We start from the raw sequence: 144,179 nt of genomic DNA, 5'->3' as shown, positions 1-144,179 counted from the left end.
AAACCTACAGGTCCAAAATAAGCCTATAGGGGGAAATCTGCAATACCCCAGATCTGCACTGCTAGAGGGGAAGATATATGAACAACATGAAAAAACAAGGGAAGAAAATGATCCAAACAAATCTAGAATCTATAGTAATAGAATCCAATAACTGTATGTTAGAAGAAATGTCACAAAATGACTTCAGATTATGCATGATTAAGATGATTCGTGAAGCAAAGGATGATATAATAGAGCAAATGCAGACAATGAATGATAATAGCAATAAGCTGAAAGAGCACCTGAAGGAAGAAAAAGATCATTTCAACAAAGAGATAGAGATTCTCAAAAAAAAAAAAAAACAAAAACGGAAATCCTTGAAATGAAGGAGACAATAAACCAAATAAAAAACTCAATGGAAAGCATCACCAACAGACTAGACCACTTGGAAGACAGAACCTCAGAAAATGAAGACAAAATATTTAATCTTGAAAATAAAGTCACCCAAAAGGAGAAGATGGTAAGAAATCATGAACAGAATCTCCAAGAACAATGGAAATCATGAAAAGACCAAATTTAAGAATTATTGGGATTGAGGAAGGCACAGAGATACAAACCAAAGGAATGAACAACCTATTCAATGAAATAAAATCAGAAAATTTCCCAAACCTGAAGAATGAAATGGAAAATCAAATACAAGAGGCTTACAGAACACCAAATGCACAGAATCACAACATATCCACACCAAGGCACATTACAATGAAAATGCCTAACATTCAAAATAAAGGTAGGATTTTGAAGGTCGCGAGAGAAAAGCATCAGATTACATATAGGGGGAGACCAATACGGATAGCAGCAGACTTCTGAACCCTGACTCTAAAAGCTAGAAGAGCCTGGACCAACATATTTCCAGCTCTGAAAGAACATGGTTGCCAACCAAGAACCTACACCCAGCAAAACTAACCTTCAGATTTGAAGATGAAATGAAATCCTTCCATGATAAACAAAAGTTAAAAGAATTTACAAATAGAAAGCCTGCACTACAGAATGGTATCAACAAAATATTCCATGAGGAGGAAATGAAAAACAACAATGGAGGTCAGCAAAGGGAGGAACTACCTTAGAGAAAAAGCACTCAAAGGAGAAACCAAGTCAAATTAAAAACCAAAAATAAGCCAAATGACTGAGAATACAAATCATTTCTCAATAATATCCCTGAACGTTAATGGCCTAAACTCATCAATCAAAAGATATAGACTGGCAGAATGTATTAAAAAGAAAGACCCAACAATATGCTGCCTGCAAGATAATCATCTCATAAAAAAAAACATCCACAGACTAAAGGTGAAAGGATGGGAAAAAACCTACCACGCACATGGACTTAGTAAAAAAGTGGGGGTTTCCATCCTTATATCAGATAAAGTGGACTTCAAGCCAAGTTAGTCAGAAAGATAAAGAAGGACATTTCATACTACTTAAGGGAACCATAAATCAGGAATATATAACAATCATAAATATTTACACCCCAAACAGCTGTGCATCCATGTACATCAAACAAATCCTTCTCAATTTCAAGAATCACATAGACCACAACACAATAAATCTGGGTGACTTTAACGCACTGCTGTCACCACTAGATAGATCTTCCAAATAAAATGCAACGAAAGAAACCATAGAACTTAATAACACAATCAATAACCTTGACTTAATAGACATATATAGAATGTTCCATCCATCAATGAGTGGATACACTTTCCTCTCAGCAGCACATGTAACTTTCTCGAAAATAGACCATATGTTATACCACAAAGCAGCCCTTAGGAAATGCAAAAAAATAGAGATACTGCCTTGTGTTCTATCAGATCATAATGAACTGAGAGTAGAATTCAATGTCAAAGTAAAACAAGGAATTTACTCCAACACTTGGAGACTAAATAATATGCTATTGAATGAAACATGGATAACAAAAAACATCAGGGAGGAGATTAAAAAATTCTTAGAAGTCAATGAGAATGATGATACAACATATTAAAATCTCTGGGGCAGTATGAAAGCGGTACTAAGAGGAAAATTCATTGCATGGAGCACATTCCAGAAAAGAATGAAAAGTCAACAATTAAATGACCTAACATTACAGCTCAAAGCCCTAGAAAAAGAAGAACAGAATAACAGCAAAAGTAGTAGAATACAGGAAATAATTAAAATCAGAGCTGAAATCAATGAATTTGAAATGAAAGAAACTATTCAAAAAATTGACATAACAAAAAGTTGGTTCTTTGAGAAAGTAAACAATATAGATTAACCCTTAGCCACACTAACAAAGAGAAGGAGAGAGAAGACTCAAATTACTAAAATACATGATGCAACAGGAAATATCACAACAGACACCACTGAGATACAGAACATAGTGAGAAGCTACTTTGAAAATCTGTATTCCAACAAAATAGAAAGTACTGAAGACATTGACAAATTTCTAGAGGCATATGCTCCTCCTAAACTGAACCAGGCGGACATACATGATTTAAACAGATCAATATCAAGCAATGAAATAGAAGAAGCCATTAAAAATCTACCATCCAAGAAATGCCCAGGACAAGATGGATTCTCAGCCGAGTTCTACAAGACCTTTAAAGAAGAACTCATTCCAATACTTCTCAAAGTATTCCAGGAAATAGAAAAGGAGGGCACCCTACCAAACTCATTCTATGAAGCTAATATCACCCTCATACCCAAACCAGGAAAAGACATATCAAGGAAAGAAAATTTTAGACCAATATCCTTGATCAATACAGATGCAAAGATCCTTAACAAAATATTGGCAAAACATATCCAAATAAATATTAAGAAAGTTGTGCACCATGATCAAGTGGGGTTCATTCCTGGAATGCAAGGATGGTTCAACATTCATAATCAATAAATGTAATCAATCATATCAATAGACTTAAAGATAAGAATCATATGGTTATTTCAATTGATGCAGAAAAAGTATTTGACAATATACAACACCCCTTCATGCTGAAAACACTAGAAAAAATAGGGACAGTAGGAACATGCCTGAATATTGTAAAGGCTACTTATGCTAAGCCCATGGCCAACATCATTCATAATGGAGAAAAACTGAAACCATTCCCTTTCAAAATGGGAACAAGACAGGGATGTCCTCTTTCATCACTTCTATTCAACACTGTCCTCGAAACTCTAGCCAGAGCAATTAGGCAGACTAAAGAACTTAAAGGGATAAGAATAGGAAAAGAGGAACTTAAACTGACACTATTTGTGGATGACATGATTCTATATTTAGAGGATCGAAAAACCTCCTCCAGAAAACTTCTAGACCTCATCAATAAATTCAGCAAAATAGCAGGCTATAAAATCAACATGCATGAATCTACAGCATATTTATACAGAAGCGATGAAACAGCTGAAAGGGAAATGAGGAAAACAACTCCATTTGCAATAGCCTCAAAAAAATAAAATACTTGGGTATCAATCTAACCAAAGAGGTAAAAGATATCTACAATGAAAACTACAATACACTGAAGAAAGAAATTAAAGAAGACCTAAGAAGATGGAAAGATCTCCCATGTTCTTGGATAGGCAGAATTAATATTGTCAAAATGGCCATACTACCAAAAGTGTTATACAGATTCAATGCAATTCCAATTAAAATCCCAATGATGTACCTCCCAGAAATAGAGCAAGCAATCATGAAATTAATCTGGAAGAATAAGAAATCCAGAATAGCTAAAGCAATCCTTAGCAGGAAGAATGAAACAGGGGGTATTGCAATACCAGAACTTCAACTTCAACTATACTACAAAGCAATAGTAACAAAAACAGCATGGTATTGGAACCAAAATAGGTTGATCAATGGTACAGAATAGAGGACACGAACACAAACCCAAATAAATACAATTTTCTAATACTAGACAACGGTGCCAAAATTACGCAATGGAGAAAAGATAGCCTCTTCAACAAATGGTGCTGGGAAAACTGGAAATCCATATGCAACAGAATGAAACTAAATCTCTATCTCTCACCCTGCACAAAAATCAACTCACAATGGATCAAGTACCTTGAAATCAGACCAGAGACCCTGCATCTTATAGAAGAAAAAGTAGGTCCAAATCTTCACCTTGTTGGCTTACAATCAGAATTCCTTAACAGGACTCCCATAGCACAAGAAATAAAAGCAAGAATCAATAACTGGGGTAGACTCAAACTAAATAGCTTTCTCTCATCAAAGGAAACTATCAGCAATGTGAAGAGAGAGCCTACAGAGTGAGAGAATATCTTTGCCTCTCATACTTCAGATAGAGCACTAATTTCCAGAATATATAAAGAACTCGAAAAACTCTACAACAAGAATACCAATAACCCAATCAACAAATGGGCTAAGGAAATGAACAAACACTTCACAGAAGATGTACAAGCAATCAACAGATATATGAAAAAATGTTCACCATCTTTAGTAATAAGAGAAATGCAAATCAAAACTAAACTAAGATTCCATCTCACCCCAATTAGAATGGTGATTATCAAGAATACAAGCAACTATAGGTGTTGGAGAGGATGTGGGGAAAAAGGTACACTCATACATTGCTGGTGGGACTGCTAATTAGTGCAGCCCCTCAGGAAAGCAGTGTGGAGATTTCTTAGAAACCTTGGAATGGACCTACCATTTGACCCAGCTATCCCACTCCTCAGCCTATACCCAAAGGAATTAAGATCAGCACACTACAGAGATACAGCCACATCAATGTTCATAGCTACTCAATTCACAATAGCCAGACTATGGAAACAACCTAGATGCCCTTCATTTGATGAATTGATAAAGAAACTGTGGTATATATATACAATAGACTATTACTCAGCTATAAAGAATAATAAAATTATGGCATTTGCAGGCAAATGGATGAAATTGGAGAATATCATGTTAAGTGAGATAAGCCAATCTCAAAAATCCAATAGAGGAATGATCTCACTGATAAGCGGATGATGACACTTAATGGGGGGTGGGAGGGGGACAAGAATGGAGGAAGGAGGGACTGTATAGAGGGAAAAGAGAGTTGGGAGGGGTTGGGGGAAGGAAAAAAATGATAGAATGAATCAAACATCATTACTCTATGTAAATATATTAATATGCAAATTGTGTGCTGTTACTCCATGTACAAACTGAAACAACACGTATCCCATTTGCTTACGATAAAAATAAATTAAAAAAAAGAAAAGAAAAACTGAATTGTCAGTCCTTCTCTCTGCTCCAGTAACCTTAGCTGTTGAATAAATATTGACTTCTGAGTTGGTTCTTTGTTCTTCTACTGGGCCTCCTTTCCAAATTTCAGTTAGAAGAATAGAAATAAACTGTCTTCAACAACACACACAAAAAGAAGTGACCTGCTGTGACTTTGAAAGAAGCAGTGCAGATGTTCCATAAAGAATTAGAGAATTCCACTCCCATGGTTATGACCCATGGTTATTGAACAAATTTTGGCAATTTCACACCATCATTTCTTCTTGATAAAAATTGCATTCATGAATTTTATAACCAAAATATTTTTATCTATGTGAGGCATTTAGAAATGGAAACAGAAATGCCAGTTCCTTGGTATTTGATGGGGTATGTGGAACTTTGCCTACTGTCACACAAGCTTTTCCAAAAGATTTCTGGAATTACCACTGCTATAGGATGATGGAGACAAAGAAATGAGACTTCTGATGACTACATCTTGGAAGTGAAATACCATGGCTCTTGATGATTTATTTTTTCTTTGAAACCAGATGCTGAGGTGTATTCACTTAGATGGCGAAGCTACAGGTTTTGGACAATAGAACTCTCTGGTGCCAGTGATCCCTTGTAGTGTACCCATATCATACAATGAGAAGAAATATTGAAACAATTCTAAATTTCACAAGAAGCATTGGAAAGTCTATGGCTCTCTATCTCTGAAAATCAGTCATGGCAAATTTCCAGTGGGGCAGAATGGAAAAAAGGACAAATTAGAAGTTGATTTCCCCTCTTTCACTGTTCAACTCACATTATGGTAGAGTTGTATGGAATCCCTTGTCCCTCTCCTTTCTGTGTTGTGTTTTCTGAATGTTGGTACATTACACACACATGACTCAAATATTAGGGTTCCCAAATAATATGTATATAAATGGCATTATACACCTGATGACAACTTCAAAACAATGTCCTAGAATAATACCGGAGAATAAATGGCAAAAGTGATCAGGCCTTGTAAGGTATGATGACTTCTTCAGAACTCCCACATGGCCAGAAGGAGGAAATGGGTCTGATTCAAACTGTCTCTCCAAACTAGGTGAGTTGGCCACACCTGGGAATGTCTGGGGACCAGATTCAGAGTGTGCTGGTGTAAAAAAGTCCCATGTCAAGGAAAGTTGGGAGAAACATGCATATCAGTGAGCTATTAGAACCATCTTATGTGAGAAAGGGCTATGAGTATGGAGACCCCAGGGAAGTGACCACACTTTCTTGGTAGCAGAACACACAGAACTTGGAACTCTAGTATCTAGGCACCCACATTCCAGATAAACTCCCATTCTGCTCGCTTGTGTTGAGACCAGCAAGCCCAGCGCCATGAGTTCTTGTTGTCTTCTCATCTTTGGATTCTTATTTCTCAGGAAAGTCCCTACTGGTGGCATTTCCCAAGATTGGAAGCACTGTATCAATGTTGGGACCAACAAATCTGGCAATTTATCTCAAGAAGACCAGAGGTGAAACAGGACAGGCCATTGGAAGTGAGTAGAGCCTAGCCCTCCACTCAGATTCCTATTTAGATAGCACCAGACTCTCAAAAGTTTTTGCCTGTGTGTGTTTATATTTGTGTCTCATATTTGTGATTCATTGAATTTGATGTTGATCAAGCTGTGATACTATCCTTTAAAAGAGCACCACCTTACATCATTCCCTCCACACCTCAGAGAGACATATCTACATGTTTGAGTGAGTACCAACTAGTACTTCACAAGCCCTAGTAACTGTACTTCTTAGCAAGTTTTCTCTAAACACATTAGGGAGCTTTTCTACTTACCTCAGAGAGCTGGCAATACATACCTCAGAGAAAACTTTTGTCTCACCACAGAGACCTTTCCTATACACTGCAAATAACCCTTTTATTCACTTAAGTGAACACTTACACTCTCATCAATAAGCCTTCCTAAAAACCTTATAAAGACATTCTACACCATTCAGAGGGCCCTCCCTACATGTAAGAGATCCCACCATACATAAAAATGAGAACCCACTCAACACCTAAGAGAATCTTTCCTTCACACCTCGAACTCACTTCTCTATATGTCTAAATAATGCCTCCCTACTAATACCAAGAGCTTTTTCTACACACGTCAAATTACCATTCATATACCCATTAGGGACATTGTCTCCACTCTTTATTGAGCAACACTTTCACAACTCAGAAAGCCTTTTCTATACACCCCAGAGAGTACTCCCTATAAATTCCAGTGAGATGTTAATTCAAACCTCAGAATTCCAATGCTACAAACAACAACACACCTTAATACACAACTTGGATACAACATACTACTCAACAAAATGCCCTCTCTACTCACCTCTAAGTGTTGCCCTGAAACCTCAGAGAAGACTCTGGATACATTGTTGAGTGGACTTCCTAAACAATATAGGAATTCCCCCTGTTGTACTCAAAGAATACTCCTATTACATCTCATTGTGTTCTACCTAGTCATATCAGATAGATTTCATTATTTATTTCTGAAGACCCTAACTACACAACAGAGAGCACTCCTATGAAGACAAAAGCCCTTCTACACCCCTCATAGATTCCTCTTGTACACTTAATAAAGGCCTCCATACACACCTCAAATCATCTGCACTAAAAATCTCAGAGAACCTTCCCTTCACACTTTGGTGAACACTTCCTGCACACATAGCAGTCACCTCTCCACACAGCTCAGAGAACTACCTACTCATATCAAGTGCCCATTCTACAGAATTCAGACGGTCTTCCATACACACCTTAGACACATTTCCTATAAATTTTATTTATCAATCACTATATCAATGTTGGGACTAGAGAACCATTGCTACACACCACATACCATGCCCCTACGCACCTCAGAATGCCATCATTTCACTATTCAGAGTGCCCAGTTACACACCTCAGAGAGCCCTCCTTTCAAACTTTAGTTAGTCTTCATTTATTTCAGAGATCTCTCCTTACTCACCATAGATGTCCACAAATACACACCTCAGGTAGCTATTAATTTTTACCCATGAACACCCACCTATACACCTCATTCAACAGTCCTCCCTAAAAATCTCAGAGAGGCTCCCATAAAAAGCTCAGAATGCTCTTTCAACAAACCTTTAAAACCAGCTATACATATCTTGTAGCAGCCAAAACTAACCAGAAAGCCCTCCATATGTACCTCCAAGGGGCAAAACTACAAACCTAAAAGAATCCCCAAGATACTCTTCTGAGTGACCTACCAAAAGACCTCAGAGATTCTCTCTTCTATCCTCAAATATTCCTCTCACCACACCTGAGTTTATTCTTGCTACTCATACCAGAGACCTCACTGCCGGGGTCCAGCCCTACCAGGAAGCCATGGGTTCCACACTGGTAAACAGGGTGCGGGGAGACAGCGTTGAAGATGGATGGAGAATGAAAGACACAGACTCTAGTTCTGGTGCAATCAATCACACTTTATTCTGGGGAAGGCTGGGTTTATATACACTTTTCTTCAGGCTATGATGACAGGCTTATGATTAATAAAACCAAAGGAGTTTCCAAAGCATAGGCAGAAATCGTTTTTACCAAAAGATTATGAGAAAACAGTAACTGTACAGATTACCATTATTTTAAGAATATTTAACTAATCAATGAGCTAATACAATGTTTATTTCCTTAATATCTAAACTCTATGTGACCTAAGACTATTCTTATTACTTTTTGCAGTAAAGCGATAGACAAATAATGTCATGTGACCATCTCTACTAGGTCCATCTGGTTAATATCTAAATTGCTGAATTAAGGGTTACAGGAGGGCAGCGGTTGCAGTGGTTTTCATGGCCAAGTTTTTTATACTGAATAAATTACCTTGTCTTATGTAGCTCCTCTTCCCAGAACAAGGCATTGTGTACCAATGTTTATTATAGGGGTGAACTATTCTTTGTAGGAAGGAAGGAATGTTGTGAAACCTTATTTTTTTTTTTTTTACCTTACCACCACACATAAACAAAACTATCATCTGGATTAAACCACCCTGTAGGAGCCGGGGGGAGATGTATATCTACCTTCTCTAAGGGATGCCTTTAGGGGGGTACCAGGGCTTGCCATTGATAAAATAAGCTAGTCCACATCTAGTACTACTACATAGCTACTACTACTACCTAGCTACAGTGGGAGGTGCTTTGTGCTTAGAACTTGGGGAAACATTGTTATATATAAATTTCTGTGCCCCAACAGGTTCTGGCTGTGCCAGTAAATGCAGTGTTTGATTTTTAACATAATAAAAACATTCTCCTGTAGTGAGGTTAAAACATCACAGGGTTTCAACATGTGTTTTTTCTCCGTGATGTTTTTCTGGAAATTTGTAGAATTATTCCCATCACCTCTAGCAAGATCCTCAGACTGAAGTGAGTAATATATTATTAGGAAAACTTCACAGAATTACATCCAAGCTAGGGAGGCATACATCTGGCATACAATCCTTTTAGGATGAGTCTCTGCAATCATCCTTCAGTGGAACTCGGTCAAGCACTGCAAGGAGAGCCAGGCACCCCTGCATCTCACTATTCACTGTAGAATTCTCTCCCTACATAACTGAGATAACATTCCTACTATGTGAAACAGGCCTCCTACACCCCTCATAGATTCCTCTCCCCACCTAATATAACCTCCCTACACACCTCTGAGAGCCCTCTAAACCCATCAGTGTGCTATCCCTCTGAATTTCAATTACCTCTCAGTACACTCCTCAGTGAACCTACACAGCAATGTTCAGAGTCCAGTCTATTCATCTCCATGATTCCTAACTTCAGACCATATAAATCTCCCTTCCACTCTTCAGGGGGCCCTCCCTTCTATATTAATTTGTCCTCCTAATTCATCTAACAGAGTTCTCACTACTCACATCAAAAAACCCTACTAACACAACTAACTGAGCTGTTTCTACTCATCTAAGTGCACCCTATCTTTACACCTGAATGAACCCTCCCAAATCAACTGAAAGGACCCTCACATACACTTCTTTTAGCTCTCTAACACACATCATAGAACCATCCTGCACACCTCATAAAGCCCACAAAACACAGCTCAGAGGCCTCATGCTACCAACTTCAGAGAGACTTCTCTACACACCTCAGTTTAACCTTCATACACAACAAAGTGTACCCTCCATACTAATATCTTGAGCAGTTCCTACACACATCAGAGAAGTCCCTAAATAACTCAGTGAGTAAAGCCTTACTTCTTTGCAAGAAGAAACAATGCTTCTTTGCAAGCCCTCTATAAACATCGCAAAGAGCCTATATACTCACCTCACTGAGGTCTCAACATACACACCTAAGAGAACACATTTTACTCTCCACTATGGCCTTCCCTATACACCATAAATACTGACTCTTACTCTGAACCTAAATCTAACACTAACCATAAACCTAAGTCCTCCCTACATGCCACAGAGTCCTCCCTGAACCTGAAACTGATGATGACTTGACCCTGACACTAAACCCAAATTCTAGGCCTAAACTAACCCTAACCTCATAGTGCTCTCCCATCTACACCAGATTTTTCTCACTACTCATCTCACCAAACACTTTCTATTCACCTCAAATGACCCTCCAATCACAGCTCACAGAGTTCTTTCTACAATTTCCAGTGCACATAAACTGTGCAACTCTGTGAGCCATCCCAGCTCACTTCAGGGTGCCCTCTCACACACAAAAAGGAGCCCTAGGACAAGCATCATAATACTGTCTTACAAAATTTATACTCACCTCCTTATACAGTTCAGCAACTACACACTACCAATATTAGAGACCCCTCTTTACACAAATCATAGTATGCTCCATAAACATCAATGCAAACCATTCTTATATCAAGAGTAGTACCTACTTGTGTAGACAACCTAAGGTAGACATCCATGTATACTGTACTGAGTACAAATTACATTTCTGTATGAGACCTTTGTACTAACTATACTTCTATGCAGTACTCTTTAAACACTTCATGGAGAATTTCTACTCATCTCAGAGAGCCTTCACTGCATATTTACAAGAGTTCTTTCCATTCACCTCAGAGGTCTTTCCTATACACTGCAAAAGTCCTACTTATTCATTTATGTGAGCCCTCCCTTTCATAACAAGAAGTTCACTGACAAACATTACAAATACTCCCTATACCTTTCAGAAGGCCCTCCCTGCATACATCAGAGAGACCTCCCTACACAAAGAGAACCTCTTTTAACTCCCCAGAGAACACTTCCTACACACCATAAACTCATTCCCCTACACAAATAAGTAATCCCATCCTACTCACACCAGAAGTCCTTCCTACACACCTCAAAGTGACATTCATAAACAGCTTAGGGATTCTTCCTCCACACTTTATTGAGCAACACCCAAACAACTCAGATATCCTTCCATATACATTCCAGCAAACACTCCCTGTAAATACCAGAGAGATGTTAACTCAAACCTCAGAATGCCCGTGCTACACACCTCAACCAGTGCTACATACACAACACAGATAGGTCTCACTTCTATCCAAAACTCTCCCTACTCATGTCTGCATGCTGCATATACACACCTAAAAGAGACCACATCATTCTCTATTGAAAGGGTCACAAACACTTCAGAAATTTCTTATACTATCCTCAAAAACCCCTCTCACCAAAATAGTGTGTTCTTCCAAAACATATCAGAGAGATTTCACTATTCCCCTCAGGGGGTCCTCCTTCAACAACTGTGTTAATATCTAGACTCAGTCATAAGGCCCATTTACACCCCCATAGATTCCTTGGCATATCTAATGGAAAACTCCCTACACACCTGTGAGAGCCCTCATACACCTATTAGAATGCCATTCTTATGCATTTAAACAAGCCCTCACTATACACCTCAGAGGACCTATACTACACAGTTCAGAGAGTCTTTCCTACACATTTCAGCAAGTCCAACCTACAGAAAACTTAGGCCTGCCTTCACAGTTCATAAAGTCCTCCCTTCTACATCAGTTTTTCCTCCCTACTTCTCTTACAGAGTTCTCACTATTCAGCTTAAGTGGCCTTCCAGAAACAACTCTGAGTTTTCTCTATTTATCTCAGTACACATTCTTTATACAACTGACTGACCCCTCCAAACTCATCTCAGAAGGACCATCCAAAAATATCATAGAGACCACTGACACACATCAAAGATCTCTTCTACGGACCTTATAGAAGTCCCTCTATAGAGATTAGAGAATGCAAGCTACAACTTCAGAGAGTCCTCTCTACACACCTCAAAGTAACCTTCATTCACATCAAAGAAAGCCCTTCCTACTTAACCTCAACAGCAGTCTCTACACACCTCAGAGAGACTTCCCTACACTCCTCAGCAAGTACAAATTGGATTCCTTTAAAAACCCTTTTTCCTAAGTACACTTCATTTCAAGTACTCTCTAAATTCTTCAGAAAGCCCATCTACTCACCTCAGAAAGCCCTCAATACATGCCTACGGGGTCCTTTCAATTCACAACAGAGGCCTTCCCTGTGCATTCAAAATAATGACCCCAACAGAGAACCCAACCCTAACTCTAACCCTAACACTAAGCCCACCATACAAACCACTGAAAGCCCTTGCTGACATTGACAGTAACCATGACCCTTACCTTGACACATTACTAATCCTAATGCTAACCTTAATTTTAACTTCATAAAATCTTCCATTCTACATCAGTTTTTTTCCCTACTCATGTCACAGAGCTCTCATGCGTTAACTTAAAAGGCCCACCAATCACTACTCATTAAGCCTTTTTTACAACTCACAGAACACCCTCCTATGTACCTCTGTGAGCCCTCCAAGCTCACCTAAGAAAACCCTCCCACACACCACTAGGAGATCTCAAACACATTTTGCAGAGCTTGCTTACACATGTCATAGTTCCCTCCCTCCACAGTCACATACTACCAACCTAAAGCACCTCCCAAATAATCTCAGAATACTCTCCTTAGACATCAAAGAAAGCTGGTTCTACTTACCTCAAATGCATTTCCTACACACTTCAGAGGGACATTCTTACATATCTCAGTTCGTACAAATTAGATTCATTTGCAAGCCATTTCTACTAATTAAACTTCTTTGTAAGTGCACTATAAACTCCTCAGAGAGTCTGTCTACTGATGACAGAAAGTCCTCAGTATACATCTCATTGAGCCCTTTTAACTCACCACAGAGGCCTTTCCTATAAATTGCAAATACTGAATCTGGTCCTGAACTTGACACTAACCCTAGTTTAAGCCTAAACTTCAGCCCTCCTTCCATACCAGGGAGTCCAGGGAGTCCTGACACTGACACTGACCATGAATCCGAACCTCACCTAAATCCTGACCCTAAGCCTAACATAATAGTGCCTTTCCTCATTCATCAGTTTGTTCTCCCTACTCCTCTAACATATCTCTGACTACTCACCTCAAATGGCCCTTGACACACAATTCAGTGAGCTCTTTCTACAATTTACAGAGAAACTCCCTGATTCACCTTTGTGAACCCTCTCAACTCATCACAGAGGGCACTTCCACATATGTAGAGGAGTCCTCTGACACGTATAATAGTACCTTGCCTATACAGCTGAGAGGCCACTCCCTACAAACCTCAGAGGGCCCTCTCTACACACATTTTAGTTTCCTGCTGACACATCAAAGAATATCCTCACTACCCTTCTGAAGAATAGTCCCTACACACCTCAGAAAGACATCCTTACAGACCTCAGTGAGTACTCACTATGGTTTTTTGGAAGTCTTTCCTAATCACCTCAGAGAGCCTCTGTACTCACCTCAGGGAACCCTCATAATACACCACAGAGAGCCATTACAACAATTCAGAGAGCCATTTCAACACACCACAGAGGCCTTCCCATTACAATCTAAATACTGAGTTGGATCCTAACACAAAAACTGAACTGAACCTTAACCCTCTAACTCTAACACTAACCCCCTAATTATAATACTAACTCTAAATATAACCTTAATTCAAGCCCTAACCTCAAAAACTAACCTTAAGCCTAACAGTAACCCTTCCTTCTCAGCTCAGAATCATCTCCATACAAAAATCACAGGAACCTCCCTACACATCTGAGTGCCCTCCTGACACACTGAAAAATGTCCTCACTATATGTCTCAAGAGAAGTCCCTACACACCTGAAATAGACATATCCCTATACAAATAATTGAGTACATACAATACTCCTTTTCAAGTCCTTCTAAACACTTGAGTGAACCTTTCTATTAATCCCTAAAACCCTCACTAAACTCCTCAGAAATCCCTTTTGACTGAACTTTCATATACACCAAAAATACCCTACTTCCTTAATTGAGCACTCACACTCATGTCAATTAGCCCTCCTATGAACCTCATAAAGCCCTCCTACACCCTTCAGAGACCCCCCTCCCACAATACTTCATACAGCCCTCCTTCCACAATGAAAAGAATCTACTTTCACACCTTGAAGAAATTTTCTATATGCCTCAAACATACATCTAAGGATTTCCTCCCTACCCACATTAAAAACACTTTCTACACAACTCTAAATGCATTCATACACACCTTAGGGACATGCCCTGCACACTTCATTGAGAAAACCCTAAAAAATTCAGAAAGCCCTCCTTATACACCCCAGAGAGTAACCCTTAAAAATGCCAGGGAAATATTAATTCAAAGCTCAGAATGCTCATGCTACATACCTCAGCAAACCCTACCCACACATTGCAGATAGACCTCAATATTCACCAAAAACTCTTCCTACTCACCTCAAGTGCCTTACCTACATGCCTGAGAGTTTCTGGGTACTATCCTAAAGAAAACCTTCCAACACAGGGTGTTCGCCTTGCTTATATCAGATGGATATCTGTATTTACTTCACAGGGCCCTCAATACACAACTGGGATAGCACTTCTGCATGGGCAAAAACCATTTTTTACACCTCATAGATAACTTCTGCACACCTAATGGAGACTTCTTTACACACCTCAGGAAGCCGACAAAAGAAATCTGAGAGCTCTACCCTTCCAACACACCTCACAGTCACGTTCCTATACATCTCAGAAAGCCCTCCACACTCATATCAAGCACCCTTGCTACACAACAGAGGGTCATCCATTCACACCATAGAAACCCATATTACACACATCATTTATCAATCCTTACAGAACTCGGAGAGTAGTTGCCAAATACTACACACTGCCTCTCTACACTACTTTTACAATTCAGAGGACAATGTTATACACTCATAGAGCCCTCCTTTCAAACCTCAGTTTGTCCTCTTTATTCACATCAGAATTCTCCCCTTACTCACCAAGAAATACATATCTCCACCCCTTAGAGAGTACATACCTCTCACCAAAGAGGACACTTCCTAAACACCCCATTCAGCTATCCTCTCTACAAATCTCAGAGGGGCTTCCATACAAACTTCAGAATGTCATTTCATCAAACTTCAAACCTCAAAAAACACTACCTGTGCATCATAGGTAGCCTGCACTATTCACCAAAAAGTCCTGTCTATTCACTGCCAAAGACCAAAACTACAAAACTCAGAGAGTCCTCTTTATACTCCATTAAGTGCCCTCCCAAAACACCTCAGAGATTCCCTATACTACCTTCAAAGGATCCTCCCATCAAACTTTAGTATGTTCTCCACACTCAAATCAAAGGTATCACACTATTCACTTCAGAGTACCTTCCCTACAAAACTGAGACAGCATTTCTCCTCAGATGTAAAATCCTCTTACAATGCTCATAGATTCTTCTGCACACCTAAAGGGACCACTCTACACACCTCTGAGAGACTTATCCTCACATATCAGTGTGCCATCCCTATGCATTTCAATGAGTCCTCACTATATACCTCAGGGAACCTACACACCAACGCTCAAAGAGCCCTCCCTATTCATCTCAGTGAATTCTACCTACACACCAAAGAGATACTCCATTCCACACCATTATAATGCCTCCCTTTCTATATGAATTTGTCCTCCATACTCATCTTATAGAGCTCTCTCTGCTCACCTCAAATAATTCTCTGAGCACAACTCACTAGTGTTATTTCTACTCATTTCAGTAAACACTCAGTATAGACCTGTGTGATCCCTCTCATCTTCACAGTTGGACCACCCACACATGTCTAATAGCCCTCTGATATGTCATAGAATTATCCTACACACCTCATAGAGTACTCTACAGAGCTCAAAGACCATGCACTACTAACCTCAGAGAGTCCTCCCTACACACCTTAGAGTATCCTCCATGCACATAAACAAAATCACTCTCTAATCACCTCAAAGCCATCTCTACACACCTTAGAGAGACATCTATGCATACCTCACTGAATACAAACTATACTTGTTTAAAAGCCCCTTCTGATAACTATATTTCTTTGCAAGTCCTCTCTAAATAATTCAAATAGACTATCTATGCACCTCAGAGCTTCTTCAATGCACACCTCAGAGAACTTTTGATTCACTACATAGGCCTTTAATGTACACCACAAATGCTGACCCTGATCTTGAACCTAACCTTAAACCTAACCCTAACTCTAATCCAAAGCCCTCTGTACATAAAATAGAGGTCCCTTCCTGACCATGATACTGACCATGATCATGACCTTGACCCTAAAACCCAAACCTAACCACAGCCTACACCCTAATCTCATAATTTTCTCCATTCTACATCAATTTGTCCTTCCTACTTATCTCTCAGAGATCTCATTTCTTCCCTCAAAAGGCCCTACAAACACAACTCACTGAACAATTCCTACACATCACAAAGCACCTTTCCTCTGCACTACTGTGTGACCTCCCAACTCATATCAGTGGTACATCCACACATGTTAAATTGTCCTATGACACACATCATGGAACCTTCCTACACACCTCATAGATCCCTCTTTACACAGCTAAGAGGCAACATGCTATCAACCTCAGAGGGCACTACCTACACACCTGCGTGTACCCTCATATGCATCAAAGGTAGCCCTCCCTACCCATCAAGAGCAGTCCCTAAACACCTCAGATAACTATCCCTATGCACCTCAGTGAGGCATGTCTAAATACCTCACTGGTTACAAAATATACTCCTTTCCAAGAACTCACTACTATTTTTCTTGGCAAGCCTTCTTTAAACACAACAGAGAGCCTGTCTACTCACCTTAGAAAGCTATTAATACACATCTCAAAGAGTCCTTTCAACTCATCACTGAGTCATTCTATATACACTAAAAATACTGACCAAGACCCTTAACATAACCCTAAGCCTAACCATAACCATAAACACAAGCCCTCCCTACATACCACAGAGGGCTGTCCCTGACTCTGACACTGAGCAAGATATGAATCCTGACCCAAAACTGTAAACCACACCCTAACTCTAACACAAAATTTATAGTTCTTTCCCTTTTATATCAGTTTGTCCTCCCTACTGATCTCACTGTGCTCTCAATAGTCACCTCAGAAGGCTGTCTGTAAACAACTTACTGAGGTTTTTCTACCCAGCAAAGAGCACTATCCCTATGAACATTTGTGAACCATTTCAGCACACTTCAGCGGCCCTCCCACACACATCAAGGGGCCCTCCTACAACCATCAATGGGCCCTCCTTACATACCTCAGAGAGACTCCTATGCAAAGAAAAGAACCAAGAGAACCTTTCCTCCACACCTAAAACACCTCCCTACACATCTAAGTAATCCTTCCCTATTTAAATCAAAAGCCCTTTATACTCATTTAAAAGTGTCATACATACACACCTTAGGGATGCTTCCTCAACACATTTATGAGCAAAACCTAAACAATAAAGAAAGCCCTCTTCATACATCCCAAAGAGTACTCCTTAGAGATAAAATTCAAACTTCAAAATGCCACTGCTAAACACCTTAGCAAACACTACCTACACATCTCAGATAGACCTCACTACGCACCAAATGTCCCCCCTAATTACTTCTGAGTGCTCTCCTGCACAGCTCAAAGACCACTTGTGATATCCTTGGATTGTCCTTCCTAAACAGCATTGATATACTCTCTAGTATCCTCAAAGAACACTCCTATCACACCTTCGTGTATTCTCCCTATTTATATCAAATGGATCTCACTATTAACTTCAAAGGGCCCTTGTCCACAATCCAGATAGCACTCCTACACAGACAAAAATCATTTACACCCACAGAGATTTATGCTGCACATCTGATACCTCTGAACACATGTTAAAGCACCTGAACTACAAACCTCAGGGGAACCTCTGTCCATACTTCTGAGTGCCCTACCTACACACATTACAGACATCTCCCTATACAACTGAGAAAGCCCTTCCTGCTCACAACAGGCGCCTTTACACCTCAAAGTGCCTTCCATACATATTTCAGAAATACTTCCCACACACCTCATTGAGCAATTTCTACACATCTTAGAGTAATGTCACTAAACACCACACACCACTTTTCTGCACACCTCACAATGCCCTACTTTCAAAATTCAGTGGGCCTGTAGCCCACTTCATAAAGCCCTCCTTTCAAACCTCAGTTAATCCACCCAATTAATTTCAGAGATCTATTCTTATTGACATTAGGGGGGACATTCCTACACAACTTAAAAGTTCACCTAAGAGCATCATCCCTATACACCCCAATCAAGAGTCCTCCCTACAAATCTCAGAGAGACTTCCATACAAACCATAGAATTCATTTTAAACAAATCTCAAAAATCTCTACCTATATATCTACTAGATAACTCTCACTACCCAACAAAATACCCTCACTATTTACCTCCAGACACCATAAGTACAAACCTCAGATATTCCTTTAAGTACCCTCCTAAAATGCTTCCAATTCCATCCACTATCTTCAGAAAACACACTCATCACACCTCAGTGTGTTCTCCTGACTCATATTAGATATATCTCACTGTTGCCTTGAGAGGACCCTCCCTACACAACTGAGATAACCTTTCTTATCAGTCATAAAGTCTTCCTACACCTCACATATATCCCTCTGCACACCCTAGTAGGGACCTATCTAGACACCTCTGAAAGCCCTCCCTACACATATCAGAGTTCTGTCCCTATGTGTTTCAATGACCCCTATTTTTACACCTGAAATAAACTACAATACAAATCTCACTGAGCCCTCCCTACTTATATCAGGGAGTCCTACATACACACCATATAGATCACCCAATCAACTCATAGGTCCCTCATTTCTATGTCATTTTTGTCCTCCATACTTATCTCACAGAGTTCTCACTACTCACTTTAATTATTTTGTTTTCATTTCTTTTATTACAATATTTTTAATTTTTACAGACACATTTTGATTCATTGTACGCAAATGGGGTACAACTTTTCATTTTTATGGTTGTACACATTGTATATTCATGCCATTCATGTAATCATACATATATAGGGTCATACTGTCTGTTTCATTCTGTTTTTCCATCCCCACTCCCTCCCACCCCTTTTTCCTCTACACCATCCAAAGTTCCTTCATTCTTCTTTTCCCCCTGCTACTGCTCATTATTATATATTGTCATGCACTTTTCAGAGAAAACATTTGGCCTTTGGTTTTTTTGGCTTGGCTTATTTTACTTAACATGGTATTTTCCCATTTCTTCCATTTACCAGCAAATGCCATAATTTTAATTCATTTTTATGGTTGAGTAATATCCATTGTGTATATATACCACACTTTCTTTAGCCATTCATCAATTGAAGGACATCCAGGTTGGTTCCACAATCTAACTATTGTGAATTGAGCTGTTATGAACATTAATGTAGCTGCATCACTGCAGTATGCTGACTTTAATCTTTGGGTATAAACAAAGGAGTGAGATAGCTGGTCAAATGGTGGGTCCATTCCAAGCTTTCTGAGGAATCTCCATACTGCTTTCCAGAGTGGCTATACCAATTTGGAACTCTACCAGCAATGTATGAGTGTGCATTTTTTCCCACATCCACGTCAACACTTATTATTGCTTGTGTTCTTGATAATAGCCATTCTAATTGGAGTTAGATGAAATCTTAAGTGGTTTAATTTTTATTTCTCTAATTACCAGGGATGCTGAGCACTTTTGCTGATCACCTGTATATCTTCTTCTGTGAAGTGTCTGCCCATTTTCTTAGCCCATGTATTGATTGGGTTCTTTGTATTTTGGGTGTAAAGTTGTATAAGTTCTTTATAAACTTTGGTTCTCTGTCTGAAGTGTGTGTGTGGAAAAGATTTTCTCCCACTCTGTAGGCTCTCTTTCCACATTGTTGATTGTTTCCTGTGCTGAGAAAAACCTTTTTAGTATCAAACTATCCCATTTTATTGATTCTTGCTTTTATTTCTTGTGCTATGGGGGTCTTGTTAAGGATGTCTGGTCCTAAGCCAACATGATAGAGATTCAGGTCTACGTTTTCTTCTGTTTGGCAAAGGGTCTCAGGTCTAATTCCTAGATCCTTTATCCATTTTTAGTTTAGTTTTGTACAGGGTGAGAGATAGAGGTTTATTTTCATTTTACTGTATATGAATTTCTAGTTTTCCCAGCACCATTTGTTGAAGAGGCTATCTTTTCTCCATTGTAAGTTTTTGGCACCCTTGACTAGTATGAGGATACTGTACATATGTGGGTATGTCTCCGTGTCTTCTATTCTACCATTGGTCTACCTATTTTGGTGCCAATACCATGCCATTTTTGATTCTATTGCGCTAGAGTAGAGTTTAAGATCTGGTAGAATGATACCTCCTGCATCACTCTTCCTGCCCAGGATTGCTTTGGCTATTCTGGGTCTGTTGTTCTTCCAGATGAATTTCATGATTGCTTTTTCTGTTTCTATGACAAATGTCATAGGGATTTTAATTGGAATTGCATTAAATCTGTATAGCATCTTTGGAAGTATGGCCATTTTGATAATATTAATTCTGCCTATCCAAGAACATGGGAGATATTTCCATCTTCTAAGGTTTTCCTTAATTTCTTTCTTCAATGTTTTGTAGTTTTCAATGTAGAGATCTTTTACCTCTTTGGCTAGATTGATTTCCAAGTCATTTTTTTTTTTCGGCTATTGAGAATGGAGTTGTTTTCCTTACTTCCCTTTCAGATGTTTCATCACTTACATATAAAAATGCTCAGATTTATGCGTGTTGACTTTATAACCTGCTACTTTGCTAAATTCATTGATGAGGTCTAGAAGTTTTCTGGAGGAGTTTTTTGGATCCTCTAAATGTAGAATCATGTTCTCAGAAAACAGTGACAGTTTAAGTTCCTCTTATCTTATTTGTATCCCTTTAATTTCTTTTATAAAATTTATTTTTATTGTAAACAAATTGCACACATGTTGTTTCTGTTTGTACCTGGAGTAATGGAATACCATTTGCATAATCATACATTTACATAGGGTAATGGTTTTTGATTCAGTCTATTATTTTTTTCCTTCAAACCCACTCCTCCCACCCCCCATTATGTGTCCTCATCTGCTTATCAGCGAGATCATTCATCCTTTGGTTTTCTGAGATTGACTTATCTCCCTTAGCATGGTATTCTCCAATTTTATCTATTTGCCTGCAAATGCCATAATATTCTTCTTTATGGCTGATTAATATTCCATTGTATATATATACCACAGTTTCTTTATCCATTCATCAATTGAAGGACATCTAGTTTGGTTCCACAATCTGGCTATTGTGAATTGAGCAGCTATGAACATTGATGTGGCTGTATCTCTGTAGTATGCTGATTTTGAGTCCTTTGGGTATAGGCTGAAAAGTGAGATAGCTGGTCAAATGGTGGGTTCATTCCAAGATTTCTAAGGAATCTCCACACTGCTTTCCAAATTGGCTGCACTAATTTGCAGCCCCACTAGCAATGTATGAGTGTACCTTTTTCCCCACATTCTATCCAACACCTATTGTTGCTTTGAATTCTTGATAATCGCCATTCTAATTGGGGTGAGATGGAATCTTAGGGTAGTTTTGATTTGCATTTCCCTTATTACTAGAGATGTTGAACACTTTTTAATATATCTGTGGATTGCTTATAGATATTCTTCTGTGAAATGTCTGTACATTTCCTTAGCCCATTTGTTGATTGGGTTATTCATATTCTTGGTGTAGAGTTTTGTGTGTTCTTTACATATTCCGGAAATTAGTGCTCTATCTGAATTATGAGTGGCAAATATTTTATCCCACTCTGTAGGTTGTCTTTTCACATTGCTAATAGGTTCCTTTGCTGAGAGAAAGCTTTTTAGTTTAAATCTATCCCAGTTATTGATTCTTGCTTTTATTTCTTGTGCTATGGGAATCCTGTTAAGGAAGCCTGATCCTAAACCAACATGTTGAAGATTTGGAACTACTTTTTCTTTTATAAGATGAAGGGTCTCTGGTCTCATTCCGAGGTCCATGGTCCATTTTGAGTTGAGTTTTGTGCAGGGTGGGAGATAGGGATTTAGTTTCATTCTGTTGCATATGGATTTCCAGTTTTCCCAGCACCATTTGTTGAAGAGGCTATCTTTTCTCCCCTGCATATTTTTGGCACCTTTGTCTAGTATGAGAAAATTGTATTTCTTTGGGTTTGTGTCCGAGTCCTCTATTCTGTACCATTGATCTTTCCATCTATTTTGGTACCAATACCATGCTGGTTTTTTTACCATGTCTTTGTAGTATAGTTGAAGTTCTGGTATTGTGATACCCCCTGTTTCACTCTTTCTGCTAAGGATTGCTTTAGCTATTCTGGGTTTCTTATTCTTCCAGATGAATTTCATGATTGCTTGCTCTTTTTCTGTAAGATACATCACTGAGATATTAATTGGAATAGCAGTGAATCTGTATAGCACTTTTGGTAGTATGGCCATTTTGACAATATTAGTTCTGGTTATCCAAGAACATGGGAGATCTTTCCATCTTCTAAGGTCTTCCTCAATTTCTTTCTTCAATGTTTTGTGGTTTTCATTGTAGAGATCTTTTACCTCTTTGGCTAGATTGATTCCCAAGTATTTTATATTTTTTGAGACTATTGCAAATGGAGTGGTTTTCCTCATTTCCCTTTCAGATGTTTTATCGCTTGCATATAAAAATGCTTTAGATTTATTGCATTTTGATTTTATAGCCTGCTATTTTGCTGAATTCATTGATGAAGTCTAGAAGTTTTCTGGAGGAGGTTTTTGGATCCTCTAAATATAGAATCATGCCATCCGCAAATATTGACAACTTAAGTTCCTTTTTCCTATTCATATCCCTTTAATTTCTTTAGTTTGTCTAATTGCTCTGGCTAGAGTTTCGAGGACGATATTGAATAGAAATGGTGAAAGATGACATCCCTGTCTTGTTCCCATTTTTAAAGGGAATGGTTTCAGTTTTTCTTCATTAAGAATGATGTTGGCTATGGGCTTAGCATAAATAGCCTTTACAATGTTCAGTTATGTTCCTACTATCCCTATTTTTTCTAATGTTTTGAGCTTGAAGCGGTGTTGTATTGTGTCGAATGCTTTTTCTGCATCAATTGAAATAACCATATGATTCTTATCCTTAAGTCTATTGACATGATGGATTACATTTATTGATTTATGAATGTTAAACCATCCTTGCATTCCAGGGATGAACCCCATTTGATCATGGTGCATGATTTTCTTAATATGTTTTTGGATACTGCTTGCCAGTATTTTGTTAAGAATCTTTTCTTCTATATTCATCAAATATATTGGTCTAACATTTTATTTCCTTGATGTGTCTTTTCCTGGTTTGGGTATGAGAGTGATATTAGCTTCATAGAGTGAGTTTGGTAGTGTACCCATCTTTTCTATTTCCTGGAACACTTTGAGATGTATTGGAATGAGTTCTTTGAAGGTCTTGCAGAACTCGGTTGAGAATCCACCTGGTCCTGGGCTGTTCTTGAATGGTAAGTTTTTAATGGCTTCTATTTCATTGCTTGATATTGATCTGTTTAAATCGTGTATGTCCTCCTGGTTCAGTTTGGGAGGTGCATATGTCTCTAGAAGTTTGTCAATGTCCTCAGTAATTTCTGTTTTGTTGGAATACAGATTTTTAAAGTAGTTTCTCATAATGTTATGTATCTCAGTGGTATCTTTCATGGTATTTCCTTTTTCATCACAAATTTTAGTAATTCAAGTTTTCTCTCTTCTTTTTTAGTGTGGCTAAGGGTTTGTCTATTTTGTTTACTTTTTCAAAGAGTCAACTTTTTGTTTTGTCAATTTTTAGAATTGTTTCTTTTATTTCAATTTCTTTGATTTCAACTCTGATTTTAATTATTTCCTGTTTTTACTACTTTTGCTGTTTTACTGTTCTTCTCTTTCTAGGGCTTTGAGCTGTAATGTAAGGTCATTTAATTGTTGACTTTTCATTCTCTTCTTGAATGTGCTCCATGCAATGAATTTTCCTCTTAGTACTGCTTTCATAGTGTCCCAGAGATTTTGATATGTTGTATCCTCATTCTCATTGACCTCTAAGATGTTTTTTTTATCTCCTCCCTCATGTTTTCTGTTATCCATATTTAATTCAATAGCATATTACTTAATCTCAGGTGATGGAGTAATTTCTGATTTTTATTTTGTCATTGATTTCTACTTTCATTCCATTATGATCTGATAGAACACAAGGCAGTGTCTATTTTTTTGCATTTCTAAGGGCTGCTTTGTAGCATAACATGTGATCTATTTTCGAGAAGGTTCCAAGTACTGCTGAGAAGAAAGTGAATTCACTTGTTGATGGATGGAATATTCTATATATATCTATTAAGTCTAGGTTATTGATTGTGTTATTGAGATCTATGGTTTGTTTGGTTGGTTTTTGTTTAGAAGATCTACTAGTGGTGACAGCTGTGCATTAAAGTCACCCAGAATTACTGTGTTGTGGTCTATTTGATTTCTGAAATTGAGAAGGATTTGTTTGATGTACATGGATGCACAGTTGTTTGGGGTGTAAATATTTATGATTGTTATATATTCCTGATTTATGGTTCCCTTAAGCAGTATGAAATGTCCTTCTTTATCCCTTCAGACTAACTTTGGCTTGAAGTCCACTTTATCTGAAATAAGGATGGAAACCCCTGCTTTTTTACTGAGTCCATGTGCCTAGTACATTTTTTCCCATCCTTTCAACTTTAGTCTGTGAATGTCTTTTTCTAAGAGATTAATCTCTTGAAGGCAGTATATTGTTGAGTGCTTCTTTTTAATCCATTCTGCCATTCTATGTCTTTTGATTGATGAGTAGGTCATTAATGTTCAGGGTTATTATTGAGATATGATTTGCATTCCCAGTCATTTGGGGTTATTTTTGTTTTTTAACTTGACTTGGTTTCTCCTTTGAATGGATTTTTCTTTAAGGTAAATCCTCTCTTTGCTCACCTACGTTGTTGTTTTTCAGTTACTCCTCAAGGAATATTTTGTTGAGAATATTCTGTAGCATAGGTTTTCTATTTGTAAATTCTTCTAACCCTTGTTTATCATAGAAATATTTTATTTCATCTTCAAATCTGATGGTTAGTTTTGCTGGGTATAGGATTCTTGGTTGAAAACCATGTTCTATCAGAGCTTGAAATATGTTGTTCAGGGCCCCTCTGGCTTTTAGAGTCTCGGCTGAGAAATCTGCTGATATCTGTATTGTTTTTCCCCTATATGTAATCTGATGCTTTTCTCTCACAGTCTTCAGAATTCTATCTTTATTTTGTATGCTAGGAATTTTCATTATAATATGCATTCATGTGGATCTGTTGTGATTTTGTGCATTTGGTGTTCTGTAAGCCTCTTGTAATTGATTTTCCATTTCATTCTTCAGGTTTGGGAAATTTTCTGATATTATTTCATTGAATAGGTTGTTCATTTTTATGGTTTGTATCTCTGTGCCTTCCTCAATCCCAATAATTCTTAAATTTGATCTTTTCATGATGTCCCATAGTTCTTGGAGATTTTGTTTATGATTTCTTACCATCTTCTTTGTTCGGGCAACTTTATTTTCAAGATTAAATATTTTGTCTTCATTTTCTGAGGTTCTGTCTTCCATGGGATCTCGTCTTTTGGTGATGCTTTTCATTGAACTTTTTACTTGGTTTATTGTTTCCTTCATTTCAAAGATTTCCTTTTTTTTAAGAATTTTTATCTTTTTGTTGAATTGTTCATTTGCTTCCTGCAGTTGCTCTTTCAACTGCTTATTGGTATTATCATTTACTGCCTGCATTTGCTCTCTTATCTCATCCTTTGCTTCATGAATCATCTTAATCATGTATAATCTGAAGTCCTTTTCTGACATTTCTTCTATCATACTCTCATTGGATTCTATTAATATAGAATCTAGATTTGTTTGAAATATTTCTTCCCTTGTTTTTTTCATATTGTTTATGTATCTTCCCCTCTAGCAGTGCAGATCTGGGGTATTGCTGTTCCCCCCTATGGACTTTTAGTGACTCTATGGGTTTCCAAAACCTTTTCTTTAAAGGGGAGATCAATATTAGCAATGGCCAGTTCAGACAGTAGGCAATCCTAGCCCAAATAGCCCCTATGAGGACATTAACAATATTGTCATAGTAAACAGTATGAGTTCATTTATTACCTTCAGTATAACAGATTTGCCATAAGATCTGCAATTTCTATTGGAGGAAAAACAGGATGTGAAGGAATGTAGGATGTAGCTGTTAATGGAATGAGAAAAGAATATATAGAAATTCTAGATAATATAAAGAGTGAGAATATAATCAAAAGAAGTTGGTTTTTAACATGCAAAAAGGGAGAAAGAGACTCTGAGAGAACAGGTAAACAAAATGAGAAGAGAGCAAGAATAGTAAAGAAATAAAAACAAAATTGTTCACTAAGGAGAAAAAAGAAAATGTACACTATAACAGTCATAGTATTCAAACCTCCCAGTCTTCAGTAGCCTGATGCATGAGAGGTACCTGACAACAAGCTTCAAGTCTCCAGCAGGCATCTTAGGATTGGATTTTCCCAATCTAAATATCATAGCTATGACTTCCAGGATTATCCAAGATGGGCACTCTGCTTACCAAATGTGTTGGCAACTGGGGAGCTACAGCTCAGAGTGTGGGCATAGTCAGCTAGAGGTCCTGGAGGTGGGGTGCTGTTGGTCAGGCAGGGTTCCTGGAGGTGGGGTGTGTTCAGTCTGTTTGCAGGATCCTGGAGGTAGGGTGCAATCAGTCAGTCTGGGGGTCCTGGTGATAGGGTGCATTCAGTTGGTGTGGGGTCCTGGTGGTGGGCACCAGTCAGTAGATATGAGGGCCCCAGAGGCAGGGAGTGATCAGTTGGCCTGAGGGATCCTGGAGATGGGGATCAGTCAGTCCGGCCAGGGATCCTACGGGGTCTGGCTGTTGTCTCAATATGGCGGCAGCCACGATTAACCAACCTGCATGTACTATATCAGTGAACTTCCAGGAAACAACAAGCAGCTGGCTGTCCACTGGCAGTGGGCTGTCAGTCTGCTGATTGCTCTCAGACAATCTGGAGGTGAACCTCGGGCAGTGGGTGATGGATAGGTGAAAGGCAGACAATTGACAGGCAAAAGGCTGGCAAATGGCAGATGATTAGCACCTGACAGTGCACTCAAAAAGGCATCAATATGCTGACTGACTGCAGGTGACCACAGTAGAGAAATGGGATAAACATCAGGGGATCGATAAGCTGCAAAAACTGCCTCACCAAGAAACAGATATCTTCTGCTTGAAACCTGAGTTATGAAGCAACAAGAAAAGCAGCCTCCCTCTAGTCTGCCATCTTGGATCCACCTGACTACTCACTTTAAATGGTCTTACAAACTCAATTGAGTCTTTCCCACTCATCTGAGTACGCATTCCCTATGCACCTGGGTGAACCATTAAAAGGCTTCTTAAAGGGCCCACCCACTCATATCTAAGAGACTTCTGACACACATAACAGAAAACTGCTACACTCCTTATAGAGCCATTCTTACTCATCTCACAAAATACAAGTATGAAAGTCATTCATACAGCAATTGGAGTACCCTCAGTACACATTAAAGAAAGTCTTCCCTACTTAACTCAAGAGCAGTCCCTACATGCCACACAATCATCCCTACATACCTCAAAGTGTACAAACTATTCTGCTTTAGAAGCCATCTCTCCTAACTAAGCACCAGAGGACCTATTTATGCACTTTTGAGAATCCTCAATACACACCATAGAGAAGCCTTTCAACTCACAACAAAGGCTTTTCCTATACACCACAAATGCTAACCCTGATCCTGAACCTAAAACTTACCCTAGGTCCAGCCATAACCTCAACTCATAGTGACCTCCCATTCACATCAGTTTGTCCTCTCCTCTCAATTCAATGAGCTTTCACTACTCACATCAAATAGCTCTCTGGAAACAACTCACTGATCTCTTTCTATTATTCACAGAGATCCATACCTATGTAACTCTGTAAGCCCTCCAAAATCACCTCTGTGGTCCTTCCCAGAAATGTAAAGGGAACTCAGACAAACATTGTGAAAACCTCTTAACTACCTAATCAAGTTCACACTACACAGACCAGAGTACACTCACTACAATATCAAAGAGCCCACCCTGTAAACATCAGAGTGCATTGTTGACACCAAAAAAAAGCCTTCACTACATATATTGCAATCTGTACCTACACATTTCAGAGAGAAAACCCTACAGAGCTAAGTGAGCACACAGCATACTCCTTTTCAAATCCTATGTACACACCTCAGCAAACCCTAACCAAATATATCAGATTGACCTCACTGTTCACCAAGGAGCTCTTCCTATTTACTTCCAAAGGCTGTGCCTAAACACCTGAGAGTTCTCATGATTCTTTTTTGACTGGCCTCCCTAAACACCACAGAGATTCCCTCTACTATCCTCAAAGAAAACTTCCATCCAACTCAGTTTTCTCCTTACTCATATCACAGGCAACTCAGCCTTTCCATCTAACAACAGTGGGCCCTCCCACATACATAAATGAGCCATTCCACACCATTCAGGACCTTCATACATGCCTTAGAGAGACCTCACAGCACAATGAAAAGAAACCACTTTTCCACCTCAGAGAACCTTTCCTACTCACCACAAAAACACTTCCCTACACATCTAAGTAATCCCTCCCTAATTAAATCTAGAGACCTTCTTACACACTTGAAAGTGCTTTGCTGTACATACTCACATTAGGGACACTTCTTCCACACTTCTGTGAGAAATAACCAAACAATTCAGAAAGTCCTCCTTATCCTCCAAGCCAATTGATGAATTAATCCCCTGATGGGATTAACTGAGTGGTTACTGAAGAGAAAAAGGGTTTCACTGGAGGAGTTGTTTCATTGGAGGCATGTGTTTGTGGTATACATTGTGTATCTGGTGAGTGAGTGTCTCTTTCTGCTTCATTCATATTAGCCACTTTCCTGCACCACACACTTCTGCCATGACATTTAACCTCATCTCAATGCCCAAAGAATGGGCCAGTTTTCCATGGACTGAGATCTCTGAAACTCTGAACTCTCAAATAAAAATTTCCTCCTTTATAATTGGTCTGGTCAAGCCTTTCAGTCACAACAGAGAAAAAACTGACATAAACACAGCCACAGCCCTTTTTATAGGACCGTTCACATAAAGTACAAACAAAATACACTGAAAGTACATTATATAAATGTTAGTATAAATGCTTCAAAGATAATGTTTGTGACTCTGTGTATATACCCTGAATCAGAATGTTTATGTCATTGACTAACCACAACATAGTGAATCCTCAGCCCTGACTACACAATAAAAGCAACACTTAGGGCATTCTCATAACATTTTTGCCAGTTTTGTAAGTAAGGGAGTCTTGGTAAAGCCATTTTGAGACTGCACCAACAGTGGGACAGAGTTTTAGTAGTAAAGTTTATAAATTCTTACAGTTGTGTTTGTCTAACTAAACTATCACTCTTCCTATCCAGATCTCTAAGGACAGACACATAATGATCCCTTTCTTTGGATCCTGTATTTCCCATATTTTATACCTGACTCTGACTCACTCCCCTGAGCTCCTTTCCTTTGAGGATGTTTTTGACTTATAAGGTGCACCACCAGAAGGGTTCCCTATTCTAATGGGTGGAGAAAGTTAGCCTGTGTCTGGACCTGTGTGGGTCACCAACTGTCTTAACCAGTGCAACCAAACTCCCAAGTCCAGCCAGGGTCAAAGGGGGATTGGAAAATAGTCACAGATGCAGACCTTGAAGATTACGCTGGTATCAGGTGGAGCTCTGCTATCTGATGGAGATGCAGATCTAAAGAGTTATGCCATCAATCTTTATTTATATATGTCTCATTATCATTTTAGAGACTATGTAACCATTATTCTTTGTATTCAAGAAAGTTACAGAAACTAGGACATCCTATGTTGCTTTTGTGTAGTTGCAAGACACAGTTAAAAAGTGCAATGTTAGGAGATTTGTGTAGCTCTAAAGAAAGTCCATTGTTAAAAATTACTCTAAGGTAGGCAGGAACTGGAGAAGTGGAGCTGGTGAAACATTTTCTAGCATAAGAATTCCTTCCTTCCCAGGAACTGTGTGTCTGAGATCTCTGTCAGAGTTGATAGGACTCTTGCAGAGAGCCTACTCATAAAGGGCATTGCCACAGCAGCTAAGCATCCTCTGCCCTTTCACAGAAACACTTCAAAGCACCAGGTATGACACAGCCAAAATGTCATCAGAGACCCTCAATCTCAATCACTGCTCTCCCATCTCTGTCACCACTCTCCATACTCTGGTTCACAGGAGACAGGGAATATCAGGAGAAACCTCTAGTCTTCCCTCTGCATCATAGATTGGACACAAGGTTACACTTCTCTGAAAACACCTCCCCAAACTTTAAGGAACAAATCCTAGTTATTTTCTGCACCAGAACCTGGCTCAATTACCAGCCAGGAAATGGAAAAAAATGGTCTCTGAAGAAAAATATAAATTATTACCCTAGTAACCTATTACCCTATTACACTAGTAAGCTCATAGGTAACTGAAATATAGGAAATGCCAGAGTCAAGTGATTTGGTATAAACATGTTTACCTTTCAGCATTTCATGGTTCAAAGATTTAGATGTTTGTTTCTGTTCCACTGAGCAGAGCAGACCTTTCATTTCATGTTTAAGCCCAAATGCTCTTGATAATTAATGAAACTACTGAGACTATATCTAGGAAAAAATAACATGTAAGTGGCCAGAATGGTTCAGTCTGAAATGCTGGCACCTTTGCTGTGGTTCTTACACAAAGAACTGTATTGACACTACAATTTACAGAGGGACACCTAGTCACCAGAGCTGCAAACCCACACTGGGCTGGGGAGTTTGCCTCTGCTGAGAATAAAAGTCCTGCAGATTTAACAGCCAGGAAAGCCTGTTTCTCATCTTCTTTCTGGCTTGTGGCCCAGGACTACTGCTGCCTGCATGAAAGCAAATGCCAGCATGGCCCACTCCTGAGAGACTCAGGAGGGTTGGCTCTACATCCAACCTGACAAGAATCACCACATATAGCTTTCACCATTGCCAGGGTGCTGAATCTCACCAATTCCACATCCAGAGTAAAATCTGAAAAACCAGTTCAGAGCTTTTTAAGAAGCTGTGACAGGGTATTTTAACAGCAGATTCTAAGAAATTACAGGGCTGGCCAATAATGGAAGGTGTGAAGAAATAATTTTAAAATGTGTATATGTGCCTTTTGTGCTTATAACCTAAGTAGAGTGTCCACTGCAGAAAAACAATTCCAAAAAGAATGAAAGAAAGCCTCTTCCTGGGATCCAATTTTGTCAGTACACTAAACTTTATTTAATTTAGAAGGGGGAGCAAGTTCAAGAGATCTTTTGGACAGAAGTTGCTACAAATGAGTTTTCTACTAGAATATCAATACATTTTTCTTTTATAAGTTGATAGGTATTAGCATTGAAGAGAATTAAGCTGTTTAAATTTTGCAGAAATAAATTGTGCAGGTTTTCTAAGATGGTGGAGTTTGCTTCTTGGTCCACAGGAGGGAACATAACAACTGTGCTGCTCTATTGATCACACTAGAGTCAGGTGAACCTCTATCAAGAACTATGGATGTCCTTTATTTACCAGACACCAAATGGATTTCTTCTGACCCCCTAGTCCACTGCTCTCCAGCTTACATTTTGGGAGCAGTCTTAGTCCTGTAGCTTCACTGAGTCCTGCATACTGAAAGGGCAAAATACTGTGTTCCAGGTGAGTGTTTGGAAATGAATTTGTAAACATAGAACTTCTAAGGGACACCCTTTCTCTCAATTCTGCAGAGACTTAAGATGGTGGTTTCTGCCTCATATTTGGTAAATATATGGAGTTTACAAAGGGTATTCATAGGGACAAGGCTGTACACCCTTTTACAGGAGATATTTTTTGAGGTAGAAATGGTGTACTTAAGTCAACTGTCCATAAGTGCAACAATTAATTCTAAAAGTATTTTGTATATTTTAATTGGACTATGAAAACCAAACAATTTTTAGGGAAGTATAAAACTTAAGAAAAAACATAATAATCAGGTTACTCAATGTACTGATTTACTTGAAATAAATTCAAAAATAAAAAGAGCAACAGATTTTCCCTACTGGGATACAAAAGTCACCTGAATAATTGTAAATTATTATAACCAAGTTCATCTTGTTCTGTGATTTAAAAAAAAAAAATAGCATCCAGGGCATTGGGTTAAAAAACAGTGAAGAATTAGTTGCTTTATCTTGCAGAACCCTCTGAATTAGGATAGCATTATTATTCACTTACATGCTAGAATGTTGCAGTAGTATCACTTTATATCATGTGGATATTGGTAAATTTTTTTCTTTCGTACCAAAGACTGTTCCTCACCGACCCATGTTGTTATTGTTTAGATATGTGATTTTAGGCAGGACAAATCCTAGGGACAGAAATGAAGCAGGGGTAGGCACAGTGCTAACTCCCCCTGCATGATTCCAGCCTTGTCCACCCTGCATCTCCTATCCCCAGTGTGGTTCATTTCAAGCTAGTTGCAGTTCTTTGGCTCCCATGCCATTTAGCACATAGCATTTTGCCTGTTAATCTGGCAAACTTTATTAGACTGTGGGCCCTCAAGACTGCAACTGCATCTTGTTCCCCATGGTGTCTCCCAGCATCTAGTTTGTTGGCTGGAGTACAAATGATAACAGCAATTATCAGTGACTTTCTAAATGATAAGATGCCAAATAATTCATAAAGAGATGTGATAAAAAGGTAAGTGTTAAAAAAAAGATCAAATATGTATACCTTTTGAGTTGGTCATTTTGCTTGCCAAAATTATATATGCCAAGTACCATCTCTGTGTCAGAGCCTGATGTACATGATGAGATTTAGGGTCTCATTGGAAGAATGGTAAGCTAAAGTGATTCTAATTGATAGCTTGCTTCTTTGGCTTACTACTGGAGTTAGGGTATCATGATGTGACTATATCCTGGGAGCAACTGGATTTCTTTCTTTCCCCTGGCTCTTATTCCTATCACATAAAATAAAGCTTTAGTCACTCACAGCAACACATTGATTTTTAAACATTTTAACTTAGGGAAGCAAAAACTAGTAATTGTAAGTAAAATTAGCAATGAGCAAATCTAGTACTTTAAAAAAACTTTAGGCTGGGCATCCTAATCTTTGGTGAGAATATAAAAGGCCTCATTGTCTGAAAGGCTTAATGTTTGAACAGCAGAACTCTGGGAATGAGTAGAGCAGAAAGGACTTATAAGACTACAGTGAGTTCCTGGGGGCAGGACTCAGAGATTGTGGGATTCAGCCAGTATTTGTAAACAATGAATGGCCTCTGTTTTTCCTCCTTATTGGAAATTCTGTCACATGATTGAAATATGTCTTGTTGACATCCTGGGAAAGCCTTGGAGAATGACTGGAACTATGCTAATTTTCTCATCTGGTATTAGCAACAATAAGTATTGTTCATATTTAATGTTGTTCTGTACATTATCTGGATTTCTGGGAGTAGAGATGTTTATACCCAGTAGTTCTGAAACTTAGCATCCAGTCACTTTGATGGTGTGTTAAAGATTTCTGAGTTCTTAGGTCTTAGATAGGGTCTGACATAAACATTTCATTCAAGTGCCTAATAATGCTCTTGGTCCAGGGGTGATATTTTGAGAATGACTGAAGGCCAGTGGTTCCTACTTTACATTTACAAATGTGAAGAATAAATTTCATTGTGTGTTGTGAAGGGAGGTGCTGGGGATTGCCCCAGAACAATCCACCACTGAGTTTCATCCTCAGCCCTTTATATTTTGAGACAAGTTCTTGTTAAGTTGCTGAGGTTGGTCTTGAACTTGTGATCCTCTTGTCCCAGTCCTGAGTTACTAGGACTTACAGGAGTACAGGCCAGTTCCATTTTACTTGGCTTTGTTACTGTATTTAAAAGCTACTTGTTGAGTGTTTTAATTTTAATTTCACCAAATAGTCTTGTTTTTTCTCTTGGTGCCATTCAAAAGGCAGGTATCTCCCCCAAAATAATACAACACAGTCTGGATGGCTGACTTGTTATATGGTCTTGGATCCTCTTTTTCTGATTGGATCATAAAACTAAGGGAAAACAATTATGCACCATTTAAAATATTATTAACCTTCCAATGAAAAGGGTAGTTGAAGATAGAAATTTTTAAAATGATAAACATGAAAACATGGTAAGAGGAAGATTTTTCTGAAACTAGACATTGCAATTGATAAATCTTCAGCATTCAGATTATGATTATGTCCCTTCCAAACTTATAAAAATTATCTATCAAAATAACAAGCCTCTTTCACATATGCTATTAATGTACTGTCAAAGAAAAAAAATGCAGGCTTGGCCTACAACAAACTTTAAATGATACTGGCAGGTTTCCTGTTGTGATATTTACAAAGGTAGACTGGAATCCTGAGGGTCACTGATAGGGCTGAGGAGATTCTGCACATGATAATTCACATACATTCATTGTTCATTCATATACAGTTATTAGAGCAGGCTATAGCATATATTAAAGAAATCCAAAGTAGGAGAAAAGGCACTAGCTGTTCTGGAAGAGCTTTCAAACTGAGATATATTTTAGTAAATAGATAGATGCCAGAAACACTGTGCTAAGTGTTCAATGTCAAGGGCCCAGAATTACAAATAAAGTGAAATGTCTTCCAATTAAATAATTTGGCTTTTTGAGCTTACATGTCTGTACCATTCCAACATTTTAAACAGATTTTTATCAAATTTGAAATGCAACCAGTAGGTACAGATGTATGTTGAAATCCAATGAAGCTAGTCAAATTTGCATTTGAGAATGTGTGCTAAAATTTTTAGTTTGACAAATCCAAGCCAGTAAATATTTGCAATGCTCTGCAGTAGGAACTGTAAGACATATATAACATGTGAATGACAGAAGAGTAAACAAAGTGAGCAGAAACTGAGGGATTGAGTGGTTCTTTGCATCCCGGGACTGGACAGATTCTGAGGAAGAAATGCCACCTGAGCTGAGATGGGAGAAGGGACAGGATTTTGATAGAGTCAAAGTATATTTTAGGACTTAATGGATCTGCCTGGTTAGAATAGAGAAATTATATTCAGGAAGAGACCTGGCAATAGACGAAGTCTGAAAAGGAGGCATGGGCCATGAGTAGTTCCACCTTAATCTGCTGTTATACCTTCAGACATGATATCCATGTGAAGAAAGAAATCAATAGAAAGTGGAAGGAACAGGAAGATAGGAGAAAATTATTGCACTACTTCAAATACTGATGGGGCAATGTACATACAAATCAATTTGGAAGACATTTCATAGGCAAGATTGAGAAGAACTTCAGTTTGGTTTGAGGAGTAAATAGGTAGTAAAAATGAGGAAGAAGCAAACTTACTAAGTGACTATGAGACTGGAAATGTTTTAGAAAAAATAGCTAATATGCATTCAGGTCTTCCTGTGTGCCAGACATCATGTCTTCTCATTAAATACTACCAGTATTTCTGTTATAAAGATGAAGAAACAAAGGTGCAGATATTGCCCAATTTACCCAAGATCACACACTATTAAGTGGCAGAACCAGATTCAAATTTAGTTTGTATTCTTAACCACTACTCTCACTGAATTATAACACCAGGAAGAGCAGCTTTCTTGGAAAAGAAGCATTGGCTGGGTATGACTAAATTGGAAATGGTTGTCAAGTCCAGGTATTCCTATGGAGAAATGTAGGCTGAGGACAGAAGTCTGGCCTATGCTACAATGTAAAAATTACTGTGGTCCCCCTCCCCTGTCTCCCATCCCCCACTCTCCCACACAACACAACACACAGGAACTGATGTGACTTTCTGTTAATCATATTTTCTTCTTGGTTTCTAAAAGCTGCCCCAGGTTATCTCAGATCAGTCATCCCAAACATCTTTTTGATTCTACAGGGTTGTCTGTCCATTCCTTCTCTGTAGATTAGATGCTGAAGGACAGAAAATGGAAGAAAATAAAAATCCATTGACAAATGGGGTCCAATCTGGAGCATTGGACTCCAGCTTTGCTTGCAGCTTCTACCAGAAATGTGTCCCCAACATTAACTACTTTCTGGACCACCTGTAGTATTTCTTATGTTCATTATAATTTGTGCTTTTATCCCTACCATTTCTATTAAATATTCATTCTCTGAAGGAAAAACTGGGGGCTGAAGTAAAGAACCAATAAAAAGGACTGAGAAACATGCCAACAAAAGCAGGCTAATCAAGAACTGTGATAATTAAGTGTACATAAATGAGTTAGAGGCAAATATCAGTGATGTCTTTTAAAACATCAGACAAGACTAATAAAACCAAAAGGGATTCTTTTGAAATTATCAACAAGATATACAATGACCCAAACAGGAAATTAAAAAAAAAAAAAACACTCACAATGAAAATTCAAGACCTGATCTCCTCCACTGTTCACTCCAAGTCAATGAGTATAGTGGTTAGAACCATAAATAAAAGAGTATAAAGTATATGTGAGGAATTTGAAGTCACAGTTGAAGTGGATAACATTTTAGAAAAAAAAATTAAAAATTTAAAGCACCAGGAAAGAAACAGAACCTTGAATACACCAATAACCAATGAGTACATTGAAAGAGTAATTAAGACATGCTTTAGCCCCTGCCAAAGTAAGAACTAGGGTAATTTAGTACAGATAAATTCCAATCAGAGCTTAAAATTAAGTGGTGTTGCTTATTAGCTGTGACCTTTATTTAGTAAGAACTTTAACTGTCTGTTCATTTGTAAAATGGAGATAATTAAACTTACTTTGTAGCCCCTAGATATCAAATGAAATGACAGCCCTTGATAAGCAGGAAAGCACAGAAGTAAATAAGTTAGTGAAATAGTTTGAAAAATGCAAAAATATATTTATTTGTTCTACAAATGTTTATTGTACTTCTAACAGGTGCCAGGCTCTACAGTTTGATATTTAGTGCTGAAGTTTAATATTTAAACTTTCTCTGTCCTAAATAGGAATTATGCTACAAGACAATTTAGAGAATCATTTTGACACATATCATCATAAGCAATAAAATATCTAGGTGGGTGAAGACTGTCAGGAATTAATAGAAGGCCTTTATTTTGGCTTGTTCAGTTGGGAGCACAAGTGATAGATTTGCTTCAGACCTGACACTTGTCACTAAAACATACACTTTTTATCCTGCTATTTATCATCTTAGTTGGTTGAAATATAGAAATTAACTTTACACTGTTTTTTTTTCTTATGAGTCATCTTTCTAATAAGCTTAATATTATTTATCAACAAAATATTTTTACAGAGGTTGGGGTTATAGCTCAGTTGTATAGGGCTTGTCTAGCATGTGAGGGCACTGAATTTGATTCTCAGCACAACATATGTACAAATAAAGGTCCATTAACAACTAAAACAAAAAATAAACTGTGCACAATGAATCTAAATGCATTCTGCTGTCATACATAACTAAACAGAACCAATAAAAATATTTAAAAATACATTTTTAACTCTAAAAGAGATACTTCTTCTAAATACTTCAAGATAAACAATCCTAATTTTTAGTTTACTGAGATAAATCTTTGTAATGCTCTGGAAAACTAATGACAAATTTTAAAATATAATATTATAAATTATGATTTATAAAGAGTCTGATTTAAAAATATTTTCCTCAATATTTGAAGCAGATCAGCATTCCTAGATAGCCTAGAACCTTTTAAAAATAGTATTTGAATATGCTTTAGTAACATCTAAATTATGTACTTTTTTTAATAACCTGTCATATAGAGCAATTAAGGACATTTTATGGACTTTATTCTTCTTTGCTCTAGGTAATCTTACAATTGTCATCTGCAAATTAATCTATAAAATGGATTGGCAAATGATCCATCACAGGGATGCCAATCCATTTTATAGAGAACCAAATTACTGTGGTCAGTTTGGGAATGGAAGGAAACCCATTTTTTCCCAGGGGATTTTTAAAAATTATTTTAGTTTGTTTGTCCCCTGCAGTTCTTCACATTGCTTAACTTCCACATGCCAGTGCCAATCACCAGTCTGAACAGAGCTGCTTCTCCAGTACTGCTTTCTTAGAGCTCTCAGAAATCCTACTGACATCTGACTGCAATTAAGTGCTCATTAACTGATCAAATTTGCCCCCCTGGGCTAGTTTCCTTGTGTCATGAGAAGAACATTGTGAAACTCTCTGTCCATTTGGTTTGCTCATTTCATAACATGGGTAGTCTACATTTATGTTAGCACTTTAAAAAGTGGTTTTTATATATTCAAGTATATTTGAAAATGCGTGTTGTATTAAGTGATTTTTAATGTTTTTGTTTTTACATGGTCTTAGCTCTTAAGTGCTGAACACTGTTGACAGTGAAGAAACTTTCTTCATATTTTTATTGTAACTAATAAGTATGTGAATATTTTTCTCTTTAATTTTGCATATGCTGAACTGTGCTTGTATACACACTATAACCAGCTGTGCCTTCCTTTGCCTTTAGTTTTATATAAATGATTTATATATTTGTATTATTAAGAGAAGGTTATTGAAAGACAAAAATTAGTATCAAAAAACTCTGTAGTAAATTTCATTATTTTTCACAAGTAGGAAAAATGTGAAAATATATTCATATCACTTTTTTCTTTTAGCTTTCAATTGTATGAGAATTGCCTTAGAATCTCTTGTCAATTGCTGTCAATTGAAATTAAGTAAATGTGATGTCCAAGTAACAACTTTATAAGAGTAAGCTAAGCCATACTTAGACAATAAACATTCATAAAAGAAAATATTTTAAAGAGCATTTTTTAAACTTTGAAACCACTTAGATGTTCATATCTTTTTTCCTCCCTAACAGAAATTGAAAATGGGAAGTCACCAGTCCATAGCATTCAGACTGCTATACTTTCTAGGTGAGCATATTGTTATTTCAAAAGATTAGCTCTGATTTTTCCTATAGAAAAATCACATCAACCTGATATATTTACTGTATCAATAGAAATTGTGTTTCTCTAAATACCTACAACCATAATTAACATTTAAAAATCTAATATTTTGAAAGCTCACTGGTGATGAGCTCAAAAAACAAAGAAACGATTTTATAGCACCTTTGTGAATATAGTCACAATTTTTGATGGATCAAAAAATGTACAGTAATACAAATATAGAAGGAGATAATGAAGGCATTACTTGTGGAAACTGAGACATAATAACTGCTGTATATTTTACTAAATTGAAGGTAATAATGGAAGAAAACCTGGCAAAAATTCTTCATGAATCACATCACTGTGGAACTATCTGCAGTTACAACAAAGAAATTAATAAAATACAGTTTAGAACAGTGATTATAAAAATTGTGTGTTCTGTAAAAAAAAAAAAAAAAACAGTAGGCTCCATTCCCATGGCACCAAACCTATACATGAAGGAGGAATTTTCCAAAGTAGATAAATAAACTAGAAAGTGCCCATTGAAGATTAGGTTAATGGTATTCCTTAACTACAAAGTAACAGAAACCAACTTGAAATGTAACTAAATACATGATCCAAATCAGGCATTAAATGGCAGGGATTATGAAAAGGCTAAAAAGTGAACTTTGGGAAACAATATTTCTTGAATTTTCAAATACTGATATTAGGCTCAGTTAGAAATTCAGATTTTCAGTTCGAATCAAGCTTCTCTCTGTTGTGTGGAGACACAGCCTTTTATGGAAAAAAAAATTCAACAACTCCAGTAAACTGTAACTGTAAAATAATGGGACTGGCTCCAAAGTCCACAAATAGATAGACATGACTAATACTCCATCATAGGTTAATTCTTTACTAAAATTAAAGAAGCTGATTCAGGGAACTGACAATTCCTGAAAGTCAAATGTGTGTGCTAGAAGAGCTGAAAGAGACCTTTAAGAAGAGACCAGTTTCTTGATCAGGAAATGTTTATAGAAGCTGAGAGTTGCCTGTGTCACTGAAATCATTGAAGGTAGAACAGTTATGGACATTCCAATTTCATTTCCCCAAGGCCTAGCTGTAATTAACTACTGGTTCAAAACTGTTAGTTAAAGTAACAACAATAAAAATTATAGGATAAGGGCTGGGTTATAGCTCATTTGTAGAGCACTTGCCTTGCATGTGTGAGGCACTGGGTTCAAATGTGGGCACCATATGTAAATATATAAAATAGAGGTCAATTGACAACTAATTATTTTAACTGTAGGATAAAAGAGCACATACAAAATGCAAGATTCTTATAGAGAAACTGAAATAAGTCAACAGCAAGAATTTCAACTAAAAGTTTTTTTAGATGTATAATTTTTAAAATTTTGATTCATTGTACACAAATGCAGTACAACTATCATTTCTCTAGTTGTACATGAAATGTGGTCATATCATTTGCATATTCATACATGTACATAGGGTAATGATATTTGTCTCATTCTACTATCTTTTCTTCCCCTGCTCCCTGCCCATCCCTCATTTCTGTCTAAAGAATTCATCCTTCTACCATTCTTCTCTTACCTCCCCATGCCCCCATAATATATCATCAACCACTTATCAGAGATATCATTTGTCCTTTGTCTTTTTGGAATTGGCTTATTTCAGTTAACATGATATTCTCCAACTCTACCAATTTACCTGCAAATGTCATAATTTGATTCTTCTTTATGGCTGAATAATATTCCATTTTGTATATGTACCACAGTTTGTTTATCCATTTATTTATAGAATGGCATTTAGGTTGGTTGCACAATCTAACTACTGTGAATTAAGCTGCTATAAACTTTGATGTGGGTGCCTCACTGTAGTATGCTAATTTTAAGTCCTATGGGTATAGGCCAAGGAGTGGGATTGCTGGGTCAAATGGTGGTTATGGTTTTCTAAGGAATCTCCATACTGATTTCCAGAGTGGCTGAACCAATTTGTAACCCCACCAGCAAAGTATGAGTGTACCTTTTCCCCCACATCCCTCCAACATCTGTTTTTGCTAGTATTCTTGTTAATTGCCATTCTAATTGAGGTGAGATGGAATCTTAGGGTAGTTTTGATTTCCATTTCTCTTATTATTAGAGTTGTTGAACAGTTTTTCATGTATCTGTTCATTACTTTTAGTTCCTCTTCTAAAATGCACTTCTGTGAAGTGTCTCTTTACTTCCTTAGCCCATTTATTGATTGTGTCATTTGTATTCCTGATGTAGTTTTTTCAGTTCTTTATAGATTCCAGAGATTAGTGCTCTATCAGAAGTGTGTGTGCAAATATTTTCTGTAGGTTCTCTCTTCACATTGTTGATTGTTTCTTTTCCTGAGAAAAAGCTTTTAGTTTGAATCTTTCCCAATTATTGATTCCTGCTTTTATTTCTTGTGCTTTGGGAGTCATATTAAGGAAGTTTGGCCCTAAGAGGATATGATGAAGATTTGGACCTACATTTTTTTCTATTAATTCAGGGTCTCTGGTCTAATTCCTAGGTCCTTGATTCATTTTGAATTGTGTTTTGTGCAGGGTGAGAGATAGGGGTTTAGTTACATTTTGCTGCATATGGATTTGCAGTTTTCCCAGCACCATTTGTTGAAGAAGCTATCTTTTCTACACTGTATGTTTTTGGCACCTTTGTCTAGTATGATATAACTTTGTATTTATGTGGGTTTATCTTTGTGTCCTCTATTCAGTACCATTGGTCTACCTGCCTATTTTGATGCCAATACCATGCCATTTTTGTTACTATTGCTCTGTAGTGTAGTTAAATGATCAGGTGATACTCTCTGCTTTGCTCTTTCTGCTAAGGATTGCTTTAGCTCTTCTGGGTATCTTATTCCTCCAAATAACTTTCATGATTCCTTTCTGTATTTGTATAAGGAATATCATTGGGATTTTAATTGGATTTGCATTGAATTTATATAGTACTTTTGGTAGTATGGCCATTTTGACAATATTAACTTTGCCTCTCCAAGAACATGGGAGATCTTTTAGTCTTCTAAGGTTTTCTTTAATTTCTTTCTTTAGTGTTTTGTAATTCTCATTGGAGAGGTCTTTCACATCTTTTGTTAGATTGATTCCCAAGTATTTTATTATATTTTTGGGGGGCTATTGTGAATAGGGTAGTTTTACTAATTTCTCTTTCAGAGGATTCATCACTTATGAACAAAATACATTAGATTTGTGAGAGTTGATATTATATCATGCTACATTATTAAATTCATTTATGATTTCTAAAGGTTTCTGGTGGAATTTTTCTACTTATCTAAATATACTCATGTCACCAAATAGTGATACTTTGAGTTCATCTTTTCCTATATATATCCCTCTAACTTCTTCTGTCTAATTGCTCTGGCTAGAGTTTCAAGGATGATGTTGAATAGAAGTGGTGAAAGAGGGCATCTCTGCCTTTTTCCAGTTTTTAGGGGGAATATTTTCACTTTTCCTCCATTTAGAATAATTTTGGTCATGGGCTTACCATACATATCCTTACAATGTTGAGGTATGTTACTACTTTTCCTATTTTTCTAGTGTTTGGAGCATGAATGGGTGGTATATTTTATCATGGCATTTCTGCATCTACTGAAATAATCTTGTGATTCTTAACTTAAGCCTGTTGATATGTTTAGTTACATTTGTAGATTTCTGGATGTGGAACCAACCTTGCATCCCTGAGATGAAACCTACTTGATCATGGTGCACTATCTTTTTAATATATTTTGTATGCAATTGCTAATATTTTGTTAAGAATTTTTGAATCTATGTTCATTAGAAATATTGGTCTGAAGTTTTCTTTCCTTGATGTGTCTTTGTCTGACTTTGGTTTTAAGGTGATATTAGCTTCAAAGAATGAGTTTGGAATGGTTTCCTCTTTTTTTTTTTCATAGAATACTTTGGGGAGTATTGGAATGGGTCCTTCTTTGAAGGTCTTGTAGAACTCAGTTGAGAATCTATTTGGTCATGAACAATTCTTTGTTGGTATGCTTTTGATGAATTCTTCTATTTCATTGCAGGAAATTGATCTATTTAAATTTTGTATGTCCTCCAGATTCAGTTTGGGTGGATCATATCTCTAGAAACCTGTAAATGTCTTTGAGATTTTCTGTTTTTTGGAGTATAGATTCTCAAAGTAGTTTCTATAATTATGTTTTGCATTTCAGTACTCTCTGTTGTGGTATTTCCTTTTTACATCATGAATTTCAGTAATTTGAGTTTTCTCTCCTCTCTGTAGTGTGACTAAGGGCTTATCAATTATATTTATTTTTCAAAGATCAATTTTTGTTTGGCGCAAATTTTTTAAATGTGTTGTTTTATTTTTTATTTTTTTTATTATTGTAAAACAAATGGGATACTTGTTGTTTTCTCTGTTTGGTAATTGGGTTAAAGGCATACCTTTTTATAATCATAAAGTTTATCATATGATAATGTTTGATTCATTCTATTAATTTTTGCAATTTTTGTATTGTTTCTTTTGTTACAAATGGCAGGGATTGTCAGCTCTGATTTAATTATTTACTGGCTTCTACTAACTTTTGGTGGGTGATCTGCTCTTTTTTTTAGGTCTTTGAGTTGTAATGTTAGATCATTTAATTGTTGACATTTTCTTCTTTTATTGAATGTGCACCATGCACTGAATTTTCCTAAGACTCTCTATTCATTGCCAAAGGCCAAAACTACAGAACTCAGAGAGTCCTCTTGATATTCCATTGAGTGTCCTCCAAAAACACCTCAGAGATTCCCTATACTATCTTCAAAGGGTCCTCCCATCAAACTTTTATATATTCTCCATACTCAAATAAAAGATATCACGCTGTTCACTTCAGGGGGCCTTCCCTACACAACTGAGACAGCATTTCTCCTCATATATAAAGCCCTCTTACACCCTTCATAGATTCTTATGCACATCTAATAGGGCCACCCTACACAAACGTGAGAGACTTCCATTCACATATCAGTGTGCCATCCCTATGCTTTTCAATGAGTCCTCACTAAACACCTCAGGGAACCTACACAACAAAGTTCAGAGAGTCCTCTGTATGTATCTCAGTGAATCCTACCTACACACCAAAGAGATACTCCATTCCACACCATTATAATGCCTCCCTTTCTATATGAATTTGTCCTCCATACTCATCTTATAGAGCTCTCTCTGCTCACCTCAAATAATTCTCTGAGCACAACTCACTAGTGTTATTTCTATTCATTTCAGTAAACACTCAGTATAGACCTGTGTGATCCCTCTCATCTTCACAGTTGGACCACCCACACATGTCTAATAGCCCTCTGATATGTCATAGAATTATCCTACACACCTCATAGAGTACTCTACAGAGCTCAAAGACCATGCACTACTAACCTCAGAGAGTCCTCCCTACACACATTAGAGTATCCTCCATGCACATAAACAAAATCACTCTCTAATCACCTCAAAGCCATCTCTACACACCTTAGAGAGACATCTATGCATACCTCACTGAATACAAACTATACTTGTTATAAAGCCCCTTCTGATAACTATATTTCTTTGCAAATCCTCTCTAAATAATTCAAATAGACTATCTATGCACCTCAGAGCTTCTTCAATGCACACCTCAGAGAACTTTTGATTCACTACATAGGCCTTTAATGTACACCACAAATGCTGACCCTGAAACTGAACCTAACCTTAAACCTAACCCTAACTCTAATCCAAAGCCCTCTGTACATAAAATAGAGGTCCCTTCCTGACCATGATATAGACCATGATCATGACCTTGACCCTAAAACCCAAACCTAACCACAGCCTACACCCTAATCTCATAATTTTCTCCATTCTACACCAATTTGTCCTTCCTACTTATCTCTCAGAGATCTCATTTCTTGCCTCAAAAGGCCCTACAAACACAACTCACTGACCCCTTCCTACACATCACAAAGCACCTTTCCTCTGCACTACTGTGTGACCTCCCAACTCATATCAGTGGTACATCCACACATGTTAAATTGTTCTATGACACACATCATGGAACCTTCCTACACACCTCATAGATCCCTCTTTACACAGATAAGAGGCAACATGCTATCAACCTCAGAGGGCACTACCTACACACCTGCGTGTACCCTCATATGCATCAAAGGTAGCCCTCCCTACCCATCAAGAGCAGTCCTTAAACACCTCAGATAACTATCCCTATGCACCTCAGTGAGGCATGTCTAAATACCTCACTGGTTACAAAATATACTCCTTTCCAAGAACTCACTACAATTTTTCTTGGCAAGCCTTCTTTAAACACAACAGAGAGCCTGTCTACTCACCTTAGAAAGCTATTAATACACATCTCAAAGAGTCCTTTCAACTCATCACTGAGTCATTCTATATACACTAAAAATACTGACCAAGACCCTTAACATAACCCTAAGCCTAACCATAACCATAAACACAAGCCCTCCCTACATACCACAGAGGGCTGTCCCTGACTCTGACACTGAGCAAGATATGAATCCTGACCCAAAACTGTAAACCACACCCTAATTCTACCACAAAATTTATAGTTCTTTCCCTTTTATATCAGTTTGTCCTCCCTACTGATCTCACTGTGCTCTCAATAGTCACCTCAGAAGGCTGTCTGTAAACAACTTACTGAGGTTTTTCTACCCAGCAAAGAGCACTATCCCTATGAACATTTGTGAACCATTTCAGCACACTTCAGCGGCCCTCCCACACACATCAAGGGGCCCTCCTACAACCATCAATGGGCCCTCCTTACATACCTCAGAGAGACTCCTATGCAAAGAAAAGAACCAAGAGAACCTTTCCTCCACACCTAAAACACCTCCCTACATATCTAAGTAATCCTTCCCTATTTAAATCGAAAGCTCTAAATACTCATTTAAAAGTGTCATACATACACACCTTAGGGATGCTTCCTCAACACATTTATGAGCAAAACCTAAACAATAAAGAAAGCCCTCTTCATACATCCCAAAGAGTACTCCTTAGAGATAAAATTCAAACTTCAAAATGCCACTGCTAAACACCTTAGCAAACACTACCTACACATCTCAGATAGACCTCACTACGCACCAAATGTCCCCCCTAATTACTTCTGAGTGCTCTCCTGCACAGCTCAAAGACCACTTGTGATATCCTTGGATTGTCCTTCCTAAAGAGCATTGATATACTCTCTAGTATCCTCAAAGAACACTCCTATCACACCTTCGTGTATTCTCCCTATTTATATCAAATGGATCTCACTATTAACTTCAAAGGGCCCTTGTCCACAATCCAGATAGCACTCCTACACAGACAAAAATCATTTACACCCACAGTGATTTATGCTGCACATCTGATACCTCTGAACACATAGCAAAGCACCTGAACTACAAACCTCAGGGGAACCTCTGTCCATACTTCTGAGTATGGACACACATTACAAACATCTCCCTATACAACTGAGAAAGCCCTTCCTGCTCACAACAGCTGTCTTTACACCTCAAAGTGCCTTCCATACATATTTCAGAAATACTTCCCACACACCTCATTGAGCAATTTCTACACATCTAAGAGTAATGTCACTAAACACCACACACCACTTTTCTGCACACCTCACAATGCCCTACTTTCAAAATTCAGTGGGCCTGTAGCCCACTTCATAAAGCTCTCCTTTCATACCTCAGTTAATCCACCCAATTAATTTCAGAGATCTATTTTTATTGACATTAGGGGGGACATTCCTACACAACTTAAAAGTTCACCTAAGAGCATCATCCCTATACACCCCAATCAAGAGTCCTCCCTACAAATCTCAGAGAGACTTCCATACAAACCATAGAATTCATTTTAAACAAATCTCAAAAATCTCTACCTATATATCTACTAGATAACTCTCACTACCCAACAAAATACCCTCACTATTTACCTCCAGACACCATAAGTACAAACCTCAGATATTCCTTTAAGTACCCTCCTAAAATGCTTCCAATTCCATCCACTATCTTCAGAAAACACACTCATCACACTTCAGTGTGTTCTCCTGACTCATATTAGATATATCTCACTGTTGCCTTGAGAGGACCCTCCCTACACAACTGAGATAACCTTTCTTATCAGTCATAAAGTCTTCCTACACCTCACATATATTCCTCTGCAAACCCTAGTAGGGACCTATCTAGACACCTCTGAAAGCCCTCCCTACACATATCAGAGTTCTGTCCCTATGTGTTTCAATGACCCCTATTTTTACACCTGAAATAAACTACAATACAAATCTCACTGAGCCCTCCCTACTTATATCAGGGAGTCCTCTATACACACCATATAGATCACCCAATCAACTCATAGGTCCCTCATTTCTATGTCATTTTTGTCCTCCATACTTATCTCACAGAGTTCTCACTACTCACTTTAATTATTTTGTTTTCATTTCTTTTATTACAATATTTTTAATTTTTACAGACACATTTTGATTCATTGTACGCAAATGGGGTACAACTTTTCATTTTTATGGTTGTACACATTGTATATTCATGCCATTCATGTAATCATACATATATAGGGTCATACTGTCTGTTTCATTCTGTTTTTCCATCCCCACTCCCTCCCACCCCTTTTTCCTCTACACCATCCAAAGTTCCTTCATTCTTCTTTTCCCCCTGCTACTGCTCATTATTATATATTGTCATGCACTTTTCAGAGAAAACATTTGGCTTTTGGTTTTTTTTGGCTTGGCTTATTTTACTTAACATGGTATTTTCCCATTTCTTCCATTTACCAGCAAATGCCATAATTTTAATTCATTTTTATGGTTGAGTAATATCCATTGTGTATATATACCACACTTTCTTTAGCCATTCATCAATTGAAGGACATCCAGGTTGGTTCCACAATCTAACTATTGTGAATTGAGCTGTTATGAACATTAATGTAGCTGCATCACTGCAGTATGCTGACTTTAATCTTTGGGTATAAACAAAGGAGTGAGATAGCTGGTCAAATGGTGGGTCCATTCCAAGCTTTCTGAGGAATCTCCATACTGCTTTCCAGAGTGGCTATACCAATTTGGAACTCTACCAGCAATGTATGAGTGTGCATGTTTTCCCACATCCACCTCAACACTTATTATTGCTTGTGTTCTTGATAATAGCCATTCTAATTGGAGTTTGATGAAATCTTAAGTGGTTTAATTTTTATTTCTCTAATTACCAGGGATGCTGAGCACTTTTGCTGATCACCTGTATATCTTCTTCTGTGAAGTGTCTGCCCATTTTCTTAGCCCATGTATTGATTGGGTTCTTTGTATTTTGGGTGTAAAGTTGTATAAGTTCTTTATAAACTTTGGTTCTCTGTCTGAAGTGTGTATGTGGAAAAGATTTTCTCCCACTCTGTATGCTCTCTTTCCACATTGTTGATTGTTTCCTGTGCTGAGAAAAACCTTTTTAGTATCAAACTATCCCATTTTATTGATTCTTGCTTTTATTTCTTGTGCTATGGGGGTCTTGTTAAGGATGTCTGGTCCTAAGCCAACATGATAGAGATTCAGGTCTACGTTTTCTTCTGTTTGGTGAAGGGTCTCAGGTCTAATTCCTAGATCCTTGATCCATTTTTAGTTTAGTTTTGTACAGGGTGAGAGATAGAGGTTTATTTTCATTTTACTGTATATGAATTTCGAGTTTTCCCAGCACCATTTGTTGAAGAGGCTATCTTTTCTCCATTGTAAGTTTTTGGCACCCTTGACTAGTATGAGGATACTGTACATATGTGGGTATGTCTCCGTGTCTTCTATTCTACCATTGGTCTACCTATTTTGGTGCCAATACCATGCCGTTTTTGTTACTATTGCCCTAGAGTAGAGTTTAAGATCTGGTATAGTGATACCTCTTGCATCACTCTTCCTGCCCAGGATTGCTTTGGCTATTCTGGGTCTGTTGTTCTTCCAGATGAATTTCATGATTGCTTTTTCTGTTTCTATGACAAATGTCATAGGGATTTTAATTGGAATTGCATTAAATCTGTATAGCATCTTTGGAAGTATGGCCATTTTGATAATATTAATTCTGCCTATCCAAGAACATGGGAGATATTTCCATCTTCTAAGGTTTTCCTTAATTTCTTTCTTCAATGTTTTGTAGTTTTCAATGTAGAGATCTTTTACCTTTTTGGCTAGATTGATTTCCAAGTCATTTTTTTTTTTCGGCTATTGAGAATGGAGTTGTTTTCCTTACTTCCCTGTCAGATGTTTCATCACTTATATATAAAAATGCTCAGATTTATGCGTGTTGACTTTATAACCTGCTACTTTGCTAAATTCATTGATGAGGTCTAGAAGTTTTCTGGAGGAGTTTTTTGGATCCTCTAAATGTAGAATCATGTTCTCAGAAAACAGTGACAGTTTAAGTTCCTCTTATCTTATTTGTATCCCTTTAATTTCTTTTATAAAATTTATTTTTATTGTAAACAAATTGCACATATGTTGTTTCTGTTTGTACCTGGAGTAATGGAATACCATTTGCATAATCATACATTTACATAGGGTAATGGTTTTTGATTCAGTATGTTATTTTTTCCTTCAAACCCACTCCTCCCACCCCCCATTATGTGCCCTCATCTGCTTATCAGCGAGATCATTCATCCTTTGGTTTTCTGAGATTGACTTATCTCCCTTAGCATGTTATTCTCCAATTTTATCTATTTGCCTGCAAATGCCATAATATTCTTCTTTATGGCTGATTAATATTCCATTGTATATATATACCACAGTTTCTTTATCCTTTCATCAATTGAAGGACATCTATTTTTTATTCCACAATCTGGCTATTGTGAATTGAGCAGCTATGAACATTGATGTGGCTGTATCTCTGTAGTATGCTGATTTTGAGTCCTTTGGGTATAGGCTGAAAAGTGAGATAGCTGGTCAAATGGTGGGTCCACTCCAAGATTTCTAAGGAATCTCCACACTGCTTTCCAAATTGGCTGCACTAATTTGCAGCCCCACTAGCAATGTATGAGTGTACCTTTTTCCCCACATTCTATCCAACACCTATTGTTGCTTTGAATTCTTGATAATCGCATTCTAATTGGGGTGAGATGGAATCTTAGGGTAGTTTTGATTTGCATTTCCCTTATTACTAGAGATGTTGAACACTTTTTAATATATCTGTGGATTGCTTATAGATATTCTTCTGTGAAATGTCTGTACATTTCCTTAGCCCATTTGTTGATTGGGTTATTCATATTCTTGGTGTAGAGTTTTGTGTGTTCTTTACATATTCCGGAAATTAGTGCTCTATCTGAATTATGAGTGGCAAATATTTTATCCCACTCTGTAGGTTGTCTTTTCACATTGCTAATAGGTTCCTTTGCTGAGAGAAAGCTTTTTAGTTTAAATCTATCCCAGTTATTGATTCTTGCTTTTATTTCTTGTCCTATGGGAATCCTGTTAAGGAAGTCTGATCCTAAACCAACATGTTGAAGATTTGGAACTACTTTTTTTTTTATAAGATTGAGGGTCTCTGGTCTCATTCCGAGGTCCGTGGTCCATTTTGAGTTGAGTTTTGTGCAGGGTGGGAGATGGGGATTTAGTTTCATTCTGTTGCATATGGATTTCCAGTTTTCCCAGCACCATTTGTTGAAGAGGCTATCTTTTCTCCCCTGCATATTTTTGGCACCTTTGTCTAGTATGAGAAAATTGTATTTTTTGGGGTTTGTGTCCGAGTCCTCTATTCTGTACCATTGATCTTTCCATCTATTTTGGTACCAATACCATGCCGGTTTTTTACTATGTCTTTGTAGGTATAGTTGAAGTTCTGGTATTGTGATACCCCCTGTTTCACTCTTTCTGCTAAGGATTGCTTTAGCTATTCTGGGTTTCTTATTCTTCCAGATGAATTTCATGACTGCTTGCTCTTTTTCTGTAAGATACATCACTGAGATATTAATTGGAATAGCAGTGAATCTGTATAGCACTTTTGGTAGTATGGCCATTTTGACAATATTAGTTCTGGTTATCCAAGAACATGGGAGATCTTTCCATCTTATAAGGTCTTCCTCAATTTCTTTCTTCAATGTTTTGTGGTTTTCATTGTAGAGCTATTTTACCTCTTTGGCTTGATTGATTCCCAAGTATTTTATATTTTTTGAGACTATTGCAAATGGAGTGGTTTTCCTCATTTCCCTTTCAGATGTTTTATCGCTTGCATATAAAAATGCTTTAGATTTATTGCATTTTGATTTTATAGCCTGCTATTTTGCTGAATTCATTGATGAAGTCTAGAAGTTTTCTGGAGGAGGTTTTTGGATCCTCTAAATATAGAATCATGTCTTCCGCAAATATTGACAACTTAAGTTCCTTTTTCCTATTCATATCCCTTTAATTTCTTTAGTTTGTCTAATTGCTCTGGCTAGAGTTTCGAGGACGATATTGAATAGAAATGGTGAAAGATGACATCCCTGTCTTGTTCCCATTTTTAAAGGAAATGGTTTCAGTTTTTCTTCATTAAGAATGATGTTGGCTATGGGCTTAGCATAAGTAGCCTTTACAATGTTCAGTTATGTTCCTACTATCCCTATTTTTTCTAATGTTTTGAGCTTGAAGTGGTGTTGTATTGTGTCGAATGCTTTTTCTGCATCAATTGAAATAACCATATGATTCTTATCCTTAAGTCTATTGACATGATGAATTACATTTATTGATTTATGAATGTTAAACCATCCTTGCATTCCAGGGATGAACCCCATTTGATCATGGTGCATGATTTTCTTAATATGTTTTTGGATACTGCTTGCCAGTATTTTGTTAAGAATCTTTTCTTCTATATTCATCAAATATATTGGTCTAACATTTTATTTCCTTGAAGAGTCTTTTCCTGGTTTGGGTATGAGAGTGATATTAGCTTCATAGAGTGAGTTTGGTAGTGTACCCATCTTTTCTATTTCCTGGAACACTTTGAGATGTATTGGAATGAGTTCTTTGAAGGTCTTGCAGAACTCGGTTGAGAATCCACCTGGTCCTGGGCTGTTCTTGAATGGTAAGTTTTTAATGGCTTCTATTTCATTGCTTGATATTGATCTGTTTAAATCGTGTATGTCCTCCTGGTTCAGTTTGGGAGGTGCATATGTTTCTAGAAGTTTGTCAACGTCCTCAGTAATTTCTGTTTTGTTGGAATACAGATTTTTAAAGTAGTTTCTCATAATGTTATGTATCTCAGTGGTATCTTTCATGGTATTTCCTTTTTCATCACAAATTTTAGTAATTCAAGTTTTCTCTCTTCTTTTTTAGTGTGGCTAAGGGTTTGTCTATTTTGTTTACTTTTTCAAAGAGTCAACATTTTGTTTTGTCAATTTTTAGAATTGTTTCTTTTATTTCAATTTCTTTGATTTCAACTCTGATTTTAATTATTTCCTGTTTTTACTACTTTTGCTGTTTTACTGTTGTTCTCTTTCTAGGGCTTTGAGCTGTAATGTAAGGTCATTTAATTGTTGACTTTTCATTCTCTTCTTGAATGTGCTCCATGCAATGAATTTTCCTCTTAGTACTGCTTTCATAATGTCCCAGAGATTTTGATGTGTTGTATCCTCATTTACATTGACCTCTAAGATTTTTTCTCTCCTCCCTCATGTTTTCTGTTATCCATATTTAATTCAATAGCATATTTTTTTTTTTATCTCAGGTGATGGAGTAATTTCTGATTTTTATTTTGTCATTGATTTCTACTTTCATTCCATTATGGTCTGATAGAACACAAGGCAGTGTCTATTTTTTGCATTTCTAAGGGCTGCTTTGTAGCATAACATGTGATCTATTTTCGAGAAGGTTCCAAGTACTGCTGAGAAGAAAGTGAATTCACTTGTTGATGGATGGAATATTCTATATATATCTATTAAGTCTAGGTTATTGATTGTGTTATTGAGATCTATGGTTTGGTTGGTTTTTGTTTAGAAGATCTACTAGTGGTGACAGCTGTGCATTAAAGTCACCCAGAATTACTGTGTTGTGGTCTATTTGATTCCTGAAATTGAGAAGGATTTGTTTGATGTACATGGATGCACAGTTGTTTGGGGTGTAAATATTTATGATTGTTATATATTCCTGATTTATGGTTCCCTTAAGCAGTATGAAATGTCCTTCTTTATCCCTTCAGACTAACTTTGGGTTGAAGTCCACTTTATCTGAAATAAGGATGGAAACCCCTTCTTTTTTACTGAGTCCATGTGCCTAGTACATTTTTTCCCATCCTTTCAACTTTAGTCTGTGAATGTCTTTTTCTAAGAGATTAATCTCTTGAAGGCAGTATATTGTTGATTGTTTCTTTTTAATCCATTCTGCCATTCTATGTCTTTTGATTGATGAGTAGGTCATTAATGTTCAGGGTTATTGAGATATGATTTGCATTCCCAGTCATTTGGGGTTATTTTTGTTTTATAATTTGACTTGGTTTCTCCTTTGAATGGATTTTTCTTTAAGGTAAATCCTCTCTTTGCTCACCTACGTTGTTGTTTTTCAGTTACTCCTCAAGGAATATTTTGTTGAGAATATTCTGCAGCATAGGTTTTCTATTTGTAAATTCTTCTAACCCTTGTTTATCATAGAAATATTTTATTTCATCTTCAAATCTGATGGTTAGTTTTGCTGGGTATAGGATTCTTGGTTGAAAACCATGTTCTATCAGAGCTTGAATTATGTTGTTCAGGGCCCCTCTGGCTTTTAGAGTCTCGACTGAGAAATCTGCTGATATCTGTATTGTTTTTCCCCTATATGTAATCTGATGCTTTTCTCTCACAGTCTTCAGAATTCTATCTTTATTTTGTATGATAGGAATTTTCATTATAATTTGCATTCATGTGGATCTGTCGTGATTTTGTGCATTTGGTGTTCTGTAAGCCTCTTGTAATTGATTTTCCATTTCATTCTTCAGGTTTGGGAAATTTTCTGATATTATTTCATTGAATAGGTTGTTCATTTTTATGGTTTGTTTCTCTGTGCCTTCCTCAATCCCAATAATTATTAAATTTGATCTTTTCATGATGTCCCATAGTTCTTGGAGATTTTGTTTATGATTTCTTACCATCTTCTTTTTCGGGCAACTTTATTTTCAAGATTAAATATTTTGTCTTCATTTTCTGAGGTTCTGTCTTCCATGGGATCTCGTCTTTTGGTGATGCTTTTCATTGAACTTTTTACTTGGTTTATTGTTTCCTTCATTTCAAAGATTTCCTTTTTTTAAGAATTTTTATCTTTTTGTTGAATTGTTCATTTGCTTCCTGCAGTTGCTCTTTCAACTGCTTATTGGTATTATCATTTACTGCCTGCATTTGCTCTCTTATCTCATCCTTTGCTTCATGAATCATCTTAATCATGTATAATCTGAAGTCCTTTTCTGACATTTCTTCTATCATACTCTCATTGGATTCTATTAATATAGAATCTAGATTTGTTTGAAATATTTCTTCCCTTGTTTTTTTTCATATTGTTTATGTATCTTCCCCTCTAGCAGTGCAGATCTGGGGTATTGCTGTTCCCCCCTATGGACTTTTAGTAACTCTATGGGTTTCCAAAACCTTTTCTTTAAAGGGGAGATCAATATTAGCAATGGCCAGTTCAGACAATAGGCAATCCCAGCCCAAATAGCCCCTATGAGGACATTAACAATATTGTCATAGTAAACAGTATGAGTTCATTTATTACCTTCAGTATAACAGATTTGCCATAAGATCTGCAATTTCTATTGGAGTAAAAACAGGATGTGAAGGAATGTAGGATGTAGCTGTTAATGGAATGTGAAAAGAATATATAGAAATTCTAGATAATATAAAGAGTGAGAATATAATCAAAAGAAGTTGGTTTTTAACATGCAAAAAGGGAGAAAGAGACTCTGAGAGAACAGGTAAACAAATTGAAAAGAGAGCAAGAATAGTAAAGAAATAAAAACAAAATTGTTCACTAAGGAGAAAAAAGAAAATGTACACTATAACACTCATAGTATTCAAACCTCCCAGTCTTCAGTAGCCTGATGCATGAGAGGTACCTGACAACAAGCTTCAAGTCTCCAGCAGGCATCTTAGGATTGGATTTTCCCAATCTAAATATCATAGCTATGACTTCCAGGATTATCCAAGATGGGCACTCTGCTTACCAAATGTGTTGGCAACTGGGGATCTACAGCTCAGAGTGTGGGCATAGTCAGCTAAAGGTCCTGGAGGTGGGGTGCTGTTGGTCAGGCCGGGTTCCTGGAGGTGGGGTGTGTTCAGTCTGTTTTCAGGATCCTGGAGGTAGGGTGCAATCAGTCAGTCTGGGTGTCCTGTTGATAGGGTGCATTCAGTTGGTGTGGGGTCCTGGTGGTGGGAACCAGTCAGTAGATATGAGGGCCCCAGAGACAGGGAATGATCAGTTGGCCTGAGGGATCCTGGAGATGGGGATCAGTCATTCCGGCCAGGGATCCTACGGGGTCTGGCTGTTGTCTCAATATGGCGGCAGCCACGATTAACCAACCTGCATGTACTATATTAGTGAACTTCCAGGAAACAACAAGCAGCTGGCTGTCCACTGGCAGTGGGCTGTCAGTCTGCTGATTGCTCTCAGACAATCTGGAGGTGAACCTCGGGCAGTGGGTGATGGATAGGTGAAAGGCAGACAATTGACAGGCAAAAGGCTGGCAAATGGCAGATGATTAGCACCTGACAGTGCACTCAAAAAGGCATCAATATGCTGACTGACTGCAGGTGACCACAGTAGAGAAATGGGATAAACATCAGGGGATCGATAAGCTGCAAAAAGTGCCTCACCAAGAAACAGATATCTTCTGCTTGAAACCTGAGTTATGAAGCTACAAGAAAAGCAGCCTCCCTCTAGTCTGCCATCTTGGATCCACCTGACTACTCACTTTAAATGGTCTTACAAACTCAATTGAGTCTTTCCCACTCATCTGAGTACACATTCCCTATGCACCTTGGTGAACCATTAAAAGGCTCCTTAAAGGGCCAACCCACTCATATCTAAGAGACTTCTGACACACATAACAGAAAACTGCTACACTCCTTATAGAGCCATTCTTACTCATCTCACAAAATACAAGTATGAAAGTCATTCATACAGCAATTGGAGTACCCTCAGTACACATTAAAGAAAGTCTTCCCTACTTAACTCAAGAGCAGTCCCTACATGCCACACAATCATCCCTACATACCTCAAAGTGTACAAACTATTCTGCTTTAGAAGCCATCTCTCCTAAATAAGCACCAGAGGACCTATTTATGCACTTTTGAGAATCCTCAATACACACCATAGAGAAGCCTTTCAACTCACAACAAAGGCTTTTCCTATACACCACAAATGCTAACCCTGATTCTGAACCTAAAACTTACCCTAGGTCCAGCCATAACCTCAACTCATAGTGACCTCCCATTCACATCAGTTTGTCCTCTCCTCTCAATTCAATGAGCTTTCACTACTCACATCAAATAACCCTCTGGAAACAACTCACTGATCTCTTTCTATTATTCACAGAGATTCATACCTATGTAACTCTGTAAGCCCTCCAAAATCACCTCTGTGGTCCTTCCCAGAAATGTAAAGGGAACTCAGACAAACATTGTGAAAACCTCTTAACTACCTAATCAAGTTCACACTACACAGACCAGAGTACACTCACTACAATATCAAAGAGCCCACCCTGTAAACATCAGAGTGCATTGTTGACACCAGAAAAAGCCTTCACTACATATATTGCAATCTGTACCTACACATTTCAGAGAGAAAACCCTACAGAGCTAAGTGAGCACACAGCATACTCCTTTTCAAATCCTATGTACACACCTCAGCAAACCCTAACCAAATATATCAGATTGACCTCACTGTTCACCAAGGAGCTGTTCCTATTTACTTCCAAAGGCTGTGCCTAAACACCTGAGAGTTCTCATGATTCTTTTTTGACTGGCCTCCCTAAACACCACAGAGATTCCCTCTACTATCCTCAAAGAAAACTTCCATCCAACTCAGTTTTCTCCTTACTCATATCACAGGCAACTCAGCCTTTCCATCTAACAACAGTGGGCCCTCCCACATACATAAATGAGCCATTCCACACCATTCAGGACCTTCATACATACCTTAGAGAGACCTCACAGCACAATGAAAAGAAACCACTTTTCCACCTCAGAGAACCTTTCCTACTCACCACAAAAACACTTCCCTACACATCTAAGTAATCCCTCCCTAATTAAATCTAGAGACCTTCTTACACACTTGAAAGTGCTTTGCTGTACATACTCACATTAGGGACACTTCTTCCACACTTCTGTGAGAAATAACCAAACAATTCAGAAAGTCCTCCTTATCCTCCAAGCCAATTGATGAATTAATCCCCTGATGGGATTAACTGAGTGGTTACTGAAGAGAAAAAGGGTTTCGCTGGAGGAGTTGTTTCATTGGAGGCAAGTGTTTGTGGTATACATTGTGTATCTGGTGAGTGAGTGTCTCTTTCTGCTTCATTCATATTAGCCACTTTCCTGCACCACACACTTCTGCCATGACATTTAACCTCATCTCAATGCCCAAAGAATGGGCCAGTTTTTCATGGACTGAAATCTCTGAAACTCTGAACTCTCAAATAAAAATTTCCTCTTTTATAATTGGTCTGGTCAAACCTTTCAGTCACAACAGAGAAAAAACTGACATAAACACAGCCACAGCCCTTTTTATAGGACCGTTCACATAAAGTACAAACAAAATACACTGAAAGTACATTATATAAATGTTAGTATAAATGCTTCAAAGATAATGTTTGTGACTCTGTGTATATAACCTGAATCAGAATGTTTATGTCATTGACTAACCACAGCATAGTGAATCCTCAGCCCTGACTACACAATAAAAGCAACACCTAGGGCATCCTCACAACATTTTTGCCAGTTTTGTAAGTAAGGGAGTCTTGGTAAAGCCATTTTGAGACTGCACCAACAGTGGGACAGAGTTTTAGTAGTAAAGTTTATAAATTCTTACAGTTGTGTTTGTCTAACTAAACTATCACTCTTCCTATCCAGATCTCTAAGGACAGACACATAATGATCCCTTTCTTTGGATCCTGTATTTCCCATATTTTATACCTGACTCTGACTCACTCCCCTGAGCTCCTTTCCTTTGAGGATGTTTTTGACTTATAAGGTGCACCACCAGAAGGGTTCCCTATTCTAATGGGTGCAGAAAGTTACCCTGTGCCTGGACCTGTGTGGGTCACCAACTGTCTTAACCAGTGCAACCCAACTCCCAAGTCCAGCCAGGGTCAAAGGGGGATTGGAAAATAGTCACAGATGCAGACCTTGAAGATTACGCTGGTATCAGGTGGAGCTCTGCTATCTGATGGAGATGAGGATCTAAAGAGTTATGCCATCAATCTTTATTTATATATGTCTCATTATCATTTTAGAGACTATGTAACCATTATTCTTTGTATTCAAGAAAGTTACAGAAACTAGGACATCCTATGTTGCTTTTGTGTAGTTGCAAGACACAGTTAAAAAGTGCAATGTTAGGAGATTTGGGTAGCTCTAAAGAAAGTCCATTGTTAAAAATTACTCTAAGGTAGGCAGGAACTGGAGAAGTGGAGCTGGTGAAACATTTTCTAGCATAAGAATTCCTTCCTTCCCAGGAACTGTGTGTCTGAGATCTCTGTCAGAGTTGATAGGACTCTTGCAGAGAGCCTACTCATAAAGGGCATTGCCACAGCAGCTAAGCATTCTCTGCCCTTTCACAGAAACACTTCAAAGCACCAGGTATGACACAGCCAAAATGTCATCAGAGACCCTCAATCTCAATCACTGTCTCCCATCTCTGTCACCACTCTCCATACTCTGGTTCAAAGGAGACAGGGAATATCAGGAGAAACCTCTTCCCTCTGCATCATAGATTGGACACAAGGTTACACTTCTCTGAAAACACCTTCCCAAACTTTAAGGAACAAATCCTAGTTATTTTCTGCACCAGAACCTGGCTCAATTACCAGCCAGGAAATGGAAAAAAATGGTCTCTGAAGAAAAATATAAATTATTACCCTAGTAACCTGTTACCCTATTTCACTAGTAAGCTCATAGTTAACTGAAATATAGGAAATGCCAGAGTCAAGTGATTTGGTATAAACATGTTTACCTTTCAGCATTTCATGGTTCAAAGATTTAGATGTTTGTTTCTGTTCCACTGAGCAGAGCAGACCTTTCATTTCATGTTTAAGCCCAAATGCTCTTGATAATTAATGAAACTACTGAGACTATATCTAGGAAAAAATAACATGTAAGTGGCCAGAATGTTCAGTCTGAAATGCTGGCACCTTTGCTGTGGTTCTTACACAAAGAACTGTATTGACACTACAATTTACAGAGGGACACCTAGTCACTAGAGCTGCGAACCCACACTGGGCTGGGAAGTTTGCCTCTGCTGAGAATAAAGTCCTGCAGATTTAACAGCCAGGAAAGCCTGTTTCTCATCTTCTTTCTGGCTTGTGGACCAGGACTACTGCTGCCTGCATGAAAGCAAATGCCAGCATGGCCCACTCCTGAGAGATTCAGGAGGGTTGGCTCTACATCCAACCTGACAAGAATCACCACATATAGCTTTTACCATTGCCAGGGTGCTGAATCTCACCAATTCCACATCCAGAGTAAAATCTGAAAAACCAGTTCAGAGCTTTTTAAGAAGCTGTGACAGGGTATTTTAACAGCAGATTCTAAGAAATTACAGGGCTGGCCAATAATGGAAGGTGTAAAGAAATAATTTTAAAATGTGTATATGTGCCTTTTGTGCTTATAACCTAAGTAGAGTGTCCACTGCAGAAAAACAATTCCAAAAAGAATGAAAGAAAGCCTCTTCCTGGGATCCAATTTTGTCAGTACACTAAACTTTATTTAATTTAGAAGGGGGAGCAAGTTCAAGAGATCTTTTGGACAGAAGTTACTACAAATGAGTTTTCTACTAGAATATCAATACATTTTTCTTTTATAAGTTGATAGGTATTAGCATTGAAGAGAATTAAGCTGTTTAAATTTTGCAGAAATAAATTGTGCAGGTTTTTTAAGATGGTGGAGTTTGCTTCTTGGTCCACAGGAGGGAACATAACAACTGTGCTGCTCTATTGATCACACTAGAGTCAGGTGAACCTCTATCAAGAACTATGGAAGTCCTTTATTTACCAGACACCAAATGGATTTCTTCTGACCCCCTAGTCCACTGCTCTCCAGCTTACATTTTGGGAGCAGTCTTAGTCCTGTAGCTTCACTGAGTCCTGCATACTGAAAGGGCAAAATACTGTGTTCCAGGTGAGTGTTTGGAAATGAATTTGTAAACATAGAACTTCTAAGGGACACCCTTTCTCTCAATTCTGCAGAGACTTAAGATGGTGGTTTCTGCCTCATATTTGGTAAATATATGGAGTTTACAATGGGTATTCATAGGGACAAGGCTGTACACCCTTTTACAGGAGATATTTTTTGAGGTAGAAATGGTGTACTTAAGTCAACTGTCCATAAGTGCAACAATTAATTCTAAAAGTATTTTGTATATTTTAATTGGACTATGAAAACCAAACAATTTTTAGGGAAGTATAAAACTTAAGAAAAAACATAATAATCAGGTTACTCAATGTACTGATTTACTTGAAATAAATTCAAAAATAAAAAGAGCAACAGATTTTCCCTACTGGGATACAAAAGTTACCTTAATAATTGTGAATTATTATAACCAAGTTCATCTTGTTCTGTGATTTAAAAAAAGAAATAGCATCCAGGGCATTGGGTTAAAAAACAGTGAAGAATTAGTTGCTTTATCTTGCAGAACCCTCTGAATTAGGATAGCATTATTATTCACTTACATGCTAGAATGTTGCAGTAGTATCACTTTATATCATGTGGATATTGGTAAATTTTTTCTTTCGTATCAAAGACTGTTCCTCACCGACCCATGTTGTTATTGTTTAGATATGTGATTTTAGGCAGGACAAATCCTAGGGACAGAAATGAAGCAGGGGTAGGCACAGTGCTAACTCCCCCTGCATGATTCCAGCCTTGTCCACCCTGCATCTCCTATCCCCAGTGTGGTTCATTTCAAGCTAGTTGCAGTTCTTTGGCTCCCATGCCATTTAGCACATAGCATTTTGCCTGTTAATCTGGCAAACTTTATTAGACTGTGGGCCCTCAAGACTGCAACTGCATCTTGATCCCCATGGTGTCTCCCAGCATCTAGTTTGTTGGCTGGAGTACAAATGATAACAGCAATTATCAGTGACTTTCTAAATTATAAGATGCCAAATAATTCATAAAGAGATGTGATAAAAAGGTAAGTGTTAAAAAAAAAAGATCAAATATGTATATCTTTTGAGTTGGTCATTTTGCTTGCCAAAATTATATATGCCAAGTACCATCTCTGTGTCAGAGCCTGATGTACATGATGAGATTTAGGGTCTCATTGGAAGAATGGTAAGCCAGAGTGATTCTAATTGATAGCTTGCTTCTTTGGCTTACTACTGGAGTTAGGGTATCATGATGTGACTATATCCTGGGAGCAACTGGATTTCTTTCTTTCCCCTGGCTCTTATTCCTATCACATAAAATAAAGCTTTAGTCCCTCACAGCAACACATTGATTTTTAAACATTTTAACTTAGGGAAGCAAAAACTAGTAATTGTAAGTAAAATTATCAATGAGCAAATCTAGTACTTTAAAAAAACTTTAGGCTGGGCATCCTAATCTTTGGTGAGAATATAAAAGGCCTCATTGTCTGAAAGGCTTATTTTTTGAACAGCAGAACTCTGGGAATGAGTAGAGCAGAACGGACTTATAAGACTACAGTGAGTTCCTGGGGGCAGGACTCAGAGATTGTGGGATTCAGCCAGTATTTGTAAACAATGAATGGCCTCTGTTTTTCCTCCTTATTGGAAATTCTGTCACTGAAATATGTCTTGTTGACATCCTGGGAAAGCCTTGGAGAATGACTGGAACTATGCTAATTTTCTCATCTGGTATTAGCAACAATAAGCATTGTTCATATTTAATGTTGTTCTGTACATTATCTGGATTTCTTGGAGTTGAGATGTTTATACCCAGTAGTTCTGAAACTTAGCATCCAGTCACTTTGATGGTGTGTTAAAGATTTCTGAGTTCTTAGGTCTTAGATAGGGTCTGACATAAACATTTCATTCAAATGCCTAATAATGCTCTTGGTCCAGGGGTGATATTTTGAGAATGACTGAAGGCCAGTGGTTCCTACTTTACATTTACAAATGTGAAGAATAAATTTCATTGTGTGTTGTGAAGGGAGGTGCTGGGGATTGCCCCAGAACAATCCACCACTGAGTTTCATCCTCAGCCCTTTATATTTTGAGACAAGTTCTTGTTAAGTTGCTGAGGTTGGTCTTGAACTTGTGATCCTCTTGTCCCAGTCCTGAGTTACTAGGACTTACTGGAGTACAGGCCAGTTCCATTTTACTTGGCTTTGTTACTGTATTTAAAAGCTACTTGTTGAGTGTTTTAATTTTAATTTCACCAAATAGTCTTGTTTTTTCTCTTGGTGCCATTCAAAAGGCAGGTATCTCCCTCAAAATAATACAACACAGTCTGGATGGCTGACTTGTTATATGGTCTTGGATCCTCTTTTTCTGATTGGATCATAAAACTAAGGGAAAACAATTATGCACCATTTAAAATATTATTAACCTTCCAATGAAAAGGGTAGTTGAAGATAGAAATTTTTAAAATGATAAACTTGAAAACATGGTAAGAGGAAGATTTTTCTGAAACTAGACATTGCAATTGATAAATCTTCAGCATTCAGATTATGATTATGTCCCTTCCAAACTTATAAAAATTATCTATCAAAATAACAAGTCTCTTTCACATATGCTATTAATGTACTGTCAAAGAAAAAAAATGCAGGCTTGGCCTACAACAAACTTTAAATGATACTGGCAGGTTTCCTGTTGTGATATTTACAAAGGTAGACTGGAATCCTGAGGGTCACTGATAGGGCTGAGGAGATTCTGCACATGATAATTCACATACATTCATTGTTCATTCATATACAGTTATTAGAGCAGGCTACAGCATATATTAAAGAAATCCAAAGTAGGAGAAAAGGCACTAGCTGTTCTGGAAGAGCTTTCAAACTGAGATATATTTTAGTAAATAGATAGATGTCAGAAACACTGTGCTAAGTGTTCAATGTCAAGGACCCAGAATTACAAATAAAGTGAAATGTCTTCCAATTAAATAATTTGGCTTTTTGAGCTTACATGTCTGTACCATTCCAACATTTTAAACAGATTTTTATCAAATTTGAAATGCAACCAGTAGGTACAGATGTATGTTGAAATCCAATGAAGCTAGTCAAATTTGCATTTGAGAATGTGTGCTAAAATTTTTAGTTTGACAAATCCAAGCCAGTAAATATTTGCAATGCTCTGCAGTAGGAACTGTAAGACATATATAACATGTGAATGACAGAAGAGTAAACAAAGTGAGCAGAAACTGAGGGATTGAGTGGTTCTTTGCATCCCGGGACTGGACAGATTCTGAGGAAGAAATGCCACCTGAGCTGAGATGGGAGAAGGGACAGGATTTTGATAGAGTCAAAGTATATTTTAGGACTTAATGGATCTGCCTGGTTAGAATAGAGAAATTATATTCAGGAAGAGACCTGGCAATAGACAAAGTCTGAAAAGGAGGCATGGGCCATGAGTAGTTCCACCTTAATCTGCTGTTATACCTTCAGACATGATATCCATGTGAAGAAAGAAATCAATAGAAAGTGGAAGAAATAGGAAGATAGGAGAAAATTATTGCACTACTTCAAATACTGATTGGACAATGTACATACAAATCAATTTGGAAGACATTTCATAGGCAAGATTGAGAAGAACTTCAGTTTGGTTTGAGGAGTAAATAGGTAGTAAAAATGAGGAAGAAGCAAACTTACTAAGTGACTATGAGACTGAAAATGTTTTAGAAAAAATAGCTAATATGCATTCAGGTCTTCCTGTGTGCCAGACATCATGTCTTCTCATTAAATACTACCAGTATTTCTGTTATAAAGATGAAGAAACAAAGGTGCAGATATTGTCCAATTTACCCAAGATCACACACTATTAAGTGGCAGAACCAGATTCAAATTTAGTTTGTATTCTTAACCACTACTCTCACTGAATTATAACACCAGGAAGAGCAGTTTTCTTGGAAAAGAAGCATTGGCTGGGTATGACTAAATTGGAAATGGTTGTCAAGTCCAGGTATTCCTATGGAGAAATATAGGCTGAGGACAGAAGTCTGGCCTGTGCTACAATGTAAAAATTACTGTGGTCTCCCTCCCCTGTCTCCCATCCCCCACTCTCCCACACAACACAACACACAGGAACTGATGTGACTTTCTGTTAATCATATTTTCTTCTTGGTTTCTAAAAGCTGCCCAGGTTATCTCAGATCAGTCATCCCAAACATCTTTTTGATTCTACAGGGTTGTCTGTCCATTCCTTCTCTGTAATTAGATGCTGAAGTACAGAAAATTGAAGAAAATAAAAGTCCATTGACAAATGGGGTCCAATCTGAAGCATTGGACTCCAGCTTTGCTTGCAGCTTCTACCAGAAATGTGTCCCCAACATTAACTACTTTCTGGACCACCTGAAGTATTTTTTATGTTCATTATAATTTGTGCTTTTATCCCTACCATTTCTATTAAATACTCATTCTCTGAAGGAAAAACTGGGGGCTGAAGTAAAGAACCAATAAAAAGGACTGATAAACATGCCAACAAAGGCAGGCTAATCAAGAACTGTGATAATTAAGTGTACATAAATGAGTTAGAGGCAAATATCAGTGATGTCTTTTAAAACATCAGACAAGACTAATAAAACCAAAAGGGATTCTTTTGAAATTATCAACAAGATATACAATGACCCAAACAGGAAATTAAAAAAAAAAAAAACACTCACAATGAAAATTCAAGACCTGATCTCCTCGACTGTTCACTCCAAGTCAATGAGTATAGTGGTTAGAACCATAAATAAAAGAGTATAAATATATGTGAGGAATTTGAAGTCACAGTTGAAGTGGATAACATTTTAGAAAAAAAAAATAAAAATTTAAGCACCAGGAAAGAAACAGAACCTTGAATACACCAATAACCAATGAGTACATTGAAAGAGTAATTAAGACATGCTTTAGCCCCTGCCAAAGTAAGAACTAGGGTAATTTAGTACAGATAAATTCCAATCAGAGCTTAAAATTAAGTGGTGTTGCTTATTAGCTGTGACCTTTATTTAGTAAGAACTTTAACTGTCTGTTCATTTGTAAAATGGAGATAATTAAACTTACTTTGTAGCCCCTAGATATCAAATGAAATGACAGCCCTTGATAAGCAGGAAAGCACAGAAGTAAATAAGTTAGTGAAATAGTTTGAAAAATGCAAAAATATATTTACTTCTTCTACAAATGTTTATTGTACTTCTTTTTTTTTTTTTTTTTTGTTTAACGAACAAACATTTATTTTCTCACAGTTCTGGAGGTAGAAGGCCATGAATAAGAAGCTGGTAAATGTGGTCTCAGGTTTGGTTCCCTTTGTGGCTTATACATAGCTGCCTTCTTGCTGTGTCGTCACAGGGCCTTTTCCTCAGTTGTCACAGAGTCAGAAAGTTTATTGTACTTCTAACAGGTGCCAGGCTCTGCAGTTTGATATTTAGTGCTGAAGTTTAATATTTAAACTTTCTCTGTCCTAAATAGGAATTATGCTACAAGACAATTTAGAGAATCATTTTGACACATATCATCATAAGCAATAAAATATCTAGGTGGGTGAAGACTGTCAGGAATTAATAGAAGGCCTTTATTTTGGCTTGTTCAGTTGGGAGCACAAGTGATAGTTTTGCTTCAGACCTGACACTTGTCACTAAAACATACACTTTTTATCCTGCTATTTATCATCTTAGTTGGTTGAAATATAGAAATTAACTTTACACTGTTTTTTTTCTTATGAGTCATCTTTCTAATAAGCTTAATATTATTTATCAACAAAATATTTTTACAGAGGTTGGGGTTATAGCTCAGTTGTATAGGGCTTGTCTAGCAAGTGAGGGCACTGAATTTGATTCTCAGCACAACATATGTACAAATAAAGGTCCATTAACAACTAAAACAAAAAAATAAACTGTGCACAATGAATCTAAATGCATTCTGCTGTCATACATAACTAAACAGAACCAATAAAAATATTTAAAATACATTTTTAACTCTAAAAGAGATACTTCTTCTAAATACTTCAAGATAAACAATCCTAATTTTTAGTTTACTGAGATAAATCTTTGTAATGCTCTGGAAAACTAATGACAAATTTTAAAATATAATATTATAAATTATGATTTATAAAGAGTCTGATTTAAAAATATTTTCCTCAATATTTGAAGCAGATCAGCATTCCTAGATAGCCTAGAACCTTTTAAAAATAGTATTTGAATATGATTTAGTAACATCTAAATTATGTACTTTTTTTAATAACCTGTCATATAGAGCAATTAAGGACATTTTATGGACTTTATTCTTCTTTGCTCTAGGTAATCTTACAATTGTAATCTGCAAATTAATCTATAAAATGGATTGGCAAATGATCCATCACAGGGATGCCAATCCATTTTATAGAGAACCAAATTACTGTGGTCAGTTTGGGAATGGAAGGAAACCCATTTTTTCCCAGGGGATTTTTAAAAATTATTTTAGTTTGTTTGTCCCCTGCAGTTCTTCACACTGCCTAACTTCCACATGCCAGTGCCAATCACCAGTCTGAACAGAACTGCTTCTCCAGTACTGCTTTCTTAGAGCTCTCAGAAATCTTAATGACATCTGACTGCAATTAAGTGCTCCTTAACTGATCAAATTTGCCCCCCGGGCTAGTTTCCTTGTGTCATGAGAAGAACATTGTGAAACTCTCTGTCTATTTGGTTTGCTCATTTCATAACCTGGGTAGTCTACATTTATGTTAGCACTTTAAAAAGTGGTTTTTATATATTCAAGTATATTTGAAAATGCGTGTTGTATTAAGTGATTTTTAATGTTTTTGTTTTTACATGGTCTTAGCTCTTAAGTGCTGAACACTGTTGACAGTGAAGAAACTTTCTTCATATTTTTATTGAAACTAATAAGTATGTGAATATTTTTCTCTTTAATTTTGCATATGCTGAACTGTATACACACTATAACAAGCTGTGCCTTCCTTTGCCTTTAGTTTTATATAAATGATTTATATATTTGTATTATTAAAAGAAGGTTATTGAAAGACAAAAATTAGTATCAAAAAACTCTAGTAAATTTCATTATTTTTCACAAGTAGGAAAAATGTGAAAATATATTCATATCACTTTTTTCTTTTAGCTTTCATTTGTATGAGAATTGCCTTAGAATCTCTTGTCAATTGCTGTCAATTGAAATTAAGTAAATGTGATGTCCAAGTAACAACTTTATAAGAGTAAGCTAAGCCATACTTAGACAATAAACATTCATAAAAGAAAATATTTTAAAGAGCATTTTTTAAACTTTGAAACCACTTAGATGTTCATATCTTTTTTCCTCCCTAACAGAAATTGAAAATGGGAAGTCACCAGTCCATAGCATTCAGACTGCTATACTTTCTAGGTGAGCATATTTTTATTTCAAAAGATTAGCTCTGATTTTTCCTATAGAAAAATCACATCAACCTGATATATTTACTGTATCAATAGAAATTGTGTTTCTCTAAATACCTACAACCATAATTAACATTTAAAAATCTAATATTTTGAAAGCTCACTGGTGATGAGCTCAAAAAACAAAGAAATGATTTTATAGCACCTTTGTGAATATAGTCACAATTTTTGATGGATCAAAAAATGTACAGTAATACAAATATAGAAGGAGATAATGAAGGCATTACTTGTGGAAACTGAGACATAATAAACTGTTGTATATTTTACTAAATTGAAGGTAATAATGGAAGAAAACCTGGCAAAAATTCTTCATGAATCACATCACTGTGGAACTATCTGCAGTTACAACAAAGAAATTAATAAAATACAGTTTAGAACAGTGATTATAAAAATTGTGTGTTCTGTAAAAAAAAAAAAAAAAGTAGGCTCCATTCCCATGGCACCAAACCTATACATGAAGGAGGAATTTTCCAAAGTAGATAAATAAACTAGAAAGTGCCCATTGAAGATTAGGTTAATGGTATTCCTTAACTACAAAGTAACAGAAACCAACTTGAAATGTAACTAAATACATGATCCAAATCAGGCATTAAATGGCAGGGATTATGAAAAGGCTAAAAAGTGAACTTTGGGAAACAATATTTCTTGAATTTTCAAATACTGATATTAGGCTCAGTTAGAAATTCAGATTTTCAGTTCGAATCAAGCTTCTCTCTGTTGTGTGGAGACACAGCCTTTTATGGAAAAAAAATTCAACAACTCCAGTAAACTGTAACTGTAAAATAATGGGACTGGCTCCAAAGTCCACAAATAGATAGACATGACTAATACTCCGTCATAGGTTAATTCTTTACTAAAATTAAAGAAGCTGATTCAGGGAACTGACAATTCCTGAAAGTCAAATGTGTGTGCTAGAAGAGCTGAAAGAGACCTTTAAGAAGAGACCAGTTTCTTGATCAGGAAATGTTTATAGAAGCTGAGAGTTGCCTGTGTCACTGAAATCATTGAAGGTAGAACAGTTATGGACATTCCAATTTCATTTCCCCAAGGTCTAGCTGTAATTAACTACTGGTTCAAAACTGTTAGTTAAAGTAACAACAATAAAAATTATAGGATAAGGGCTGGGTTATAGCTCATTTGTAGAGCACTTGCCTTGCATGTGTGAGGCACTGGGTTCAAATGTGGGCACCATATGTAAATATATAAAATAGAGGTCAATTGACAACTAATTATTTTAACTGTAGGATAAAAGAGCACATTCAAAATGCAAGATTCTTATAGAGAAACTGAAATAAGTCAACAGCAAGAATTTCAACTAAAAGTTATTTTAGATGTATAATTTTTAAAATTTTGATTCATTGTACACAAATGCAGTACAACTATCATTTCTCTAGTTGTACATGAAATGTGGTCATATCATTTGCATATTCATACATGTACATAGGGTAATGATATTTGTCTCATTCTACTATCTTTTCTTCCCCTGCTCCCTGCCCATCCCTCATTTCTGTCTAAAGAATTCATCCTTCTACCATTCTTCTCTTACCTCCCCATGCCCCAATAATGTATCATCAACCACTTATCAGACATATCATTTGTCCTTTGTCTTTTTGGAATTGGCTTATTTCACTTAACATGATATTCTCCAACTCTACCAATTTACCTGCAAATGTCATAATTTGATTCTTCTTTATGGCTGAATAATATTCCATTTTGTATATGTACCACAGATTTTTATCCATTTATTTATAGAATGGCATTTAGGTTGGTTGCACAATCTAACTACTGTGAATTAAGCTGCTATAAACTTTGATGTGGGTGCCTCACTGTAGTATGCTAATTTTAAGTCCTATGGGTATAGGCCAAGGAGTGGGATTGCTGGGTCAAATGGTGGTTATGGTTTTCTAAGGAATCTCCATACTGATTTCCAGAGTGGCTGAACCAATTTGTAACCCCACCAGCAAAGTATGAGTGTACCTTTTCCCCCACATCCCTCCAACATCTGTTTTTGCTAGTATTCTTGTTAATTGCCATTCTAATTGAGGTGAGATGGAATCTTAGGGTAGTTTTGATTTCCATTTCTCTTATTATTAGAGTTGTTGAACAGTTTTTCATGTATCTGTTCATTACTTTTAGTTCCTCTTCTAAAATGCACTTCTGTGAAGTGTCTCTTTACTTCCTTAGCCCATTTATTGATTGCGTCATTTGTATTCCTGATGTAGTTTTTTCAGTTCTTTATAGATTCCAGAGATTAGTGCTCTATCAGAAGTGTGTGTGCAAATATTTTCTGTAGGTTCTCTCTTCACATTGTTGATTGTTTCTTTTCCTGAGAAAAAGCTTTTAGTTTGAATCTTTCCCAATTATTGATTCCTGCTTTTATTTCTTGTGCTTTGGGAGTCATATTAAGGAAGTTTGGCCCTAAGAGGATATGATGAAGATTTGGACCTACATTTTTTCTATTAATTCAGGGTCCCTGGTCTAATTCCTAGGTCCTTGATTCATTTTGAATTGTGTTTTGTGCAGGGTGAGAGATAGGGGTTTAGTTACATTTTGCTGCATATGGATTTGCAGTTTTCCCAGCACCATTTGTTGAAGAAGCTATCTTTTCTACACTGTATGTTTTTGGCACCTTTGTCTAGTATGATATAACTTTGTATTTATGTGGGTTTATCTTTGTGTCCTCTATTCAGTACCATTGGTCTACCTGCCTATTTTGATGCCAATACCATGCCATTTTTGTTACTATTGCTCTGTAGTGTAGTTAAATGGTCAGGTGATACTCTCTGCTTTGCTCTTTCTGCTAAGGATTGCTTTAGCTCTTCTGGGTATCTTATTCCTCCAAATAACTTTCATGATTCCTTTTTGTATTTGTATAAGGAATATCATTGGGATTTTAATTGGATTTGCATTGAATTTATATAGTACTTTTGGTAGTATGGCCATTTTGACAATATTAACTTTGCCTCTCCAAGAACATGGGAGATCTTTTAGTCTTCTAAGGTTTTCTTTAATTTCTTTCTTTAGTGTTTTGTAATTCTCATTGGAGAGGTCTTTCACATCTTTTGTTAGATTGATTCCCAAGTATTTTATTATATTTTTGGGGGGCTATTGTGAATAGGGTAGTTTTACTAATTTCTCTTTCAGAGGATTCATCACTTATGAACAAAATACATTAGATTTGTGAGAGTTGATATTATATCATGCTACATTATTAAATTCATTTATGATTTCTAAAGGTTTCTGGTGGAATTTTTCTACTTATCTAAATATACTCATGTCACCAAATAGTGATACTTTGAGTTCATCTTTTCCTATATATATCCCTCTAACTTCTTCTGTCTAATTGCTCTGGCTAGAGTTTCAAGGATGATGTTGAATAGAAGTGGTGAAAGAGGGCATCTCTGCCTTTTTCCAGTTTTTAGGGGGAATATTTTCACTTTTCCTCCATTTAGAATAATTTTGGTCATGGGCTTACCATACATATCCTTTACAATGTTGAGGTATGTTACTACTTTCCTATTTTTCTAGTGTTTGGAGCATGAATGGGTGGTATATTTTATCATGGCATTTCTGCATCTACTGAAATAATCTTGTGATTCTTAACTTAAGCCTGTTGATATGGTTAGTTACATTTGTAGATTTCTGGATGTGGAACCAACCTTGCATCCCTGAGATGAAACCTACTTGATCATGGTGCACTATCTTTTTAATATATTTTGTATGCAATTGCTAATATTTTGTTAAGAATTTTTGAATCTATGTTCATTGGAAATATTGGTCTGAAGTTTTCTTTCCTTGATGTGTCTTTGTCTGACTTTGGTTTTAAGGTGATATTAGCTTCAAAGAATGAGTTTGGAATGGTTTCCTCTTTTTTTTTTTCATAGAATTCTTTGGGGAGTATTGGAATGGGTCCTTCTTTGAAGGTCTTGTAGAACTCAGTTGAGAATCTATTTGGTCATGAACAATTCTTTGTTGGTATGCTTTTGATGAATTCTTCTATTTCATTGCAGGAAATTGATCTATTTAAATTTTGTATGTCCTCCAGATTCAGTTTGGGTGGATCATATCTCTAGAAACCTGTAAATGTCTTTGAGATTTTCTGTTTTTTTGGAGTATAGATTCTCAAAGTAGTTTCTATAATTATGTTTTGCATTTCAGTACTCTCTGTTGTGGTATTTCCTTTTACATCATGAATTTCAGTAATTTGAGTTTTCTCTCCTCTCTGTAGTGTGACTAAGGGCTTATCAATTATATTTATTTTTTCAAAGAATCAATTTTTTGTTTGGCCAAATTTTTTTAAATTTTTTTTATTTTTTATTTTTTTTTATTTATTGTAAACAAATGGGATACTTGTTGTTTCTCTGTTTGTACTTGGGTTAAAGGCATACCATTTTTATAATCATAAATTTACATATGATAATGTTTGATTCATTCTATTAATTTTTGCCAATTTTTTGTATTGTTTCTTTTGTTACAATGTCATTGATTTCAGCTCTGATTTTAATTATTTACTGTCTTCTACTACTTTTGGTGTTGATCTGCTCTTTTTTTAGGTCTTTGAGTTGTAATGTTAGATCATTTAATTGTTGACATTTTCTTCTTTTATTGAATGTGCACCATGCACTGAATTTTCCTCTTAATACTGCTTTCATAGTGTCCCAGAGATTTTGAAATGTTGTAGCAATGCTCTCATTTACCTATAAGAATTTTTTAATCTCCACCAATACCTTCTGTTATCCATGCATCATACAATAGTGTATTGTTTAGTCTCCAGGTGTCGAAGTAGTTGCTGTTTTGTACTTAGTCACTGACTTTTAATTTCCATTATGATCTGATAGAGTTCAAGGTAGCATCTCTTTTTGTATTTGCTAAGAATATCTTTGTGGCATAACATGTGGTCTATTTTAGAGAAGGATCTATGTGCTGCTGAGAATAAAGTGTATTCAATAATTGATGGATGGAATATTATATATACATCTCTTAAGTCTAAATTATTGATTGTGTTATTGATTTCTATGGTTTCTTTGTTAATTTTTTGTTTGAAAGATCTGTTCAATGGTGACAGTGTTGTGTTAAAGTCAACTAGTATTGTTGTGTTTTGATCTGTTTGCTTCCTGAAATTGAGAAGGATTTGTTTAATGTACATGGATGCATATGTACATAAATATTTATGACTTTTTTGTCTTGCTAATTATGCTTTCCTCAAGCAGTATTAAATGTCCTCCTTTACCCCTTCTGATTAACTTTGGCTTGAAGTCTGCTTTATCTGATGTAAGGATGGAGACTCCTACCTTTTTACTGAGTTGATGTGCATTGTATGCTTTTCTCCATCCTTTCATTAATCTGTTGATATCTTTTTCTATGAGATGAATCTCTTGAAGAAAGCATATTGTTGGGTCTTTCTTTTTAATCCAATCTGCTAGTCTGTGTCTTTTGATTGATGAATTTATGTCATTAACATTCAGGGTTATTATTGAGATATGACTTGTATTTCTGGTCATTTTGACTTTTTTTTACTTATAATTTGACTTGTTTTCTCCTTAATTGGCTATTCCTTTAGGGTAGTTCCTATCTTTGCTGACTTTCATTGTTTTTTATTTCTTCCTCATGGAATATTTTGCTGAGAATGTACTGTAGCACAGGCTTTCTATTTGTAAATTCTTTTAGCTTTTTTAATCATAGGATTTTATTTCATCATCAAATCTGAATGTTAGTTTTGCTGGGTATAATATTCTTGGTTGGCATCCATTTTCTTTCAGAGCTTGAAATATGTCATTCCATGGTTTGTTGCTTTTAGGGTTGGGTTGAAAAATCTTCTGATATTCATATTGGTTTTCCCCTGCACGTAATCTTATACTTTTCTCTCACAGCCTTTAAAATTCTCTTTATTTTTGATGTTAGGTATTTTCATTATAATGCGCCTTGGTGTGGTTCTATTGTAATTTTGTATATTTGGTATCCTTTAAGCCTCTTATATTTGATTTTCCATTTCATTCATTAGATTTGAATATCTTTCTGCTATTATTTCATTGAATAGGTTATTCATTCCTTTGGTTTATGTATCTGTGCCTCCCTGTGTCCCAATAATTTTAAAATTAGGTCTTTTTATGATATTCCATAATTTTTTGTGATTCTATTCATGATTTCTTACTATCTTCTCTGTTTGAAAAGCTTCATTTCAGGATTAAATATTTTGTCTTCTTCATCTGAGGTTCTGTCTTCCAAGTGATCTTGCCTTTTGGTTATGTGTTCTATTGAGTATTGAATTTGGTTTATTGTTTCCTGCATTTCAAGGATTTCTGTTTGGTTTATTTTCAGAATCTTTTAATTGAAATGATATTTTGCTTCCTGCAATTGCTCTTTTAACTGTTTATTGCTGCAATCATTCTTTGCCTGCATTTGCTCTCTTATTGTTCAGTTCTAGGATCATTTTAATTATGTACATTCTAAACTCCCTTTCTGACATTTGTTCTTTCATGTTGTCCTTGGGTTCTATTGATATAGCATCTATGTTTGTTTGGGACACTTTCTTCCCTTTTTTTCTCATGTTGTTCATGTATCTTCCCCTCTAACAGTACAAATTTGTGGCATTTCAGTTTCCCCCTGTAGACTTATATTGCCCTTGCAGATTTAAAATACCTCACCTTGAAGTGAAAGAATAATATTAGCAGTGCACCAATCAAATTGCATCCTTTACCCAAATAGTCCCTATTAAAATATTAACCATGTTGTCTTAATAAACATAGATGATTAGTTCAAATTATTATCTATAGCAAAACCAATAGGTTTGCAATAAGGACCACAATTTCTAATGGTGGACAAAGGGGATGGGGCAGGGTATAGTATATAATGTTAATGAGATAAGAAGTGAGTCTATAGAGATACTGTGTTGTAGGAATATTGAAAGCAGAATTAAAAGAAATATTTTGTTAGCAGGAGCAAAGGAGAAAGATTCTCCAAGAAAACAGATACATAAGAGGAAAATAGAGTGGGATAAATAATAAAAGAAAAAAATAGGAATAATCCTAATAATACCACTAATTAAAAAATAATTCAACAATAAAATTATACTCTACTATTCAAACCTTCTATTCTTCAGTAGCCTGATGCTTGAGAGTAACTTGATAATTCAGTGTCACAAGAAGGGTGCTATCCCACTACCTCCAGGTCAGAAATAATCAATGCTTGTGGGAAAAGATGATCCTATTTTCATAGATGATTAGCCACAGTGGGAACACTGAGGATGGTGGGTCTGATGGCATAGACCTGGGCTTGGCACTGTAGATTTCTTTTTTTTTTTTGAAACTAATTTTCTATTTATTTGAAGCACAGTAAAAAAAAAAAATCAGTATACTTTGGAAATTTGGTGGCACAAGATATTTCTGAGGCCAAAAAAATTTAATATAGGGCTGGGGAGGTAGCTCAGTTGGTAGAGAGCTCATCTCACAAGCACAAGGACCTGAGTTTAATCCCCAGCACTACAAAAAAAATTAATACACTTTTAAAATTAAATGCTGATTGGAAATATTCAAGTGACCAGAAATCTGATTCTTGGTATTTTTCCTTCTCACAATACTTTAAATAAACTCTAGATCCACATAATAAAAATGGAAAGATCATTTTTTTTGATAGATCAAAATGTTCTATGCAGGGACCACAATAGAAATGGAAGAGCAACTCTCAAAGTACTGTCTCATGCTGTGTGTGCGTGTGTTTAAAATAAGTAGTTTATTTAGAAAATATGTTCCAAAGAACAGCAAACCCCCACCTTATTTTAATGTTACTTGACCAGTGTTAAAATGATATGGTTGAAATTTATTAGAACTATAGAATGTGAATGCCTTCCTCACTACAGAGGTCTCTTGGAGTTGCAGGATTTATAGTCACCCAGGCACCTCTCAGTATTCTGGGAAGTGTTGTGTGGTGTTCTTCCCATGCATCCCTCACCACAGAGACATGTGGCAGATGCAGGTCCCCAAAGACCATGAACATTCTAGCATAGTGCTATGTTGGTGTTGCCCACAAAATAGTGAGTCCTTGGAGCTCTGAGACTGCAGGAATTCTTAGTACTGTAGTTCACTCTATGGCACCACTGACATCAGTGGTCTTGAGAACAGCAGGCTATTGATTATTCACAATAGCAGAGTTGATCTTAAGTAGAAATCACCATCAAGACTCCCAGGATCTGAATACTGCAAGCCTGCCTCTATACCCCTTAGGAGACTGGATAGTGCAATGCAAAGCCTATACATGTAGCCCTCAATAGGAAGTTGTCTAGAAGCAACAGGCCCTGAGGTATTCTGGCCTTCTGCCTGCAGAGTTCTCACTGTGGAGACCTCTGTGAGTGGTAGGCCACACAGGCACCTGAGCCCCTCCAAGAATCTTTTGTAGTGTAATTTACTTCTCTACCCCGCAGTCCTCACCAGTGAGGATCCTGGGAGATTCTGGTCCCTTAGGATTCTGGGCAATGTAGTCCAGTGTTTTGCCTGTGTGCACCTGCTGGGAGAGCCATGAGAACAGCAGGCCACATGTTAGCCTTGGTAATCTGAGAATTCTAATGTTATGCAGTCTTGTACCAATGCAATCCCCACTGTGGAGGCCTTTGGAAACTCTAGGCTTCACATCTAGTTTAGTCTCAGGACTTGTTGGTAGTGTAGTTCGGCCTTAAGTACATCCAGGCCTCACTGTGGAGTCCTCTTGAAGTCGAGGGATGAAACTCACCTTAGCAACACACTCAAGGATTTTAGATAGTATAACCCTACAGTTCTCATGGCAAAGAAGCTTGGAGTTGAGGCACTATGTATTGTGTGTAATGTAGTCTCATATTTTGCCCATTCCACACAGAGAAAACTGGTATCTCAAGTTCTATTAGAATTTTGGGTAATGCAGTTCAGTGATTTGCTCACTAAACACAGAGGGTTCTGGCAATCCCACAGGACTATGGGAAATGAAGGAGTGTGTTCATGCTCAATTATTACAGATAAACTTGGCAGCTAGAGCACCTGAGGATTGTGTTTATACAAAGCTAATGGTTTATCTGATCACCACAGAGAATACTGGGAGTTGCAACTCCTGAGAGTTCTAGATAATTTAATCTAGTGTTTTATGTACAAAGACCTGCTTATAGAAGGGCCACAGTAACTTCAAACTCTGCTTTTCCTGGTACCCTGAAGATTGCAGGTAGTGTGCTCTAACATTGCAACCCTCATCACAGAAACCTCTAGAAGTTGCAGAGTATAGGCAACCCCAGGGAATTTCTGCACTAAAGTTTGGTATTCCATTCTTGCAGTTCTCACTCCAAAGGCTCCTGGGAACAGCAGACACCCAAGGGTAACATGCAGCACAGTTTGTCATTCTACCTGCCTATCCCTCACTGCAGAATTCTCTGTGAGCTGCAGGTCCCCAAGGGATATTTGTAGTAAACACTTTCATTTGGCCCATGCTACCCTCATTGCACTGGGCCCTGGAAACTGTAGACCCTGAAGGACACTGGGAAGTGCAGTCTATTGTGAATTTTGCAGCCCTGACCCAAGAGCATCCTGCAAGCTGCTTGCTACATTCCCAACCAGTCACCCCTGAAAACTCTGGGCAATGTGGTCCAGCATTCTGCTGCCCAGCAGTGACCAATATGGTCCCCAGAAGTTTTGGACCATGTGCTTGCCCTGGTATCCCAAGGGTTCTGAGTAGTATAACTCAGAATCCTGCCTTCCTAGCCCTCTCCATAGAGGACTGCAGGAGCTGTATCAGTATGTATGCCCAGGTACCCCCAGGGGTTCTGACCAGTGTAGTCTGGCATATATTGCCACAACTGTCACCACAGTGGCTTCTGGAAAATGTCAAATAGCCCACCCATCTGTGTGTAAACTCACTAAGAGCCCCAGCATCTTTTCTAAAAATCAAGAACACATAGTTAAAGAACTCCCCACAATGTTATTGCACTTATACATTAAATTTCATTGTTTCAGGTACTTTAACACTGAAAAAAGAGAGCCATATAAACAGAAATAAAATTAAGCAGTGAGGTGGCACTAGCCTTCTCTCAATTACCCATGAGGCTCCAGGGGACTCCTATGCCATTCTGGCAACATTCTGAGATTGTGTATTAGTGTTTCTCTTTTCAGTGTCCTGGAATTCCTCTCCAGATACACACCAAATTTATAAAAATATTGTGGTATGACACCATGTTTTGAGGTTGAGCAGAAAAAGCCTCAACAAAGGATGCTTTTGGAAAAGTAAGCCCAGTTAAAACATTACCTATGAAAGTAAAGAACATGGCAGATTTTCCTCCTCAGCACATAGAATAGTGGATGACAGGCTTACCCTCATTCTTCCTCACCTTTTTCTCAAATGCACTTTGGTTATCCAGAAGCCACAGTGACATCTCACATGTAGGTGCCAAGGAGACCTGGTCTCCAGGTGTTCCCAGTAGAAGCATATATCTCCCTGTATGGGTCTCAAGGAGAAGGAGGTTCTTGTCACCACAGTCATGGCCCCATGGAGTCCTCAGTCTTAGTTTCTTTCCCCTGTGGGCACAGGACACCCATCCCTAGCAGGCAGATAATTCAAGGGGATTAGGAAAAGTGGCCCTGAGAATGACCTGATGGTCACTGTGGGCAAAACAGGACACAATGCTCACTGTTAATCGGTGCCCCTGCACCCCCTTGTGGCAGTTCTGATAAAGCTCTGAAATTCATGGTTTTGATTTTTCTAGGCCATGATTTTGGTAACTTGGGGATAGGAAGGACAGTAGAGAAAAGCAGACTTTATTACCTATGTACATTTATGACTGCATGACCAATGTGATCCCACAATATGTACAATCAGAAAAATGAGAAATTATATTCCATTTATGTATGATTTATCAAAATGCATAAATGCATCCTAATGCCATGTGTAAATAATTATGACAATTTAAAAAATTTAAAGAAAACAGCAATAAAGCCCACCATCCCATGTTTGATGAGAAAGTATGGTGATAGCAAAAAGCAAAATAAATGGTAAACAGGCCAATATTCATTGATTTATTATATATCAGCAATAGTTTGTGGGAAAAATTGAAATTTGAAACTAGACTAAGAAATAATTATAAACAATAACAATTATAATAACACACCCAAAGTTGAAAATTTTAAAAAACTTAAAAATTGCAATTATACTTTCAGAAAACTAAGAAACACAAGTGAAAAAAAAAAAAAACAAAGCAAAATAAAGTAATTGCAGAGATATTCTTTGTTCAGGTCTCTATACATAGGATGATAATTACTCAAATTTGATTTATACATAGGTGCAATCACACTCCAATATCCAGTAATCTTTTTCTAAACTTAGAATAGATGGTACAGACTATAGATGGACCAAAAATGAACTTGCACACCTCAATTCCAATGCCTGTTAGAGAGCTGAAGCAGTGGCAATAATGTGATGTGCTGTGAGCATGACTGGTCTGGGTGGCACATGCCTGTAGTGCCAGTGGCTCAGTAAGTTGAGGTGTAAGGATCAAGAATTCAAAGCCAGCCTCAGCAAAAGTGAGGTTTTAAGCAACTCAGTAAGACTGTCTCTAAATAAAATACAAAATAAGGCTGGAGATGTGGCTCAGTGGTTGAATGACCCTGAATTTAATCCCTGGTATAAAAAAAAAAAAAAAAAAACAGGAAACAAAAACAAACAAACAAAAAATAAAATAACAACAACAAATACCCCACAGCTTGGAAACAATGTTGCTGAAAACACAACCGACATTGGGAAATAAAACACAGTCAGCTGTGTTCCAGGCTGACTGCAGGAAAGGGGCCAACCCTGAGAAACTGCCAAAGAACAGAATGCTCACATCTGCTCTGGTGCTTGGTACATTCTTTGCTTTGAGGGGAAAACTGCAGATTTTAGGCCTGGTATAATAGTGAACATGTATAATCCCAGCAACATGACAGGCTGAGGCAGGAGGATGGCAAGTTCAAGACCAGTCTCAGTGATCTTGTCTCAGAATAAAGACATACAGGTTTGGGCATATAGCTCAGTGGAAAATTGACCCTGGACAGATATGGGAACCCTAGTACCAAAGGAAAAAAAGAAAAGCAGTGTTGTTTTCAGAGATGCAGCCTGGAGGAAATATTACTGTTTTTAGAAATCCATAGGACAGACCTTGACTGGCAAAATCTGAGGTAGTGGGTCTGTGAACCAGGCACTGCCCTACCTCATGGCCTGCACACAGCAGCAGGCAATCCAAGTGGCTCTTGGGGTTTACCTCTTCAGGAGGAAAGGTTCAGGAGAATATGATAGGGGATATGCCACCAGGAAGCTGCCTACCTCTGCTGACAAAACACTTGAGCATGGACCCTCCTCCAGGTACAAATTCTGTGGACTGCTACTGGGGTGGGTAGGTAAATTCTGCAAGTAAAGAAAGTCCACAACCCACTGGTGGGAGCAGGAGTGTGGTCCATGTGTGGCACTACACAGCCTCAAGTGGGGAGGCAGACACAGCATTCAGCCCACTATCCTGGGCCCCTAGAGCCAGGTTCAGTATGCTTGGCCCCCACCTATGTCTCTGGAAGGATCTGTCCCAACATTGATACCAAAAGCTTTCTCAGGATTCCAGAGACAAAATTATCATTGGATCCACTGACATCAAACTGTGTTCTGACATCCCAGTCTCTCCACAAATTTCCACTGAGCCAAAATCTGCTGTGCACTCCCTTCCACCAGCATGAAGATGTGCAATACATTCTGCCATCCTCCTTTGGAAGGTGCACAGGAACTGGCCACCAGCCACTAAGGTTTCCATTTTCTTCACTCACACTTGGTCTCTCTGAGGTAAAAACTATCACTTCCTCACCATGCCTCACCCTGTCTTTCTCTCCCTGTAAGATGTGTCTGAGAATATCTCAGAATTTGCTTCACTCTTAAAGATGGGCTGTCATGACTTGGTCAGCTCTGAGTGTACATAGGTGTAAGGGGAAAGGGCTGGGCAAGGCAGGTTTCTCTCCTCCCTAAGCATATAAGGCAGGACAACCAGCTTTGATCTTGTGGCCTCAGATATAGAACCCAGGCCTTGGGTGGAGAGTGTGCTGGCCTCTCTCCTGCCACAAATGTGACAAGATTCCCTTGTGTCCAGCTGCCCAAGACCTGTATTATCACCTGGTATGTGGCTCCGCTCCTGCTTTTTCTGCCTGTTCTTTCATCAGAACTTGGAGAACACTCTGAGGGATAGAAGCAGAGGACATCCACAACCTGTATTCAGGAAGCAGGGGCAGGCCCACAGCCTTGGGGCAGCTGAATGGGAACAGTACAAGAAGACACCCAGGGAATAAAGGAGACTTAGTTTTAAGCTGAAAGGTGTAACAAGAAGACAATTCAAAAGTCAAATCCAGGACCACCAGTGTGAAGATTCAAAAGAGTAAGATGTGTAGGAACCTGAAAGCTCTGAGCAGGCAAAGGCAGATTGTCTGTCAAGAACTGAATACTTTGCTTAACAATACAATCTTCTTTAAAAAGGTGACTTTTTTCAGTTGATGAATGGATAAATAAACTGTGGCATATATATACAATGGAATATTACTCCACCATGAAGAATGATAAAATTATGGCATTTTCAGGCAAATGGATGAAACTGGAGGATATCATGCTGAGATAAGCCAATCTCAAAAAACTAAAAAACTAAATGATCTCACTGCTAAGCAGATGAGGACATATAAGGGGGGGTGGGAGGGGTTAGCATTAGGGTTAGGGTTAGGTTTAGGGTTAGGGATAAGGAGGGTGGTAAGAATGGAGGAAGGAAGGCCTGTATAGAGGGAAAAGAGGGGTGGGAGGGGTGGGGGGAAGGGAAAAAATAACAGAATGAATCAAACAACATTGCCCTATGTAAATTTATGTTTTTCAATTAAAATAAAAGGAAAAAAAAAGGTGACTTTTTTACATTTCTGAAGGGAAGTGTTTTCAACTCAGAATTCTGCCCCTGCCTGTTGGGACTAATGACATGTTAACTAACTCAGGCTGACTCCTTACTCCCTGGCGAGTGAGCAAGATCAAGGCCTCAAAGGCAGTTTCAATAGTTAATGACGATGAATCGAACCACTCTCAGGGATTGGTTAACAACAGTTCCGCGAATGTGATCAGCTCGTGCTTGCCATATAGTCCAATGGGACTCTCGCCTGTGTGAACACCCCTGCCTTGCTGACTTTTAAGCTGATTGGTTCCTGCCTAGCCCCCACCCTACATAAAAGCTGTGTGACTTCCTCAATAAATGAGTTCCTGCTGTGACAGGTCTCCCTGATGAATCTGATTGTTCTCCATCCAAAGGGCTGGGAGTGGGCAGTCAGTCGGCCCTACCTATCCCGGCCTGACCTTGTTGGGGAGTGTCCCCTTCCCTTGTCGCTGGTCGAGAAGAACAAGGGGGATTAAGACTCCGACACCTGCCAATTGGTTAGTCTAGTTGGAGGGTTAATTTCAGACATTTTTATGACATTCAACAATACAGAAAATTTATTTTCTTGGTGCTTTGTTATGAAAGCTAGTTGAGGATGTTCTCTAAGAAAACAAGGGAGTCAAGGAAGAAAGAACAAGGTTGCATTCAGCAAGCAGTGGAGCCACCCAGCAAAGCAGGGATGAAAACTCCAGCCATGGTGATACCACCACACTCAGCTCTGGATGCTAACCCTTGCAGTGGCAACAGGAAGAGGAGACCCCATGCAGTGAATTCTCAGATGGGGTTCTTGAAACCCTGGGAGAGTTTATGGGTGTGATAAAAGTAGATGTGCCAAAATAAAGAAAAAAGGCATATAGAAGGCAGGTGTGATTGTGTGCAACCATAATCCCAGTGTCTGGGAATGCAGATGCAGGAGAATCTTGAGTTCAAAGTCAGCCTCAACAATTTAGAAATATGTTAAGCAACTCAGCGAGACCCTGTCTCTATATAAAATATTAAAAGTGCTGGGGATGTGGCTCAGTGGTAAAAGGACTGCCTCTGGGTTCAATATCTGGTATCAAAAAGTAAAATAAAATAAAGAAAAGAATAAGTAAAAATGCATACAGAAACTTCATGAAAACAAAAAGGTAATGGGAAAATATTATACATAGAACATGAAGAAATGCAGTTGAATCAGTATTCCACAAGGGAGGTCACAGACTCTATTGGATTTAATAGACAAAATACACATGTAAATGATAACCATAAATAAAACTTGAAAAAAATTTCTGCCCTGGGTTGTGTGGGTAAGTGGAAGGAGTATGGAGTCCTCTGTGGCATGGTCCTGGCAGGTGAGGCAGATGACTGCAGTGAGGAGCACAGGAGGGACTGATAAGAAGACACTTTGCCCACACTCTACCCCTCAAAATAAACCCAAGGTGCTAAAGTTTCTTATGCAGAACATCAAGGTCTGTGCTAAGGGAACTTACATGCAGAGCCAGGATCACCAATGAAAGCAGTTGCCGTGGTGACTTCAGCAGAACTCATCACACAGTGCAGTACATGATGGTGAATGTGCTGCCTGTTGTAGAAGCAGACTTCTTCGGGGGATGCTAGTGGAAGGTTCAACAGCCACACCTTGAGGGCAGCGAGGGAGGGATATAGCCCATCACTGCTGGCAGCCAGAGGGCAGAGACCAGGACCAGAGCAGATGTGAACAAGGGTGGCAGGATAGTGGTCATTTTCTCCTGGTACATCTCACCACTCTCTAGTGGTCTGGAGGGCACAGCAGAGGCTGCCTTGGACTGCAGCAGCTTCCCAGGAGGAAACATCAGACAAGCTCAGTGTGTGTCCCAAAATGAGTGGCCCTAAAAGGCATGGCACCTAGCACCCACTTAACTGCCTGGACCCTCCCCTGTGGCTAAAAAGGCAAGGGTTGAGCTCCAGTGAGCCAGGCAACAAGAGTACTCAGAGGAGACCAATACTACATCCTAAAATACTTTAGAAGTTTATCTATAAACTGAAAACATTTAGCAAGAGTCGGAGAGCTGAGTAAATTAGGCAGAAGCTAGTCATAATGCAGTGAATTACACTGGTGACCACTCACCTCTCTGGTGCTGCTCCTGTGTTTCTAGTAAACAGCCATTTGACCTTCTTGTAGCAGCCAGAGCAGCAGGCCCTGTCATCATCCCCATGTCTTTGGTAGGAGGTCATGGGAACATACCTGAGACCACACACCTGGATGCAGCTGGGCCTGGATATAAGCTTGTCATGGCTGTAGTCATGGGAGATGCTAATGCTAACAGAAAAGGAGAGAAGTTTACACAATGCAGTGACCAAACAATGCAGTGCACCAGCCCCACACTGAATAGCCTGGGCTGCCCATGATAACCTTATCCTGGTTTTGGGATCATGCCTTAGGAGAGTTGAGCACGGAGGAAAGTGAGATGGCTCAACAATACTGGTGAGGAGTAGAACCTCTGACCACTGCTGACTTCATGAAATAAGAAACTGATCTCCAATGGGAAATGAGTCCCAGAGACAGCTGAATCTCTAGGTGGTAGGTATATATGCTTTTCTCTCCAAGACTATCACCCAGATCTCTGAAAGACACATGAAGCCAAGGATATAAGGTCAGCAGCAAGGAGCAAGCATGACAGCAGAGGAAGCTGCCACTTCCAGGTCCCTGATGTGGGTTCCTTGTTAGCAACATCCTCCCCACTGCCTGGGGTCTCACCTGTCTCTGACCGGGTAACAGGGTCAGCACCCAGAATACTCATATCCACTCAAAACCCTGGTCTACACCTAAGGAAGGAAGGGAACTGAATAGGGATGATGATCCTACAACCTGAGGAGATGACACTCCCTGGCAGCCAGTGGCCTTGGTTTGTGAGGGATCCAGGAATATCTTGGGCCAGGGCCAAAGGCCTCCATAATCCTGGGGTGGTCTCTGGGAACTGTGGAGATTCAGTTTCCTCATATACTGCTGAAAAGTGATGAGAGGAGGAAAGACTTAGTGGGTCTGCAAGTCAGCAGGTGAGAGCAACTGTATTGACAAACAGGAGTGTCCACTGGGCACCTGGACATCCTGCCTTTGTCCTTTCATCTGACTCTGAGCTGATCCCTTCCTGTAATTATGAGCCCAGCACCCCACAAACCTACAGCTTGGCTCAATTCTCAGATCTATTCACTGTCTCTTCCCTCTGGCACCACGATGCCCCTGACTCTAATCTGACTCCTAAACTCACAATCACAGTTCTACATGAGTCCTCTGAAGTCAGCCTGTCCCTGTAACAAATCAGGCCCAGGGTTGATGAGTAGAAACCCTTGGCTACTTGCCTGTCCACTGAGGTCTGTAAAGGCAGCCAGAGTTGTCAATGCAGCTGACTGAGTTCCACAGGGGCTCAGAACTCTCCTCAGCACTGGGAAGTTCTGTGAGTTCTGCTTGGTCTGCCAGCCTGACAGCACATGCTTGGAAAGTATATTTTGGTGCCATTGGTAATAGGCAAAACTGTTGTACACCTGCTCAGTGGTCAAGCTTTTCTCTGAAGGCAAATTCTCCTGCCCAACAATACTTCTAGCTCTGGGATACAGAGATGCACAGAGTTGACTGGGGCAACTCATGTCCACCATATAAGTGGTGTGAGCCCTGCTAAGCTTTCCAAGGACAGAAGAACAATAGGCCATGCAGTTTCTCACTGGAGAGAGGGTTGTGTGGTGAGTATGTACTGGGGAGGCAGAGCCGGTGCCTGTGGACAGGACAAATGGGCCCCACTTTCTGTGCTGACCCACTCTCAGTCAGATGAGGAACCTGCCTCCAAAGCTGACCCAAACCCCACACAGCTGAACTCCAGAGCACCCAAAGACCAGGTGTGGAATATTCTGCACCCCTGCATAGGCAGGGCCTGCAGATGCTCCAGGTCAGGGTCACTTCTTTGCCTGGAATTACCATAAACCTAGTTTTCTAAGGCTCATCTCAGTTCTTGGAACCCCTTCAGATTAGCCAGAGAAGTAGGCACAATCCATGTGAGAAAACAACCCTGGAGGGAAGAGTTCAAGGGGACATGGCACCAGGAGCAGGGGTACTTACCGTTTGAGGGAACTGGGGGCCCTGACACAGGACTGAAAATTGGTCAGGCCCAGAGACAGTCCCTGGGTGTCCTGCCAGATGTTTGCCTTCTCTTTGCAAATCCCTCTGTCTGCTGGGTGGCCTTAGTAAGGCCCTATGCAACTTAGTGAGTACCTGTCTCAAAATGAAAAATAAAAATAAATGAGTAAAAAGGTTTAGAAAGTGGCTCAGTGGTTGAGTGTCCCTGGGTTCAAACCCTGGTACCAAATATATCAACTTTGGTCAGACATATCACTATTTGGAACCTGCCCAGCATCACCCAGAAACACTTTAATCATATACACCACTGTTTAGAGAGGAGCATGAAGCACAATTCTCATAGTAGATAGGCAAATAAAGATTACAAGTGACTTTCTATCAATAAAGTCAGGTTGTGATGCCAAACATGCTGAGATCCAAGGTACCATCAGATGACTGGAGAGATGCTTCTGGTCTTCAGAGTGTGAGAAATAGAAGGTCTGGTAGGTCACTTTCAGAATCTAGTATTCAACCTTAATTGGATCCCTTTGTAACACTTCCCTTTTCCCTGCTCTAATTGTAAAACTATTCAACTGAGTAGACTGTAACCCCAAACTCCTCAAGTCAGAGTGAAAGGCAGCACTGCATTAGGTTAGAGATAAAAACAGGTGGACAGCCCACCCAGGCACTTGCTAGGCAGGTTCTGATAGCATAGCCTTCTACCAGAAGTAAAAGTTTACCTTGCCTACTCACTTCTGGGCATGATATCATTTTGTGTGGCATTTCCTTATTTTTAAAAAGACTTACCGCAGGTTGAGATCTTGGGTTTACAAGATAAGGACATAGCTCTCCAAAGGTGGACCATGTATTATCTATTGATTTTCTTTGTATTATTTAGCACAGTGCAGCACAGAATGACCACTTAACATGGACTTGATGATTAGAGAGTTTCCCTTCAGTTTCCCAGCCAGTTAAAGTTGATCCAGTGAGGGCAGGTTACACTGACTGAGTTCATGTCCTATTGGGTATAGTAGAATAAGCCTCCAACTCTCTCTGCACCCTGCCCCGACATGCAGGCTTACCTCTAGGAGCTAGAAGTCTTCCTGCAGTTTCTCCTAATGTTTGATGGTGCAAAGCACTGACCTGGGTGCTGTCTGTAAGTATCCACCTGGGGTCTGACCTTCTCCTCTGGCCCCTACACTTACCACAGGTCATCTCTGTCTGCTCACTAAGGCCAATCACACTTTTGCATGTTCTTTAACATATCCTCTTTTGATAGTCAGCTTTTGCCCATTTCATTGGGTATTCAGATTAGATTTTGAGCAGGAAGGTTTGGACTAAATGTCCGATATTGAGGTTCACTCTTGATTTTCAGAGCCATGCTTCTGTGCTGCATATACCAAGGTGAAATCATTTACACTGAAGGTCAATGGAGAAGAGGCTGCGGTGTAGAAAAGCCTTTCCTCAGAGGTCTTGTGCTGAAAAAAACTAAAAATTAGCATATACATCATCAACTGTCCCTTACAAGCAACAGGAAATAGCCAGGAATTGGCAAGAGGCATTGATGTCCTTGCAGGGGGAATTAAGGTCAGTCATGATGGTTGCTCACAGAATGACCTGGCACTGAGTACCTCCTGTACCTGTACAGTACATTGAAGTTAAAGAAATGTCCTGAAATTTGGACACAGTCCTTAAGCAATGCCCATTTTGTTAGTGTCCCTTCACTGAAGTTGGTTTTCCACACCAACACCCTTCTGCTTTTGATGCCCCTCAAAGGTCCTTACTCTTCCTTTTAGAGTATTCAGCCTGGAAGCTCTGTGTCATTCCTCTTCACAACGAGGCATGTCACCTTTGGTATTCCGCCCTGTAAAAATGTGTTCATCGTGCCAAGGGCAGGCTCTGGTTTCATCCACTGACTTGGGCTCTATTTTACGGGGGCTGGAAATAGGACTCTTAGCCTTTCTCAGAGGGCCCTGTGCCACAGAGGCATAGTGTACTCAAGGGAATGATTCCTTTGGTGAACAGAGATGGACTAGATATATCTGCCTCTGAAGTTGTGTTGCAGGACATTTGGAAAAATCATGGCAAGACAAATTCTGAGTGCAGCCCAGTTCTAAGGCAGCAGCCCAATTGGTTGGCCCTGGCAGGTGGAGTAAGCACAAAACTTCTATTTGGGCATGGCACCTCTCCCCTGTCCTCCTTCCAAGAAGCTGAGTGAATGACTCCCTGTTCTCCTCATGAACCATCACAGCAGCCACACACTTGCATTTAAAAGAGCAACTCCCCAAGTTCTAGCTGTTTCCTGTTAGGGCTATCTTGGAAAGGAGGGGCAACTGACCAGACAGGGTGTGATGTTTCCCAATTCAAGGAGCAAATAAGCCAGGGAGCTGCACTGCATGCTCCCCTGTCCTGAGCTGTCAGCAGTCATCATGCTGTGTGGCTACTAGGATCGTAGGTGAGTTGCCTGACTTGGCCAAATCCTGGTTGTGCTCGACATGGAGGGTTGGTTTTGGAGGGCAATGCCAATGGGGGCTGGTGCTAAGCTGGGTGAACACGTGACCTCATGCAGCCCTCCGTCCCTGGTTCCCCAGACCTTGTGGGGGCTCACTGCCCACAGCAGGAACTAGGTGACCATGCTGTCATGATGCCTAGTGGGGCCAAACCAGCACAGTGCCACCTAGCAGGCCTAGAGCATAGTATGCACTGTCAGGCTTCAGTGGGATCCCCTGTCCTGCCTAAACCTGGAGTCAACCCCGGCCCACTCGGCTGTGCCCCACTAAACCTATAGCTCCACCTCAACTGGGTCAGCGAGTTAGTATCCCATTTCTTGAAAGATCAGGCCCCTGGCCCTAGCTCCTTTCTGCTTCCCTCTTACCATCACTGCCTAGCTGGTGCTTCTTTTCAATCTCAGTCTGAAGCCGCCAGGATCAGAAGCGTCTCTGGTTGCCATGGGAACTGTGACTCTACTGAGCAGTTATGCTGCCCCTCTGTGACCTCAGGAGCTCTCTGAGGTGCAGACACGAGGTCACAGAAGCCACTCCTCAACATACAGGTGGCCCAAGCCTGGAGAAAGCCTCTGGGGAGAGAAATTGCATGCTCCTACTGGAGACTGGAACCTCTGCAACTTTCACAGCGGCCATGCCCAAAGCCCACCCCTTCCACTAAGAATAGAGTCACTCTCCCATCTTTTCCACTCAGGGAATGGGAAGAGTGGAAACCAAAAGTGAGGCGCTTTTCAGAGTGGAACAGATTGAAGATGAAGTATTGAGAGGTCCAGGATATGACTTTGAGCCAGGCATCACACTCCGTTGAATCTTGAGAGAAAGAGCTATAAACCTAACTAGCAGCAGGTGGACATTGCATGAGGAATTTGTGTTTTCTTCCTGCCAGCAAATATCAGTCCTGGGACCCAGGCCCCGTGAGCTATCACCACTACCCTTTTCCTCTTTAGATTTACTGACAGGTTCTGGCTGTGTTCCTGAGGCATATCCTCATTTAGGGAAAAAGTCTTTGCTCAGGAGAAACACCTTCCTCTACCCCATCCCTAAATAAGATGGTAGGCAAGGTCCAGCACCTGCACGTGGATATGCCTTTCGCTCAGATATCTCCTGGTTAGTAATTCTCCAAGGAAAATGTCAGAAGGAAAAAGAGGAGTGAGAAAGGAGTCAGCGGTTTGTGATTGGAATATCTAGGGATCCAGATGTGAATGGTCTCTGATATCCCCCTTCGCACTGACAACCTGAGTATGTTCTGATTTTCACATACACATGCCTCTCCTCCTGCCTCCTCCAACTGGCCTCCACACTCACTGACATCATTTTCTGCTCAGTGCTCAGTTACAAACCTTTTCTCCTTCAATAGATAGAGATAAACTTTACCTCTCATGACGAACAGCTTGATGGTGTCTCTTGATATGCACGAAAGATTCCTTGGAGGATTTCTGTGGAAAGGAAGATGAAGATTTTCTAAGAAATTTGGTGGATTTGTTTGGGGCTGGGTTTTCTGCAGAGAATTTGACAAAGTCAGACCAGTAGAGAATCTAGAGGGTACCTAAAAGTGGATCCTGCAAAGCTGAAGAGATAGCTCCTCTTGGAGAGTTCTCACCTAGCAAGCACAAGGTTCATGGTTCAAATCCCAGGACCCTCAGATGTGGAGGGGAAAGACTCTTTTGTATATTTCAACCCTCCCTCCTCTCATCTTTTTCTCCTCTTTTCATCATCTCAATCTCCACAGTTGAAAAAGAACTAGTTGGACATGCAAGTCGTTTCCAATCAGACTTTCAGGATGGAGCTGCAGTCAACGTTAGCAGTGCTCTCCTGTTCTGCATTTCTTCGCAGATGTTCCTTGATCTGAGTCAACTCACAGCAACTCATAGGTTAGCTCCTTCTCAGGACTATGCTCATAGGGGTTTATCATTAGCAAGTTCTTGAAGAAGACGCTGATCACCAGGTTGCAAATGGCAGGAACTTCAAAATGACAACTGCACTAGCCTTTGGCAATTACCAGGGTTCTTGGTCACACTCCAGATGCTGGGCAACTGAAGTAGACTTGCACAGATCAGCACTTTCCCCGTCAACCTCAATGTCATCTGGAAAACAAGGGGTGAGGATCAAAGACAGCTGCCTTTGGCCCTGGATTTTCTCACTCAGTTTTCCTGGACATTGCATTGCAAATGACTTGAAGTCCAATTGTATGATATGGCGATGCATATGTGTTAGCTTCTGCTGATAGCATTCAGGAGGAACTGGGGGAATGTGCAACCTAGTCTTCCAGTATCACTGGAGGTCCAGTGTGTAGAGAAATGAAGCCCTTTTCTAGACTACTGATAATTTGGATGGAGGATCTGAAGAGTTACAGTGGAGAACTGGCTGAAGGATATGGTGTTCTCATGCGCACCATGGTTCTGGGAATGAGTGGCTCGTGTTTTGCAGGGTCAAAAATGACACAGGAAGCTTTACTGGAAAGAAGTCACACTGAAAGCAGGAAAGCAGAGACACTAGGCACCTGGTGGGTTGGCAGTAGATATAGCCAGCCCAGGAAATAATAAGAATGCTACAATTTGAAAGTGCTTGAGGATAAACTCTTCCTGCTCACTAAGGCCAATCACACTTTTGCATGTTCTTTAACATATCCTCTTTTGATATTCAGCTTTTGCCCATTCCACTGGACACTCTCTTTTGCTTTTGATCAGGAAGATTTGGACTAAATGTCTGATATTGAGGTTCACTCTTGATTTTCAGAGCCATGCTTCTGTGCTGCATATACCAAGGTGAAATCATTTACACTGAAGGTCAATGGAGAAGAGGCTGCGGTGTAGAAAAGCCTTTCCTCAGAGGTCTTGTGCTGAAAAAAACTAAAAATTAGCATATATATCATCAGCTGTCCCTTACAAGCAACAGGAAATAGCCAGGAATTGGCAAGAGGCATTGATGTCCTTGCAGGGGGAATTAGGGTCAGTCATGATGGTTGCTCACAGAATGACCTGGCACTGAGTACCTCCTGTACCTGTACAGTACATTGAAGTTAAAGAAATGTCCTGAAATTTGGACACAGTCCTTAAGCAATGCCCATTTTGTTAGTGTCCCTTCACTGAAGTTGGTTTTCCACACCAACACCCTTCTGCTTTTGATGCCCCTCAAAGGTCCTTACTCTTCCTTTTAGAGTATTCAGCCTGGAAGCTCTGTGTCATTCCTCTTCACAACGAGGCATGTCACCTTTGGTATTCTGCCCTGTAAAAATGTGTTCATCGTGCCAAGGGCAGGCTCTGGTTTCATCCACTGACTTGGGCTCTATTTTATGGGGGCTGGAAATAGGACTCTTAGCCTTTCTCAGAGGGCCCTGTGCCACAGAGGCATAGTGTACTCAAGGGAATGATTCCTTTGGTGAACAGAGATGGACTAGATATTTCTGCCTCTGAAGATGATTTGAAGGAACTGGAAAAATCATGGCAGGACTAATTCTGAGTGCATCCCAGTTCTAAGGCAGCAGAGAAGGTGGTTAGCTCTTGCAGGTGGAGTGAGCACAGAACATCTCTCTGGGCATGGCACCTCTCCCCTGTCCTCCTTCCAACATGCTGAGTGAATGATTACCTGTTCTCCTCATGAACCATCAAAGCAGCCACATACCTGCATTTGAAAGACCAACTCCCCAGGTTCCAGCTGTCTCCTGTTAGGGCTATCTCAGAAAGGAGGGGCAACTGATCAAACAGGGTGTGATGTTTCCCAATTCAAGGAGCTCCTAAGCCAGGGAACTGCACTGCATCCTCCCCTGTCCTGAGCTGTCAGCAGGCATCATGCTGTGTGGCTGCTAGGACCCTAGGCGAGTTGCCTGACTTGGCCAAATCATGGGTGTGCCCAACATGGAGGGTTGGTTTTGGAGGGCAATGCCAATGGGGCTGTGCAAAGCTGGGTGTCCCACACACCCTAATGCCGCCCTCTGTTCCTGGCCCAGACCTTGTGGGTGCTCATTGCCCACAGCAGGAGTTAGTGACCATGCTGTCATTATGCCCTGTGGGACCAAACCAGAACAGTGCCATCTAGCAGGCCTGGAGTATAGTGCAAGCTGTCAGGCTTAAGCAGGGTCCCTTGTCTTGCCTGGTCCCAGAGCAATCCCAGTCCCACTCAGCTGTGCCCCACTAACCCCATAGCTCCACTTCAACTGGGTCAACTGTTTCATATCCCATTTCTTGAAAGATCAGGCCCCTGGTCCTGGCTCCCTTCTTCTTTTCTCTTACTGTCACCACAGAGCTGGTGCTTCTTTTCTATCTCAGTCTGAAGCCGCCAGGATCAGAAGCATCTCTGGTTGCCATGGGAACCATGATGCCACTGTTCTGTCATGCCACCCCTTTTGACCTCAGACACTCTCTGAGGTGCAGGCATGAAGTCACAGAAGCCACTCCTCAACATCCAGATGGTCCTATGCCCTGAGAAATCCTCCGTGGAGAGAGAGAAATTGTGTGCTCCTACCGGAGCCTGGAATCTCTGTGCCCTTCACACCTGCCATGCCCAAAGCCCACCCCTTCCACTGAGAATATAGTCACTCTCCCATCTTTTCCTCTCAGGGAACGGCAACACTGGGAACCAAAACTGAGGCCCTTTTTAGAGTGGAAATTATTGAAGTTGAAGGATTTAGAGATCCAGGATATGACTTTCAGCCACTTATCTCACTCCATTTAATCTTGGGAGAAAAAGCTGCGAATATAACTAGTGGCAGGTGAACATTGGAAGAGGATTTTTTGTTCTTTCTGCCAGCAAATACCAGCCCTGGGACCCCAGATCCCATGAGCCATCACCACTTCCCTTTGCTTGTTTAGATTTACTGACAGGGTCTGGCTGTGTTCTTGATGTATTCCATCATTTAATGAAAAAGGCTTTGCCCAGGAGTGACACTTTTCTCTACCTTACCCATTAAGAAGATGGTAGGCAAGTTCCAGCACCTCCACTGGGTTGTGCATTTTGCCCAGTTATCTTCTGGTTACAAATTGTTGAAGTACAATGTCAGGAGGAAAAAAGGAGTGAGGAATGAATCAGTGGATTATGATTGGAATGGCTAGGGATCCATGTGTGAATGATGTCAGAAATCTCACTTCATACAACCTGAGCATATTCTGATGCCCACGTAGGCCTGCCTCTCCTCCTGTCCCCCTGGCCTTCATGCTCATTGATATCATTTTCTGCTCAGTGCTCAGCTACAACCCTTTTCTTCCTTCAATAGAAAGAGACAATTTTTTCCCCTCATGACGCACTGCTCTATTGTGGGTCTTGATGTGCACAAAAGGTTTCTTGCAGGATTGCTGTGAAAAGAAAGATGAAAAGTTCCTTAGGAATTGTTTGGCTTTGTCTGGGGCTGGGTTTTATGCAGGGAATTTGACAGAGTCAGAGGAGTAGAGGACCTAGAGTGTACCTTAAAGGGGTACTGTGAAGCTGAAGAGATAGTTCCTCTAGCAAAGTGCTCACCTAGCATGCACAAAGGCAAGATGATGTGGGGGAAAATAAAAAAAAAAAAATCTCTTTTGAATATGCCCACTCTCTCTCATCTCAACTTTTTCCTCCTCTTTTCATCAACTGATTTCCCAGTTGAAAATGTATCATTTGGACATGCAAGCCCACTCCACTCAGACTTTCAGCATGGAGCTGCGGTCAACAGGTATAATGCATAAGAAATCAAAAGAATTATCCCTCCAGAGAAATTAAAAATTTCCCAGAAATAAATTTTTAAAAATACTCACAAAATATCCAAATTGCCAATTTTTCTTTCTCTCCTTGTAATAACGTTTCAACATGATCTGTTCATCAATATTGTTTTCTTAATGACTGATACTTCTTACTCATTTGCTAGTGAATACCTTCATATCTAAAGTGTTTTTTTTTTTTTCCACTATTCTGATGAATTGATTTTCTTCTTTTAGAAGGCAAACTATTTGTTCAATCCTTCTGGTCAATGGCTATCTTTTCTGACATAATGTTTTCCCCCCTGGGCCTACCTTAGTAACCCAGAGACTATTCTACTTAGTACCTAACAAATTGACCTGTACAATTTTTCTATACAAATCTAATTCATTTGCTTCCAGAATGTTGGGGATTTTTTTTTTTTTTTGTCATCTCAGTGTCAATAGTTCTAAATATTTGAACCAAGAACTGAATAAGTTTTTGGTAAGAGGTAGATGGAAAAAAGGTACCTTTTCTGGAGATTGGTATAAAGAGTGGCTTAAGGAGTGAGATTATCAGCCAGAGGCAAGAAATGGTAAAAACAGGGAAAGCTTGGCATGACATAAAGAAAAGCACCAAATGGATCCATATTAGTATGACCATACTTGAGGAGTAATGACAGAGGACAGAACAGGCAGGGAAAGGATAGAGGCTGATGGCTGCATATGCAGTATAGCTAGACCAATATCAATGCTGTGGGTGGTAGACATGAAGGGCCTTTGTGTGAATACAGATGAATAATGAGAAGGCAACAGTGCAGTGTGATGTTCATGCAGGCCTGAATGGAGGGAGTGTTTCCAGAAATACAGAGGATAGACAATGTTCAGTGACCTGTATAGAATAAAGTTTAATTTAATAAACAAATATAAAGAAGCTGGGCCAGCTGAAATGCTTCCTCTGTTTCCTTTGCATTTCTTTCCAGGGTTACGTACCTTATTTCCTCTTCCTGTTAGCTATTCAAAAGCAATTTGTAGAGCTTTGGTCTTGATTAAATTTATTTTACATTCTTTGGATTATTCCTACTACAATTTCTTCCCTATTCAGTAGTTGTATTGAAAATTACATAAATTTGTTACAAGATATATAAACCAGGAGACTTATGACTGAGCCGCATCCACAACATTATTTACTTACTAGCTGACTGACTCATTTATTTATTTCTGAGATAACTTCTTGCTAAATTGCTTATGACTTCCCTCTTCACTGAGGCTGGCCTATAACCTGCGATCCTCCTATACCAGTCTCTGGGTTCACTGTGATTTCTGGTGTGTCATGTTACTTGGCTAGGAACATAATTTTCTATCTTCCTTGATTTTGTCCTTTTGCTTTCCACAGAGATATGTTCAGAAAAAACATACTCCTGCTTTCACTGGATCTGGTTATGACTGAATTAACATGCAACAGCTCTTCATTTAGACTTTCTAAAGGCAGTTCCTTCCCTTGCAAATCAGAATGTGGTCCATGGATCAGGAGCATTGGAAACATCTTTAAATGTTTCAGAAATTTGTATGCAAAAACCTGTTGAGTACAATGTGCATTTTGAACATGGCACCCAATATTTGATCACTGAAGTTTGAGCATTCTTGAATATAGCTACTCTTCTTCCAGTTCCTCTAACATAACTTGCCTATTTGAAATCCTTATATTTTGTTCCCCAAATTGTAGGTGTATTAGTATTCATAATCTTTCAATGAACATTTTATCAGGTTATACTTTGCTGATCCTTTCATAATAGTCCTACCTTTATTCATTTCCAGATTATATTACTCTGCACCATATTTACTTTTCTAGGAAGTCAGAACCTTTCATATAAAAATAAATTATATACATCTATGGTGGATCATATGTGTTTATATTTATTTATGGCAAACCAAATATAGCCCTGTGAGATGTGGTATGCATTTCTTAATTACTTTCCAATGTCGATAAATAAAATTACTGTTGGAAAATTTTACTCTCAGACCAGTGTTGTTACTGGAAACTCAGTTTTATCTAAAGCTGTGCTCTTCCACTTTCTAATGTTTAACCTGAGTTTACCTCCCTTCAAAATGTGCTCCCACTTCTTTTGCTTTATTTTGTTGTCTGTGATATTTAACTTTCTTATTCTTTGTTCTCTCTTCTCCTCTCCACTTTTATATTTACCGTTTCTTCTGATATAATCTATTGGAAGCCAATAGATTCTTATTTAGCAGAATCAGACTAGGCTGAGCCACAGGATGCAGAGGCCTGATTTCCAGGTACTAACAGGCACAAAATTCTGTCCCAGATTACCAGAAGCATATGTTGCTTCATTCCAGTGGTTCTATGTCCTTCTGGAATAACTCCCCTAAGAGAATGGCTTCCCTAACTCCACTCTATCCTGTCAATCACAGAAGAAGCTCCTCCAGATATTAAACCCATTTACCTGTGTACTAAAAATAAAGGGGAGTTGGATGAGTAGTTGTTGTTAGAGGTCAGAGATGGTGTGGAGAAACCTGTCATGCCCCCTCTCATTTAAAAAATGTATTGGCTCTTGTGTGTTTCTTGAGTACATAAGTTTTTGGGAAATAGACTAAAAAACCACCAACATCCTCCTCCAGCAGTTAACCCTTTCCTCAGCCACGTGGGACGTGGCAGAGAGGACCTCCACACTAAGCAGATCCTGAAATGAAATTCAACTACTTTATTGACATACTCAATTTAATCTGTTACTGAAACTTAATAGGATATGTCACTTATTACCATCTCACCCTTTTTCCTTTCTATGTATTTATTATGTTTAATTATTCAACTATTAGATTCTACTAGTACCCATGTTTTAAATAAACATTATAGCCAATGTTATTTTATAATATGTGGTTCTTACCTTCTATTGGTCCTGTTATGCCACGTTTTTCTCTTTGATATGCATCACCAGATAAATGACCAACGCATTTCTGAGAAAGACTTGGGGAGATGCCCTGGCAAAATTAATATCAATAATGAGGTACATAAATAAAACCAAGAATTAGGAGTTGGGATGGCATCAAACTAAAAAGCTTCTACACACTGATGGAAACAATTATATAACATAGAAAATAAGCCTACAGAACAGGGGAAGATTTTTGTCACCTTATTCTCAAATATGGGATTAAAATACAGAATATGTAAAGTTCTTACAAGTTATCTCCAAATAAAAAATGACTCAAGAAATAAATGGACAAAAGAACTGCAGAGATACTTCTTAATAAAAGAAATTCAAAGGACAATAAGTATGTGCAAAAATGTTTAACATTTCAAGTAGTAAGGGAAATACAAATCAAAAGTAAGTTGAAACTTTACTCCAGTTAAAATGCCTACTATTAATAAATGTTAACAGGAATGCAAGGAAAAGGTTCACTCATCTGTCATTGATGGAACTGCAAATTAGCAGCATCACCCTGGAAAGCATTATAGAGAAACTTCAAAACGATAGTAATAGGACCACTGTATGATCCAGCTATCTCAGTTACTGATACATATTCAAGGGTCTAAAATAAGCATATTATATAATGGTAGAAACATAACGTATATAGCAGCACAATTCAACATAGACAGGAAATGTAATCAGTCTAGGTAGCAATCAGCAGATTAATAAACAAAACTTATATTTATATATATATACACACACATATATACATATATATATAAAGAAATATATATGTGCATGTTTGTGTATAAAAGATTTTTTAAAAATATTTTTATTTTTAGATGAACACTATATTTTTTTTAATGTGGTGCTGAGGATCAAATGCAGTTCCTCACATGTGCCAGGCAAGTGCTCTATAACCAAGCTACCATCTCAGTCCCTATAAAGAAGTTTTACTAAGTTATAAATGAAAATAAAGTCATGGCATTTGCTGGTAAGTGAATGAAACAGGAAAATATATCATGCTAAGTAAAATAGACAAGATACATAAAGTAAAAAGTTTCTGTCATTTGAAGAATGTTTTCTATCATTTGAAGAAGCTAGACAAAAATAAAGGGTAAAAATGGGGAGTTTTATGAAAAATAAAACAGATGAGTAGGGGAAATGAATTAAGGCTGGAGAGAGGAAGAAAAGCAAAGAGAGCAATGGTGGAATGAATCTGAACAAACTTTCCTGTGTACACATGTGAGAATACCACTGTGACTTTGACCTTTATGTATATCCATAAGGCACAAATTAAGACAACTATAAACAAACAGTAGAATGATCTGTGAACTAGAGAAAGGTAATATCAGAAGGGAGGATGGAAGGGAATGGGAAAGTATTGGGTACTTAATTGGAGAAAGTTTTATTCCATGCTTTATAATTATGTCAAAATTAACCCTGATGTTATGTGTAACAATAATGAACTAGGAAAAAGAATTAAACCACAGTAAAATATACAAAAAAAAGTATGATCACTTGGAAAATGAACAATACATCTGCCTGTCCAATGGATCACTGATGAAGTTGGGGTAAATTTTTAAAAACCTCAGAATGAAATGAGAATAGACATACAGCATCCCAGAATCTATGGGATACAATAAAAACAGTTCTTTTCTCCAGTGTTTTATTTTCTTTTATTGAAGCATATTTATACATAATAGTGGGATTCTTCATGACATATATGTAAATTTGCATAGTAGTACCTTTCTTTTCCCTTCCCATCTCTCTCCCATGATCTAGCAAAAGCAATTGTAAGAGGAAACTTCATAAAAATGACGCTCTACATTTAAAAATCTGAGAGATTTCAAACAAAAAAACTAATGTTGCAACCAAAGGTATTAGAAAAGCAACAATAAATCAGTTTGAACAAGTACAATGAACGAAATACTACTTATCAGAGTTTAAACTATAAAATAGAAAATAAAGGAAAATTACAAAGTAATAAAGAAACAGAGTTTATTTTTGAAAAGGGAATCAAAATTGACAAACCCCTAACCAAGGTAACTAAAGGAAAGAGAAAGAAGAAACAAATAAATAAACCTAGAAACCAAAAGAGAAATATTAAAACAGACATCACTGAAATCCAGAACACAACTAGGAATTATCTGGAAAAACTTATTGTTCAATAAACAGGAACATCTAGAAAAATATTATGAAGACTGACATGGTAAAAAAATGAAATGCCTAGAATATACATATGAAATAGTAGATATGAATCTAAACAACTCAAAATATAAATCAAAGGAATGCAAAATTCCAACCTAATAACAGACCTATATTGAAGTAGTAATAAAAAGCCTCCAGGACCAGAGGTGAACACAGGGCTGAATTTTATCAGATGTTCAAAGTAGAACTGATACCAGTGCCCCACCATTATATGTAAGAGAGAAGGAAAGACACTTCCAAAGTAATTCTACAAAGTTAGTATTACCTGATTGAAAAGGAAAATAAGGACACAACAAGAAAAGAAAACTACAGGCCAATATCCTTGAGGGTTGTATTCTAAAAATCCTTATAAAATACTTGCAAAATATATTCAACATCACATTAAAATCAACAAACACTGCTGGACAAAGTGGTGTTTCCCTGAATTTCCCAGAAATTCAGGAGGTTGTGTCAGGTGATTTAGTTTCAGTCCACCTGGGCAATTTAGAGACCTGGAATCAAAGTGAACAACAAAAGGGGCTAGAGGTGTGGCCAGTTGTGGATTACACCTTGGTTAAGTCTCTGGGGTTCACACACACACACACACACACACACACACACACACACACACACTATACACCATGAACCAGTTGGTTTTATTCAAGGAATGAAATAATGGGTTAATATATGAAAACTAACAAAACAAATACACCAGATAAAGAATCAAGGGCAAAATCATAAGTTAATTGCTATAGCTGCAGGAAATGTCTTTGGCAATATTCAGTGGCCCTTCATTACAAAGCCCTGAGGAACTAGAAAGAAGAGGAACTTACCATAACATACCAAAGACTAAGTATAACTTTACCTTCATAAATGAATTCTTTCTATTTATATTAACCAAGCCATATTTTTGGCTTGCATTCTGATTCTTTTGTTATATGATGACTTACCACAGAATTCACTACTCCCACCATATTCTACAAATGTTGATTCTATACATAAACCACAACTGTTGCAATCCTTGTTATTAGAACCCTGAGGGCTTAGACTTATATCTAGGTTGTTTTGCATCATTATGTGCATATGAGAGAAGATATGTAAAAACAATTGAGAAAATCTTTTTTTTTTTTAATTTTACCTTTGGGTCAACTAATGTGAAGAGAAAACCTAGAATGTTCTTTATGCTGCTGTGTTCTACAAGAGTGGTTTCAACCACCTTTTTCTTTTTATGATCAGCATTACAGTTGTCAGGTAGTGTTCTGATTTCTGGTTCCCTAGTGTCAGTGTTTGCTTCTAAATTAATAAAAACAAAGTAGAGAGTATATGAAAAAGCTCCACAATTTCAAATCAATGAGCAGCTCAGCAATAGGTATTCTTCAAATATTTTACCCTCTTTCCTTGATTCATTAGATGCTTGATGTGATTCTCCTTCTTCTTTGGGGACATTCTAAGAAAGAAAAAATATTTAGGTGTAAATGCACCAAATATGAAAAATTATTCTAATAGTTTCCTTTACTGCAGGATATAAGAGAAAGATAACACATTTCTGAGGCATTCCAATATAAAATCATACTTCAATTCTTCAACTTACTAATTCTTCTCATGGGAGTGAGAATGATTAGAGATAAGAGAGATCTGAAATATTACTCCCATTACCTTCAAGATAATTTCACAAATACTGACATTCATAAAACTATTTTATTAATCCAAATTACCTAGGATAAATTATAGTCATCTGTAGTTTAGAGTGCTTTTAAAAAAGTTAAAAATTTAAATGTGATATTTTGAATGAGCTTTTGTGACTTATATTGGCACAAATTATCTCATGAGATGAAAGCATGAGACCTGAGCTTTAAGAGTACCTTATAAATAAAATCGGTTGAAATCACAAAGAGTATAAACTCTGTCCATCCTGTGTATCAAATAGCTAACAATAAATGTAAATATAACTGTTGATCCTTTCAAGAAAGAGAAGAACGGTGCCACAATCTTTTGGGAGCAGTGAATGAAAACCACACAAGGTTATTAAAAGAAAAGATTTACTAAATATTCAAAGAATGGTGACAGAGATGGCTCAAAGAACAGATGTTGGAGAGATGTTTTCTGCAAGGGAGTCTTGGGAGTAAATCATTTAAAAAAATAAGCAAATCTTCATCTTAAGTTCAAATATATGCTTCATGATTACAGGATGCTTGGAGGATATTCTTATTCCTACTTTAATATTTATGACATTTCTGTAACTTGTTTGCTTCTTTTTATGGCATCAATTCAAGATAACTCATGTGAATTTATATATCCAAGACATCAAAATTGAATACAAATTAAAGCATAATATTTTTTAGAATTCAGTAGAGTTAACTGATAGTGATTTCATGCATGTTATTTAGAATACTTCATTATATAACAATTTTTTCTATAAATCTATTCATGTTCAAAAAATTAAGTTTTTTATATTTGAAACCTTTTTGTAGCTGCTCCAGAAAATATGCAAATATATTAATTTTGAATAGCTCATTAAAATTTGAAAGCCATAAAGTGAATAGTTACATAACTAAGCAAATTACTTTTAACATTTGAAATCTTTGAATATGTCATAAGGACTTGGATACTTTTAGGCACCATGATACAAATAATTATGAAACTAACATCATCATATGGTTATTCAGAGTTTCTGCTTCTAGAACTGGTTATTATTTTGCACAAGATATCTATTTTAAATTAGAGAAAGAGTTTTAAATATACTTAGTGGAAAGAGCCAGAAAGCATGGTGAAGTCCTTTTTAAAAGCAAATATATAATAATTTTATTGCATTTTCAAACCTTTATTTATTTACTTAGTTTTATGTGATGGTGAAGATTGAACCCAGTACCTCAATGCTGTACCATTGAGCTACAACTGCTGCCCCTAATCCATAAATTAATATACATATCTAAATTTCTATGTTTCCCTAATTTCTAACATTATTTTGGTGTAAAAATGGAGCCAAGAATAAAAATAATGAAAAAGTTCTCCTAGAAATGTATGGTAGTAAAGTATAAAGGGTCCAATAAAAAAAAAAAACCTACAAGCAATGTTCTTTACTTATTTCACATTAAAGGCATAAGGGAAATTCCATGATTCTACAAAAAAAATGAGCATGAATGCTAAAAATCATGTAAGTATGACTTAAATTTCACACTAATGTAAACCTAACAAAAATCCTTGACAATATTTCCTATTTCTTCTGCACTGAGAAATTTATTCCTAATACAGTTTAACAGTCATATGTATTTTGAAGCCCAATGTCCAACCCCCACACTAAACTACTCAATGAACACTGACATTTATACATGTTAAAAAATATCAACATAATTCTCTTAAAATGTTTTTGTTTTTCCTGAGCGAATTTCCAAAAATATATCAGGAAAATCATTGCTAAGTTTCAAGTATTAACACCTCAAAACTCAATATTAACAGGAAGAAAATTAATTACACAAAAGATCACTTTACCTTTAAGTGAGATTGATAGTAGAGCTCATCCAATGTAAGACACCATCAGGATCAGTTTCAGTGGGATGACCTTACGGAAAAAATGTTTAATAAAGTGGGTAGGTAGGTTTTTCTCAATTAAACTCTGGTGAAAACTTGGATTCACCTACAGGAAATGCTATTTCTTGAGTGATTTGATTAAAATCAAATTAGGTTGTTTTATAAAACTCTGCCTCAACTTTTTCAAACTATGAAATAGTCAATGAACATACCTATTTTGTTTTAGGATCTTTAATTTATTTATCTGTGTTTGGTGCTGAGACACTAAATCAGTGCCTCACATGTCAGTCAAGTGCTCTACACTGAGCCACAATCCAGCCCCTCAATGAACACACTCTTTATTTTTATTTATTTATTTATTTATTTATTTTTAATTTTTTTAATGTAAACAAATGGGATACATGTTGTTTCTCTGTTTGTACATGGCGTAAAGGCATACCATTTGTGTAATCATAAATTTACATACAGTAATGCTGATTGATTCTGTTATTTTTTCCCTTCCCCCCACCCCTCCCACCCCTCTTTTCCCTCTATACAGTACTTTCTTCCTCCATACTTGCCCTCCTCCCTAACCCTAACTCTAACCCTAACATTAACCCTTCCCTCCCCCCCATTATGTGTCATCCTTCACTTATTAGCGATATCATTTGTCCTTTGGCTTTTTGAGATTGGCTTATCTCACTTAGCATGATATTCTCCAATTTCATCCATTTGCCTGCAAATGCCATAATTTTGTCATTCTTTATGGCTGAGTAATATTCCATTGTATATATATACCACAGTTTCTTTATCCACTCATCAATTGAAGGGCATTTAGGTTGGTTCCATAGTCTGGCCATTGTGAATTGAGCAGCTATGAACATTGATGTGGCTGTATCTCTGTAGTATGCTGATTTTAAGTCCTTTGGGTATAGGCCAAGGAGTGGGATAGCTGGGTCAAATGGAGGGTCCATTCCAAGTTTTCTAAGCAATCTCCACACTGCTTTCCAGAGTGGCTGCACTAATTTGCAGCCCCACCAGCAATGTATGAGGAACACACTCTTTAATTCCATTTCAGACTGACAGCCACTATATTGGCAGAACTTGAGAACAATTTATTCTCAGAAACTGCCTGTCTTGAAGGCTGAACTTGAAATACGATTAATAGCTGTCATAATATTTTCTTTTACCTGAAGTGGAACAAACATTTGATAACCCAAGACAAGTTAGCAAGATGCAGGCTGCCCTCTCTCTTGGTTATCCATGGATCAAAGACTAAGTAAGCTGTCTTGTAAATTGTGGTGCTGGTTCTTCAGCATGAATATCACCTAAGAAAATACCCCAGTTTGCAGGGTGTGGTGATGCATGCCTGTAATCCCAGAAAGTTGGGAAGTTAAGGCAGGAGAATTTTAAGTTCAAAGCCAGTCTCAGCGAACTAGTGAGGCCCTCTACAACTTGATAACACCCTTTCCCAAAACAGAACATAAAACAAAATGGCTTGGGATAAGTCTCAGTGGTTAAGCATCCCTGGGTTTAGTCCCCAGTACAAAAAAAGAAAGGAAAAACAAAAACAAAAATAATTTAGCACAAGCAAGGTCCTAAGCAAGTCAGGGAGACTCTGTCTCTAAACAAAATATAAAATAGGTCTGGGGATGTGGCTCAGGAGGTGAGTGCACCTGAGTTCAATCCTCAGGACCCATCAAAATAGATAAATAAATAAATAAACCTATTGCTTCCCTTTACCCACAAACAGTATACTGAAATTCATAAAAATTTTAAAAAAATTTAAACACTGAATGTTCAAGAATATGCTGTTATTGGGAATACTATTGTCAGGCACACTGAAATAGTATGCATCATAAAATACCTTTTTACCTGTATAGGTCTCACTTTATTCAGATCCACATGAACTAGCAAGCACTTATATTTGCAGGCAATCAGATACTCAAGAGGAAAGATTGCTACAAAAGTAGAATACTGGTAATTGTGCCTGTGTTTCCCTAAATATTATTGAAATATCATTTTTCCTCTGGGATCCAACTCCCCAGTTTCTCATTTTCAGGACTAAGTGGCACACTCCATCTTTTAAATCTACATTCTGTGAAGATGCAGATTCCTGACACAAGGTTACACTCAAAGGACCAAGAGTCAGAACTCTTTGTTTTTGTTTCTGATTCTTGAAAATAAGCTAAATGGGGTCTCAATTATAGGCCTTAGCATAAACACATTACCAACTACTGAAGTGAAGCTCTTTGATGACTTGCCCATAAGTTATCTCCATGATCTACCATGATCTACAACACATATACATGGGAATGACATCAGTGAGTTAGAAAAAGTGGAGAACAATGGAAACCTGCTAGAGGTTATAGATCCATGTATTCCACAGATTCTAGTCCCCAGTGTTCTAGTCTCTAACCCACTTTCACATTTCTGTAAACACTGGAATCTTTTCCCACTGGCTCAAATTGTTTTAATATCTTTCAACAGAACCTTGAATTTTGTCACTTATTACAATTAAATGAACAAGAGTATAATGGGACTATCAGAAATTCGTTCAAATTCTATTTTAATATGCCTTTCTAGAGAGCATCCCATATTCTATGTCCTGAATATCTGTTTTGTTGTTAATCAAACTGGTCATAAACCCCAAGGTTTTGATCTATTTTATATAACCCTTATTTCTACCCAATGCAGTGATGTTCCTCCTCAGTCTTGCCCTTCCCTTGGTTAGCTTCACTCTGATATTCTACCTCTGGCCTCACTTAGTAATCCCATTTCTACCCAGTTCATTTGCTTTCCACAGTAACTTTTACCCTGTTATGTCTGTTGTAAACACATTAACTGCAAGGCAATAATAAGGAAAAGTACTGAGTTTAGAATTGAGGAGCCTCAGTTCAAATATCTTTGCTACCCATTTCAATACTCAGAAAGGTCTCTTTAATATCTATAAGTTCAGGTTCCCCTCATGATCATCATTTGGCCAGCATGTCAAACACATATTGAAGGATGAGAGGGTATATTTATTAGCTGCTAAATTTTTTTTAAATTCTGAAATTTACTGAGCTTTTTATTCAGTCAATAGAAAAAAGAATATTCAATTGAGAGAATAAAAAAAGAAACAGCAAGAGAGCACAACAGAAAGTAAAAATAAAAATTGAAGAAAAAAAACTAATCATAGAAAAAGAAAAATAGTATAAAGGAAAAAATTCTTCATAAAACTAAATATGAACAGTAGCCTGAAGGGAAATGTAACTCTTGATTTATAAAACAGCTTTATAAAAACAGAACTACATAGGGGCAGGGTATTGAAGGAAACCAAACTGGAAAATCACGAAGTAGAGATATCTCTATACAGAGAGTTAATATATCTAATATAACATAGTCTACACAAAGGTATTTTTGATTTCAAGTAAAATAATTCCTCTACAGAACCAGCATGGTCTTGTTTATGAAGAAAACATGTGACCACAGCTCTGTGAGATTTTTCCTAAAACTCTTTAAGCAGGCTGCTCAGATAAATAATGAATCAGAATTAACATACAACTGATTTTGCCCTTCTGAATTGATGATATTGACCTGCAACTTGATTCTAGTTCTGCACTGGCATCGACTTATACAGTGGGGGAATACAATGGAGTTGTCAGCCAGGCAAGCTTACAGTCTAACTGCAGGCCTAGTATTTATTAATTATGGGAACATGGGACAAAGAGTCAACTTCTATAAATGATAGTTCTTTAATTAGTAAATAACAGGTTTTATTATTATCAGCACTTTCAAAGTCACCATGATGACTTTAATAAACAAGTGTTAGGAACAATTGTCTATCCTAGACTGGAACACTGAAAAAAAATCTTTATTCCTTTTATCTACATTCTCTAATCAGTTAGCATAGTATCTTTTAAAATGTATAAAATCCTACATGTTTATAGGGTCATCTGTAGAATTTTCATCCACTATTAAAGAAGAGAATAAAGTGTTTATTTAATCAACAATAGAAAATATGTAATATTAAATGTGTATAACTGTGATTCTTTGTTGCAGAATATTCCTCTGGGCCCATATAAGAAGACTTTCCTATAATAGATACTAATTATATTTCTGATTGGCAGTTAATGAATTAAGAATTCCTATGTCCCAAACTTTGTACTTTTCAAATGCAAGGAAGAAACATAAGATTTATACAAAATTTGATACCTGAAAGTAAACAGTTGGTCCCATGACTGTAATTTTCACTAAAAATTGCAAGATGGACAGAAACAATATTTGCAGATTCAGGAGCATAAAGAAAGTGTCAAATACCATAATTTTTCTGGACTGATTGCAGTAGGAACAATTATCAGAGAATATTCTTATGTTGTTATGACAACAGCTCCAGTAGAGGAAACACAACATAATAATTTGAAAATATTTTTCTTATTTATACAAAATTATGTAAGATTTCAGGGACCAAAATTAAATTAACCTAAAATTTCTTTAGACAATATCATTTCAGATTATAAATTTCCTACAATTAGTTGCATAAATAATCATGAATTCTAGACTATTTAGAAAGTAATTAAGAAGAGTATGAATGTAACATACATATGTATATAAAACAGTATGAATGTAATATATATATACATATATATATATATGTATATATATATAAACTGTTCCTCTGCCATCAGAATAGTCTTGTTTCTATTTATTTATTTTTACACCAGGAACTGAACCCAGGGGAGCTGAATTTTTAATTTACTAATTTTTAATTTTTTTTTAATTTTTGAAGTAGTAGTGTCTTGCCCAGTTGCTTAGGGCCTCAATAAGTTGCTGAGGCTTTAAACTTGCAATCCTCCTGCCTCAACCTCCTGAGCTGCCAAGTTTATAGGACTCCTGACACTGTACTCAGCATACTCCTATTTTTTGATATAAGCCATGAACACCAAGAAAAATTCACTTTCAGAAATCTTACCTGGGTTGATATTATCAGAATTTTTAGGTTCTGATTTCATATATTGAAGAATTAATTCCCTATGACTATGTATGAAAAATTAATAAAATTTGAATTTTAATATTGATATGAAAAACAAAAACCATATTCAATAGATAAAAATGTTTTAGAAAACATAAATATAAAATTAGACTTTATAAAATTTTACAAATTTGTCATTCCACACATTTTGTTAAATTGACAATTATTTGTAAATTGTCCTATTTTCTTTTGTTTTTTAAATGGGATTTCACAATGATGTCTGGGCTGGTCTGGAATTCCTGAGCTCAAGCAATTCTCATGCCTCAGTCTCCCAAATAGCTGGGGTGAACACACACATGGCCACTGCACCCATAAGCTTATATTAAGAAAAAAGAAAGATGTAATGATCATGCATTGAGAGCAATAAGATAAATATATTAAATGATAATGGATAGCTTGAACTCAGAGAATGTCATGACCCTATAAACAATAGCTCTTTCTTCTTGCATAATTAATTTCTCTTAAGATTAAGGACTTCTTCCAAAAATAAGGTTGAACCCTAACTTAAAATAATGTTGTAATTTTTAAGTCTAAGTGTGTATTACCATAAACACTCAGGGACTGCAATCAATAAGGGCATTTTGTAGTAAAAAGTAATCATCACCAGACTGCAGAGCAACACAGCAGCAATAGACTTGACAGAAGCAAAAGCATTTTAAAAGTCCTCTCCCCCCTCCTTAGACTTTAAGAAAATCCTCAGGTCCTCAACAAATTAAAGGACAGTGGAAAAGCTAATTTTCAGGGGAGAGTATAAAGATTTTTCTGCTCAACTGGGCATTTCAAGATCCAAATAGCTAATTCAGAAAAAGTGTGACGTGGTTTATACCCCATGGTCAGGAATTATACTTGGAATGACAGAGATATGGCTGGGAACCATGATGATAAAAGCTCTAAAACTCTAAGATACTGACTAGTGATGCATTTCTGTGGAACAGCAATTCACTAGGATGTATAAGGAGATGAGGAAAGAAAAGAGAAGGAGAGGGAAGAAAGGAACCTTGTAGAATATTCACAGTCATCACCACTTCTCATCTGGACTCTTGCAGGACTGCTGGCTGATGAAGTACTCTAACAAACTATTGATTCATACATAGCTGTACCATGAAATTTCACCTCATGTGTAAAATGCAATGACTGTTATTATTTTGAGCCGCCAATCAAGGTTGATTAGTATTTTAATGTAAACACTTACCCACCATGACCACTAGCAGCAGCATAAGCTAACATCATCTCTCCAAAGTTATCTGTAGCAGAGACATCAATAACATTCTGGAGAAGCAGCTCAGCTACGTGTTCTGATTCGTGTTCCAGATCAAACATGAGGGCTGTTCTACACTAACAGAGATCATTTCAACCTTAAGTATTTTAATAGAGTTATTTGAACAGCTAATTTATAATATTTTTCCAATTCAACATCTTACTTTACAGATACTTGTAAGGTATAAAGCCGCCTGCCTCCCCTGTTACAGAAATTTCCCACCTCCCAACCACTTGTCAATCTGTGCTCTGCCCGCCTCTTACATTATAGGAATTTTTGGCTTACACTGCTGCCATCTTCCTGCCTCCCATGTTATGTCCTAATATGCTATTGGCTCATCAGTCTGCCTGCAAGAATTTTCCTCCATGATTGGTTGTTTCCAGTCCACAACATTCCAATATCTGGGAGAAGCCATACACCATCAATTCTCTTTTCTTTTTCTTTCTTTTCACCCCAAGGGGACATGAATCTTCCGCATAAATAAAGTCTCTTGCATGAGATCTCGTGTCTGCAGAGCATTTTTTCTGGGAGCTATTGGCGAGCCACAACTGAACTGAGACCCCTAATAATACTAACAGACATAAACATCTTGGGACAGCAAATGTTCAGTTTTGCAAATCACCTAAAATCAAAAAGAAAAAAAAGAGAAACTTCTTTTCCCAATGAGGGAGAAGTTACAAACTTAAAATCCTTCAATGAACAGTAACTATGATTATGTCATTTATCAGAAAATGGTGAAGATTTCAATGAAGAAAGCTCCATTTCTTTCCTAGTGTGATGTACTGTATTGTAACTCACAGTCAGCTAAAGATATAACAAAACATGTTATTTCCAGGCTGCTAATAATAATAAAAATAGTAATAATAATAAAGATCAGGAAATATATTTATATTTAGTCACAAGTATTGTTTTCAAGGTGATGCACTACAAAAGCTAGCAAAGAAATCTAGTGCATAAATCTAAGGCTTATCTTTTTTCTCTTTATTGACTGTCTATATCTTATCTTTATTAAAAGAAACATTTATCCCATTAAAACTATTTTTTTCCTGCCCCTTCCAATTAAAAACAAAAGCATCAAAATATGTTAAAAATTGACAGCTTCTGGCAAAAAGGAAAGCAATTTAAAACAGTCTACCTACTGACAAAATAATTTTAAAATCTTATTTATGCTAAATACATCATTTCAAAAGAGCAATATATCAGAAGTAGAAGTTAAAAATATAACAGAAAATTTTAAATTTTCAATACTGAATCAAAATGTAAAGTAAATGTCCATACTTTACAAAACTAATAGGAAAACTCTTTGGCTAACAAAATATCAAATGACCACAAACTAAATAACAAATATCTGCCAATACTTTTGAATCATATTCACACTTATTTATATTGCTCAGCTTGAATAATTGATTTTCTACCCTAACTGTGTTTTCTGTTTATATATATCACTCTATTCTAAATAACTATATTAATATTGTCCTTCCTATTGAGTTAATCATTTTTGCTTGAGTGATTTTTATTATACCACTAAGTTTTTATAAATGAATAAAGTACTATACCTTCCCTTCAGGTCAACAGCATGTATATTTGCTTCCCTCTGAACTAAAGTCTCTACCATCAGCTCTTCTTTCTACTTTATGGCAAGTAAAAGTGGTGTACAGCCATTCTGGAAAACAACAAAAACAGTAAATTTGCAAAATTCCACAAGTGAACTGAAACTCTTACAAAATGCTGTCTGAACATAAGAATATGATAAATAATTAAATTAAGGGTAATTTCTTCCTTCTCATTCCACTGCACTTCCATATGTGTTGATCCTTCCCTTTGCAATTCTGCTTCTCTGCCTATAGTTGCCACATAAACTCTAGTCATTTCTTGAGAACACAGACTACATCTTTTTTCTCAATAGTCCTATACCCTAAAATGTATTGTAAAGGATTTAAGTATTTTATTTAACTAACAAGCCAAATTTCCAATTCTTTATCAGGACTTATCAATCTACATTCCAAAGAATATCTACTTTTCCAAATTCCAAGTCTTACCAGAAAGGTACCTTGGTTCACTGTTAGAAAAATTTTACAAAACTGTGCATTATGTATCCTGTATTACAGGCACATCTTTGCCACTGCTTAACAGTTATTTCACATTTATTTTTCATAGTAAACATTTAAATATGAAGAACTAAATTTGCAGGTATAGGCTTTTCAATAACATGGAAGTTTCCTCCATGTTACTCAAATCCTCTTGATTCTCTTCCATTTGTGGTCTCAGAATTCCAGATATAAGGATCAGGCACTCATGCTCCAAATGATTCACAAAGAAATTGGGCTCTGAATTGAAAAGATAAGACTAAGTATACTCTTGCTTTTCCTTAATTTTTTCATGTGTTTTCTGTTATTATTATTATTAGATGTAAGATATTTACTTTGTAAGTTAGAAAGCTGAATACAAAAATATATTCTCCCTGGAGAATAGGTGGAAGTATTTTCTATCTACTCCACTGATAGGGTTAAATATCCATCATACATAACTCAGAAAACTCATGCACCCCAAAAATAACCTAACAAATAAATGGGTAAAAATACTGAGAATAAATTTTTTAAAAGATGAAACATGAATGGACAACAACCATACAAAAAATGTTCAACATCTCTAGCAATCAGGGAAATGATACAATAAGATTTAAGATCACTCCAGTTGGAATGATAATGATCAAGAATACAATGATAAATGCTGGCCAGACTGTAGAGAGAAAGGAAACTTGTGCATTGTTGGAAGCACTGTAGACTAGTACAATCACTCTGGAAAGAAGTTTAAAGATTCCTCAGAAAACTAGCTAGAGATGGAACCACAACATCCCACCATATTTATATTTGTAAAACAACAAAAATCAGCATAACACAGTGATACAGCTTGTTCAATGTTTATAGTAGTCGAATTCACAAGAATTGCATTATAAAATCAATCCAGATGTCCATCAATGGATGAAAGGATTAAGAACTTGTGGTATACATACACAATGTCATCCTACTTACCATATAGAAGAATTAAACTTTGTCAACTGCTAGTGAATTGGTGGAAATGGAGAATACCATGTTAAGTGAAAAAACTCAAACTGAGAATCTCAAAGGCCAAATGTATTCTCTCATAAGTGGAAGATAGAGTAAAACAAAGGAGAGGAGGAGGAAAGGATATACTTATGAGAAGATATAGGGAACATGATTGTGTAGAAAAGTATTGAGAGACCAACTGGAAGGACTAGAAAGAAAATGCAATGGAGAATAAACTCTTCAAAAATGATAGTATGTTCATGCATAAATAAAGCACATGGAATTTCACTGTTATGTATAAGTAAAAAGAACCAATAAAAACTAAATAAATACACAAGGGAAAGGATGCCTATCAGAGAAGAGGAAAGAGAACAATGGAGGGGAGGAGGGACAGAGGGCAAGAGGGCAGGAAAGGGATTGAATCATGAACTAAAATCAAATTCCATGCATGTGTAATTTTGTTGGGATAAACTTGACAACAATACTATGTACAACAATTACTATGTATACATTATATATTCAACTCCTATGTGTAACTATTAAGATCAAATAAAAATAAGGCTATGAATTATGTTCTCAGTCTTAATGCAATTCTAGGACTCTAATCCACATCTATTTTCAAAATTCTTTTACTCTGATGCCATTTTAGTTGCCACTTAATGTGACTTAGAAATTTAGACAAAACATAATTCAGAAATTGTGCATATCAATGAGCTTAATACTGATCAATATTGATGAACTATTGTTTGCATAATTAAAGACACTAAATTATTTTCATTTTTAATGGACAAAGCTGAGGAGAAAGAGAAGGTGTTGCTTACAATGTACATAATATTTCAATTTCTAAAACTGTGTAACCTAACAAGGCTTAAAATATTACAATGGGAATATGATATTTGTAGTAAACATGAGGAAAATGATTTTTAAATGTTAATTTCTGAGACTTGGAAGACAGCAGAGTAGAAGAAGCTGCCTTCCAAGCTTTAAGACCAAAGCAGTGGGTGTGAAGCCTATGTGGGTGAAGTAGAGATTTCACCAAAATTAAATACTGAACACTCAAAGAGCCTTATAGACTCAGAAATTTGAGTATGAAGACCAGAAAAAAATAAAACACCATAGCCCACCACCAGTGACTGCTGGAGTGAATTTGGCAGAGCTTTGTCATTTACGAGTGTGAGCATGGGAGACTAAATTTCAACATGCTCCTTGGAGTGTCTTGATACAGAGAAATCTGACATCAAAAACACTGCCTAAACTTACACAACTCAGAGACTGCACTATATAATGGTGAATAAAAAAATACTGTGGTGCTTAAAAATCAAGCTCTGTGTCTGAACTGGCCATGTAGAGCTGAGGTGGAGCCACTTGGGGATAAATGTGCCACTATGGCATCTGCAGTACCTGTGACATCAGGAAACACACATTATACATGTGTGTGCACACATATACGCACACACATATAAATGCACAGCCACAATATCATAGAGGGTGACTATTAAGGGGCCTAGGCTGTGCCTGACAAAACATGAGAGAAATGGACAAAGTAGACTGTACATAGGGGGATTCAAGTTGAAAGGGGGATGGAGGGGCTCTACTCATTTCTCCTTTGCGTTTGGCAGCTCAAAGACCATCTGAAAGGGGCCAACATTATGAGCAAGTGAGGGTGAATTCACTCAAGGTTTAAATCCAGAGAGACTTGCCCATGGACTGCAGTGGGTGGAGAATCAGACCCATGAACCATCACTGGATTTCTTGGGAGGCTCCTGAGTACCAGTTCCATGCAATTGACTGGCTGCTGTGTAGTTCCATCCAGCAATTCCTGATTAGCAAATAAGGTCCCATCCAGCAATTCCTGATTACACCTAAGCCAATTAGATCTCAGTGCGAGCTGCTGGAACATCCCTTAAGTAAAGCTGCAGAAGATGTAGCCTGGAAGTGCATCAAACTGGTCATAATGGATAACAAGACAACTGCATTAAGCCCTAACGCATTCCACTACATTTAGAAGAAAGTCTGAAAACATGAGAAAACAGACAACTATAATCCCCCCAAATTCACAATCCACAAAGATATCATTGATGAGGTAGACTGAAACCCAGGGAAAGTGTTTTAATAAGCCTTATTATCAAAATGATCAAAGAACTAGAAAATAATAAAAGGGAGGAATTAAGAGAGAAAATGCAGGAGGTGAAAGACCACTTTAATAAAGAAATACAAATATTGAAAAGAAACAAACAGAACTCTTAGAAATGAAAGGAATGATCAATCAAGTTAAAATTTCACTTGAAAGCATCACTAACAAATTAGATTGCAAGGAAAATAGAAACTCAGTCCTTGAAGACAGGACTTCAGGCATTGAAGATAAACTGTAAGTTCTTGAGGACACAGAAGGTTCTACATGGAAATACTGTAGGACATGACCATGATATGCAAGAACTCAGGGACAACTTTAAAAGACCAAGCATGATAATTATTGAGATAAAAGAGAATATGAAGATACAAACTAAAGGCCTAAATAACATTTTCAAAGAAGTAGTTGAAGAAAACTTTTCCCATAGGAGAAATGAGATAGACATCCACAAAAAGAAGACTTACAGGACACAAAAGAGGGGGCTTACAGTAAAATGAGAAGCTTCCTGAGAAATATAATCAAAATGCTTAGCATATAGAAAAAACATTAAAGGCACAAAAGAGAAACATCAGGTCGGAAATTACAGACAACTCAATAAGGCTCACTTCTGATTTATCAGTTAAGACCCAAATATCAAGAATTTCTGGCATGAGATATTCCAAGCTTTAAAAGAAAACAACTGTCAGCAAAGGTTACCATATACAGCAAAGCACAGTTTAACATTTGAGGGGGAAATAAAAATATTAAATGACAAGAATTTCTGTAGATTAAATACAAGTGAAATATTTTTACAGTAAAAAAGAGAATAAAAAAAAAAAAAAAGAATTCATGGGGACCAAGCCAGTGTTAAAAAGGAAACTCAAAGATATACTACACAGAGGAACTAAAAAACAATTCTCAAAGACCACAAACAGAAGAAGTTAAAAAGAAAAAAAATCCAGTAAATGAGAATCAAACCAGGATAAAATATAACAAAAATTATGAAAGGAAACAACAAACACATATACATACTAACAATAAATGTTAATGGTCTTAATTTCTCAATTAAAAGACACAGATTAGTAGAATATGACAAAACCAGAATGCAAGTCTATGATGCTAAGAAAAGACTCAGCTTATAGGCAAAAACAATCCCAAACTGAAGGTGAAAGGATGGCAAAATATATATATTTTCCAGGCATATGGTCAAAGAAAACCAGCAAGAATAGCTGTTTCTCAATTCTGGTAAAAAATTTCAAGCAAAAATTAATCAGAAAAGACAAAGAAGGCCACTTTATCCCAGTAACATGAACAATCCAACATGAAGTTACAAGAATAGTAAACATTTATGCCACAAATGTGAACATACACAATTACACAAAAGAAATATTACATAATAACATAATACTATATATTATGCTAAATGAGTTAAATCCAAACCCCAAAACACTGGGTGATTTCAACACTCCCCTGTCACCAATAGGTCATCAAAATATCAAACATACTTTAAGCCTGATCAACACTATAATAAAGTGGACCTACCTGATAACCAACCTAATATTCCAATCTCAAAGACCTGAATTTATCTTCTTCTCAGCAACACTGAAACTGTTTACAAAATAGATCATATTCATGCCTAAAAATCAAATATCAGCAAGTCAAAATCTGATGTAATCCCATGTATTCTATTAGAAAAGAAAAAATGTAAATGACAAATACAGGGAGGTTGAACAATGCTCCCCTAACTGAAGAACTGATCAAAAAAGAAATGAGAAGAGAAATTAAGAAATTCTTAGAAACTAATGAGACCAAAGAGGGGCATATCAATGTATCTGGGATTGTGTAAAAGCAGTCCTAAGAGTAAAACTTATGGCACTGTTTGCCTACATTTAAAGACTTGACAGATTCCAAATAAATAAGCCTATATTCCACCTCAAGCCCTTAGGGGAAAAAAAAAGACTAAACTCCAAAACCAGGAGAAGACAGGGAATAATGAAGATCAAAGGAAAAAAAAAATCAATGAAACTGAGAATAATTGAGCAATACACAGAATCAATGTAATGAAGAGTTTGTTCTTTAAAAAAGAGAAATAAAGTTGACTAACTAAAAGGAGGAGAGAAAAACTCAACAATATCAGTGAGAGAAAGGAGATCACACTCTACATCCTTCTGAAATCCTGAGGTTTACCTGAATATATGTTGAAAATTTATACTTCAATAAACAACAATATCTATAAACGAATGACAAATTTCTAGAGACACATGATCTGCCCAAATTGAAATAGAAAAACAGGTAAAATCTGAAGAGACCAATACCAAGTAATAAATCGAAATAGCAATTTAAAATCTTCCACAATATGAAAGCTCAGATTCTAATGGATTCTCAGTTGAGTTCTACCAAACCTTTACAGAAAAATTTTCTATCTCCTGTTATATGCAGTGCATTTCTTTACTGTAAATTTCAAGATATATTTTTATAGCATGATAACAAGCCCATATCTCCCATGATCAGTCTGTCTACCAATTGGGCTTATAAAAGTAGTCATAGTATTTTCTGTTGAGGAAGGACTCCAGGGAGCATCAGAGGGAAGGAGTGTGTGCTTGATGGGGCTCACATGGAAGGACTGTTGGTCAGTGGGCTCCTCTCAGCAAGCAAGTGGTGTGCAAGTCAGGGAGATTGGGAATCCCCAGATTCTCAGTAATAATAATAATAATAATAATAGTAACAATGTTAATAATGACCCTGTTGTTTGGTTCCAAATACTCAACTATATATTTTCAGAAATTTACTTATTGTATCCTTTCCCTTTCCTTCTTAGAGTATTAATATATTAGAGTATTAATATACATATTATCCCATTTTACTGAACAGAATCAAAGAGATTGTTTAATTTCTCAGGGAACCACAGATACTGGTAGTAGTCAGAAATCAGAGCTAATTCCCACACAAGGCTCAGGCAGCCTTTGAGTTCAGTGCTAAAGATGAATTCTAGATCCAACCTTATGTTGGTAATGTGGTTTCTGAATTGGTGCTGGACTTGATTTTTTACTGGCCCAAGGACTAGGTGACTCATAGTCTGTGTATTTGAAGACTTTCTATATCTGAAGTTTGGTGCACGAAGACAGATGGATGGATGATGTGACTGAGACCTCCACTTTTGAACTCAGTTTTATGGAGGTTACTTGTTTAGAGTGACTAATAAAATGTCCTTTCTGAAGGAAATCACCTTTCCAAGGTGATAACTAGCCATTGTTGCTTTCTCTGTTACTTCTGTCATATAAGTGAGTAGAATCGAAAGCCATGTTTAATCATCTCAGTTATTTACTGGAGAACAGCAGTGTTGGGCTTGGTAATCAATTGTATGACTTTTTTAATTCTAAGATAAAATTAGTATACATATCTCCTTGTAAAATACAATTTCCATGTTAATATGGGCACAGGATCTGAATAGATGTGTCTCAAAAGAAGATGTACACATGACCAACAAGTATGTGAAAAAATGTTCAGCCTCAATACTGATCAGTGAAATGCAAATTAAAACCATAATGAGATATCACCTCACATCTGATAGAATTACCATTATAAGAAAGAAATTAATAACAATTTTTCGAGAGGACAAGAATAAAGGGGAAACCTGTACACTGCTAGAGGAAGTTTAAATTAGTAGTCATTATAGAAAACAGTTTGGAGGTTCTGTAGAATGTTAAAAGAATTTCTACCACATGGTCTAACGTTCTTCCTTCTAGGTATGTGTCCAATGCAGAGAAGTCATTATGTTCAGGAGTTGTCTGCACTTCTGTGTTCACAACAGCACTATTATGTTGATGAGATGTCTGCTCTTCTGTGTTCACAGTAACAAAGAATCAGCTTCAGTGTCAATCAACAGACAAGTGGGGAAAGGAAAAGTGGGACATAAGCACAGTGTAATGCTGTGCCTCCTTAAACAGATGGACTTTCTTGCTATCTATATACACCCAAGTGCACAGAATTATATCAGTTACAACAGTAATTTTCCTGTTTCTTTTCCAGAAATTCTCACAAATTCAAAACAGATGAATATAGATATCCTCAAAATGTGGATCAAAGTTTTTAATAAAATATTTTCACAATTGTATCTCCAAACTTCTAACTCCCTTATGGTTCTAATATTATGAAATTCAACACTTATTATCAACATGATGTCTGAGCAAGGCTTAGCACCGTTGATTCACATTGCACATATTTTCAGGGCAGTGATTGGAAGTTTTCTTTTTCCACGTTTCCATCTTTCCAGAGTTCATCTTTACTGATGGTTCAGTATTGCTGTCTTCCTGCTGCTAGATAAGTATAAGCTGCTGGTGTGAGCAGGTGATTTTGACAGCACAGGAAGCAGCACAGGTGGCATGACCATTCCAGGTATTGTGTCTTCAATCCTGTGCACAAGTCACTTGAGGAAGATCTTTCAGACCAACACTGTGGAACATATGTTCCTGTGTGGGCATGTGTGAGTACATTTTTCCAAAGATATTGCTGGGGCAAGATAGGATGTGCACACACACACACACACACACACACACACACACACACACACACACAAATACACACATTAAACACGTGTGTACATAACACAAGAAAGTGACATTTCATATTTATACTTAAAAATCACAACTTTTCTTCTACAAAATAGTCTCTGGTCTTACTATCCATCAGCCTTGCTCCAAACCCTGGGAATGCACCCCCTGGACACACTGAAGCAAATGCCCTGCCCCATACAACTTCACCATTAGCACATGAGCACTGATGCTAACTAGACATGATATCCACAGCATGCCAGACCAGGGCTCATTCTGGCACTTGTTTCTGGGAAGGTATGGGAGTACCAGACTGCTATCTTAACTCAGGTGGTCACACAGGCTTCTGGCATTACAAGATGACTGAAAAGTGGAGTAAGGCACTTTGTAGGGAGAAGGGAAGAGCAATTGGTCTCTGAGGTGAGAGTCTGCCAAAGGCTCCATGCAGCAGCTGGGAGGGCAACTGGCTGGAGTGCAGTCAGCTGTACAACAAATGGCTCCCAAAGTACACATGGGAGACCTGGTGAAAGGGAGATTCTGAATGTTAATGTCACATATTAGGAATTCTTTAAGAATTAATATTTAAAATAAATTTTATAAGTGAAAGAAAATAAATACTGAATGCTAAGAACACTTGGAAAATTGAGATCTGAAGTAAGAAATATCTGGAGGTAGAAAAGAGAAATTTAAAAATCTGCATGGAGCTCTGCTTCTATGGTGGAAAACATTTAGGAAGTGTTTCTGTATCCTCTGATTATCACATATCCAGTTTTGGTGGGTCAGAGTCCCTGGCCTAAGACCATGAGAAGTACTTTTCAGCTAGCTTTTCTTTCCTGCATAACATTGGAAGGCTGGAGGAACCTGGAGCTGGCCAACTGTTCTGCTCCAGGTCAGATACTGCTATGCAAAGTGGTCCTTTTGGAAGACTGATCTTTGTTACAGGAATGCTCTGAATGTGTTTCAAAATGGTTACTTTTCTTCTTTTCTGACAAGGAGGAATTTCTCTCCCATTTTCAGAGTGAGAAACTGCTGGAATTTCACAAGATAAAACCCACAAAAGTGTGATCCTCCTTAAGTCTTGGCCTGAAGAGTTGTGACTCTCATGCTAGTCATACTTTGCCTCCAGAAATTCATTAAAAACACCCAAAGATTCTACCAGCTACTCACCCCAGCAGATTCTCTCTTAGGTCGTTGAGTTTATCAATGATATCCCACATTGAATTGCTTTTCCAGTTTTTGAATAGGCCATTTGCCCTGTGCTCTCAACTCTCTGGTTGGGTATTTACTGATACTCTTTGTTTTCTCTTGTGTGCTCAGATTGCCTTTTAGAGTCATCTGCTTTCAGCCTGAAGAACTTCCTGTAATATTTCTTTTAAGGACAGTCTGCTAGAAAAAATTTCTCTTGCTGATAGTTTATCTGGAAAAATCTTTATTTTATCTTCATTTCTCAAAGACAGATTTGCCAGAAGTAGGATTCTAGGATGAAGGATTATTTTGCTCTGAGCAATTTGAAAGGTTGTCCTACGACTGTCTGGTCTCATTTGCTTCTGCTGAGAAGTCAGCTACTAACCTTAGTGGGATTTGCTTGGAAGTAACAAGCCATTTATCTCTACCTGCTTCTAAGATTTTCTCCTTGTCTTTGACTTCCAGCTTTCTTATTATGACTTTTATCTTGGGGCTCTCTTTACATTTATCCCTCTTGGAATTTACTGAGGATCCTTGTACATGTTTGTTATTACTTTTAAATAAATTCACATTTTTTTAAAAGTCATCATTTGTTTAAATAATTTACCTTCCCTGTTCTCCCTCTCCTTTAGCACCTTCTGTTATGTTTAATGGATCTCACATGTTTCTTTCTTTATTATTCCCTGTTTTTCAGCTGACATAATCTCTACTCATATATTTTGAAGTTTGCTTATTCTTTCTTCTGCAAATTCAAATCAACTGTTCAGTTCCTCTAATGGATTTGTTTTTGCTTTTAGTTATCATACTTTTCACCTCCAAAATTTCCATTTGATTCCTTTTATAATTTATTTCTTTGTTGATATTCTCTATTTGGTGAAACATTGGGTGCTCCTTTACCTCATTAAGGAACATGCTTTATTGGCTACTTTGAGGTCTTTCTTAAAGAATCTGCTGCATGACTTTAGGTCACTGTCACAAGCACTTTTCTTTTCTCATTTTTTCTTTTTTTTAAGTGATGTTTATTAAATAATAAAAGCTACCAATTCAGGTCAAAATAAAAAGTGTAGACATCATTATTCAAAGCTCCTAATTATCCAGAGAATTCTCAAAAACCACCATCATGTATAAAAGATGGTTGAGTGGGATTATTTTTAAAAACTTATTTGTTCTAATTATTTATACATGACAGTAGAATGCATTCTGTAGCCTGCTTTGTTTTCAGATTCCAGATGGTATTTTCCTACTTTTTTGCCTGCCTCAGTTTTCTTTGGGAAATTGGATAATTCAGAAAATATAACATAGCAATTCTGGGTGTTGTTACCCAGCCACTGTGGAGCTTACTGTTTGCTTATTTACTTGGTGGCTGGTAAAATATTTAGTGAAGTTTTTTTCCCTAACAGGAAGCCTCTGGTGTTGCTTCTCAGGAGTGATAATTTTAATCATGCCTACAGACAACCTGAGGTGACAGATTTTAGGCAGAGTGAGCTGACTTTCCTTGACTTTGACCAGTTATTAAATTCTAACAATTGCCTGCTGACTACTCTCTTGTTTACAATAATGACATGAGGCAAATCATGCTTCACTAACAATTCAAATTCTAACTACTTTGAAGGATGGTTTCTAAAGCCAGTGTAGAATTTTTGTTCTGACCTCAGGAGGGCTACATTCAGGGGAAACCCCTGAGCCCAAATCTCCAGAGATGGGCATGGGGACATCTTCCACTCTGCCACACACACCCAAGCTTGCACCTCTAAATATGAAACCATCACCTCAAGGGCAGTTTGGAGGCCTCACAGTGCCCAGCCAAACATTCTCCAGTCCACAAGCAGAGGCTGGGAAGGAAAAAGCACCTTCACCCTGTGCTGCTTTCACTTTAACATTGATGAAGCAACAGGCAGCCCTCCTGGGTGAAAGTCCTCAGCCCATCATGTCTCTGCCCCAGCATTCTGCAGTGGGTCACTGCCTGACTGAGCTGGGAGGATGAACAGAAAGCAGTCTTGATTTAATTTGATTTAGACTTCACAGACATTCATCATTCTTATTGAATCTTTTAGGTTTTCTTGAATAGATGTCTCATTTGCAGTTATTTATATTTAGAACCATTTCCAGAGGATTTATTTTTTTGTTCCAATTAGTTATATATGACAGCAGAATGCATTTTAACTCACTGAGCAAAACTGGAGGACAACATTTTATTTCTCTGGTTGTACATCATGCAGATTCACACTATTCATGCAATCATACACATATATAAGGTAATAATATCAGTCTCATTTCACCATCTTTTCCATCCCCAAATCCCCTCCCCACTCACTCCCCTCTGTGCAATCCAAAGTTCTTGCATTCTTCCATTTTTTCCCACATTAGGTATCAGCATCCATGTATCACAGAAAACATTTGAGATTTGTTTTTTGGGATTGGCTTATTTCACTTAGCATGATATTCTCCAACTCCATCCATTTACCAGCAAATACCATAATTTAATTCTTTGTTAAAGCTGATTAATATCCCATTGTGTATATATGCCATAACCTCTTTATCCATTCATCTATCAAAGGGAATCTAGATTGGTTCCACAGTATAGCTATTGTGAATTTAGCTGCTATAAACATGATGTGGCTGTGTCACATCATTGATGTGACTGATTTAAAATCCTTTGGGTATAGACTGAGGAGTGGGATAGCTGGGTCAAATGGTTGTTTCATTTCAAGTTCCCTAAGAAATCTCTGTACTGCTTTCCAGAGGAGTTGCACCAATTTGCACTTCCACAAGCAATGTATGAGTGTACCTTTTCCCCAAAATCATCATCAATATGTATTTTTGTTTATATTCTTGATAATTGCCATTCTGACTGGAATAAGTTGAAATATTAGAGTAGTTTTGATTTGCATTTCTCTAATTTCTAGAGATATTGAACACTTTTTCATATATTTGTTGATCAATTGCATATATTCTGAGAAGTGTCTGCTCAGTTCCTTAGCCCATTTAACATAATTTAAACTTCACAGAATGTCATGTTTCTTACTGAATCTTTGTAGGTTTTCTTGAATACATATCTCATTTGGGAGATATTTATACTTAGAACCATTTCCAGAGGTTTCAATTTTTTGAAAAATAATTTTCACCAATTTCACTAAGGAGTGGGTCATGTTAAAATGGATAATCATTGTTTCTTTAATACTTATGTCTTAACAAGTTACTCTACAGATTTATCAGTAGTAATAACATTAACAAGAAAATCAGTCCATTAGTTTGAGATTAAATATATGAAATTGACAATATGTACCCATTTTCCTCTACTAAAGAGCTATTTCCTATGACTTCACCCAGTCCTTGTTAAGTGTGGAATGTTATATTCATTATTTCCCACAACTCAATGATTTAGGACTATTACTGTCCCTGATTTACAGGTGGGACAACATTTACAAAGAGATTTAATGCTTCACCAAGGGACTGAGAGTTCACATGTGGAGAAGCTGGGATCCAAACCCATATACCAGGCTCTAAAGCAGATGTTCTTAATCAACACAATGTTGAAACTCAAACCAATATTATTTCAATGAATAATTTTAGGCTTTTATTGAGACAAAATAATATTATTTACAAACAACAATATGTGGGTTTCTTTCCTTCTTTCCTTTTCAATACTGTTACTACAACTCACCATGACTAATTGTATTGGATAGAAATCCTGAAACACTTTATGCAGCACTGGGGATAGGGAAATCATCAAGTCCTTCATCACCTCTGTGGTGATGGATCAACCCTGTCTCAAACCTGGAGGTGGTCAAATGAGTACACATGGGATCAAGATGTATAGAACTAGTCACATACACATATGCAAATGAGTGTTAAAACTGGTGCAACTCAGAAGTGTGTAGTTGTAGAAACAGCATTGAATGAACATAAGTTTCTAGAACTTGATATGACACTATAGTGATACAAGATGCAACCACTGGTAAAAACGGTATTATTTTTGCAACATGAGAGTTTACATTTCAAGATAAATCATAGCACAAAAAGTGCATATGCATATATAATTCTGAATATTAACACTAATTCTCCAGGAGTTCACTTCCAAGCACAATGTTGGTTTAAAATATATATTACCTAAGGAGTAATGCTCTCACATAACAGAGGAACTGAGCTGAAAGACTTAAGATGTCACAGAATCTACCTAAGTTAATTTGGTATGATTCATGAAATGGATAAAAAATATTTCAAATTCAACATTCAGCAAGGGTTGGGAACTTTAATGCAAGCAGCAGGATTGGTAAGTTCTGAATTTTTCACCTCCAAGGCAACAATAAGGCCAACAGATTTCACAATTGGAAGGCTCACTTAACTTGATAACTACAGCTACTCTCCAGTCACTAGCTTCTATAAAGCACACTAGGGGATTTTGCCTTCCGGGAAGAGGAATAGCCAACCACAGAAAGGCGTAGACTCTTAATTTTGGTTTGATTACATTATTTAGACTAGCAGATAAACTGGATACCTAGTTTACATCAGGCAGATGAAGCCCATACCCCAAATGAGACATATTGTCCTGAGACACTAGAGATGAAGACATATATACATGGGGAAGGATGTATTATGATAACTGCTATGAAGGAAATGAAAGCATAGCAAGGGGCTCAGTATAACTCCAAAATGGGAGTGGGGATCCTGGATAGTAAGGACCTTTCCCTGGAGATAAACTGGATCAAGGAATGGGTCACTCCTCCAAAACATCAGGAACACCACTTCAACAGGTATACAGTAGGAGGGCACTAAAGCTGGAAAAATTGGGAAGCTATTAACAAAGTGAGAGATGGCAATGACTTGAGATGCCCAGTAAGACCATTTTGGATGCAAGTATCAGAATGTACAATAATGGTTTCTAATCAATAGTGTTTTATAAGTTACACAGACTGAATCTAAAGGAAGTAACTGCACATTTAGGCATCTCTACAGCCAACTCAAAGACACAGTTCACCAGGCAATAATATCATGCACGATTCTTTTTGCCAGACCACTCTGTGCACCTCTTAACATTTAGGTTCCAGACACACAGTGGTGATCTAAAATCTCCCATGTTCTTCTCCTGTAATATCTATTTACAATGGCCAGTGCATACCAAGCAGTAAGCACAGTACTGGTACAGCTTAATCATTCCTTAAAGGTCACCTACGACAATTTTCACTGAAGTTACTTTGAGATGTTAGGCTACTGTGACCCTGCACACTGGTTGTAGTAAAGTAAAATGAGCCTGAAACATGACTGCAGTTGAATGAGCTTCCCATCTTCTCTGGGGCTGCCTGTCCTCTCCCTGTGACTAAGTTAAAAGTACATTCTGCTTTGGTAGTTGCAGCTATGAACATTGAAGGCCACACATTGATGGTGAGGGACTGTGGCATGGAGGAAGACTGAATGTTTAGGGTTCAAAGACCCAGGCTAAGAGAAAAGTGCTCTTAGCCAGAGGGCATGGTTACAGAGGCTGTATCAAACCCACATGGAGAGTCAAAAGTTTCCCAGCTCCAACGTCCTCTTACCACCTCCAGGCAAAAATCTAAAAGAGGAACTTTTTCATACTACCTCTCACATGAGTCCCTCACCTTGCTTCTATGTGAAGTCCTTCAACAGGTGGGTCTGATACTTCAGTATTTCTCTCCCCTTGAGGCACCTGAGACCTATCAAATTCCAGAATATAGCCTTTTTGATGCACAATATGCACGATACAGGAAAATTGTGTACATGCAAGTCCATGCGCATCAGTAAGTGGGAGTCACATCATCCCAAGTATCAATTGTTTTGAAGAGGGGTCATCTTGTATAAAATCAATCTTAAAATGTTCCAGTTCCTTTTTACTTTGCAACAAATTCATTCCTAGTGTATTTCTCCAAGGATTCTTAGTGTATTTAATGAAGTGATTTGGTTAATATCCCTCCAGAGTTTAACGAAAAGAGCACTAACATTGAAGGGTAGGGGAAAAAAATTTCTCCACACCCTTAGGTTCTCTAGTTGAGTCTGTAAATGAACAAACAGGAATTATGGCAGGACAAAAAAAAAAAAAAAACATACAATTTTATTTCTTTTTAATATTTTAAATTTGTCAGTGGTTCTTTATTTTATTTATTTACATGTGGTGCTGAGAATTGAACCCAGTGTTACACACATGCTAACCAATTGCACTGCCACTGAGCTACACCTCCAGCACACAATTTTACTTCATAGTAAATATTTTAACCGAAAAGATTTGGGGTGGGGACTTCATAGGGAGAAAGCCACAAAAGAAATAGCTTTGCTTGGAAGATTTTTATGCCAGTTGGGAAAAGGATGAAATTTTTAAGAAGAGATGACAAGACACAAGAAAGGCACTAAATTTCTAGAGTAGGAAGCTGTGGGAAGGCAGCTGTGCAGAGCAACTAATGGTAGCTGAGGCTCAGTCCCAATGGTTTGGTGTATCCAGTGCCATCCTGTCCCAGTAGCAAGGTTGACATTTGTCATCTGGGAATTCCCCACAAAGGAAGTGAGGGTTGGAGGAACTCCTTCCAAGGACACTTGTGATGTTTTCAGTAGCTGGGGAGGGATAAGAGTTCATCCTCTCTTCCCAATTGCTTTCAACTAGAAATTATCCATTTTCCAGAGTGGCCCATTCTGATTTCTTGCCATGAACATTTACAGAGATATAGAAGGTTGAAGAAACAGGGGAAGAAAGAAGAAAATGAATGGGAAAAAGGGGGATAAAAACAAAATAATCAGATATATGAAGACAAAATTAAAACTTCCCCACCAGAAAAAGGTACACTCATACATTGCTGGTGGGGCTGCAAATTAGTGCAGCCACTCTGGAAAGCACTGTGGAGATTCCTTAGAAAACTTGGAATGGACATACCATTTGATCCAGCTATCCCACTCCTCAGGCTATACCCAAAGGAATTAAAATCAGCATATTACAGAGATACAGCCACATCAGTGTTCATAACTGCTCAATTCACAATAGCCAAACTAAGGAACCAACCTAGATGCCCTTCAATTGATGAATTGATAAAGAAACTGTGGTATATATACACAATGGAATATTACTCAGCTATAAAGAATAATAAAATTATGGCATTTGCAGGCAAATGGATGAAAGTGGAGAATATCATGTTAAGTGAGATAAGCCAATCTCAAAAATCCAAAAGACGAATGATGTCACTGGTAAGCGGATGATGACACCTAATGGGGAAAGGGAGGGGGCAAGAAGGAGGAAGGAGTGACTGTGTAGAGGGAATAGAGAGGTGGGAGGGGTGGGGGGAAGAAAAAAATAACAGAATCAAACATCTTTACCCTATGTAAATGTATGATTATGCAAATGGTATGCTGTTTCTCCATGTACAAACAGAAATAACATGTATCCCATTTGTTTACAATAAATATAAATTAAAAAAATATTTAAGAAACTAAAAAAAATGTGTTCTTTTGCCTTTCACTTTCTAAAAACCTCTTCCTCTCTGTTGTAAAATCTGATTCCTATCAGATTTGTTGTCATATGCACCAAATAGAGCCGGGTGTGGTGGTGCAGGCCTATGATTCCAGTGACTCATGAGGCTAAGACAGGAGGATTTCAACGTTGGAGGCCAACCTCAGCCATTTAGAAAGACCCTCAGCAACTTAGCAAGCCCCTGTTTCCAAAAAAAAAAAAAAAAAAAAAAAAAAAAAAAAAACACTAGGACTGGGAATGTACTCAATAATAAAGCTCCCTTATTTCTACTCCAGTATCAAACATAAATAAATAAATAAATAAAATCTTCTCCACCATTCAGGCCTCTGTTCCTTCTATTTCAAGCATTATGAAATCAATAAAAGCAGAACATACATGTACAGGACAGTAGTAGCTCACAAGCTGCAGATAAGAAAATGCACAGACCATTGAGACTATAGCTGATAGATTGTATGATAATGTGTTTGTGCATCTGTGGTAGAAGTCATTTATTTATTGTTCTTTGGGTCTGTCTTGTGGTTGGGAGTTGATCTGCTCCCCATGCATGCATCCCATAAATACAGTGACCATTGAGCATGTATATCGTCAGAAGCATCACTTATCACTTGTTTTTATGAGATCATGGTGCATGATATAAATATTAAACAGATCATGTTAACATGAGATTTTTGGCGGTTTAAGTGGAGAGATTGCATTATTGCTGAGGAGTCAAGGCCAGGTTTATGAATAGGGAAGACCTCTAGAGAAGGAGGTTTCTGAGTTGTAAATTAATGGGTGCAGAGAATTCATGACATGGTGCTAGTAGCAGTGGAGGGCATGATGATGTTCATAAGCACAGAGTTGTAATAGGGGACAGGGAAAATTAAGAGGAACCTCTGGTCCAAGGGGGCAGGCTAGGAAGGGAGAACAGTGGAAGAGGAAAGAAGAAGCATTTCAGAAACCCAAGGAATAATGAGCTATGTCTGTCTTCTGATGACTGGATTTTATTCCTTGTGATGGCTGAGGTGATCCAGCATCAGTTCACAGTGACTCCTCAGTCCTTTCCTTGGATGAGAGATGACCTCTCCACTTTATTTTTACTTTGATGAATTTGCAGGGTCTGCCCCAGTGTGACTCATTTATGACCTCTCTGCCCACATGCTCAGCCCTGAAGACCTCTGATGTCTGCCTCCATTGTCCTGACATGCCACTACTTGAGAAGTTCCAAGGTCACATGCTGCATTCCTGACTACTGGGAATATTTTCCTCCAGAGCACTGATAAAAACATCACCAGTGCTACTCACTGAACCTGGAAGCTGATACTATTCTTGTCAGAATTGCCTCTGTCTCCTCACTTCCATACGGAATCTTCTTTTTCATTTGTGCACACTGTCCACCCCATACTATGCTATGGGTTTCAAAATATTTTTATTATAAAGAACTAAGGGCGAAGGGCTCTTTGAACATCTAACATGTTACTTCCATGTGTTTCTTCATTCTTGAGAATAGACTGGTTTACTTCCTACAAGATCCATCACCAGGCCTGATTTTTCCACTCAGATAATGGGACTTTCTCCCCAATTTCATTTTCTTGGTGGTTGAATGACTAAATTTCTTATTATGAGTCTCCATCTTGCCCAGAACACAAGTGTTATTCACTTGACTCTTCTCAGGGTCCTTGCTGGACAACTTCCCCCAAAACGTACTTTTACCAATGTGCTTTACCTTCAGACAATATGAAGAGAATCAAGGTGTCATAGGCAAGTGTTTTGTCTTTTTTTTTTGTAAACTCTCTTTTAACAGAGGAACTTTTTTGTTCCACAAAGTGTTATGAGGACATTCATTTATTCAATAATATTTACTTTAGGTCTATTCTGTGCATTTCCTATTCTAGGTCCTTGGAAGCTATAAAGGACAAAAGTTTGCAGTCTGTGGAGCTGACAAGTAATTGCAGGGAGGTAGAAAGAAGAAGAGAGAAAGAGCAATAAGCATAATTAATGAATTATATTGTATAGTCAAGGGTGATAAGTGTGATGGCACCAAGGAGAGCAGACCAAGGAAGACAGGGTATCCCCACTGAGAAGGTGGCATTTGAGCAAAGATGTGAGAGAGGTGAGGGTTTGTGCTGTGGAAATTAGTGGAAGAAAGTGTTTCAGATAGCAGGAATAGGTCTATCAATTGATGAGGCCTGGAAGGGTCCAGCAACACCAAAGACTGGTGAAACAGGGTAAGGTCTACAGTTCTGCAGGGTGGAGGAACTTCCAGGCTATAAGAAACTTGGTCTCTGGTGTGTCATGGTAGTAACTTAAGCAGGTGACTGCCATGATCCATGTGATGTTTTAAGGTCTACCATGTAGCCAGGAAAAATGGCATATGCCTGTAATCCCAATAGCTTGGGAAGCAGAGGCAGGAAGATCTCAAGTTCAGAGCCAGTCTCAGCAATTTAGTAGCAATTAAGTTGCTCAGCTCTGAGCAACTTAGCAAGACCCTGTCTCAAAATTAAAAAAATAAAATAAATTAAAAAGGGTTACAGATGTTTCTCAGTGGTTATGCACCCCTGGTTCAATCCTAGTACAAAAAAAGTCTACCATGTAAACAATAAAATAGACAAGTCAATCTACTTGAAGGGGAGAGGAAGACACAGCCTATCAATCCTTTACCCCAGAGTATCTGCAAGGTCCAATGTCAAATCTCCAAGAACATAAAATATGTGTGTTTTAAAACATAGTCTTCATTATTGTTTAGGAGTGGCAAGTCCAAAAGTTCAGAGGAAGCTGCCACTGAAGAGATAGCTTGTTATGTTCTCTTCCCAGTTAAAGGGAACACCACATGGCATGAATGCCACATGGGGGTTGAAGAACTGGGGTCAGTCAGAGACAGAGGAAGGGAGAGAAAAATGTGAGCAAGAGCCCTTAGTGTGCTTTCCATGAGAAGGAATAGGTAGGGTGGTGTAGACAGGTTTAGGGTTGGCTGACTTAAATAATTTTAGTAGGCTCTGGTACACAGTGCTGACCCTTATAATATGCTGTCTGATCCAAGAGGGATTAGGACAGGGGGATCATGGCCCAGGGAGTATGATCTCAGTAAAGGAGGCTGTTAAGGGTATGGGCTCTGCCTTGGCCAGCTCACATTTGAAAAGCCTACTTAAGTGAGAATTGTTTGACATCTATAGGGATTAGCTATGTCTGGCGGTGGAGGAAAGTCTCTACTGGATCAGTAAGACCCAAAGATTACAAAGCATCAATGATACAGAATAAGAAGGTATGATTAATGCACAGTGGTTTTTATTAGTGCCACACAGGTCACTTGAGATGCAGAGTAACCCTTGGCCAGTCAGGTCAGGATAAGGGGGAGCAGGAGAGTCTAACACTCAGGCAGTGCTGAGATCCACACCTCACAACTCTACCCTCCTCAAAGACAGAGTCCATAGGGGGAAGTATAGAGTGGGAACCTCACTGAGCCACCACCAGCCCTCAAATCTGGACCAGGTCAATTTCCCTCCATGAGTCTTAGCTTCAGACTCTGTGAAATGAGGACTATGCTTTGAACTACACCTTGCCAAAAAGTTTGAAAAAATATTGTTCTTTCTATTTTGCAGATTTCTTTACCCAAGAGTGTTTAAGATCAGTTCAGAAACAAGGCTTTGAGTGACATCTTCACCTCCCTTCTCATTTCATTTTGCATGATTGTCACTGGTGTACTTGGGTTATCCTTTCAGAAGATGCTAGGAGTTTCTTAAAGCAACCAGTGGCCATTCATCAATTTAACTGTGGTACAAAGCAAACAGTTCCTGCATTCCTACCATGTATCACATAGTTTTAAGGTCAGAGAAAATGAGAGAATAAGCCCCCATCCTCAAAGAACTTACAGTTTGGAGGCAAACACACACAGAGAAACAATGAATTGTAATACAAATAATTTTTCTGCTATACCAGTCCAATTAAGATTATATCACAAGAGCTTAAAAAGACCCACCATTTGCTGGGCACAGTGGCATATGCTCATAATTCCAGCAGCTCAGAAAGCTAAGGTAGAGAATTACAAGTTCAAAGCAAGACTCAGCAAAAGTGAGGTGCTAAGCAACTCAGTGAGACCCTATCTCTAAATAAAATATAAAGTAGGGCTGGGGATGTGGTTCCATGGTCGAGTGCCCCTGAGTTAAATCCCTAGTGCCCCCCCAAAAATGATTACAGTTGATTTTATAAACATAAAATAAGAGAAAACCAGAAAATATTCAATACAGCTAATGAAACTTTTGTTAGAAGGAAGAAGACCCCATAACCTCCTTATGCAAATAACTGGGAAAGACATCATATGACACATCCAATGAGGAATTGGTTGGGCAGAGAGCAGACAGATAAGCAAAGTCAGATTACATATCCCAACCCAGGACCTTGAATAACAAGATGATTGAGATGGAGATCTAAACAGAGCTGGCATATCAGAGACCTGGTAGCAAAGGAACAATTGATGAGACAAAAAGAATAGGGGTCAGGTGAATGGATGGCAGATGCCATCCTGTGCAGGAGCGCCTGGCAACCCAACCAGTGCTTGACAAGGATCCACTGGGGGAATGATGTTTGTAAGGACTCATCATCCCAGGAGATGCCGGATGCTTGCCTCCGGGCTCTGATCCTTTTTCTGCATTATGTTTCTAATATTATATTACTCATACTATTCCTTGGTAGTAATCACTGAGGGTGAAGGGAGTACTACAGAATTTCCCACAAATATTAATAAAACATTAGGGACTATAACTCCTTCTCAGCCACAAGTAGTAAAAAATCTTTTACCACTGTGTGATGTGTCTTCTTCCTGGGGTGCTTGTTATGAACATGTAATGCAATACATAAATTTGGCCACAAAACCATCTGTCTTTCCAACCATGAGTATGCAAAATACACCTCCCACAATAGCTACTAGATATGGACTAGCTTATTTTATCTATGGCAAGCCCTGCTACCCCCCTAAAGGCAAGTCCTTAGAGAAGGTAGATATAGATCTCCCCCTGTCTCCTACAGGGTGGTTTAATCCAGATGATGGTTTGGTTTATGTGTGGTGGTAAGGTAAAAGAATAAGGTTTCATAACATTCCTTCCTTCCTACAAAGAATAGTTCACCCCTATAATAAACTTTGGTACACAATGTCCTGTTCTGAGAAAAGGAGCTACATAAGACAATGTAATCTATTTAGTATAAAAACTTAGCCATGGGAACCATTGGGACTGTTGCCCTCCTGTAACTTAGCAATCTAGATATTAATCAGATGGACCTAGTAGAAATGGTCATGTGAGATTATTTGTCTATCGCTTTAACTGCGAGAATAATAATAGTCTTAGGTCACATGGAGTTTAGATATTAAGGAAATAAACATTGTATTAGCTCATTGACTTAGTTAAATATTTGTAATCTGTACGGTTACTGATTTCTCACAATCTTTCAGTAAAAACAATTTCTGCCTATGCTTTGGAAACTTCTTTGATTTTATTAATCATAAGCCTGTCATCATAGCCTGAAGAAAAGTGTATATAAAACCAGCCTTCCCCAGAATAAAGTGGGATTGATTGCACCAGAACTAGAGTCTGTGTCTTCCATTCTCCATCCATTGCCGACACTGTCTCCCTGCGCCCTGTTTACCAGTGTGGAACCCATGGACTCTGCTAGGGCTGGACCCCGGCAATCCTGAAGAGGGATGACATTAATAGCAAGGGGGCATCCAGATACACCCAATGGAAGGAAAGGTTAAGGAATCTCAGGAGTGGAAATTTAATGTCAAGAAATAAAAAGGCTTTGCTAACAATCATCAGTCACGCTGCCAGCCTCAGCTTGATATGACAGATAGAAACATTAACTGTATTACCAAAGTGATCAAATGTGTCTTGGTATCGATGGAAAACCTATTACCCACTACATAGGCTTGGGCAGACCAAATATTTTATTGAATAGAAAGTTGAGACCAAATGGCATTGATTTTTTTTTTATAATTCATATTTATAGAAAAGTTGAAAGAACAGTACAATGAGCACACATAGACCTTTCTCCTTGTTATGAGAGCAGTGATGACTTGGGGAGGAGAATTCAAATCAGTATGACTGGGATTCTTCGAAAAGTATTCCAACATGAGCTATACAAGGCATAGACAGAGGCTTATTTAGGAAGCAGATACACATTAAAAGGAGAATGCTAACTATCTTGAGAGAGAGAAGATCTGCCTTGGTTTAAGACTCCAGTCATTGTAGTTGGACTGTAGTTAGACTGGACTGAAGGTAGAGCCAGGGTGGAGCTGCATAATTCCACACCAGTTTTCCCTGCACATGCTCATTTCCCTCACTTCACAAAAGCATAGGCCAAGGACATTTCCCTGAGAGCATTCTGCATCTCAATGACTCATGTGTGTTTCCTTTGCAATTCTGTATCTCTTTCTCTTTATTTTCAATTTCTATCTCACCCTGATGTTAACCTCTGCCAGCATGACACTTTCTCCCTTCCTCTCCCCTCTCTCTTTCTGACCATCTATCTCATTCCTAATTATTTCATCATGCCTATTCTAAAACTAAGGACATTTTTTACAGTAGTATTATTGTTCACATTTTAATGATAATAACTATTGTACCAATGGCATGCCTTAAGAATTACCATTAATTCACCTACCTAAGGCATTCCCTCTTTTGCTCCAGCATGCTTTGATGTGTACCAAGATCCACTCAAGGCATGCCTGTGGTATTTGTCTTGGGACAGAATGGACCCTCCTCTTTTTCTTGATTTGGTTTTAAGGACTCGATTGTTTTATGCATCAGGGGTCAGTTGTCTCAGAGAATGCTCCTTTTTCTGAGTTTCTGATGGCTTCCTCACAAATAGACTCCAACTAAACACTTTGGCAAGAACACGAGGATGTGGGCTCTTGGCACATCACAGGAGTGAGGTGTGGGAGCACTCTCATCCAGGTGTCCCACTATTGGTAAAGTCATGTTTGAAAATTGGTTAAGCAGGTATAAAGTGTACAAGTGATGGGGTGCCTAACTGTTTTCTACAATAAGCCAATCAGTACCCTAGTGTGCTAGTAAAAAATGACTGAGTCAAGAAGTCATGGAGGAAAGTCACCAAAAGTTCAACCAAATAATACTAACAAAAATACCTACTGAGTACTTACTGACTCTAAGACAAATGACAGATTTCTCCATGGAATATCTCACTTAATCTTCCTAAGTGCCCAGCAAGGAAGGTATTACAGCCCCTATTTTACTAATAAGACTCAGAGAGGTAACAGTGATTAGGCCTTGGTAACACAGTGAGTTAAAGGACCAGCTAGGATTCAAATAGCCATCTGACTACAAATGCTTATGTTGCTAGGTGGTCAGACAACCTTCTAACCACAGAACAAGTTCAGCATTTGGGTAAAAATCACATGCCCAAGATTAACTTACTTGGCTATCTGTTTCATTTAAAAGGATAATACAGTCAAAATATGCTTTAGAAAGTCATGAGAAGGGAATTATAAAGAGCATGTAACTTCAAAAACAATATTGCATTAAGACAACAGATGAACAGTGCATCATTACACATTGGATGTGCTTTTATAAGTCTCTTTTACCCTTTCAGCCTCAATTTTCTTTTTAATATCCCAGGCAGGCCAGGAGGGAATGACCATCCTAAGGCTTAGAGCATAGAAAGAATGTAGGAGAAATACAGGCTGCTGTGCCACAGTTCAGAAATTCAGAAGTGGTAATCAGCTACAGGTTTGATTTGGAGCCACCAGGAATCATTCCCCTTGATAGCTGTCTCTTTTGTGAAATGCTGACTCGCAGGCTCTACTCAGCACTGTCAGTGACTTTGTACAAAGCCTTCTTATAAGCCCTCTGCAGAGATTCAGTTATATGGATGTTTTTATGAGAATGGTAAATTGAAGTGGTGATAGGGGACAAAAAAGGAAGTGTATTAGGGGTGGGCAAAATTGCTGTTTTTGTCCAAATGTATTTTGACTGATCACCTGAAGTGAATGAGATAAAGAATCAGGACAAACAGGTAGCAGAAACTCTGCTTGGCTCCAGGGATTACAGACCCAAGATTTTGATTCAAAGAAGGAACCTCTGATAAGAACAAGAGGCTCAAGTGACCCTCTGTCTTCTAATCATCTAGTGACTTGGAGGAATATAAAAAAATTTAACAACATCTGCTCAACAAATGCTAGCCCAGATGGGTTTAGAATGTACTCCAGAAAACTTGGTTACCGCTCTGTGTGCCAAACTTAACCAAAATCCTATAACTAAACTGGTTATTATTGTATTATTTTTCTGTTATTGTATCCCAGGTGGTGATGCCTCCATACTTATCAGAAATTGTTAATTCTTCTGAAATTGTATCATCAAGCTATTTTTGATAACAGGCTACTATTGATTATTTGTTGTTGTTACATCATATAGGATGCCAAGATTTTAACAATATGTGTTAATTTAACTGATAATAATAACCACAATCACAAGGAATTGGATCATCTTAAAACATTGTAAAGAAGGTGTAAAAAGGTGATAGATATTGGGATTTATTTGGTTGGTTAACCTCATGTCTGCCAAATTTTACATGGACCAAACAGCTTTTCATTGGAGAATGTTTATTGATACATGCTTTATTATGCTGTGCTTGTATTTGCCAATGTTTGCTTTGCTTTCTCCCTCCATCTTCCTTAAAGAGAAGACAAATCACATGTATTGTAAAGGCCATAAAAAACAAAAAAGTGGAGTCATAGGGATTTCAGGTCAGTCAATATACAGAGGAGCAAAAGTCATTTGAGTTGAGCAATCTCCTCAGGACAAAGGCACTCTGTTTGAATGGCTTAGAAATGCTCTGCAAATCCTCTGTCCTTGAGGCCTGGAGACATTATCTTATTATAATAAACTTTGGTACTAGTGGACTCTAAAAAACAAGAAAAGTTATGTGATCTGCACATGGGCAAAGCTAACTATACTATGTAACCTAGATAACTTGATATGACCCTGAAATGAATAAAAAACTGGACTGGTTTTTCCACGAAAGTCACTTCTTACTCATTGCCATCCTAAGTATTTACCTCTTTATTAGCTCTCCCTTTAACCCTTATAGCTGGACCCTAATTAACCTTTACAGAAATTCTGAAAAAAAGAGATGTCTTTGAAATGAGGAAAACAATAAACCAAATAAACTCAATGGAAAGTATCACCAACAGACTCAATCACTTGGAAGACAGAACTTTACAAAACGAAGACAAAATATTTAATCTTGAAAATAAAGTTGACCAAACAGAGAAGATGGTAAGAAATCATGAATGGAATATCCAAGAAATATGGGATACCATGAAAACACCAAATTTAAAAATTATTGTGAATGAGGAAGGCATAGAGATACAACCCAAAGGATTGAATAAACTTTTCAATGAAATAATATCCAAAAATTACCCAAAACTAAAGAATGAAATGGAAAATCAAATATGAGAGACTTACAGAACACCAAATGTAAAAAAAAAATGCAATAGATCCACACCAAGGCATATTATAATGAAAATGCTTAACATTCAAATAAAATAGAATTTTAAAGAATGCAAGAGAAAAGCATCAGATTACATAAAGAGGTAAACCAATACAAATATCATCAGATTCTTCACCCAGACCCTAAATTCTAGAAGGACCTGGAATGGCTTTTTTCAAATCATTAAAAAACATTGTTGCCAAAAAAGAATCTCATACCCAACAAAACTAACTTTCAGATTGGAGAATGAAATAAAATCCTCCCATGGTAAACAAATGTTAAAATAGTTTGCAAATAGCAAGTAGAAAACCTGTGCTACAGAACATTCTCAGCAAACAATTTCATAAGTAGGAAATGAAAACAACAGTTTAAGTCAGCAAATGGAGAAAGTACCCTAAATGTAAAGCCCCCCAAAAAGGAAAACCAAGTCACATTAAAAACTAAAAATAAACCCAAATCACCAGAACTAGAAATCATATATCAATAATAACCCTGAATGTTAATGACCTAAGCTCATCAATCAAAAGGTATAGACTGGCACATTGGATTAAAAAGAAAGAGCCAACAATATGCTGCCTTCAAGAGACTCATCTCATAGAAGAAGACATCCACATCCTAAAGGTGAAAGGATGGGAAAAAACATACCATGTAAAAGGACTCAGGAAAAAGTGGGGGTTACTCAGGAAAAGTACTCAAGTCAACGTTTTTGGAAGGGATGAAGAAGAACATTTCTTACTGCTGAAGGGAACCATCATTCAGGAAGACATAACAATTGTAAATATTTATGTTCCAAATAACAGCACATCTATGTACATCAAAGAATTTCTTCTCAACTACAGGAACCTAGTAGACCACAACACAATAATAACACAACTTCAACACATTGCTCTCACTGCTGGATAGATATTAGAAACAAAAACTGAACAAAGAAATTATACAACTCAATAACACAATCAATAACTTAACCTAACACACATATATAGAATATTTCATCCATCAATGAGAAAATGTGTTTTATTCTCAGCAGCACATAAATCCTTCTCTAAAATAGAACATATTTTATGCCACAAAGCAGCCCTTAGTAAATCCAAAAAATAGAAATACTACCTTGTGTTCCATCAGATCATAATGAAATGAAATTAGAAATCAATGACTAAATAAAAAACAGAAACTACCCTAACACCTGGAGACTAAATAATATGCTACTTAATGTAGCATGGATAACAGAAAATATAAGGGAGGAGATAAAAAATTATTAGGAGTAAATGAGAATGAGAACACAACATATCAAAATCTCTGGCACATTTTGAAAGCAGTACTAAGAAAGAGGGAAATTTATTGCATGCAGTGCATTAAAGGAAAGAATAAAAAGTCCACAACTAAATGACCTAACACTACATCTCAAAGCCCTACAAAAAGAAGAGAAGACCAACACCAAAAGTAGTAGAAGACAGGAAATAATTAAAATCAGAGCTGAAATCAATAAAATTGAAACTAAAGAAACAACTCAAAAAATCAACAAAACAAAAAGTTGGTTCTTTGAAAAAGTAAGCAAAATAGATAAACAGTCATAGTAATGAGGAGAAGGAGATAGAAAATTTAAATTACAAAATTCATGATGAAAAAGGAAAATCATGACAAACATCATTGAAATATATAATTAGAAGCTACTTTGAAAATCTATATTCCAAAAAATAGAAAATTTTGAAGACATCAAAAAATTTCTAGAGACATATGATACTCCCATATAGAATCAAGAGTATATAAACAATTTAAACAGATCAATTTCAAACAATGAAATAGAAGAAGCCATCAAAAAGCTTATAAACCAAGAAAAGCCTGGAATCACACAGATTCTCAGCTGAGTTCTACAAGACCTTCAAAGAAGAACTTATACCAATACTTCTCAAAGTATTCCATGAAATATGCAGGGAACTCTTCCAAATACATTATATGAAGCCAGTATCACCCTGACACCAAACCAGAAAAACATGCATCAAGGAAAGAAAACTTTGACCAACATCCCTGGTGAACATAGATACAAAAATTCTTAACAAAATTCTGGAAAATCACATAAAAATGTATTAAGAAGATAGTGCAGCACAATCAAGTTGGGTTCATCCCAGGGATGAAAGGTTGTTTCAACATCTGGAAATCAATAAATGTAATTCATCATATCAATAGATGTAAGGTTATGAATCATGATTATTTCAATTGGTGCAGAAAAAATGTTTGATAAAATGCAACACAATTTTAATGCTCAAAACACAAGAAAAAATAGAGTAGTAGGAACATTCCTCAACATTGTGAAGGTTATCTATGCTAATCCCACAGATAACATTATTCTTAATGGAGAAAAACTGAAAGCATTCCCTTTAAAACCTGGAAAAGGACATGGATGCCCTTTTTGCCACTTCTATTCAACATCATCCTTGAAACACTAGCCAGAGCAATTAGGCAGACCAAAGAAATTAGAGGGATACAAATAGGAAAAGAAGAACTCAAGCTATCACTATTTGCTGACTACATGATGCTGTATTTACAGGATCCATAAAAATCCACCAGAAGACTTCTAGAACTAGAATTTCTGAATTCATAAATAAATTCAGAAATATAGTAGGATATAAAATCACCACACATAAGTCTGATGCATTTCTATTCATAAGTGATGAATCTTCTGAAAATGAAATTAGAAAAACTACTCCATTCACAACAGCCTCAAAAAAAAAAAAACTTGGTAATCAATCTAACAAAGAGGTGAAAGATCTCTACAATGAAAACTACAGAACCCTAAAGAAAGAAATTTTAAAAAGCCTTGGAAAGATCTCCCATATTCTTGAGTAGGCAGAATTAGTATTGTCAAACTGGTCATACTTCTAAAGGCAATACGTATATTTAACACAATTCCAAATAAAATCTCAATGATGTTCATCATAGAAATAGAGAAAGTCATCGTGAAATTCTTCTGGAAGTATAAAAGACCAAGAATAGCCAACGCAATCCTGGGTAGGAAGAGTGATGCAGGAGGGATCACAATACCAGACCTTAAACTACTGAGCAACAGTAACAAAATTGACATGGTATTGGCGCCAAAAGAGACAGGTAAACCAAAGGTACAGAATAGAAGACAGAGACAAACCCACATGAGTAGTTATCTCATACTAGATAAAGGTGCCAAAAACTTGCAATGGAAAAAAGATAGCCTCTTCTACAAATGGTGCTGGGAAAACTGGAAATTCATATGCAGTAAAATGAAATTACAAATCTCTCTCTCACCCTGCAAACAAAACTCAACTCAAATGCATCAAGGACCTAGAAATTAGACCAGAGATGGTTCACCTAAATCATCATGTTGGTTTAGAACCAGACTTTTAAAAAACGCTCCCAGTGCACAAGAAATAAAAGCAAGAATCAAAAAATGGGATGAGTTCAAACTGAAAAGCTCTTTCTCAACAAAGGAAATAATCCATAATGTGAAAAAAGAGCCTACAGAGTGTGAGAAAATCTTTTCTACATGCACTTCAGATAGAGCACTATTATCCAAAATTTATAAAAAAAAAAAAACTTACAAAACTTTACACCAAAAATACAAACAACCCAATGATTAAATGGGCTAAGGAGCTGGGCAGACACTTCACAGAAGATATAGAGGTGATGTACAAATATATGAAAAAGTACACCTCATTCTAGTAATAAGAGAAATGCAATTAAAAGCTACCCTAAGATTTCATCTAACTCCAATTAGAATGGTAATTATCAGGAACACAAGCAATAATAAATGTTGATGTGGATGTGGAAAAAAGTTCACTCATACATTGCTGGTTGGGTTGAAAATTGATGCAGTTATTCTGGAAAGCAGTATGGAGATTCCTCAGAAAACTTGAAATGGACCCACCATTTGACCCAGCTATCCCACTCCTCAGTTTATACCCAAAGGGCTTAAAATCAGCATACTACAGTGACACAGTCACAACAATGTTTATAACTGCTCAGTTCACAATAGCTAGATTGTGTAACCAATGTAGATTCTCTTCAATTGATGAATGGATAAAGAAACTGTGTTATATATACACAGTGGAATACTACTCAGTCATAAAGAAGAATAAAATTATGACATTTACTGGTAAATGGATGGAGTTGGAGGATATAATGCTAATGAAATATGCCATTCCCCCAAAACCAATGACTGTCTTATCTGATAAGTGGATGACGAGACATAAAAGGGGGGGAATGGGGGTAAATGAAGAATGGAGGCACTTTATATTGCATACAGGAAAATGGGGTGGGAGGGGTGGGAAAGAGAAATAGTGGACTGAGACAGATATTTCCCTATATTTATGTATGATTACACAATTGATGTGAGTCTACATTGTGTACAACCATAGAAACAATAGTTTATCCCATTTGTGTACAATGAATCAAAATTCAGTCTTTAATATATATATATGTAATAAAAATAATGTCTCATCAGGGTATATTTGTCAATATTGATGTATCAATTTTGATTGGTCAGTGTAGATTTGGTCATGTAAGCCCATAGGGGTAAATCTGTCATTGACTACCCATTGGGGTAGATTTTTCAATATCAACTATTTGGTGTATATTTGGTGTATATTGATTCATTGGTGTAGATTTTTTCATATTGACCAAACCAAATAGATTCCTCAGTATCAACTCTAATGATTTGAATCACTGACATCAACTCAACTGGTTAGATTCGTTGAAATCAACCCATCAGTCTAGATTTGGCTATATTGACACATTGTGGTAGATTCATTAATATCTACTCATTGGTGTAGATTTGTCACTGTTGTCCCATTAGTGTAGATTCATTGATATCAACAAGAAGTTGTAGATTCATTGAAATCATCTATGGTTTAGATTGGTCAAAAAAACCTCAATGAGGTAGATTCATCAATATTAACCTGTCAGTCTTGATTCATCAATATTGACTTGACAGGGTAGATTTATTGATATCTACTCATTGGTGTAGATTCATTGACATCTACTCATTGGCATAGATTTGTAGATAACAACCATAAGGGGTACATTTGTTAATATCAACCCATCAGTGTAAACTCATAAATATCTACTAGTTGGTGTAGATTCATTGGTATTGAACACTCAGAGTAAATTTGTCAGTATCTACTCTTCAGTGTAGAGTCAGTGCTATTGACCAAATGGGGAAGATTGGTCAATATTGACCTGTCATGAGAGATTTGATGATATTGACTCGACTGAGTGAATTCATCAATTTTGACTCATTGGTAGAGATTCATAGAGATTTACTCAACTGGTTACTTTCACTGATATTGATATGCTGATATTAATTTGTCAATGTTGATTCATTGATATTGACCCATCAGGGTAGATCCTTCAATATTGAGTCTTCTGTGCATATTCATCAATATCAATCTGTTGAAATAGATTAATCAATATCAACACTTTGTTGTAAATTTGTCAATATTGAATCATCAGGATAGATTTGCCCATATTGATTCATCAGGTTTCATTCCTCAATATCAACTCTATTGGTTAGATTCACTAATATCAGCTCTCTGATTAGACTCATCAATATTAACTGGTTCAATTTGTCAAAATGTACTCATTGGGGTAGATTCGTCTATATCAACCAATGGGGTTAGGCTTGTTGATAACCCTTTGGTGTAGATGCATCAAAATAGACTTGTCAGGGTAGATTAGTCCATATCAACTCATTGAGATTGACTGTTCAATATTGACTCTTCTCATTAGATTCATCAATATCTACCCATCTGTGTAGATTCATCAAAATTGACTCATCAGCATAGATTCATCAATAGTGACAATTCAGTGTAGATTCTTTGATTTGATAAGTCTATTGATTTGATGCTGTAGGTTCACTGATATAGAATTTATGGGGTAGAGCCATCAATATTGAATCACTGATGTAGATTCATTGGTGTAGATACATCAGTTTTGATATATCACTGTAGACTCATCAAATTCAACTCAAAGGTTAGATTTACCAATATTTATTCATCAGTGTAGATTCATCTATATCAACTATTCAGGGTAGATTTGTCAATATTGACTCTTTGAGATAGATGCCTCAACATTGATCCATCAGGGTAGATTCATCGATATTGACCTGTCAAGGTACATTTGTCAACATCGACCCATCAATGTACTTTGGTCAATATTGACCCATTGGGTTACATTTGTTCATGTCAACATATTGGGGTAGATTTGTCAATATTGATACAAGCATGTAAATTCATAAATATTGACTTGTTGTGGTAGATTGTTTAATATCAATTTGTCATTATCAATGATATGATGTAGATTCATTGGTGCCAACTTGTTGAGTAGATTTGTGGATATCAACTTGTCAGTGTAGAGCATCAATATTGACCCATTGGTGTACAATCATCAATATCAATCCATCAAGGTAGACTCAACTGTATTGACCCTTTGAAGTATATTTCCCAATATTGACTCTTTGATGCATATTCATTGCTATTGACTTGTCTGTGTAGATTCCTCCACACCAACCCATTGTGTTAGAACAGTCATTATCAACTTGATGGGATATATTCACTGATGTCAGTCATAGGTGTTGATTCATTGATATTGATTCATTGGCATAGATTCTTTGATATCAATCAACTGGAGCAGATTCATTGATATTGACTCTTCAATGTAGATCTATCCATATCAATCCATTGTGTTAGATTCATCAATATCAACTTGATGGGGTAGATTCATTGACATTGACCTGTGTATGTTGATTCATCTATATTGACTCATAAGTGTATATTTGTTGATATTGAACTATCTGTATTGATTCATCAGATATTGATCTGTCAGTATTGATTCATAGATGTACCTTCATTTATATTGAACCATCAGGGTATATTCATCAATATCAACTCTTCTGGATAGATTCATTGTTTTTGACCTAAGGACAGATTTGTTGATATTAACTTTTTGGTGTAAATTCATCAATATTGAATCATTGGTATAGATTCTTCCATATCTACCCATTG

General features: G+C 37.5%; 2 long non-coding RNA genes across 3 annotated transcripts; both read left to right on the top strand.

The window, feature by feature from the left end:
- The first annotated feature begins 31,904 nt into the window (after window positions 1-31,904).
- Window positions 31,905-109,239, top strand: LOC306652656. Of its 2 annotated transcripts, none has more exons than XR_013761502.1 (5): window positions 31,905-32,392; window positions 39,507-39,561; window positions 60,679-60,890; window positions 68,184-68,238; window positions 108,992-109,239. It is a non-coding gene; the product is annotated as an uncharacterized lncRNA (long non-coding RNA). The 2 variants fall into 2 exon arrangements; XR_013761503.1 differs by lacking the exon at window positions 108,992-109,239 and adding an exon at window positions 75,388-75,519.
- Window positions 109,240-117,450: 8,211 nt separating this feature from the next.
- LOC306652659 lies at window positions 117,451-118,582 on the top strand. Its single transcript, XR_013761506.1, has 2 exons — window positions 117,451-117,706; window positions 118,218-118,582. It is a non-coding gene; the product is annotated as an uncharacterized lncRNA (long non-coding RNA).
- The last annotated feature ends 25,597 nt before the right edge of the window (window positions 118,583-144,179 follow it).

The sequence above is a fragment of the Sciurus vulgaris genome (assembly GCF_902686455.1).
Source record: "Sciurus vulgaris genome assembly, contig: HiC_scaffold_424_arrow_ctg1, whole genome shotgun sequence".
Lineage (NCBI taxonomy): Eukaryota > Metazoa > Chordata > Mammalia > Rodentia > Sciuridae > Sciurus > Sciurus vulgaris.
This window is presented reverse-complemented; position numbering and strand designations above follow the sequence as displayed.